The sequence below is a fragment of the Oncorhynchus masou genome, chromosome 10 (assembly GCF_036934945.1).
Source record: "Oncorhynchus masou masou isolate Uvic2021 chromosome 10, UVic_Omas_1.1, whole genome shotgun sequence".
Taxonomy (NCBI): Eukaryota; Metazoa; Chordata; class Actinopteri; order Salmoniformes; family Salmonidae; genus Oncorhynchus; species Oncorhynchus masou.
In genome coordinates this window covers 28,994,973-29,121,263 of record NC_088221.1, presented here as the reverse complement: position 1 = coordinate 29,121,263, position 126,291 = coordinate 28,994,973, and the positions used below count along the sequence as shown (strand labels likewise).

The 126,291-nt window shown below is 43.4% G+C and overlaps 4 protein-coding genes and 1 pseudogene across 7 annotated transcripts; 2 read left to right on the top strand and 3 right to left on the bottom strand.

Annotated features, from left to right (window-relative positions):
- Positions 1-26,618: 26,618 nt before the first annotated feature.
- Positions 26,619-31,869, bottom strand: LOC135547483 (uncharacterized protein C3orf38-like). Of its 2 annotated transcripts, none has more exons than XM_064976534.1 (4): positions 31,631-31,869; positions 30,315-30,463; positions 30,093-30,227; positions 26,619-29,931 (listed from the first exon to the last, which is right to left on the bottom strand). In XM_064976534.1, exons 1-4 carry the CDS (start codon positions 31,758-31,760, stop codon positions 29,275-29,277), a joined length of 1,071 nt encoding a protein of 356 aa, XP_064832606.1. In that variant the 5' UTR covers positions 31,761-31,869; the 3' UTR covers positions 26,619-29,274. The 2 variants fall into 2 exon arrangements, with proteins under 2 accessions (XP_064832606.1, XP_064832605.1); XM_064976533.1 differs by having other exon boundaries at positions 26,620-29,931; positions 30,315-30,493.
- A 10,454-nt stretch (positions 31,870-42,323) lies between these two features.
- On the top strand, positions 42,324-52,408 carry LOC135546839 (uncharacterized; annotated as a pseudogene).
- A 6,038-nt stretch (positions 52,409-58,446) lies between these two features.
- On the bottom strand, positions 58,447-77,150 carry LOC135547482 (zinc finger protein 654-like). The gene is made up of 13 exons (XM_064976532.1): positions 77,010-77,150; positions 75,985-76,130; positions 75,752-75,833; positions 75,526-75,661; positions 75,219-75,421; positions 74,963-75,099; positions 66,455-66,596; positions 66,071-66,352; positions 64,584-65,816; positions 63,707-64,476; positions 63,094-63,501; positions 59,660-60,612; positions 58,447-59,210 (listed from the first exon to the last, which is right to left on the bottom strand). Exons 1-13 carry the CDS (start codon positions 77,130-77,132, stop codon positions 59,206-59,208), a joined length of 4,620 nt encoding a protein of 1,539 aa, XP_064832604.1. The 5' UTR covers positions 77,133-77,150; the 3' UTR covers positions 58,447-59,205.
- A 160-nt stretch (positions 77,151-77,310) lies between these two features.
- Positions 77,311-84,809, bottom strand: ccdc93 (coiled-coil domain containing 93). Its single transcript, XM_064976531.1, has 22 exons — positions 84,598-84,809; positions 84,317-84,430; positions 84,065-84,159; positions 83,856-83,967; positions 83,662-83,760; positions 83,461-83,517; positions 83,224-83,324; positions 82,760-82,796; positions 82,417-82,518; positions 82,257-82,307; positions 81,979-82,065; positions 81,736-81,852; positions 81,469-81,605; positions 81,268-81,349; positions 79,587-79,661; positions 79,424-79,495; positions 79,166-79,274; positions 78,693-78,775; positions 78,549-78,586; positions 78,350-78,434; positions 78,083-78,196; positions 77,311-77,912 (listed from the first exon to the last, which is right to left on the bottom strand). The coding sequence occupies exons 1-22, from the start codon at positions 84,718-84,720 to the stop codon at positions 77,856-77,858; spliced, it is 1,947 nt and encodes a 648-aa protein (XP_064832603.1). The 5' UTR covers positions 84,721-84,809; the 3' UTR covers positions 77,311-77,855.
- A 12,440-nt stretch (positions 84,810-97,249) lies between these two features.
- On the top strand, positions 97,250-106,538 carry LOC135547480 (insulin-induced gene 2 protein-like). Of its 3 annotated transcripts, none has more exons than XM_064976529.1 (7): positions 97,250-97,404; positions 102,481-102,759; positions 102,866-102,959; positions 103,498-103,622; positions 103,981-104,147; positions 105,072-105,171; positions 105,296-106,538. In XM_064976529.1, the coding sequence occupies exons 2-7, from the start codon at positions 102,586-102,588 to the stop codon at positions 105,335-105,337; spliced, it is 702 nt and encodes a 233-aa protein (XP_064832601.1). In that variant the 5' UTR covers positions 97,250-97,404; positions 102,481-102,585; the 3' UTR covers positions 105,338-106,538. The 3 variants fall into 3 exon arrangements, with proteins under 3 accessions (XP_064832601.1, XP_064832600.1, XP_064832599.1); XM_064976528.1 differs by having other exon boundaries at positions 102,866-102,980; XM_064976527.1 differs by lacking the exon at positions 97,250-97,404 and having other exon boundaries at positions 102,627-102,759; positions 102,866-102,927.
- The last annotated feature ends 19,753 nt before the right edge of the window (positions 106,539-126,291 follow it).

Sequence of the window (126,291 nt, the reverse complement as noted above, 5' to 3'; positions counted from 1 at the left end):
ACACAGACACACCACAAACACACACACACACAGACACACCACAAACACACACACACAGACACATCACAAACACACACACACAGACACACCACAAACACACACACACACAGACACACCACAAACACACAGACACACAGAGACACACCACAAACACACACACACACAGACACACCACAAACACACACACACACACACACACAGACACACCACAAACACACACACACACACACACACACACACACACACACACACACACACACACACACACACACACACACACACACACACACACACACACACACACACACAGACACACCACAAACACACACACACACACAGACACACCACAAACACACACACACACAGACACACCACACACACACACACACAAACACACCACAAACACACAGACACACAGACACACCACAAACACACACACACACAGACACACCACAAACACACACACACACAGACACACCACAAACACACACACACAGACACACCACAAACACACACACACACAGACACAACACAAACACACACACAGACACACCACAAACACACACACACAGACACACCACAAACACACACACACACACAGACACACCACAAACACACACACACACACACACACACAGACACACCACAAACACACACACACACAGACACACCACAAACACACACACACACAGACACACCACCAACACACACACACACAGACACACCACAAACACACACACAGACACACACCACAAACACACACACACACAGACACACCACAAACACACACACACACAGAGACACACACCACAAACACACACACACACACACAGACACACCACAAACACACACACACAGACACACTACAAACACACACACACACACACAGACACACCACACACACAGACACACCACAAACACACACAGACACACAGACACACCACAAACACACGCACACACAGACACACCACAAACACACACACACACACAGACACACCTCAAACACACACACACACAGACACACCACAAACACACACACACACACACACACAGACACACCACAAACACACACACACACACAGACACACCACAAACACACACACACACAGACACACCACAAACACACACACACACACACACACACACACATACAGACACACCACAAACACACAAACACACACACACACAGACAGACCACAAACACACACACACACACACACAGACACACCACAAACACACACACACACACACAGACACACCACAAACACACACACACACACAGACACACCACAAACACACACACACACAGACACACCACAAACACACACACACACAGACACACCACAAACACACACACACAGACACACCACAAACACACACACACACACAGACACACCACAAACACACACACACACAGACACACCACAAACACACACACAAACAGACACACCACAAACACACACACACACAGACACACCACAAACACACACACACACAGACACACCACAAACACACACACACACACACACAGACACACCACAAACACACACACACACAGACACACCACAAACACACACACACACACAGACACACCACAAACACACACACACACAGACACACCACAAACACACACACACAAACACACACACACAGACACACCACAAACACACACACACAGACACACCACAAACACACACACACACACACAGACACACCACAAACACACAGACACACAGACACACCACAAACACACACACACACACAGACACACCACAAACACACAGACACACAGACACACAGACACACAGACACACAGACACACAGACACACAGACACACATACACACCACAAACACACACACACACAGACACACCACAAACACACACACACATAGACACACCACAAACAGACACACCACAAACACACACACACACAGACACACCACAAACACACACACACACACACACACACACACACACACACACACACACACACACACACACACACACACACACACAGACACACCACAAACACACACACACACACAGAGACACACCACAAACACACACACACACAGACACACCACACACACACACACACACAGACACACCACAAACACACAGACACACAGACACACCACAAACACACACACACACAGACACACCACAAACACACACACACACAGACACACCACAAACACACACACACAGACACACCACAAACACACACACACACAGACACAACACAAACACACACAGACACACCACAAACACACACACACACAGACACACCACAAACACACACACACAGACACACCACAAACACACAGACACACACACAGACACACCACAAACACACACACACACAGACACACCACAAACACACACACACACAGACACACCACCAACACACACACACACAGACACACCACAAACACACACACACAGACACACACCACAAACACACACACACACAGACACACCACAAACACACACACACACACAGACACACACCACAAACACACACACACACAGACACACCACAAACACACACACACAGACACACTACAAACACACACAAACACACACACACCACAAACACACACACACACACAGACACACCACAAACACACACACACACAGACACACCACAAACACACACACACAGACACACACCACAAACACACACACACACAGACACACCACAAACACACACACACACAGACACACACCACAAACACACACACACACATAGACACACCACAAACACACACACACAGACACACACCACAAACACACACACACACAGACACACCACAAACACACACACACACAGACACACCACCAACACACACACACACAGACACACCACAAACACACACACACAGACACACACAACACACACACACACACACAGACACACCACAAACACACACACACACAGACACACACCACAAACACACACACACATAGACACACCACAAACAGACACACCACAAACACACACACACACACACAGACACACCACAAACACACACACACACACACACACACACACACACACACACACACACACAGACACACACACACACACACACACACACACAGACACACCACAAACACACACACACACAGACACACCACAAACACACACACACACAGACACACCACACACACACACACACAGACACACCACAAACACACAGACACACAGACACACCACAAACACACACACAGACACACCACAAAGACACACACACACAGACACACCACAAACACACACACACACACACAGACACACCACAAACACACACACACACAGACACACCACAAACACACACACACACACACACACACACACACACACACACACACACACACACACAGACACACCACAAACACACACACACACACACACAGACAGACCACAAACACACAGACACACACAGACACACCACAAACACACACACACACACAGACACACCACAAACACACACACACACACAGACACACCACAAACACACACACACACAGACACACCACAAACACACACACACACAGACACACCACAAACACACACACACAGACACACCACAAACACACACACACACACACAGACACACCACAAACACACACACACACAGACACACCACAAACACACACACACACAGACACACCACAAACACACACACACACACACAGACACACCACAAACACACACACACACACACACAGACACACACACACACACACACACACACACACACACACACACACAGACACACCACAAACACACACACACACAGACACACCACAAACACACACACACACAGACACACCACAAACACACACACACACACACACAGACACACACACACACACACACAGACACACCACAAACACACACACACACAGACACACCACAAACACACACACACACAGACACACCACCAACACACACACACACAGACACACCACAAACACACACACACAGACACACACCACAAACACACACACACACAGACACACCACAAACACACACACACAGAGACACACACCACAAACACACACACACACACAGACACACCACAAACACACACACACAGACACACTACAAACACACACACACACACAGACACACACACACACACACACAGACACACCACAAACACACACAGACACACAGACACACCACAAACACACGCACACACAGACACACCACAAACACACACACACACACACAGACACACCTCAAACACACACACACACAGACACACCACAAACACACACACACACACACACACAGACACACCACAAACACACACACACACACAGACACACCACAAACACACACACACACAGACACACCACAAACACACACACACACACACACACACACACACACATACAGACACACCACAAACACACAAACACACACACACACAGACAGACCACAAACACACACACACACACACACAGACACACCACAAACACACACACACACACACAGACACACCACAAACACACACACACACACAGACACACCACAAACACACACACACACAGACACACCACAAACACACACACACACAGACACACCACAAACACACACACACAGACACACCACAAACACACACACACACACAGACACACCACAAACACACACACACACAGACACACCACAAACACACACACACACAGACACACCACAAACACACACACACACAGACACACCACAAACACACACACACACACAGACACACCACAAACACACACACACACACACACAGACACACCACAAACACACACACACACAGACACACCACAAACACACACACACACACAGACACACCACAAACACACACACACACAGACACACCACAAACACACACACACAAACACACACACACAGACACACCACAAACACACACACACAGACACACCACAAACACACACACACACACACAGACACACCACAAACACACAGACACACAGACACACCACAAACACACACACACACACAGACACACCACAAACACACAGACACACAGACACACAGACACACAGACACACAGACACACAGACACACAGACACACATACACACCACAAACACACACACACACACAGACACACCACAAACACACACACACATAGACACACCACAAACAGACACACCACAAACACACACACACACAGACACACCACAAACACACACACACACACACACACACACACACACACACACACACACACACACACACACACACACAGACACACCACAAACACACACACACACACAGAGACACACCACAAACACACACACACACAGACACACCACACACACACACACACACAGACACACCACAAACACACAGACACACAGACACACCACAAACACACACACACACAGACACACCACAAACACACACACACACAGACACACCACAAACACACACACACAGACACACCACAAACACACACACACACAGACACAACACAAACACACACAGACACACCACAAACACACACACACACAGACACACCACAAACACACACACACAGACACACCACAAACACACACACACACACAGACACACCACAAACACACACACACACACACAGACACACCACAAACACACACACACACAGACACACCACCAACACACACACACACAGACACACCACAAACACACACACACAGACACACACCACAAACACACACACACACAGACACACCACAAACACACACACACACACAGACACACACCACAAACACACACACACACAGACACACCACAAACACACACACACAGACACACTACAAACACACACAAACACACACACACCACAAACACACACACACACAGACACACCACAAACACACACACACACAGACACACCACAAACACACACACACAGACACACACCACAAACACACACACACACAGACACACCACAAACACACACACACACAGACACACACCACAAACACACACACACACATAGACACACCACAAACACACACACACAGACACACACCACAAACACACACACACACAGACACACCACAAACACACACACACACAGACACACCACCAACACACACACACACAGACACACCACAAACACACACACACAGACACACACCACAAACACACACACACACAGACACACCACAAACACACACACACACAGACACACACCACAAACACACACACACATAGACACACCACAAACAGACACACCACAAACACACACACACACACAGACACACCACAAACACACACACACACACACACACACACACACACACACACACACACACACACACACACACAGACACACCACAAACACACACACACACACAGACACACCACAAACACACACACACACAGACACACCACACACACACACACACAGACACACCACAAACACACACACACACAGACACACCACAAACACACACACACACACAGACACACCACAAACACACACACACACAGACACACCACAAACACACACACACACACAGACACACCACAAACACACACACACACAGACACACCACAAACACACACACACACACACACACACACACACACACACACACACACACACACACACACACACACACACACACACACACACACACACACAGACACACCACAAACACACACACACACACACAGACACACCACAAACACACACACACACACAGACACACCACAAACACACACACACACACAGACACACCACAAACACACACACACACACACACAGACACACCACAAACACACACACACACAGACACACCACAAACACACACACACACAGACACACCACAAACACACACACACAGACACACCACAAACACACACACACACACACAGACACACCACAAACACACACACACACACACACAGACACACCACAAACACACACACACACAGACACACCACAAACACACACACACACACAGACACACCACAAACACACACACACACACACACAGACACAGACACACCACAAACACACACACACACAGACACACCACAAACACACACACACACACAGACACACCACAAACACACACACACAGACACACCACAAACACACACACAGACACACCACAAACACACACACACACACAGACCCACCACAAACACACACACACACAGACACACCACAAACACACACACACACAGACACACCACCAACACACACACACACAGACACACCACAAACACACACACACAGACACACACCACAAACACACACACACACAGACACACCACAAACACACACACACACACACAGACACACACCACAAACACACACACACACCACAAACACACACACACAGACACACCACAAACACACACACAGACACACCACAAACACACACACACACACAGACCCACCACAAACACACACACACACAGACACACCACAAACACACACACACACAGACACACCACAAACACACACACACGCAGACACACCACAAACACACACACACACAGACACACCACAAACACACACACACACACACACACACACACACACAGAGACACACCACGAACACACGAACACACACACAGACACACCACAAACACACACACAGACAGACACACCACAAACACACACACACACACAGACACACCACAAACACACACATACACACAGACACACCACAAACACACACACACACACACACACACACACACACACACAAACACACACACAGACACACCACAAACACACACACACACACAGACACACCACAAACACACACATACACACCACAAAACACACACATACACACCACAAACACACACAGACACACCACAAACACACATACACACCACAAACACACACAGACACACCACAAACACACACATACACACAGATGACAGGACCCCTGATTGGTACCAATCTCACCCTGTGTGGTCAAGCATTTAGAGCCTTGTGCTATGCTGTGCAATGAGAAGATGTGGTGCTACACAACCCTGCCAAGCTCATATACCACACACATATGCTCATTATTAGGAATGGAAAATGGAAGGGCATTGTCATATTTCTAGCACAGCGCAGCACTTATTGCACTGTCTAATATTCATATGAGCATATTCTCAGCGTTATACAATGTGTACCCATTGCCCAGTTCATGGTGCTTTGTCCCGAAGGCAAACCAAGGAAAATGTTAATTTCTCCTCTTCTAAATCGCTCGGAGGAACCCAATTTCTGTGCCTTTGTAGCCAGCACAAAAAGACATTAATACAATCCACAGGCAGAGTGGAGAGGGCCGTACGTAACTGGCCTAGTTTTGGGGAGTGTGTAGATTAATAAAACATAGGCTGTATCTGTAACGGTACCTTATTCCCTATATAGTGCACTACTTCTGACCAGAGCCCTGTGTGCCCTTTGCCCTTACCATGGAGACGTTCGCTGTCTGCCAGCCAAGCCACAGCCTGGCTGAAACATAGCCAATGGGGACAAGCCTATACTCATTGCTTCAATGGGCTGTCTAGTCGGTCTTTTTTATAAAGACTTGTGAAAGAGTAGACATCCTGATTGGTGTTAATAAAGTGCATCCCTGCTTTTTGACCTTTCTCCATTCCTCTCTCTGCCATCTCTCTCTCCACTCTCTTAACCAGCACTCAGAAAACAACAGACACCTGACAGCGGCTTTATTAAATACCTCTAGTGCTAAATTAAATGCCATCAATACCTCTAAATTGCAGGCCATGTATAAAATGTCAATCATTTACAGCACCTCCAAGGACAGTTGACTTTATATCACCATCTGATTTAAAGACTCAACAAATAATACTGTCTGCCTGGCCCGCCAGGGTGCATTTATATAGCAGCCATTTCACAACAATCTTGGTCGGGAGAGCCTTTCACTCAATCACTACAGCCAAACTCACCTTGACTCTCTCTGCTGGTAGTCTGCCTCATAACGTGTCTCACCTCCACTGACTTCTCAGTTTCTTGGTGGTTTCTGACTCCTGTTAAATGTAACTCAATTTTCCCTCTCGATTATTTTCTGGCTAGAACAACAAAAATACATTCCATTAACTGATTAGAACCTGTGAAGGGATGGAGGGAGAGAGGTAAGGGAAAGTACATACTGTCGTGCTCCTCCACTGACTATACATTTTACATAACATTTAGCCTACACATTTCAATGTTCTAATTACTGGTAACTGTGTGTGTGTGTGTGTGTGTGTGTGTGTGTGTGTGTGTGTGTGTGTGTGTGTGTGTGTGTGTGTGTGTGTGTGTGTGTGTGTGTGTGTGTGTGTGTGTGTGTGTGTGTGTGTGTGTGTGTGTGTGTATCTCAGACTGGCCAATAAATATAAAAGGTTAAGATGGGCAAAAGAACACAGACACTGGACAGAGGAACTCTGCATAGAAGGCCAGCATCCCGTGCCTCTTCACTGTTAATGTTGAGACTGGTGTTTTGCTGTTACTATTTAACGATCTTCAGTTTCTTGACAATTTCTCGCATGGAATAGCCTTCATTTCTCAGAACAAGAATATACTGACGAGACTCAGAAGAAAGGTATTTTATTCTGGCCATTTTGAGGATGTAATCAAACCCACAAATACTGATGCTCCAGATACTCAACTAGTCTAAGGAGAGTTTATTGCTTCTTTAACTAGGACAACAGTTTTCAGCTATGATAACATAATTGCAAAGGGTTTTCTAATGATCCATTAGCCTTTTAAAATCATAAACTTGGATTAGCTATCACAACGTGCCATTGGAACACAGGAGTGATGGTTGCTGATAATGGGCCCCTGTACGCCTATGTAGATATTCCATAAAAAAATCTGCCGTTTCCAGCTACAATAGGCATTTGCAACAATAACAATGTCACTCTATTTCTGATCAATTTGATGTTATTTTAATGGACAGAAAATGTGCTTTTCTTTCAAAAACATGGATATTTCTAAGTGACCCCAAACTTCTGAATGATAGTATATATACAATTGTATTTAAATGTAATGTGTCTCACTGTTCTTCATCCAATAGAATAAAGAAAGGCCCTGGATTACAGTTGAGGTTACATTATAAGTACATAGTGCAAGTGATCAATGCCGTACGAGATTCTGCACAGATTATTACAGCAATTGTGAAGATCTCCACTCCTGTGTCCTGTGACTGCTATCTTGAACATGCATGCTTTCTATTATTACATAAGAAGACATTTATAGTTTTGTTAGTTACTGTAGGCTGACCTCAAAATGTGTCCATGAATGTGCTACTCATTTTAATGTTGAATAAATACTGTTCCATTGGTTCACTGTATTACAAAAGTGACATTGAATTGTGCTTGGTTGTTAACGGAACCAAATATCATCATTTGAAGGAGATATCTTTTTTGTGCCACTGACTTAATTCCAGTTTATCGACAAATTAATAATTGATATGTTGGATACACGTCTCCATCTCAACCAAGAATAAAAGTTCATTAAAGCTTGCGTTGACAACCAAACACAATTCAATATCTATTTGGTCTACAAATTAATAATTCATATGTTGGATTCTTGTCTCCATCTCAACCAAAAATTGAAGTTACAGTATATGAGACGTGAATCCAACATATGAATGATTAACTTGAAGATTAAATTTGATATTAATCAAAGCCCTAGGCAAATATGTATTGTCTATTTTCAGTTGAATCCTGGGTTGAATTGAAACAAAAGATGTTAATGACTTTGCAAATGTTATATAGGTCTAAATACTGTAGAATAATTGATGATATGACTTTAAAAAGTATGGTCATATATCATTTGCAGTTACTAAATATATATAATTGACATTTGTTTGGTAAAAACAGTACGATAAATACACATGTTGATAAAGTCCATTCTCGTTTTTCTCCTTTTCTTTTATATATTTAGTTATTAAGAGATCTCACACTAGTCATTCTCACGATAGCACATTAGTAGTAGTCAGCGACACATGTCAAAGATAAGTAGGTCTTGATTAAAACTCTGGATGGGATACCAAATGAACAGCTGTCGATAGATCAACTCCCCAGTAGGAGGTGCTGCCTAGCCTATTGTTTCTTTCTGATAGTGGGTATAACGTTGAAGATCTGACATTGTTTCAAAGGTCCAAATTCAACATATTTTTAGCAAGGTTTGTCTAGATGAAAATGTGTTACAATGATGACATAATCCTGTGGTTGAAATTCCAACCTCAAAACAACATTTGATAACTGTTTTCAAATTCAGTGCCTTCGTAAAGTATTCAGACCCTTTGACCTTTTCCACAATTTGTTACGTTACAGCCTTATTGTAAAATGTATTAAATTATTGTTTTCCACCATTAATCTACATACAATACCACATCATGCCAAAGAAAAACAGGTTTTTAGAAAATGTTGCTAATTTCTTAAAAATAAAGAACTGAAATATCTCATTTACATAAGTATTCAGACCCTTTACTCAATACTTTGCTGAAGCACCTTTGACAGCAAATACAGCCTCGAGTCTTCTTGGATATGACGCTACAAGCTTGGCACACCTGTATTTGGGGAGTTTCTCCCATTATTCTCTGCAGATCCTCTCAAGCTCTGTTAAGTTGGATGGGTCGCATTGCTGCACAGCTATTTTCAAGTCTCTCTAGAGATGTTTGATCGGGTTCAGGTCCGGGCTCTGGCTGGGCCACTCAAGGACATTCAGAGACTTGTCCCGAAGCCACTCCTGCGTTGTCTTGGCTGGGTGCTTAGGGTTGTTGTCCTGTTGGAAGGTGAACCTTCGCCCCAGTCTGAGGTCCTGAGCGCTCTGGGGCAGGTTTTCATCAAGGATCTGTCTGTACTGTGCTCAATTCATCTTTGACTCAATCCTGACTAGTCTCCCAGTCCCTGCCGCTGAAAAACATCCCCACAACATGATGCTGTCACCAGCATGCTTCACTGTGGGGATGGTGCCACGTTTCCTCCAGACGTGATGCTTGGTTTTCAGGCCAAAGAGTTCTTGGTTTCATCAGACCAGAGACTCTTGTTTCTTTAGGTGCCTTTTGGCAAACTCCAACCGGGCTGTCATGTGCCTTTTTACTGAGGTGTGGCTTCCGTCTGGACACTCTACCATAAAGGCCTGATTGGTGGAGTGCTGCAGAGATGGTTGTCCTTCTGGAAGGTTCTCCCATCTCCATGGAGGAACTCTAGAGGTCTGTCAGAGGGACCATCGGGTTCTTGGTCACCTTCCTGACCAAGGCCCTTCTCCAACGATTGCTCAGTTTGGCCGGGTGGCCAGCACTAGGAGGTCTTAGCCATTGTGTTCTTGGGAACCTTCAATGTTGCAGATTTTTTTGGTACCTTTCCTGAGATCTGTGCCTCGACACAATCCTGTCTCTGAGCTCTATGGACAATTCCTTTGACCTCATGTCTTTGTTTTGCTCTGATATGCACTGTCAACTGTGGGACCTTATATAGACAGGTGTGTGCCTTTCCAAATCATGTCCAATCAATTATATTTACCACAGGTGGACTCCAGTCAAGTTGTAGAAACGTCTCAAGGATGATCAATGGAAACAGGATGCACCTGAGCTCAATTTCGAGTCTCATAGCAAAGAGTCTGAATTCTTATGTAAATAAAGTATTTCTGTTTTTATTTTTAATACATTTGCCAAAAACTCTATGTACTGTACCTGTTTTCGTGTGGTCATTATGGGGTATTGTGTGTAGATTGCTGAGGATTTAAAAAATATCCATTATACAATAAGGCTGTAATGTGATAAAATATGGAAAAATTCAAGGGGTCTGAATATTTTCCGAAGGCTCTGTATTTCCATGTAGATTCCACATCAAACACATTGAAAAATTCAGTTGAAACAATGTTGATTCAACCAGTTTGTGCCAAGTGGGAATGTCGATTGGAGTCCTATGGACTCGCAATAAACTTATTTCAAATAATTGCAATACTGCCTTCTGTAGGATGATAACTACAATCCTATTGTACACTTTGTAATGCTGATCCTCCTCGAATTAAATCATATGTGACAAAGCAGATGATTGTCAAATATAAAACGTTGTAGGACGACATTTAGCGCTACATGTTCATGTCATAGAGCCTGTGATTACTAAGCAGTAGCAGTGTGTGGTGTGCAAGGCTGAAGAAAGAGGTAGCTCGTTATTAAATTCATTCATAATCTTAATTTTCAAGCTGTTGGCTGTAGGTGTCCCTTTTCAACACACTAATAAAAAAGCATGAGCTGACGCACACCAAAAGAGGTTAGTAGAGATGCTGACCAAAGGCCAGTAAACAGTAGGGTAGAAAATAAATAAAGAGAGTAGCACACTCTATATACAAGCTCCCAGTAATATATTGGGTAAACCACCAACTTTGTGTAACACAATACATGCAAATCTACCTTTCAAAAAAAAGGGGGGGACTCATGTGAGATTTGAACCCCTGACACAATCTGTGACATCTAGGTGGACTAGACACTTTGCAACAGTGGTGGCAAAAGTACCCGTAAAAGTTAGTCACCCGGTAAAATAATGCTAAAGTAAAAGTCAACGTTTTTGGTTTTAAATGTAAATGTAATAACTAAAATATACTTAAGTATCAAAAGTAAAAGTATAAATCATTTAACATTCCTTATATTAAGCAAACCAGACAGCACGATTTTCTTGCTTTTTAAATTTATGGATAGCCAGGGGCACACTCTAGCACCCAGACATCATTTACAAGCGAAGCATTTGTGTTTAATGAGTCCACCAGATCAGAGGCAGCAGGGATGACCAGGGATGTTATCTTGATAAGTGTGTGAATTAGACCATTTTCCTGTCCTAACAAGCATTCAAATTGTAACTAATAGTTCTTCTTTTTTTCAGGGAAAATGTATGGAGTAAAAAGAACATAATTTTCATTTGGAATGTAGTGGAGTAAAATTAAAAGTTGTCAGAAATGTAAATAGTCAAGTAAAGTATAGATACCTAAAAAAACAACTTAAGTAGTACTTTAAAGTATTTATAGTTAAGTGCTTTACTCAACTGCTTTGCAAAGAGAGCAATTTGTCCAGTCAGTCAAATACACATGATAGTTTCTTTGATGATCAGAACGTGCTGTTGGACTAAGGACTCTTCCATGAACAAGTGTTGGAATACGTCCAACCACGTCTACGATTTGAATTGGATGATGCAGAACTTGTGCCAGGATATAATCAGTGCCACCTGCTGAGGTTAGCATAGGGCTAACGTGTGCCTTGTTATCTGATGGGAAGAGCTATAATTTTGTGTTCTGTTTAGTGGAAGGAAATCAACCATTTTAATTGGCTGATACACATTTTGTGCCGGAGAACCTGTTTAAATTTAAATGGTTGCAAGAGTCTGATCAACTCTTGATATGTACAACTGTAAAATAAATTTGTTCACATTGTCTTACAATGGCATTAACTTGCATCTTGTCTTTATTGTTTGAGTTTCTTGCCAAGTGGAAAGCTGCGTGTACCCGGTGTGTTCCACAGAGAATGTGCTGCTCTATACTTGGAGAGGGGAGATATTTTGGTATTTTCCCAGTGATAAAACTTTTATGCTCAGCATTTCTATGTTGAATAAATAATCTAATCGTGAAGATAATTCAAAATCCATTATATTCTGTGAAACTATTGATGTTTTTTTTTAAAGCCTAATCATGTGACTTTACTTACCTGCCTCTGGTATCTTCCAGGTACGGGTATCTTTCAAGTTGACAAAAGGGCCGTGTGAAAATCAGATTGACAAAGGGCAGTGTGAAAGGTCACTGTTTGAATCCCTGGGCCAACTAAGTGGAAAATCTGTCAATGTGCCCTTGAGCAATGCACTTAACCTCATTGCTCTGGATATGACTGTCTACTGAATGACAAAACAAACATTTTTCTGGGCTTATTGTAATGCAGGGTTATTGATGTAATTTAAAATAGCAGTCTACTTAACATTGCTTTTGTGCAACTACTGTAATTCCTGCAAGATGAGGAAGAGGGGGGGGATCCTGAGAGAGAGAGAGGGGGGGGGGTCCTGAGAGAGAGAGAGAGAGAGGGGGGGGGGGGGGGTCCTGAGAGAGAGAGAGAGAGAGAGAGGGGGGGGGGGGTCCTGAGAGAGAGAGAGAGAGAGAGAGAGAGAGAGAGAGTCAGCAAGAGGGAACCTGAGAGAGAGCGAGAGAGAGAGGGGGGGATCCTGAGAGAGAGAGGGGGGGGGGTCCTGAGAGAGCGAGAGAGAGAGAGAGAGGGGGGGGGGGTCCTGAGAGAGAGAGGGGGGATCCTGAGAGAGAGGGGGGGTCCTGAGAGAGAGAGGGGGGGGGTCCTGAGAGAGAGAGAGAGAGAGAGAGGGGGGGGGGGTCCTGAGAGAGAGAGAGAGAGAGAGAGAGGGGGGGGGGTCCTGAGAGAGAGAGGGGGGGATCCTGAGAGAGAGAGGGGGGTCCTGAGAGAGAGAGGGGGGGTCCTGAGAGAGAGAGAGAGAGAGAGAGGGGGGGGGTCCTGAGAGAGAGAGAGAGAGAGAGAGGGGGGGGGGGGGTCCTGAGAGAGAGAGAGAGAGGGGGGGGGGTCCTGAGAGAGAGAGAGAGAGAGAGAGAGAGGGGGGGGGGTCCTGAGAGAGAGAGGGGGGGGATCCTGAGAGAGAGAGGGGGGTCCTGAGAGAGAGAGAGAGAGAGGGGGTGGGGGGGTCCTGAGAGAGAGAGAGAGAGAGAGGAGAGAGAGAGAGAGAGAGAGAGAGAGAGTCAGCAAGAGGGAACCTGAGAGAGAGCGAGAGAGAGAGGGGGGGGGGATCCTGAGAGAGAGAGAGAGAGAGAGAGAGAGAGAGAGAGAGAGAAAGAGGGAAACCTGAGAGAGAGAGAGAGAGAGAGAGAGAGAGAGAGAGAGAGAGAGAGAGAGAGAGAGAGAGAGAGAGAGAGAGAGAGCAAGAGGGAACCTGATACTCTAGTAATCGTATTTGATTGATGGACGTCATTCCAGACAGTTTTCTGTGATTAGGCCAGTTCAGTGAGTTATCCAAACACTGCAAGCTGTTTGACTTGCTGTTATGGTGTAAAGTAATGGACAGAGAGAAAATTAAGATGGATGACCCTCCCTTTGGAAAAAGCCACGCAATCCAAGTTTTATCACAGATAGAAAGCATTGTGAGCCAATGACATATCCATAACTTTGATATAGTATATTCCACTAATATGTTGACCATGCATTGATGTGAATGGGAGATTTGCGGGAAATGTGCATCTCAAGTTAGACTGGGCCTGGTACAGCTGTCCACCCACTACTGCAGGTAACATGGTTTCCATTACAACCACAATGTTTGGAAAAAAACACAGCAATTGGATTAAGTGAGTCAACTCAACTAAGAGGAAGCAAACAAAATATTTAAAATCCAATTGTTACTGATATTATCACAGTCATCATCTCTGTCATTACCGCTGTGTTTTCCTCCAATGAAATCTACTCTCATTTCACTCCCCATTAGATGTGCATTATCATCTAGTCTACAGAGGCTGGGCCAACATGTGTGCTGCTCTCACTCAGATCTCCTCCTGAATACACAGAATTAATTCAGGAGAACAGCAGCAAAGTTGCAATTTCCTGTAATTTAGCAGGAAGGGGGTAGCTGCTGGGCATTCAGGGGGAGGGAGAATTCTCCCTCCCTCTGTTCCCCTGTTCTCCGCTCCTCCTCCACTCCCTCTCTCTTCTCTTCTGAACTGTAGACAAATTGGCACTTCTCTTTGTCCTAACCCGGACACAATGGACTCGGATGACAAACTGTAAGATTGATTCTGATTCTGTTTGTCACTCAGACCCAAATAATGACAAAGGAATTCCTCTCAACTCCTATAGCAAGGTTATAGCTTATTACTTAAACGCTGCCCTGCTATACTGCAACGGACTCAATTGACAGTATGGTACATCATGTCTGGTTTCAATTAATGGATGATTATTGTTTACATGCACACACCATAACACAGAATGTGTCTGTTTTTAAAAAAACAGAGTACAAGCAGAGCTGAGTGCTGGCTGGGAAGTATTTTAAAAGAGCCAGAGCAGCACATTCACAGTTCAAACTCACAACTAACATTCATCAGTGTTTCAGTGTTTGGGGCTTACACTGGATGCTCCTACAGACCCTGGTGTGTATTTTCCTCTCAGCATCCAAAGGGCAGGAGTGATGTTGTGAATAAAGATAAAGGATGAGTTTAAAGAGGCTAACACAGAGCCAAACCCTGCCTCTTCCCTCATAGTGAGCCACTGCACCACAAAGACACACAGGTGAATTATTGATGTCCTACATTTGTATTGAAGAGGTATCATCTGAGGAATCCGCTATTTTTTCTCTGCTAGCTGGAACACTGTTGTCAGCACACCTAGTTTAGGCCAGAAGTGCTTACTACTGCTGCATACACCCACAAAGCTCTCTGTGTCTCACTGCTTCTACACACAAACACATACACACACAGCTCGCTGTGTCTCAGATGGCCACGTGTCTGTTCATCACAAATACCTCTCCATTACAGTAACAGAGTTACTGAACAGAGACAACCTAATCATGAGTCCAACTCCACCAGGACCCGGCTGAGTTATATGTTTCTCTCCTAGAGAACACAACAAGGGTTGTGTGTGTGTGTGTGTGTGTGTGTGTGTGTGTGTGTGTGTGTGTGTGTGTGTGTGTGTGTGTGAGAGAGAGAGAGAGAGAGAGAGAGAGAGAGAGAGAGAGAGAGAGAGAGAGAGAGAGAGGGAGAGAGAGACGCGAGCTAGAGGAATAGATCTGCTCACAAATCTCTGCTGCTTACAGCTCTGTTCCTCTCTGCTCAGCCTGGTATCATAGATGTAATATAGTAAACAGAAATCCGGGACACTCAAATTCTAGCAACCCAAAGGCTGTGTGTTCGAATCTCATTAAGGACAATTTTAGCAACTAGCAACTTTTCAACTACTTACTACTTTTTAGCTTACTGCTTAGTATGTTAGCTAACCCTTCCCATAGCATAATCCTAGCCTTAAGCCTTTAACCTAACTCCTAATCTTAACCCTAACCTTAACCCCTAACCCTTAGCCTAGCAAATGTTAGCCAGCTAACTAACATTAGAGTTAGCCACCTAGCTAACTATAGACACACCTAATTGGAATTCGTAACATATCATACATTTTGCAAATTCGGAATATATTGTACTTTTTCAAATTCATAACATATTGAACGTTCTGCAAATTTGTAACATATCCTGCAAATTGTAAATTGTAATTCATAACATATCATAAGAAATGGATGATGGACATCAACAAAATAATACGCCGAATATTATGCGCCGAATACCACAGGTGTAGACCTAACAGGCTGACTACATTGCTCACGTCATCTTGCAGGCAAAATAACAACTCAATGTTTATGTCCCAGGACAAATTAGCTAGCTACAGCACACTATCTAAATAGGACAAATTAGCTAGCTACAGCACACTATCTAAATAGTACAAATTAGCTAGCTACAGCACACTATTTAAATAGGACAAATTAGCTAGCTACAGCACACTATCTAAATAGGACAAATTAGCTAGCTACAGCACACTATCTAAATAGGACAAATTAGCTAGCTACAGCACACTATCTAAATAGGACAAATTAGCTAGCTACAGCACACTATCTAAATGGGACAAATTAGCTAGCAAGTGCAAGCTAGCTAGCTAAATTGCCTTCAATGTTTAATGCGACCTGTCCCCAAATTAATGTAATTGGTTCAGAGATTGTTTTGATATTTTAACCTCCATGTCGTGATCGCGTTTGGTGTAGGGGGACAAAATAAATGTATGCACAATGGCGCACGATGGCGCACGCACGCAGCTGGTTTGGGTTCCGTGTTAGAGTGAAATTCTTACTTACAAGCCCTTACAAGCCCTTTACCTTAAAAAGTAAAGATAAGAAAAACAATGTGTTAATGTACGGGGGCACCGGTATCGAGGTAATTGAGGTAATTATGTACATGCAGGTAGGGTTATTAAAGTGTGTGTGTGTGTGGGGGGGGGGTCAAAGTGATGACCCCAGTGATGTACGCACTACCATCTGTAGTGTCTTGTGGTTGGAGGCCGAGCAGTTGCCATACCAAGCAGTGATGCAACCCATCAGGATGCTCTTAATGATGCAGCTGTAAAACCTTTTGAGGATCTGAAGACCCATGCCAAATCTTTCTCCTGAGGGGGAATAGGTTTTGTCGTGCCATCTTCACGACTGTCTTGGTGTGCTTGGACCATGTTAGTTTGTTGATGATGTGGACGCAGAGGAACTTGAAGCTATCAACCTGCTCCACTACAGCCCAATCTATGAGAATGAGGGCGTGCTCCTTTTCCTGTAGTCCACAATCATCTCCTTAGTCTTGATCACGTTGTGGGAGATGTTGTTGCCCTTGCAGCACATGGTCAGGTCTCTGACCCCCTCCCTATAGGCTGTCTCATCGTTGTCGGTGATCAGGCCTACCATTGTTGAATCATCAGCAAACTTAATGAAAGTGTTGGAGTTGTGACTGGCCATGCAGTCATGAGTGAACAGAGAGTACAGGAGGGGACTGAGCACGCACCCCTGAGGGGCCTCCGTGATGAGGATCAGCATGGCGGGTGTTGTTACCTACCCTTACTACCTGTCAGGAAGTCCAGGATCCAGTTGCAGAGGGAGGTGTTTAGTCCCAGGGTCCTTAGCTTAGTGATGAGCTATGAGGGCACTATGGTGTTGAACGCTGAGCTGTAGTCAATGAATAGCATTCTCACATAGGTGTTCCTTTTGTCCAGGTGGGAAAGGACAGTGTGGAGTGCAATAGAGATTGCATCATCTGTGGATCTGTTGTTGTGGTATGCAAATTGGAGAGGGTCTAGGGTTTCTGGGATAATGGTGTTGATGTGAGCCATGACCAGCCTTTCAAAGCACTTCATGGCTCCAGACGTGAGTGCCATGGCTCGGTAGTCATTTACACCAGGTTACCTTAGTGTTGTTGGGCACAGGGACTATGGTGGTCTGCTTGAAACGTGTTGGTATTACAGACTCAGACAGGGAGAGGTTGAAAATGTCAGTGATGACACGACAGTTGGTCAGCGCATGCTCAGAGTACACGTCCTGGTAATACATCTGGCCCAGCGGCCTTGTGAATGTTGACCTGTTTAAAGGTCTTACTCACATCCGGAACAGCTGATGCTCTCATGCATGTTTCAGTGCTACTTGCCTCGAAGCGAGCATAGAACTTATTTAGCTTGTCTGGTAGGCTCATGCCACTGGGCAGCTCGCGGCTGGGATTCCCCTCATAGTCTGTAATAGTTTGCAAACACTGCCACATCCAACGAGCGTCGAAGCCGGTGAAGTACGATTCGATCTTAGTCCTGTATTGATTCTTTGCCTGTTTGATGGTTTGTCAGAGGGCATAGAGGGATTTCTTATAAGCTTCCAGGTTAGAGTCCCGCTCTTTGAAAGCGCCAGCTCTACCCTTTAGCTCAGTTTGAATGTTGCCTGTAATCCATGGCTTCTGGCTGGGGTATGTACGTACAGTCACTGTGGGGATGACGTCCTCGATGCACTTATTAATAAAGCCAGTGACTGATGTGGTGTACTCCTCAATGCCAACGGAAGAATCCTGGAACATATTCCAGTCTGTGCTAGCAAAACAGTCCTGTAGTTTAGCATCTGCTTCATCTGACCACTTTTTTATAGACCGAGTCACTGGTGCTTCCTGCTTAAAATTTAGCTTGTAACCAGGAATCAGGAGGATAGAGTTCTGGTCAGATTTGACAAATGGAGGGCGAGGGAGAGCTTTGTACATGTCTCTGTGTGTGGAGTAAAGGTGATCTCAATTTTTTCCCTCTGGTTGCACATTTAGCATGCTGATAGAAATTCAGCAAAACTGATTTATGTTTCCCTGCATTAAAGTCACCGGCCACTAGGAGCACTGCCTCTGGATGAGCATTTTCCTGTTTGCTTGTGGCAGAATACAGCTCATTTCGTGTGGTTTTAGTGTCAACCTTGCTTTGTGGTGGAATGTAGACAGCAACAAAAAATCAGATGAAAACTCTCTAGGTAGATAGTGTGGTCTAAAGCTTATCATGAGATACTCTACCTCAAGTGAGCAAAACCTTGAGATTTCCTTTGATATCGTGCACCAGCTGTTGTTTACATAAATGCATAGACCCCCACCCCGTGTCTTACCTGAGGCTGCTGTTCTATCTTGCCGATAGAGTGTTTAACCCGCCAGCTGTATGTTATTAATGTTGTCGTTCAGCCATGACTCGGTGAAACATAAGATATTACAGTTTTAATGTCCCATTGGTAGGATATACGTGCTTTCAGTTTATTTATTCATTTATTTTCTAGCAGAACGGAAGGCAAAGGCATATTAGCCACTCGTCGCCTGACCCTCGCAAGGCACCCTGATCTTTTGCCTTGAAATCTCTGTTTCCTTCACCAGTGAATCACAGGGATCGGGGCCTGGTCGGGTATTTGCAGTATATCCCTCACATCCGAGTCATTGAAAAAGTCCTCGTTCAATTTGAGGTGAATAATCCCAGTTCTGATGTCCAGAAGCTCTTTTCGTTCATCCAGAAGCTCTTTTCGTTCACGGTAGCAGAAACATTATGTACAAAACAAGTTACGAACAATTCGAAAGAAGAAAAAAATAGCATGATTGGTGAGAGCCGTTATGACGGCATCCCTACCCTCCGGCACCATCACTACTTTTACGTACAGAATAATATTAAATGCTCAGAGACCAGGTTGCTGTTCTCCTCTCAGCTTGCGGTGCCAACTGGCTTATACAATGACATATTGACAAATGCTCCATGGAGGCATGCAGCTCCCTCACTGCTTGCTGGGGGGGAGAGATCTGTTTTGTTAGGGCCCTCTGGGGAAATAGGGTTTCTGGTGGAGGAGATGAGGATGATGAGGATGAATGAAAACATTCCTGGATGTCAGCAGCAGCATGTAGATATCTAGACAGAGGAGAGGAGAAACGTAGGCTATTAGACTACTGAGATGCACTGCTGGGTTCTGAGTGAACAGGGCAGCTATTGATTTCCTCTCCTTTCTCTAACTGGTGTTACCAGGCCCTGTGGGCAGCAGTCTGGCCTCCAACACAATTGCACAGCAGAAGACTAGGGGGAACACAACTCATAACTCACAAACCGGCCATGGGGCCAGCTATCAATCAATATGCTCTTCTACAAGATCACATATCCTCCCTTCTAGCTGAAAACATCCCCCAGCATCCCCCAGAAGGCCCTCTGTCTTTTACTACCCACAGAACTGAGACAATCTGAGCTCATTATCTGGTCTTTTAGAAAGGTACTGGAGAGTGACAGATACAGTATGAAAACCCTTGAATAGATAATCAAGTATAATAGAGGTGGTTCAGTGGTGAGTAACCTTGCATGAGACTTGAAGACATACGTTGTACCCCAACAGTCTTGAAGTAAGCAGGAAATGTCCCAGATGTCTAAGATGTCCCAGATGTCCCACATACACTCACTGTGGTATTCATCCGGTTTGTTGAGTCACTATAGGTGAAATGCCGAAACAACCCTTGAAAAAAAATAGCACTCTTCTCTTGGGAAATCGAGAACAGAACATTTGAATTTTTCCATCCACGCTCTGTTCTCTAATTGGCTTACAGTGCGTGAGTGTTGTGTGATGAAGTCAGTCAGGCTGCAAGGGATTTGAGCAGAAAGCACTGACCCCTGAGGTGATGCCCCCTGGAGGCCTGTTAGGGTACAGCCGCAACATGAATCACTCCTGCAGACGGGTTTTCACAGAAAGCCCCAGGCTGTGAGGTGACAGAGTGAGAGCGAGAGGAGCAGCAGCTGGGTGGGAGGTGAGCCTTTCACTGCTCCTCTGGTAGGCCAAATACAGTGAATGAGTTTCCGCTGGTAGGTTCAGTAGAACAGTCCAGCAGTTGACAATACAGTTGTAGAAGTAGCAAGGCAGCTGTAGAAGAGTGGTAGCTACCCCCACATACTCTCACAGGAACTTCCATCCTACTTATACATCATAACTTTTAGCTGAGTTATTTGTTAAAACTTCCATTTTTCCATTTGTCCTAATCTCTCCTCCACTCAGCAGGAAAGAGAGAGAAGGAGAGCTGGAGGAAGAGGGAGCAAAAGAGAGAAAGCTAAATCATTTCTCATGGCTTTACATTGAAATCAAGTCAAAGTGTATTGGTCATGTACACAGTTTAGCAGATGTAGCGGGTGCAGAAGAATGCTTCTGTTATTAGCTCCTAACAATGCAATAAAGTGTTAAATAGTACAAAATCATACAACATTCAAAACATCAAGAAGAATCCAATTAACAACCAAATAGCAGAGTAAGAGTAATCCTAATGCAATCTATACATATACAGTATTCACTGAATAATTTACACGAGATATACTAAGAATGATAGTACAACAGGAGACATAAACTCAGCAAAAAAATAAACGTCCTCTCGCTGTCAACAGCGTTTATTTTCAGCAAACTTAACATGTGTAAATATTTGTATGAACATAACAAGATTCAACAACTGAGACATAAACTAAACAAGTTCCACATACATGTGACAACAGAATGGAATAATGTGTCCTTGAACAAAGGGGGGTCAAAAAGTAACAGTCAGTATCTGGTGTGGCCAGTACTGCAGTGCATCTCATGGACTGCACCAGATTTGCCAGTTCTTACTGTGAGATGTTACTCCACTCTTCCACCAAGGCACCTGCAAGTTCCCAGACATTTCTGGGGGGAATGACCCTAGCCCTCACCCTCCGATCCAACAGGTCCCAGACGTGCTCAATGGGATTGAGATCCGGGCTCTTCACTGGCCATGGCAGAACACTGACATTCCTGTCTTGCAGTAGATCACGCACAGAATAAGCAGTATGGCTGGTGGCATTGTCATGCTGGAGGGTCATGTCAGGATGAGCCTGCAGGAAGGGTAGCACATGAGGGAGGAGGATGTCTTCCCTGTAACGCACAGTGTTGAGATTGCCTGCAATGACAACAAGCTCAGTCCAATGATGCTGTGACACACCGCCCCAGACCATGACGGACCCTCCACCTCCAAATCGATCCCGCTCCAGAGTACAGTCCTTGGTGTAATGCTCATTCCTTCGACGATAAACGCAAATCCGAACATCACCCCTGGTGAGACAAAACTGTGACTCGTCAGTGAAGAGCACTTTTTGCTAGTACTGGGCATTGTTTTGGCATTTTTTTGCCCTGGCCACGTGCAGTCCTCATGCCTCCTTGCAGCATGCCTGAGGCACTTTCATGCAGATGGGCATCTTTCTTTTGGGGTTTTTCAGAGTCAGTAGAAAGGCCTCTTTAGTGTCCTAAGTTTTCATAACTGTGACCTTAATTGCCTACCATCTGAAAGCTGTTAGTGTCTTAACGACTGTTCCAAAGGTGCGTGTTCATTAATTGTTTATGGTTCATTGAACAAACATGGGAAACAGTGTTTAAACCCTTTACAATGAAGATCTGTGAAGTTGTTTGGAATTTTTACGAATTATCTTTGAAAGACAGGGTCCAGCTTTTTTTGCTGAGTTTATAAGAGTGAGCTATGTCAAAAATCCAGTATCAATAAGTGGTGTATAAACAGTGTAACTAAAATACAATGTACAGTAGCAAAAAATATTAAACAGCTGTCAAGAATACAGTATTCAAATATGCAGTACAAAGCCCATGGGAAAATTGACAGAATTGTAGGAAATGAGCTTCCGGACCAGAGTCCGGAATCTAAATATAGGTGTATGTGAATGGTGTCTAAAGACAGTACACTCTTCAAAAAGGGTTCCAAAAGGGTTCTTCAGGTGTCCCAATAGGATAACCCTTTTTGATTCCAGGTAAAATCCTTTTTGGTTACAGGTAGAATTATTTTGGGTTCCAGGTAGAATTATTTTGGGTTCCATGTTGAAGCCTCTGTGGAAAGGGTTCTACATGGAACTCAAAGGGGTTCTACCTGGAACTAAAACGGGTTCTTTAAAAAGGGTTCACATATGAGGGCAGATGAAGAACCCCTTTAGGTTCTAGATAGCACCTTATTTTCTAAGGAAGTATTGACAGTGTGTGAGTAGAAAAGTGTGTACAGCAGTAGTTATACATGATATGAATAATTCTCAACATTAAAGCATGGGTCCAGATCTGAGCCACCTCCTGCGTATCTGGAGGCTGGGCTATGGGCATAGGAACATAAGGTCATATGGTCAGTACCCATCTTCACCCTTCACACTGGCAGTCTACTTTCAGACAGAGAGAGGCGGGGAGCGAACATTGCTGCTATTAATAACAATTAATAGCATCCAAATGTCCAGGCACTGATGTCATAGTGTGTGTGTGTGTTTGTGTGTGTGTGTGTGTAAATCGGCGGCTGGGTTCCCTGGGAATTGAAATTAATGAGTGTAATCAGAAGCAAACAGCGAGCGAGGCAAGGGCAATTAATACAAACCGGCGAGCAGTGGGCTGAGGGCTGGAGGGAGAGGCTGAGAGAGATGGGGATTAAGATGCAGCGTGGGCAGGCAGATGTCCTGGAGGACGGGTGCTGGGAGGCTGGCACCAACACACATCCGCCAACCGGCCACTCTGTTCAGGATGGCCAGCAGGCCCAACGCAAGCTGACAACCTCCTGGCAACGCTCTGATAACGTGATCATCTCTATTTAGAGCCAAGCTGAGAGAACCGTCAGGGCCCTGCTCTACGTGGTGAAGGCCTGGCTATCAGAGAGGAACACTGCAGTATGGAGGAAATGGTGGGATGGGGCTGTATGTTCTATAGGGCTGTGTGTTTGAAAAATAAAGTTGTACACTAATACTCCCTGATATGTATTGTGGATTAACCAATTTTGAGCTGGCATTCAAGCAGTAGAAAATCTGAGTTACTGGTTCAACGCACCAGCCCCACCCACCCCAATTCAACCACTGTATAGGATGATGGAGAGCAGTGATTGTTTCCTGGTTTATTGTAACCTCTTCTGATTGAAACCTCCATGTTAGCTTAATGTATTTAGGTGCATTTCTCCATGTATTTTCCCCTTTTATAAATACAGTTATTTTCCTGTAGAAAGTGTTCTGGTTGTTGTTTGGGTTAATTGATGCTAAACTAAACCGTCACAGCAACGGGATCCTCTCACTATTCGCCTGTTTGTTTCCTGGGATCCTGTGCATTCCCCCGTGTTCTAAGGTTTCCAGTGTTTATGTGAGCTAATCATGTGAGTGTAAATCTACACCGGGCCGAAGCACAGAGCGCTGTTAGGAACTCTGATATCTAGTCCACATCGATTTACCCTGAAACAGGAAAAGTATGTCAGCTGTAAATAGATGCATTTATTTAGCTAACATAAAGGGAAGAAAGGAAGAGAGAAGGTGACATGATATGTCAATCTATAGAGGCCTTGCCCAGAATCTAGTTGACCATCACCCTAACCCCCATTTTTCCTATACAAGTTTGTTATATTATTTATACAAGTCTTCTCAACAATAGTTTGTCAAAGCTTGTATATGTTGGAAATGCTCTGAATGAGTAGCACTTCGGAGACGGCAATCACATTGAAAAAACTTTGATTGAATTTACCTCTTAATGTGATTTGTTACTCAACGTTGAAGAGAAATATTATTGCCTATTGATTGATTATAGTTCTACAACATAAATCCACTTCACTGGCACTTCAATAACTAGTCAAATATGTGTTTCCAAATATGTGTTTTCATACCTTTGAAAGGCAATAGTTTACAACCATATTAATTTAATGGCAGACAATTCACGGTAAACTCTCAAATTTACTGTTTTGTTCACGACCTAGGCTACAAGACACTGCCAGCGTACATAAAGTAGCCCAGGCTGTGCTTAGGAATTGATTACTTTCCCCACGTAATCGCTTTAAAAGCATTCGATTTGGCTGAGGATCAAAATATAAATTCTCCTTGATGTAGCATGCCTGCCCCCTTGTGGAATGTTGGGAATTGTCACTCTGAAAGTCAGAAAGGGGAACAAAGATCGGTATCATTCTTTCAGGATGACATTACGTAATTTCAAATATTCTGACATAATTATCCGGTATATAACGTTATACTATTTCATATATATTACACCATCATGAAACAGCAACCCAGGCTAAAAACAGACACAGGATACGTTTTACTATATGTCAAGAATAAACTTCGGTTTCACCAGTTTGGCAGAAAGTGTATGAGAAAGCATGAGGTTCCACCATACAGCCTCTCATCATTTACTTGTTTTGATTCAACCTTTATTTCGACAAGAAGTCATGCTGAGAACAAGGTCTATTTTACAGATGAGCCCTGCATACACATCAACACACACTATACACATCTATAATAGACATCAATATACACGTCAATACATGAAAAGCAAAACACAATCATTAGTAAAAAGGTCCTCAAACTCACTCTCAAATTCATAGAGAGCTATGGATGCAAAGACTGACCACGTTGAGGCTATAGAGTATTTGTTTGTGTTTATAAACATTGGAGTAAAATAAGATTATATTTTGGGTTCTGGTGGGGAAGGGCAACCTAGTCAGTTGTCCAACTGAATGTATTCAACTGAAATGTGTCTTCAGCATTTAACTCAACCCCTCTGAATCAGAGGTGCGGGGGGCTGCCTTAATCGACATCCACGGTGCCTGGGGAACAGTGGGTTCCCTTCTCGGAGGTAGAAGGACAGATTCTTACCTTGTCAGCTCGGGGATTCAACCCAGCAACCTTCCGGTTACTGGCCCAACACTCTAACCACTAGGCTACCTGCGTTATATTCTTCAACAATGGATATAATTCATTTATATGTCAAAAATGGTTACAGTTACTAAGGATTCCAGCTTCAATGACCAAGAAAAAAACTAAGCTTGACTACTGACCCTGCCTTATGTGCTCTCGAAAAATATCCATATTTTTGTTAGTGACAGTAAAGTGAGGATATGTTATGCATTGTCATTATCCCCAACAGCTGTCTGCAACCATAACGCTCCTTGTAATTCAACCCTGCCATCTTCAAAACTACAAAGAGCTCATTTAAAATCAGAAATGGGTGGTGAAACTTTCCATAGCAACTTGATGACTAGCATTCTGCTAGCAGCACAACTTATGACGTCATGTTAGTATGGTAATGAGGAAACCTTTCTAAACATTGCAATGTGGATAACTCATTCAAAAGATATGGACTTTTTATCAATGCACACTTTTTTATGCCAACAAGAAAAGGCTAAAAGTAATATATGAAAACAAATCACTTTTTTTAAGACTAATAATTGATACTGGTATGTTGAGAATATTGGGCACTAGAGAGAACTTTAATACCTGTCTCAGCTAAAGTGTGGTGGGGAATACTAAGTAGGGTCTTTACGAAACAAATATGTGTCGTTTTGGAAAGGTATCTTTTAAGCTCTGCGTCAGAGCCATTCCATGGGCCAAATCGCTAATTAAACGGAGGGAAGCCAAGTTCCATAAAGGCAGGAGGTGGGAAACTTATTCTTATTCTTTCTGTGAGATGAACAGCCAGAGAACAATGGCCGTGGTGGTTTCCTCTGCCACAACTATGGCCCAGTAAAGTGCAGAGCCCTGACCTACAGAGACAGATATTAACTAGCTCCGTTCCTTTGAAGCGAATGCCAAGAATAACCCACATGTAACATTTCCAACCAAAATCACAGTCACTGCTGCATTCTCTACTCTACTACATAGAGCCAGGCCTATGGGCTACACTCTCACACAGAACCAGGCCTATGGGCTACACTCCCACACAGAGCCAGGCCTATGGGCTACACTCTCACACAGAGCCAGGCCTATGGGCTACACTCTCACACAGAGCCAGGCCTATGGGCTACACTCACACACAGAGTGAGAGAGGACAGCGCGACAGAGAGATTGAGGGTGTAAGAACACACATTAAAAAGGTAGTGGTGGCCTTGTTTTCACAGCTTTTGGACTTTGTAGATATAAAGTAAATGGTGTATCTATGCAGGACTCCCTTGAAAAAAATAGATTTTGGTCTCAATGACTCCATTCCTAAATAAAGGCTACAAATAATTAGAATGAATAGATCAGAGGTTACTGAAGTCAATCACAGTATCATGATTGATTAGCTGGGGGGGAAATGTACCAAACTAGAGAACAGTTAAATAGTAATTTTCTGACAATGAGTAAACCTAGAAGTAGTCAACTTATGAAGCATTACATGATAATTCATTTACTGTACCATTTTATAAAGCTAAATCATATTTAAAATGTCTCCATAGTTAGGATCCAGACCTGCGGACCCTCGGTTGAAGCTGCTGATGATCACACCAGGTCCCCCATCATCTACAGAGGAGCTGCAGGTCGTTGGAATCCCATGTTAATATTGGAGACAGCAGGTTCTCTCCCACCCTGAGAGCCTCCTGGCCCCTCACCTTCAAGACCATGAACTTGATCTTCCATTTGTTCTGGTCCAGTGGGGAGCGTATGAGGCCAAACGCCTGCTCATAAATGCCGACACATTCTCTGTCTCTGTGGATGGTTCCTGCCACAGCTACCATCACCAGGCCGTGGGGGGAGGACAGGGCCTTCAGGCCACCAGGCTCCAGGTTGGGGCTCAATAGCAGCCTCTCGTCCCTCGCCAGGGCCAGGAGACGCAGGCTGGTCATTGCTGCTCCTTCGTACTCTTCTGTATACTGCTCTCCGGCACTGGAGAGAAGACGTAGCCTCACATCCTCCCAGAAGTGTTGTGGTCCCCACTCCTGAGGAGGCTGACCCAGGGAGGGGTTCAGACTGTTGAGAAGCTGGAAGAACCACTGACAAAACTGTCTGGCCAAGGCCAGGTGGTCAAAGCCAGCACTGTATGTCGCCTCAGAGGAAACAGAGACACTCTCACTTGTTCTCAGACCAATTGGTCTCAAACTAGTCTCAATTTGTCTCACAATAGTCACAGCTGGTCCTGGATTGGTCTCAGCTGCTGGGCTTTGAAGGTCCAACATCTACAGACAAGAACATTTCTCTTAAAAAATGGAATAAATGTTCTGGCCAAAGCTTCGCATTTCTAAGAACTGAGGTGAAATGTCTTTGTTCACTACAATACAAAATATGTTTTACACTGCATGCCTTCATGCCATAGAATTAAGATTGATATTATTATTACCTGGGATGTGTAGTGCGGCTTAGAGTAGACAGGTTGAGGGGGGACATGTGCTGTTGAAAACCTCATTCCTATCTGAGAATCTGCAGCTCTTGTTAAAGCACTGAAGGAGACACCTTCATACACTTGTGGACGCACCTGAAAATAACAGAGACAATGGAAAGAGGTGCATTTACCTCACCTCTTAGTTCCCTACATGTCCAAATGTATCTGCTCCAAAAATACCTTCTCTATAGTCCAGACGTCAAGGGCCTTCTTCACCAGCTGGTCTTTGCTGCTGTTTTTGGGTATCACAACCCCCACGTCCTCCGTCAGGTATTTGAATATGAAGTCACGTTGAACTTTCCTGCGTTTCAGGAATGCCTCTGTATTCTCTGTGTTTGAAAGGATGGCATCAATTGATTCTGTAACATAAGAATATGACCCAAAGGACTCTAATGAGATATCACATCTCTGAGCAGCACAATTACAGATAAAGCTTTTCACTCTACCACTGGATATTCATTGGTAAATGATGGAAATACTTTTTTACAACATGGCACATTCTGAATACACCCATGGTTTGAAAGTCATACAGCATGTTTATCTGGTGCTGTGAGTATAGGGTATGCCTCAAGGTAGGTAACTGTCTGGAAATCTTGGCAATGGCACGTATGTGAATTCTGTTGTTGTTGATGATGTCTGCAAACAGTTGCCCTGCTATGATGATATTGCTGAGTCTACCTTCAATACATGGAGCTAAGAAAGTTAATTTCATCCACATTTTCTAAAAACAATTGCAGGCTAAATTAATGAATTGTATAACAATGTATTAACATGTTTTAATACAAATGTGTTTTTAAAGCTAGAATCGTTAAACGAAACAAATACAAATCAGACACCCCGGAGAAATATTGCCACTCACAAATTGCATCTACAGTATGGATGCAAGTACTGACCATCCATGACTGTCACGTCCTGACCTGAGTTCCATTTTTATGTCTCTTGGTCAGGGTGTGAGTTGGGGTGGGCATTCAATGTTTTTGTTCTATGTGTTGTATTTCTGCTTTTGGCCTGGTATGGTTCCCAATCAGAGGCAGCTGTCAATCCTTGTCTCTGATTGAGAACCATACTTAGGTAGCCTGTGTTACCACTATGACTTGTGGGTAGTTGTTTTCTGTTTAGTGTATGTCACCTTGTAGAACTGTTTCGTTTCGTCCATTCACTTCGTTATTTTGTTTTTGTGTGTTCAGTTAATAAATTAACATGGACACTTACCACGCTTACCACTTACCAAAATTGGTCCGATATTTCATACTCGTCGTCAGACGACGTTATAATGACGTCAAATTATAGTTTTTTTTAGGCTATATAGTGTTTGTTTACGTTTACATTGTTTACAAACAGAGTAAAACAAGCTTGTACTTTGGTTTCTGATTAACTACGCCCATGAGCCATTTATAAGTTATATTCTTCATGAATGGGTATATAGAATTAATGTATAAATCCAAATAAGGATGTAGCAACTAAGGATTCTAGCTTCAATGAAGGATGAAACCTACCTGATGTGCTCTCGAAAAGATCCTTCTTTTTGTTAGTGATAGTAAATCGAAGTGAGGATAGGTCATCATTTGTCATCATCTCTAACAGCCGTCGGCAACCATAACGCTCCTTGTAATTCAATCTTGACATCTTCAGAATTAAAGAGCTAATTTAAAATCAGAAATTAGTGCTGAAACTTGTTATAGCAACTTCCTGTCAGATTATGCCAGCAATATATGCCGATCGAACCAATTCCGTTTCAGCAGATCATATCTAGGAACTTTCGGTTTCATTTCCCGAAAATAAGAAAGCTTGTTCACTTGGTAACCTCTATAAAAAACGCTAAATATTTGGTTTGTGAACCAATGTATTGGTGGTCTACTACTACACAATTATTGTACAAAACTTTGAAAAGTAATGCAACTTCGGTGGAATATAACCCTAAATAAAGCGCATGAGAAAGAAAGAGATCGTATAGAATTAGCTAATTAAATCCCAAACCCTGTCGTGACCCGTAATTCAGGGCTGTTTATTCATGTTTTTTGCAACAACAAAAAAGTTTTAATTTGGGGTGCTTGCCTGTTTTGAATCTTATTTTGGCATTAATACGTGTCACATATCAGTTTGCAAACAATGTAAAATAAAATATATATATATGTATATATATATATATATCATTGAGTTAATAAAGCCGCATACAAGCGTGGTCTCTTTTTTGTTTTCTTGGGTAAAGCAGCTCCAACATGTTTCAGCCTCGCTCGGTGCTTTCTGTGGTGGTGGGATAAACCAGCAGAAAATACTGAGCGTTGCGTCGTAATTGGCTCAGTGTTCTATCACTCATGGGGACACTATGTCCTGCCAAATCTAAGGGTGGGTTGTACCAACATGGTTTAAATTAATCTAGGATTAGAGCTAATCTAGGTTTTGTAAATGTAGGTTTATAATTCATCAGAGATGTGTTGCACCACTTAATTTTAAATCTGGATCAGTAAATCTATGATTAACGGTTTTAAACTATGATTAGTGACATGTTGAAACGAAGTAGCAAGCCAACTTGACATATGAGGCCACAAAGTTGCTGTTCCTTGATAAAATAATAACAATGTAACGTTAGAACTACTGCCCTAACCCATCTGGACAAGAGGAATAACTATGTGAGAATGCTGTTCATCGACTACAGCTCGGCATTCAACACCATAGTACCCTCCAAGCTCGTCATCAAGCTCGAGACCCTGGGTCTCGACCCCGCCCTGTGCAACTGGGTACTGGACTTCCTGACGGGCCGCCCCCAGGTGGTGAGGGTAGGCAACAACATCTCCTCCCCGCTGATCCTCAACACTGGGGCCCCACAAGGGTGCGTTCTGAGCCCTCTCCTGTACTCCCTGTTCACCCACGACTGCATGGCCACGCACGCCTCCAACTCAAACATCAAGTTTGCGGACGGCACGACAGTGGTAGGCTTGATTACCAACAACGACGAGATGGCCTACAGGGAGGAGGTGAGGGCCCTCGGAGTGTGGTGTCAGGAAAATAACCTCACACTCAACGTCAACAAAACTAAGGAGATGATTGTGGACTTCAGGAAACAGCAGAGGGAACACCCCCCTATCCACATCGATGGAACAGTAGTGGAGAGAGTAGCAAGTTTTAAGTTCCTCGGCATACACATCACAGACAAACTGAATTGGTCCACTCACACAGACAGCATCGAGAAGAAGGCGCAGCAGCGCCTCTTCAACCTCAGGAGGCTGAAGAAATTCGGCTTGTCACCAAAAGCACTCACAAACTTCTACAGATGCACAATCGAGAGCATCCTGGCGGGCTGTATCACCGCCTGGTACGGCAACTGCTCCGCCCTCAACCGTAAGGCTCTCCAGAGGGTAGTGAGGTCTGCACAACGCATCACCGGGGGCAAACTACCTGCCCTCCAGGACACCTACACCACCCGATGTTACAGGAAGGCCATAAAGATCATCAAGGACATCAACCACCCGAGCCACTGCCTGTTCACCCCGCTATCATCCAGAAGGCGAGGTCAGTACAGGTGCATCAAAGCTGGGACCGAGAGACTGAAAAACAGCTTCTATCTCAAGGCCATCAGACTGTTAAACAGCCACCACTAACATTGAGTGGCTGCTGCCAACACACTGACACTGACTCAACTCCAGCCACTTTAATAATGGGAATTGATGGGAAATGATGTAAATATATCACTAGCCACTTTAAACAATGCTACCTTATATAATGTTACTTACCGTACATTATTCATCTCATATGCATACGTATATACTGTACTCTATATCATCAACTGCATCCTTATGTAATACATGTATCACTAGCCACTTTAACTATGCCACTTTGTTTACATACTCATCTCATATGTATATACTGTACTCGATACCATCTACTGTATCTTGCCTATGCTGCTCTGTACCATCACTCATTCATATATCCTTATGTACATATTCTTTATCCCCTTACACTGTGTATAAGACAGTAGTTTAGGAATTGTTAGTTAGATTACTTGTTGGTTATTACTGCATTGTCGGAACTAGAAGCACAAGCATTTCGCTACACTCGCATTAACATCTGCTAACCATGTGTATGCGACAAATAAAATTTGACAAATAAAATTTGATTTGATTTGATTTGATACTGCAAGTTTGCCCCCGGTGATGTGTTGTGCAGACCTCACTACCCTCTGGAGAGCCTTACGTTTGTGGGTGGAGCAGCTGCCGTACCAGGCGGTGATACAGCCCGACAGGATGCTCTCGATTGTGCATCTGTAAAAGTTTGTGACTGCTTTTGATGACAATCCAAATTTCTTCAGCCTCCTGAGGTTGAAGAGGCGCAGCTGCTCCTTCTTCACCACGCTGTCTGTGTGGGTGGACCAATTCAGTTTGTCCGTGATGTGTACGCCAAGGAACTTAAAACTTTCTACCCTCTCCACTACTGTCCCGTCGATGTGGATAAGGGGGTGCTCCCTCTGCTGTTTCCTGAAGTCCACAATCATCTCCTTTGTTTTGTTGACGTTGAGTGTGAGGTTATTTTCCTGGCACCACACTCTGTGGGCCCTCACCTCCTCCCTGTAGGACGTCTCGTCGTTGTTGGTAATCAAGCCTACCACTGTAGTGTCGTCTGCAAACTTGATGATTGAGTTGGAGGCGTGCATGGCCACGCAGTCATGGGCAAACAGGGAGTACAGGAGAGGGCTCAGAAGAGGGCTCAGTGTTGAGGATCAGCGGGGTGGAGATGCTGTTACCTACCCTCACCACCTGGGGCCGACCCGTCAGGAAGTCCAGGACCCAGTTGCACAGGGCGGGATCGAGACCCAGGGTACTATCGTGTTGCATGCTGAGCTGTAATCGATGAACAGCATTCTTACATAGGTGTTCCTCTTGTCCAGATGGGTTAGGGCAGTTTTCAGTGTGATTGCGATTGCGTCGTCTGTGGACCTATTGGGGCAATAAGCAATTTGGAGTGGGTCTAGGGTGTCAGGCAGGGTGGATGTGATATGATCCTTGTTTGTATTCGGTCATTTTTCCAGTTGCTTTGCCATGATTAAATGCAGCGGTTTGTGCTTTCATTTTTGTGCGAATGCTGCCATTAATCCACGGTTTCTGGTTGGGGAAGGTTTTAATAGTCACCGTGGGTACAACATCACCGATGCACTTGCTAATAAACTCACCGAGTCAACGTATACATCAGTGTTGTTTTCAGATGCTATCCGGGAACATATCCCAAACATATCCCTGTCCACGTGATCGAAGCAATCTTGAAGCTTGGAATCAGATTGGTCGGACCAGTGTCATGACATTGCCCTCTTTGGACACAGCGAGCACCATCCCCCTCTTTCTGTCTCCTACACCCAAGCTGCTGTGGTCAGAGAAGTCGTAAATTCTTAGAGGAGAATCTTCCTCATGGCCAGACAGTATGGAGAGAGAGTGAGTTTCATAGAGAGAACAAAGGAATTTCTTCCACCTCACAGAACTTGAGGTCCGAACAATATTCATGTTCTGGAGAATAAATAAAAGATCGGTGAAGTAACGAGCTACGAACTGGTCCATTTGGTACAATTTTGTGAAACTCATGAGACAATACAGCACATTACCATAATCTTGTTTCTACAAAGGTCTCAGTTATGAGGCTTACATCTAATTGTTGTATAGAATGAATGAGTAAAGGTGGAACTATTTGTGAAATTATGTAATGTGATTTTAAACTGTTTAATGAGGGAAACTCCAATTCCCTTTGTAGTTTAACTAAGTCAGAGGACCGCCCATGAGCACAGTTATGATCTGGCATCATGGGACAGCCCTTTTCTATGTTCCGAATAAACCCCCACCTGGGTTTTCCACTTCAGACCAGCTTACCTCAATAACGAGAGGGCCAAGGTTTGAGACCCGCCAGTACCTCTATCACAGAGGGAAATAAGGTTTAAGTAGATTACTGAATCTTTTAACCATCCCACGTGGTTAAAATCTTAGACTATCGATACTGACAGAATAAGAACAAGTCTTTGATATTAATTACTAGTCTGCAGCTAGGAATTCGGTATCATTGAACGCAAAGACCGACAACCGCATTTCTGAATGGGACCGACAACATTTCTGAATGGGGCTCTGAAGTATCCATTCTAACCACGAAAGACGGGCGGATGAACTTCCAACAGAAAGAAGGACGATTCCAACAGAGATCACGTGACACACTGAGCGTAAATATATTGATTGATTGCAATTATTCCCGAATGAGTGAGCGTTCATGTGCAAAGGATTAGCATTTCAATTGTTATAATTATCAACTTTGTAGTGTCTTTTACCTTTCGGCACCACTCAGTCTTTTGTCCACCAAGCTGCCATGCTGGTTTAGCCCACTAGGGCACATTCCCCTAACATTTCCTTGTAATCATATGTACTTTGTTTGTTTGTGTGTGCATTTCTGTGATTAATTACTTAGTTAGTAAATAAATTATCTTAGCCAATTTATATATGGATGACTCATAGTGAAGACTGGGTTTGTGCAGATAATCAACAATTTACGACGTTTGGAATGAGACTAACGTGAGGTAAAGAATAATTAATTAATCAGAAGACTAAGTGATCAGATATTAAAATAACTGAAAGTTATATTAGGAAAATTATAACTTTGTAATCTGAATATTTTCCTTGGTGCCCCAACTTCCTAGGTAATTACAGTTACGTGGTTAATTAGTTTAATCACGTAATACTAATTACAGAGAATCTTTGATAAAGACTAATCTTTAGTTTAATGATGCCAAAGACACGACACCAGCGTGGAACAGACCTGAGCATGGGCATTTCCTGTTTTAGTTTCTGTCTATAGACCGGGAGCAACAAAATGGAGTCGTGGTCAGATTTGCCAAAAGGAGGGAGAGGGAGGGCTTTGTATGCGTCGCGGAAGTTAGAGTAGCAATGATCCAGAATGCTGCCAGCTCTGGTTGCGTATTCGATATGCTGATAAAATTTGGGGAGCCTTGTTTTCAGATTAGCTTCGTTAAAATCCCCAGCTACAATAAATGCAGCCTCAGGATATGTGGCCTCCAGTTTACATAGAGTCCAATGAAGTTCTTTCAGGGCTGTCAAGGTGTCTGCTTGGGGGGGTATATACAGCTGTGATTATAATGGAAGAGAATTCTCTTGGTAGATAATGCGGTCAGCATTTGATTTTAAGGAATTCTAGGTCAGGTGAACAAAAGGACTTGAGTTCCTGTATGTTGTTATGATCACATCACGACTCGTCAATCATAAGGCACACACCCCCACCCTTCTTCTTACCATAGAGATGTTTGTTTCAGTTGGCACGATGCGTGAAGAAACTGGGTGACTGTACCTACTCTGATGACGTATCCCGAGTGAGCCATGTTTCCGTGAAACAGAGAATGTTACAATCTCTGATGTCTCTCTGGAAGGCAACCCTTGCATGAATTGTCAAGAGACTGGACATTGGCACGTAGTATACTCGGGAGCGGTGAGCGATGTGCCTGTCTACGGAGCCTGACTAGAAGGCCGCTCCATCTATCCTTTCTACGGCGCCGTTGTTTTGGGTCGCCTACTGCGATCCGATTCATTGTCCTGGGTGGTGGTCCAAAAAAAGGATCCGCTTCGGGAAAGTCGTATTCCTGGTCGTAATGTTGGTAAGTTGACGTTACTCGTACATCCAATAGTTTTTCCCGGCTGTATGTAATAAGACTTAAGATTTTCTGGGGTAACCGTGTAAGAAATAATACATAAAACAACAAAATACTGCATAGTTTTCTAAGATTGCGAAGCGAGGCGACCATCTCTGTCGACGATATCTCTCTGTTATATTTACAGTAGCTTTGATTGGACTGATCAAAAATATTAGCAAGCAGTCATCATCATGAATCAAGTTGACAATCTACTGGCAAATTCTTTTTAATTCTTGTCATATGAAGATAAATAATGAAGAGATAAAACGTGCCAGTGCTCATGGGCCATTGGACATAAACATTACACAACAAGTTGGAAATGGCAAATTCTACAATGAGTGGTTTGGAAGGAATCAGTGGCTAACTGAAAGCATTGCAAGGCAATCATTAGTCCTTTATTCAGTGGAGTGGCTGTGTGGTACAAAGTCTAAGATTAAGGGTCTCTTTTCCTAGTTTAATTTATAAATGTTCAACATTGGCCATTCTGTCAATCAAATCAAATCAAATGGTATTGGTCACATACGCATGGTTAGCAGATGTTATTGTGAATGTAGCAAAATGCTTCTGCTTCTAGACCAGCAGTAGTATCTAACAGGTAATACAGTTGAAGGCGGAAGTTTACATGCACTTAGGTTGGAGTCATTAAAACTTGTTTTTCAACCACTCCACAAATTTCTTGATAACAAACTATAGTTTTGACAAGTCGGTTAGGACATTTTTTTCTACAATTGCTTACAGACAGATTATTTCACTGTATCACAATTCCAGTGGGTCAGAAGTTTACATACACTAAGTTGACTGTGCCTTTAAACAGCTTGGAAAATTCCAGAAAATTCTGTCATAGCTTTAGAAGCTTCTGATAGGCTAATTGACATCATTTGAGTCAATTGGAGGTGTACCTGTGCATGTATTTCAAGGCCTACTGTCACGGCTGTCAAAAGAACTGGACCAAAGTGCAGCGTGGTGAGTGTACATTTTATTTTATATTAAAATGTTGCCAACAAAACAACAAATGAAAGAAACAACCGTGAAGCTTACAGGGCTAAGTGCCACAAACAAAGTTAACTACCCACACTGAAAGGAGCGAAAAAGGGCTACCTAAGTATGATTCCCAATCAGAGACAATGATAGACAGCTGTCCCTGATTGAGAACCATACCCGGCTAACACATAGAAAAACAGGGCATAACAGTACCCCCTCTCCAAAGGTGTGAATTCTGGCCCTAAAACCTGAACCTATAGGGGAGGGTCTGGGTGGGCATCTATCCGTGGTGGTGTCAAAAAGTGTTAAAAAAAGTAGAAAAAGCATGATGGGATGGGGGATTGAGAGATGGATAGAGAGAACAGTAGAGGGCTCTGAAAACTATTATTTCTGAAATAACCTATTCCTTTTGTGACTAGAGTCTAATACTTCATTTGGCACACATCAGAGGGCATGATAGGTCACCAAAAAATATTCTGAAGTGTGCCAGGTCTTGCAAATAATCTGCAGGGTCTGTAGAATTTATTTCGTGATTTTCCATGGGGGACTGAAAATCTAAATAACCTGCAACACTTTCTACCTATAAATTACATATTGGCTCATGGAGTGAAATCTGTTCTAAGTGCCGCAGTAAAAGTATTGTAGGGAATACTCAGTAGGGTCTGTAGAATCCATATATGATGTCATTTCATGGGGCTCTGAATAATACGGAGTGTTGCTGGACTTTTACTGTGGTCAAACAGCTTAAAGTGGGTTACCTGGACAATATACGGTACAAAAATAAAAAGGTACAGGAAAAATGATTGATTGTGTGTCCATAAAACCATGGTCCAGTCTACTCACAAGAGTCCCTAGAAAACAAAACAGGTGAGTTTGAAAGAAAAGCTAGGTCACAGGAAGGTTTATGTTGACAAATGAACGGTGAGACCCAGTTCAGCACCATGGACAGCTACACTTTAGAATGTTATGTTGTCACAAAATGTGGCAAATACACTATATATACTAAAGTATGTGGACACACCTTCAAATTAGTGGATTTGGTTATTTCAGCCACCCCAGTTGCTGACAGGTGTATAAAATCGAGCACACGGCCATGCAATCTCCATAGACAAACATTGGCAGTAGAAAGGCCTTACTGAAGAGCTCATAGACTTTCAATGTGGCACCGTCATAGGATGCCACCTTTCCAACAAGTCAGTTCGTCAAATTTCTGCCCTGCTGGAAGCGCATAGCACGTAAAATGGTCTGTCCTCGGCTGCAACACTCACTACCGAGTTCCAAACTGCCTCTGGCTTCACCATCTGGCAGTCCAATAGACAAATATGGGTTTGGCAGATTTCAGGAGAACACTAACTGCCCGAATGCATAGTGACAACTGTAAAGTTTGGTGGATGAGGAATAATGGTCTGGGGCTGTTTTCGTGGTTCAGGCTAGGCCCCTTAGTCCATTGAAAGGAAATCTTAATGCTTCAGCATACAATTACATTTGGACAATTCTGTGCTTCCAACTTTGTGGCAACAGTTTGGGGAAGGTTCTTTACTATTTCAGCATGACAATGCTCCAGTGCACAGAGCAAGGTCCATACAACAATGGTTTGTCAAGATCGGTGAGGAAGAACTTGACTGGCCTGCACAGAGCCCTGACCTTAGTGTACGTGGCCCAAAAGCATAGTAATGTGATTTCATATTTTAGTCACTGTAAGACCACACACTGGTAAAGAGAAAATGTTACTACAGTACCCGTCTCAAATAAACTGGGGTGGAAAATACTCAGTTGAGGTTCTACGAACCAAATGTTTTCAGTTTTTCCGGGGGGCTGTGTCGAACAGCCTGCTGGTTATTACTACATTTAATCCTGCATGTCATATTAATTCCAAAACAATACATTAATTGACTGTTTTTGTGTTGAACATGATTTGGAAAAACAAAAAAGGGTGTATAAAGTGACATTCCATACACGACTTCCATGCACTCTCGCCTTGCGCTAATGGAAGTGCCAAATACAGATTATTAGCAGGGGATTAATTAAGAAGCCCACTGCTTCAAAGACTGCAACAATGATGGACTGTCATACCTATATTACTGTGACATATTTATTCCATTGCTAGTGATTCCATTGCTAGTGACAACAAGATTAAATTAAACAGAATGGTACAAACAGAGAATGTAAATGATGCTGAGGTTCAAAATCTAATACCTGTGGATAGTTTAAATGAGGGAACGTCAACTGCTCAGAGACGACCCCCAAAATGTACACACTTTTGAGGATAAAAAACCTGCTTCTTATTTTCATCCTGATGTAGCCACGTTCATATGAGGAAGTGTCAGTGGTGCAGCTCAATCAAATCTCAGACACCCAAGATATCAGCCTGGTCTCATAGACTAGACGTAACATTAAAATCTGCACACTGAAACGTGTATATGTTACCTTTGACATGGTTACATAAGACAGATGGTTACTTAAGGCAAAAACGAAATTGTGTGCCTGGTCGGGATGAATGGGTTGGCGTATAACGCAAATGTCCAGCAGCCCAACGGTTGCGAGGTCGAAGCTCATCACGGACAACTTTTATTTGATCTAATTAGCAACTTTTCAAGTACTTACTAATTTGTAGCTACTTTGAAACGACTTAGCATGTTAGCTAACCCTAACCCTTATAGCTAACAATCAATCAATCAATCAATGAAATTAATTTATAAATGTATAAATTTATAAATGTCACTAAGTGCTGTACAGAAACTCAGCCTAATACCCCACAAACAGCAAGCAATGCAGATGTAGAAGCACGGTGGCTAGCAAAAACTCCCTAGAAAGACCAGAACCTAGGAAGAAACCAAGAGAGGAACCAGGCTCTGAGGGATGGCCAGTCCTCTTCTGGCTATGCCAGGTGGAGATTGAACATCTTGACCATAATCTCTTATAAACGTTCATAGATGACCAGCAGGGTCAGATAATAATAATAATCACAGTGGTTGTAGAGGATGCAACAGGTCAGCACCTCAGGAGTAAATGTCAGTTGGATTTTCATAGCCAATCATTCAGAGTTAGAGACAGTAGGTGCGGTAGAGAGAGAGTCCAAACCAGCAGGTCCAGGACAAGGTAGCACGTCCAGTGAACAGGTCAGGGTTCCATTGCCGCAGGCAGAACAGTTGAAACTGGAGCAGCAGCATGACCAGGTGGACTGGGGACAGCAAGGAGTCATCAGACCAGGTAGTCCTGAGGCATGGTCCTAGTGCTCAGGTCCTCTGAGAGAAGAGAGAAAGAGAGAGAAAAGGACAGAGAGAGATAATTAGAGGGAGCATACTTAAATTCACACAGGACTCCGGATGAGACCCCCTAAACATAAACTATTGCAGCATAAATACTGGAGGCTGAGACAGGAGGGGTCGGGAGACACTGTGGCCATGTCCAATGATACCCCCGGACAGGGCCAAACAGGCAGGTTATAACCCCACCACTTTGCCAAAGCACAGCCCACACACCACTAGAGGGATATCTTCAACCACCAACCTACTACCCTGAGACAAGGCCGAGTATAGCCCATGAAGATCTCCCCCACGGCACGAACCCGAGAGGGGCGCCAACCAGGACAGGAAGATCATGTCAGTGACTCAACCCATCACTCAAGTGATGCCCCCTCCTAGGGACGGCATGGAAGAGCACCAGTAAGCCATTGACTCAAGCCCCGTAATAGGGCTAGAGGCAGAGAATCCCAGTGGAGAGAGGGGAACTGGCCAGGCAGAGACAGCAAGGGTGGTTTGTCACTCCAGTGCCTTTCCGTTCACCTTCACACCCCTGGGCTAGACTACACTCAATCATAGGACCTAATGAAGAGATGAGTCTTCAATAAAGACTTAAAGGTCGAGACCGAGTTTGCGTCTCTCACATGGATAGGCAGACCATTCCATAAAAATGGAGCTTTTAATGATGATAAATACAATCCACCTGTGTGTAATCAAGTCTCCGTATAAATGCACCTGCACTGTGATAGTCTCAGATGTCCGTTAAAAGCGCAGAGAGCATCATGAAGAACAAGGAACACACCAGGCAGGTCCGAGATACTGTTGTGAAGAAGTTTAAAGCTGGATTTGGATACAAAAAGATTTCCAAAGCTTTAAACATCCCAAGGAGCACTGTGCAAGCGATAATATTGAAATGGAAGGAGTATCAGACCACTGCAAATCTACCAAGACCTGGCCTTCCCCCTAAACTTTCAGCTCATACAAGGAGAAGACTGATCAGAGATGCAGCCAAGAGGCCCATGATCACTCTGGATGAACTGCAGAGATCTACAGCTGAGTTGGGAGACTCTGTCCATAGGACAGCCTCCAGTATTTATGCTGTAGTAGTTTATGTGTCGGGGGGCTGGGGTCAGTTTGTTATATCTGGAGTACTTCTCCTGTCCAATTCGGTGTCCTGTGTGAATCTAAGTGTGCGTTCTCTAATTCTCTCCTTCTCTCTCTCGGAGGACCTGAGCCCTAGGACCATGCCCCAGGACTACCTGACATGATGACTCCTTGCTGTCCCCAGTCCACCTGGCCGTGCTGCTGCTCCAGTTTCAACTGACCTGAGCCCTAGGACCATGCCCCAGGACTACTTGACATGATGACTCCTTGCTGTCCCCAGTCCACCTGGCCGTGCTGCTGCTCCAGTTTCAACTGTTCTGCCTTATTATTATTCGACCATGCTGGTCATTTATGAACATTTGAACATCTTGGCCATGTTCTGTTATAATCTCTACCCGGCACAGCCAGAAGAGGACTGGCCACCCCACATAGCCTGGTTCCTCTCTAGGTTTCTTCCTAGGTTTTGGCTTTTCTAGGGAGTTTTTCCTAGCCACCGTGCTTCTACACCTGCATTGCTTGCTGTTTGGGGTTTTAGGCTGGGTTTCTGTACAGCACTTTGAGATATCAGCTGATGTACGAAGGGCTATATAAATAAATTTGATTTGATTTGATTTAGGACAACAATCAGTCGTATATTGCACAAATCTGGCCTTTATGGAAGAGTGGCAAGAAGAAAGCCATTTCTTAAAGATATCCATAAAAAGTGTTGTTTAAAGTTTGCCACAAGCCACCTGGGAGACACACCAAACATGTGGAAGAAGGTGCTCTGGTCAGATGAAACCAAAATTGAACTTTTTGGCAACAATGCAAAACGTTATGTTTGGCTTAAAAGCAACACAGCTCATCACCCTGAACACACCATACCCACTGTCAAACATGGTGGTGGCAGCATCATGGTTTGGGCCTGCTTTTCTTCAGCAGGGACAGGGAAGATGGTTAAAATTGATGGGAAGATGGATGGAGCCAAATACAGGACCATTCTGGAAGAAAACCTGATGGAGTCTGCAAAAGACCTGAGACTGGGACGGAGATTTGTCTTCCAACAAGACAATGATCCAAAACATAAAGCAAAATCTACAATGGAATGGTTCAAAAATAAACATATCCAGGTGTTAGAATGGCCAAGTCAAAGTCCAGACCTGAATCCAATCGATAATCTGTGGAAAGAACTGAAAACTGCTGTTCACAAATGCTCTCCATCCAACCTCACTGAGCTCGAGCTGTTTTGCAAGGAGGAATGGGAAAAAATTTCAGTCTCTCGATGTGCAAAACTGATAGAGACATACCCCAAGCAACTTACAGCTGTAATCGCAGCAAAAGGTGGCACTACAAAGTATTAACTTAAGGGGGCTGAATAATTTTGCACGCCCAATTTTTCAGTTTTTGATTTGTTAAAAAAGTTTGAAATATCCAATAAATGTCGTTCCACTTCATGATTGTGTCCCACTTGTTGTTGATTCTTCACAAAAAAATACAGTTTTATATATTTATGTTTGAAGCCTGAAATGTGGCAAAAGGTCGCAAAGTTCAAGGGGGCCGAATACTTTTGTAAGGCACTGTATGTTCGGCAGGACCAAATCAGAAAGAAAAGTAGGAGCAAGCCCATGTAATGCTTTGTAGGTTAGCAGTAAAACCTTGAAATCAGCCCTAGCCTTAACAGGAAGCCAGTGTTAAGAGGCTAGCACTGGAGTAATACGATTACATTTTTGGGTTCTAACCCTTCCCCTAACCCTAACCTTAATATAACTCCTTAACTTAACCCTAACCTTAACCCTAACCCCTAGCCTAGCTAACATTAGCCAGCTAGCTTACGTTAGCCACCTACCTAGAATTCGTAACATATTGCACATTTTGCAAATTCATAACATATAATACAAATTGTAATTCTTAACATATCATACGAAATGGGTGATGGACATCCATTACATTTACATTTACATTTAAGTCATTTGGCAGACGCTCTTATCCAGAGCGACTTACAAATTGGTGAATTCACCTTATGACATCCAGTGGAACAGCCACTTTACAATAGTGCATCTAAATCATTTAAGGGGGGTGAGAAGGATTACTTTATCCTATCCTAGGTATTCCTTGAAGAGGTGGGGTTTCAGGTGTCTCCGGAAGGTGGTGATTGACTCCGCTGTCCTGGCGTCGTGAGGGAGTTTGTTCCACCATTGGGGGGCCAGAGCAGCGAACAGTTTTGACTGGGCTGAGCGGGAACTGTACTTCCTCAGTGGTAGGGAGGCGAGCAGGCCAGAGGTGGATGAACGCAGTGCCCTTGTTTGGGTGTAGGGCCTGATCAGAGCCTGGAGGTACTGCGGTGCCGTTCCCCTCACAGCTCCGTAGGCAAGCACCATGGTCTTGTAGCGGATGCGAGCTTCAACTGGAAGCCAGTGGAGAGAGCGGAGGAGCGGGGTGACGTGAGAGAACTTGGGAAGGTTGAACACCAGACGGGCTGCGGCGTTCTGGATGAGTTGTAGGGGTTTAATGGCACAGGCAGGGAGCCCAGCCAACAGCGAGTTGCAGTAATCCAGACGGGAGATGACAAGTGCCTGGATTAGGACCTGCACCGCTTCCTGTGTGAGGCAGGGTCGTACTCTGCGGATGTTGTAGAGCATGAACCTACAGGAATGGGCCACCGCCTTGATGTTAGTTGAGAACGACAGGGTGTTGTCCAGGATCACGCCAAGGTTCTTAGCGCTCTGGGAGGAGGACACAATGGAGTTGTCAACCGTGATGGCGAGATCATGGAACGGGCATCCTTCCCCGGGAGGAAGAGCAGCTCCGTCTTGCCGAGGTTCAGCTTGAGGTGGTGATCCGTCATCCACACTGATATGTCTGCCAGACATGCAGAGATGCGATTCGCCACCTGGTCATCAGAAGGGGGAAAGGAGAAGATTAATTGTGTGTCGTCTGCATAGCAATGATAGGAGAGACCATGTGAGGTTATGACAGAGCCAACTTGACTTGGTGTATAGCGAGAATAGGAGAGGGCCTAGAACAGAGCCCTGGGGGACACCAGTGGTGAGAGCGCGTGGTGAGGAGACAGATTCTCGCCACGCCACCTGGTAGGAGCGACCTGTCAGGTAGGACGCAATCCAAGCGTGGGCCGCGCCGGAGATGCCCAACTCGGAGAGGGTGGAGAGGAGGATCTGATGGTTCACAGTATCGAAGGCAGCCGATAGGTCTAGAAGGATGAGAGCAGAGGAGAGAGAGTTAGCTTTAGCAGTGCGGAGCGCCTCCGTGATACAGAGAAGAGCAGTCTCAGTTGAATGACTAGTCTTGAAACCTGACTGATTTGGATCAAGAAGGTCATTCTGAGAGAGATAGCGGGAGAGCTGGCCAAGGACGGCACGTTCAAGAGTTTTGGAGAGAAAAGAAAGAAGGGATACTGGTCTGTAGTTGTTGACATCGGAGGGATCGAGTGTAGGTTTTTTCAGAAGGGGTGCAACTCTCGCTCTCTTGAAGACGGAAGGGACGTAGCCAGCGGTCAGGGATGAGTTGATGAGCGAGGTGAGGTAAGGGAGAAGGTCTCCGGAAATGGTCTGGAGAAGAGAGGAGGGGATAGGGTCAAGCGGGCAGGTTGTTGGGCGGCCGGCCGTCACAAGAAGCGAGATTTCATCTGGAGAGAGAGGGGAGAAAGAGGTCAGAGCACAGGGTAGGGCAGTGTGAGCAGAACCAGCGGTGTCGTTTGACTTAGCAAACGAGGATCGGATGTCGTCGACCTTCATTTCAAAATGGTTGACGAAGTCATCTGCAGAGAGGGAGGGGGGGGGGGGATTCAGGAGGGAGGAGAAGGTGGCAAAGAGCTTCCTAGGGTTAGAGGCAGATGCTTGGAATTTAGAGTGGTAGAAAGTGGCTTTAGCAGCAGAGACAGAGGAGGAAAATGTAGAGAGGAGGGGGTGAAAGGATGCCAGGTCCGCAGGGAGGCGAGTTTTCCTCCATTTCCGCTCGGCTGCCCGGAGCCCTGTTCAGTGAGCTCGCAATGAGTCGTCGAGCCACGGAGCGGGGGGGGAGGACCGAGCCGGCCTGGAGGATAGGGGACATAGAGAGTCAAAGGATGCAGAAAGGGAAGAGAGGAGGGTTGAGGAGGCAGAATCAGGAGATAGGTTGGAGAAGGTTTGATCAGAGGGAAGAGATGATAGGATGGAAGAGGAGAGAGTAGCGGGGGAGAGAGAGCGAAGGTTGGGACGGCGCGATACCATCCGAGTAGGGGCAGTGTGGGAAGTGTTGGATGAGAGCGAGAGGGAAAAGGATACAAGGTAGTGGTCGGAGACTTGGAGGGGAGTTGCAATGAGGTTAGTGGAAGAACAGCATCTAGTAAAGATGAGGTCGAGCGTATTGCCTGCCTTGTGAGTAGGGGGGGAAGGTGAGAGGGTGAGGTCAAAAGAGGAGAGGAGTGGAAAGAAGGAGGCAGAGAGGAATGAGTCAAAGGTATGAATACATACTATATGAAATGTAACATATACTAAATGGAGTGTCTTGGGTTGACATACAGAATAATACGAAATGCTCTGAGACCAGGTCGATTGACACCATACAGATTCTACAGACCCTACTGAGTAATCCCCATCCCACTTTTACATCGGGACAAAGAACAGTTTTTTCTCTATAAGCCAATATGTAATGCATATACTGTGATTTGTGTGAGAATATGAATATGATATATTACTATTAGAACAAAAGGCTTGTAGGAAAACTAACAACGCTGCTCTAACAAATAGAATAACTCCTCTGTGCTTGGAATGGAATCCCTTATGCTAGCTAGCCCTTTATCGTGTTCCATTACATTACACATACGAGTCATTGGTTGAAGGCGTCTTCTGTATGGGGAGTTTAAGAGCCTCAACGCTCGGTCTGAACAGTCTGAGCATATGGACCTTATCTTTCATATCAGTGAGAAATCTTTTTTTTTAAACAAAAGGATAAAGTGATACACACTTTTATAGGGTTCGGGTTCCCACTCTCACATATTTCCATGTTACAACACTTGTTTACAGAAAACAGATGGAAGACAGAGTGGACTACCTGTGCTAATTAGCTATCTGCGTCTCCTAACACCTGTGTAAACGGAAAACGGACGTCACAAAGGTGTTGTCATTGAAAACCGAGGACCGAGTTTTGGAAACCCTGCTCTAAAAGATACCTCTTCTTCTCTGGTCGTCATTCAGATCATACCCTTGTAGACTAATCTAGTCTCCCTCTAGTTTTAATCATGGAACAGACCTATCTGGACTTGCTACTGTTGGAATACCAGCTGTAATATCAGTGTCATAAGACCTGGGGAAGAAGTGGCTGGCTGGCTGGCTGGAATGTTGGAGTTTGCTACATGAGAGACAGGCTGGTTTTGTTTCAGCATCCCCAGCAGCTGTGTGTGTGGGTGTGTGTCCCCATCTCTTGTCACCACAGCCCATGCAGACCGTGGACCAGTGTTACCTGATAGCCCCAGACCAGCCAGCACCTGGCCTCTCTGCCCGGCTCCAATATGTGTATCTGAGTTATAGGCTCCCGTGTAACCACTCATGTCCATAAAAAGCATTCATATCGACTAGAGAGTAAGAAATACATATTATATTTCATAGCTGCACTGTAGAGAAATATGAATGAAACATTTGTCCATTTCTCCAACCATTTGCCCTTACACATTCCTGTAGTATCGGTGTCTGGTGAGTAGCATCCATTCAAACAGGAGATGATTGACTCTTTTTAACTGTATCCCCCAGTGGAAGCCTTTTGTGCATTCTCCTCAGAGTTTAAGTGTGAGAGGGATGCGTTAGCGTACGTGATAGAAGAGCTCAAGCTGAGCGATGTGTTTGGATGTCAGTGGAGGGGACTGAGCATTTGCAGAAACAGCTTCACAGCTGGTTGGCTGGTTGGCTGGCTGCAGGAAGTTAGGGGCATGGGTAAGTCCTCCTGCAGTCATGGAAAGAAAATGAGTAAACAGAAATTCCTAGATTCTACACACAGATTCTAATTCTATTCTATGATTCTTACTCTATGGTTCAAATTCTCAGACTCTGGCAGAGAGAACTAAGGTGTGTGAGACTGGGCAGGTGTTACTGGACAAGAAGTACATGGTGGGCATGGCCAAGGCAGGGGTTTGGAAGGAGTAACAGGCTGTACAGGCTGATGGAACATGACCCTCACTCAGCCATGAATGCAGGACAGACTGCTGCATGCTCCCCTTTACAGAGTAGGTAAGTACTCCCTCTTGAGAGTCTGGTTGTCCTCAAGGTTTCTTCCTACTAGGGAGATTTTCCTTGGCACTGCCACTTGTGCTTGCTCTTAAGTTGTTTAGGCCCTTTCAGATAAATCCCACTTGGAGCTTCTCTTTTTCTAGTTATACACACAAGTGTGTGTGTCTCTGGCATTGAATGAGTCTGGCATTTCTGCATGCCTCTTCTTGTCTTGCATTAGAAAATAACTTCTGGAACAAACTGTCTTTCCCATTTAGGACATGTGCTCATTATCTTTTTTTTAATGATTAATGATAGAAATACAATTCCATACACACAAAAAGCTTATTTCTGTCAAATGTTGTGCGCAAATCGTTTACATCCCTGTTAGTGAACATTTATTCTTTGCAAAGATAATTCATCCACCTGACAGGTGTGGCATATCAAGAAGCTGATAAAACAGCATGATCATTACACATTTGCACCTTGGGCTGGGGACAATAAAAGGCTATTCTAAAATATGCGGTTTTGTCACACAAAACAATGCCACAGATGTCTCAAGTGTTGACAGAGTGTGCAATTGGCATGCCGAATGGAGGAATATTCACCAGAACTGTTGCCAGAGAATTGAACGTTCATTTCTCTACCACAAGCCGCTTCCAACGTCATTTCAGAGAATTTGGAAGTACGTCCAACCGCCTCACAACCACAGACCACGTGCAGGCATCGTGTGGGAGAGCGGTTTGCTGATGTCAACTTTGTGAACAGAGTGCCCCATAGTGGGGGTGGGGTTACGGTATGGGCAGACATAAACTATACACAACAAACACAATAAAATTTTATCGATGGCAATTTGAATGCACAGAGATACCTTGACGAGCTCCTGAAGGCTCATTGTCGTGCCATTCATCTGCCGCCGGTGTCAATGGTGTATTATAGGCGAAGTCAGGTGCAGGAGAGCAGAGTATAATGAACAGGCACACTTTTATTATAGTTCCAAAAACGAGAGCACTACATAAATCAAACACGCTCAAAAAACGGAACATAAAAGTAAAGAGTGTAAACTAACACCACATAACATGAAACAATTACACACAAAACATGATAGAAAACAGAGGGTTAAATACAAGTAGAATGATTGGGGAAATGAAAACCAGGTGTGTATGGAACAAGACAAAACAAATGGATATATGAAAAATGGAGCGAAAAGCCGGTGACGTCGATCACCGAACGCCACCCGAACAAGGAGAGGAGCCGACTTCGGCGGAAGTCGTGACAGCCGGCACCTCATATTTCAGCATGATAATGCACGGCCCCATGTCGCAAGGCTCTGTACACAATTCCTGGAAGCTGAAAATGTCCCAGTTCTTCCATGTCCTGCATACTCACCAGGCATGTCACCCATTGAGGTGGTTTGGGATATTCTGGATTGACGTGTACGACAGCGTGTTCCAGTTCCCGCCAACATCCAGCAACTTTGCACAGTCATTGAAATTGAGTGGGACAATATTCCACAGGCCACAATCAACAGCCTGATCAACTCTATGAGGCAAATGGTGGTCACACCAGATACTGACTGGCCTTCTGATCCACGCCCATATCTGTGACCAACATGTGTATATCTGTATTCCCAGTCATGTGAAATCCATAGATTAGGGCCGAATGAATTTATTTAAATTGACTGATTTCCATATGTGAACTGTAACTCAGCAAAATCTTTGAAGTTGTTGCATGTTGCATTTCTATTTTTATTCAATATAGATATTTCTCTTCTTTCTCTCTCTCAACTGCTGAGTTGTCTGCCATTCTGAGGGATAAGTTCCTGAAGTTTTCAAAGTGTCTCTCTGCTGACGGAAAGTTAACAGGCACACTGAACAAACTGAACCCTCCAGTACAACACATGTATTATGAGATGACAGTTTTGCCCTAATAGGTGTATATCCATTCAGTGTGTGGACTACAAGACCATGTCCCGGAGCCCAGTGTTTGAGTGCTACTGTGATCTGGCTGTTCAGCTACAGAGAGTAGATCTGCTATCTCTGACCAGAGAGGAGAAACTAGCCTTCGTCATCAACACCTACAATGCTCTGGTCATCCTCCGGCTGGGAGCCCCAACCAACACGTGGCAGAGGTCCAGGGTAAGAGAACCATCTAGGATTGTGTGAAAGACAACACATAATACTCTATTCAGCAATGACATTTATTTGTTCCTGTGTGTTGTTTGCAGTTCTTTATCTACGAGAGCTGCCTGATCGGGGGAGAGGTGTTCACGATGCAGGACACAGAGAACGGAGTTGAGGGGGAACAGAAATGGCGTCGCACGGCTTCTCAGGCCCTTCTCTAAGACTGACCCTCGCTTACAGGTACACTACTCATCTGGACAGAATAAACTGCTCAACTCATTATCATTCCTCTGGCTACATTTATTTATCTGATTTACTGGTGAAATGTGTTTTTCTAGGAACAATCTATGACAGTGGTTGCATTGTTGATTGTGGTTGTTCTCTGCTTGTCCACTAGGTGGCTCTCCCAGACAATGAGCCTCTAATCCATCTGGCTCTGAATTGTGAAGCTAAAGACTGTCCACCCATCAAAACATAGACTCCACAGGTAACACACTGGGGTTTTACACTGCAAATACTGTAAATGTAGTGGCACAGATTCATTTGTTTTGAAGACCAGGGTCAGTATTTTCTGAGAATGGAGTTGTGTGAGTAAAGCCACATGGTGTCCTCTATGATAAAACAGGACATCGATAGTCAGCTGCGCATGGCGGCCGAGGCCTTCCAGAAGATCGATGAAGTCTATGTGGTAGATTCTGGGAAGTGAGAGGTTAGTCTCAGACAGTCTCAAGTGTTACAAGGCAGACTTCGGAGACACGGATGAGAAGGCACCCCAACACTGACCTTTTACCTTTAACTGGACAGTCTCTTATCTCCTGTCCTAACCCAGCCTTGCCCTGTCTCTCCTTCAGCTGTTGAAATGGATCCTGGAGCACATGGGGAGTCTTCCAAGTGGTCCAGCCTTCAGAGTGTCCTCTCCTGGGAAGATCAAAGTCACCTACTGTACCTGTCCTAAAACTGGAGCACCAACAGCTTTCACTAAGGCAGAGCAACAAGCCATAGAAACACACAGCAACACAGAAAAACAAAGTTAAGCCTGCAGACACTTCTATCCTCAGTAAAGAGGTCTGTGTGTCTAGCCCTAATCCTTTCTTCCTGTATCTCCCCCTCTGCACTTCTACACTATGTGAACCTACAGTGCATTCTGAACGTATTCAGACCCCTTGACTTTTTCCACATTTTGTTACGTTACAGCCTTATTCTAAAATTAATTTATATGGTCTGTTAGTTTTAAACCATTTCAGCATATACAGCTCGCGCTGCAAGTATACCAGTATTGTAGTTTTAAACAATTTTAACATGTAGCCACCGCTCTACACTTTCTGGTCTGGTATGGTAATTCCTCGGCGAGTCCTTTTAAGCACTCGCCTTGGAGGGCGGTTCCCATCACGTTGCCAAAATGTCTATACCCGCGTTGTCACTGACTCAGCAAAAGCATACATGAAAAACAAATACCTTATTTAGAAGGCTAAAATCACATTTCATCTTCTCACAAATAGTTTCATATTTATTCATATAAGTTTTACAACATCTACATGTAAATCTGATAACTGGGGCGTATATTTTCAGAGATACAGTTATTTACCATCCTTAATGATATCAGAAAACAAACTTTTGACAGGATTTATTGTTTGGATCTCAACCAACCATTCCAGACGTTTGTATTTGAAAACTAATGTTCCAATGCCAAATCCTTCTACACACATCAGATTCCGTTGTTCAGTACTGCAGGTCCAGAGAGAGTTTACGACTGGTTGTTAAAGTCATAAGACTGGCCCACTTCCCCTCTTCCTCTCTGGTGGGTGAGAGGGGGGGACTCTATGATCCTCAACCAGGAAGGAAAGTCATGACACCAGAGATGTTCGATCGGTTCAAGTCCAAGCTTTGGCTGGGCCACTCAAGGACATTCAGAGACTTTTTCAAAGCCACTCCTGTGTTGTCTTGGCTGTGTGCTTGTGGGTTGTTGTCCTGTTGGATGGTAAACCTTCGCCCCAGTCTGAGGTCCTGAGCACTCTGGCGCAGGTTTTTATCAAGAATCTCTCTGTGCGTTGCCTTGATCCTGACTAGTCCCCCAGTCCCTGCCACTGAAAAACATCCCCACAGCATGATGCTGCCACCACCATGCTTCACCGTAAAGAGGATGCCAGGTTTCCCCCAGACGTGACGCTTGGCATTCGGGCCAAAGAGTTCAATCTTGGTTTCATCAGACCAGAGAATCTTGTTTCTCGTGGTCTGAGAGTCCTTTAGGTGCCTTTTGGTAAACTCCAAGCGGGTTGTCATGTGCCTTTAACTGAGGAGTGGCTTCCGCCTGGCTCCTCTTCCTAAAAGGCTTGATTGGTGGAGTACTGCAGATATGGTTGTCCTTCTGGAAGTTTCTCCCATCTCCACAGAGGAACTCTGGAGCTCTGTCAGCGCCACCGGAGGAGAAGGTGCCGGAGAGGTCTTCTAGTGAGGCTTCGGATGCATGCACACCACCCACAGCTATCGAGTATATTACTCGCTAATGTCCAGTCCCTAGTTAACAAAGTCGACAAAATTAGGGCAAGAGTTGCATTCCAAAGATATATCCGGGATTGTAACATACTCTGTTTTATGGAAACATGGCTTGCTTGGGACATGCTGTCGGAGTCAGTGCAGCCAACAGGATTTTCAGTGCATCGCGCCGACAGGAATAAACATCTCTCCGGTAAGAAGAAGGGAGGGGGTGTATGTTTCATGATTACCGACTCATGGTATAATTGTAAAAACACACAGGAATTCAAGCCCTTTTGTTCACCTGACCTAGAATTCCTCACAATCAAATGCCGACCGTATTATCTCCCAAGAGAACTCTCCTCCGTTATTGTCACAGTCGTGTATATCAAGACGGCCATCAAGGAACTTCACTGGACTTTAGCAAACTGGAAACCACATATCCTGAGGCTGCATTTATTGTAGCTGGGGATTTTAATAAAGCTAGTTTGAGAACAAGGCTACCTAAATTCTATCAGCATATTGACTGCAGTACATGAGCGAGTAACACGCTTGACCATTGCTACTCTAATTTCCGCAATGAATACAAGGCCCTCCCCCGCCTTCCTTTTGGCAAATCTGACCATGACCATGAAACTTAAATAGGAAGAACCTGTGCTAAGGTCTATCCAACGCTGGTCTGACCAATTGGATTCCATGCTTCATGATTTCCTCAATCACATGGACTGGGATATGTTCCAGGTAGCCCCAGATAAAAACATTGACGTATACGCTGACTCGGTGAGTGAGTTTATAAGGAAGTGTATAGGAGATGTTGTACCCACTGTGACCATTAAAACCTTCCCTAACCAGAAACTGTGGATTGATGGCAGCATTTACGCAAACTGAAAGCACGTACCACCGCATTTAATCATGGCAAGTCAACTGGAAATATGGTTGAATACAATCAGTGTAGTTATTCCCTCCGTAAGGCAATCAAACAAGCAAAGTGTCAGTATAGAGACAAAGTGGAGTCGCAATTCCATGACTCAAACATGAGACGTATGTGGCAGGGTCTACAATCACGGATTACAAAAAGAAAAACAGCCCCGTCACAGACATCGACATCTTGCTTTCAGACAAATTAAACAACTTTTTTGCCCGCTTTGAGGTCAATACAGTGCCACCGACGCAAACTTCTACCAAAGACTGTGGGCACTCCTTCTTCGTGGCCGACGTGAGTATAACATTTAAACGTATTAACCCTCGCAAGGCAGACGGCCCAGACAGCATCCCTAACCGCGTCCTCAGAGCATGGGCAGACCAGGTGGTGAAGGTAGGAAACAACATCTCCACTCCGCTGATCCTCAACACTGGAGCCCCACAAGGGTGTGTTCTCAGCCCCCTCCTGTAATCCTTGTTCACCCACGACTGCAGGGCCATGCACGCCTCCAACTCAATCATCAAGATTGCAGATGACACAACAGTGGTAGGATTGATTACCAACAACGACGAGACAGCCTACAGGGAGGAGGTGAGTGACCTCCGAGTGTGGTGTCAGGAAAATAACCTCTCACTCAATGTCAGCAAAACAAAATAAATGATTGTGGACTTCAGGCAACAGCAAAGGTAGCAACCCCCTATCCACATGGACGGGACAACAGTGGAGAAGGTGGAAAGTTTTAAGTTCCTCGGTGTACATATCACTGACAAACTAAAATGGTCCACACACACACAAACAGTGTGGTGAAGACGGCGCAACAGAGCCTCTTCAACCTCAGGAGGCTAAAAAAATTTGGCTTGTCACTGAAAACCCTCACAAACTTTTCCAGATGCGCAATCGAGAGGATCCTGTTGGGCTGTATCACCGACTGGTACGGCAACTGCACCACCCACAACCGCAGGGCTCTCCAGAGGTTGGTCTTGGTAGATTTGCAGTGGTCTGATACTCCTTCCATTTCAATATTATCGCTTGCACAGTGCTCCTTGGGATGTTTAAAGCTTGGGAAATATTTTTGTATCCAAATCCGGCTTTAAACTTCTTCACAACAGTATCTCGGACCTGCTTGGTGTGTTTCTTGTTCTTCATGATGCTCTCTGCGCTTTTAATGGACCTCTGAGACTATCACAGTGCAGGTGCATTTATACGGAGACTTGATTACACACAGGTGGATTGTATTTATCATCATTAGTCATTTAGGTCAACATTGGATCCTTCAGAGATCCTCACTGAACTTCTGGAGAGAGTTTGCTGCACTGAAAGTAAAGGGGCTGAATAATTTTGCACGCCCAATTTTTCAGTTTTTGATTTGTTAAAAAAGTTTGAAATATCCAATAAATGTCGTTCCACTTCATGATTGTGTCCCACTTGTTAATGATTCTTCACAAAAAAATAGTTTTATATCTTTATGTTTGAAACCTGAAATGTGGCAAAAGGTCGCAAAGTTCAAGGGGGCCGAATACTTTCGCAAGGCACTGTATCTCACATTCCATCTCATATGTATATACTGTACTGTCTATTGCGTCTTAGACGCTCTGTCACTGTTCATTCATATCATTTTATATTTATATATTCTTATCCCATTCCTTTACTAGATTGTGTGTATTAGGTTTTGTTGTAGAATTCTTAGATATTAGGTTTTGTTGTGGAATTGTTAGATATTACCTGTTAGATACTGCTGCACTGTCGGATCTAGAAGCATAAGCATTTCACTAGATGTGTATGCGACCAATAAAATTTGATTTGATTTTAATTCTTTGACCTCGTGGCTTGGTTTTTACTCTGACATGCCATGTCAAATCATGTCCAATCAAATTAATTTACCACTGGTAGGCTTCAATCAAGCTGTAGAAACATCATAAGGATGATCAATGGAAACAGGATGCGCCTGTGCTCAATTTCGAGTCTCATAGCAAAGGGTCTAAATACTTATGTAAAGAAGGTATTCCTGTTTTTATTTTTAATACATTTGGAAAAATTTCTAAGAACCTGTTTTCGCTTTGTCATTATGTGGTATTATGTGTAGATTGATGAGGGGGTAAAATTATTGAATAGATTTTAAAATAAGGCTGAAACATAACAAAATAGGGAAAAAGTGAGTCTGAATCCTAATGCACTGCATACCTTTATCCTGGTTTTACTTCATCTTAATGGGTCACCCATTTGAAAATGCTAATGTTGCATTTTAGCATGCACCTATTTATTATAAATAAATGTTAGTATTGATGATAAATATATTTCTTGATACTGTGTCTGATAGGAAGGGTTGAATAATTCAATGTGTGTCTATGATCCAATTGAACACTTCCTGGACACAATTGTACTTTTTCTAAAAAGAGAAAAAAATTGACTATCTAGAAAAAAATCTGTTTAGTAAAACTTTTGTCCCAAATTGTTTTATGCACACCATATGTAGTTGCTTTCTGTATAGCCAGGTACCAGATCACTGTCAGTACATTGCTCTCTAGAAAGATCTCAGTACTGTGTAACAGCACTGTCTCTTCAAGCCCATCTGTTTCGAGAACTCTCCCACGGTACAACAACAGAGTGGTATGTCTCCCTTGCTTCACACAATGCACTTGCTTTTATCTCTGGTCAGCTGCACAATGATGCAATGGGAGGAGGGCTTCCTGTGTGAGGAAAATCTGGAGAACATGATATCACTTTAACATGTACTGTCTGTACCATTCATAGACCTGTAGAGAGTAGTGTACTATTTTTATGTCAAATGCTGATGTAGCGTAAACATTTGCTCCATCTCCCATATTTGGCTTTGTTTGTTGGGTTTCTGTCTGTGAGAGACTTGCTGTACCTCTCGTGAAACAGTCTTTAGTGAGAGGAATAACTCAACTGGTCAAAGCCAACCCTAGATACTGTTTAAGTTTTACTAGGCGTTACTACTTTTAGTGTCTCATTCACTCACTGAAATACATGTTACAATGACTGGAATGTGTTAGTTTGTTTGATGCATGTATTACTGTATGCTCTGATCATGAAGCCTGTAGTTAGGGTATGATAGGACCCTGTTCTCTAGCCAATTTGTTTCTAACCCTGAGAGAGAATTTCAGACCCTGGCCACATCTATAGCTAGCTCTCCTATTTCAACTACTCCTAACCACAGGGCCTGTTGTGGCACAGCTACTAGTACTCCATACTACTAGCTTTTTTTCTAGCCCTGCCATATCTGTTGGAGCTTCTTAACAAGACCTTGATTACAGTAGCTCCAGAAGCAGTAATGGACAATGCTTTAGTGGTGTTTCATGCATCTGCAATGAGCTTGACCTCAGGAGCAGTCCCTAAAAGGAGAGCTCCGTCTACTCTCACTACTCCACTTTCCTAAACTCAACTCATGTCTTTGCACTTGTCAGAAAATAATTTATGATGCAAACCTGTAGAGATCAACAGTGTCATGGCTTTTGCCTGGATCGAACTATGAACAAAAACTAAAGCAATCATTTAAAAGATAAATAAGTAATTTCTTATAGTTCACTGGTTGTTATTCTCTCCCTTATTGACCCAGATAGTATTAACTTGTTAGTAAATAACCAGCAGTTAACCACTTCTTTGGTTCATACTGTAAATTGTTTATTGAAAACAAGTCATACATTTTTCTTTAAGAAAAATAGAGTTGAATTGAGAAGGATATTTACATTAAGTACAAACCTAATAAATATATCAACATTCGTACATATAAATAAACGACGAATGCAGGTAAGTGCACATCGTTTATCACATTATGGGTTCTTCAGTGATTTTTATTCTCAAATTCATTTTGATGCTCTTTTACAAAATATTTGTCATCAAATGCATAGATTACCAATTTCTAATACATTGTGAAACCATGTCTTTTGTCATTAGAAAAAGTCTGTTAAAATACTGAACAAAAATGTATGCCAAACAGAACATAATTAGAAGTACTTTTGAAACACTATTAGTAACCTAGTGTGAATCTTCATACTATGATTTTAAAGCAAATAAGACTTGTTGAAACAAAGTTGTGTCAATGACAAATGCAATACTGCTCGGTCTAGACCTATGTACAGTGTATTGTGGTAATAACACTTACTCCAGAGTTGTGTTGTATTTTTAGTGACCGGCTGCCAGTATTATAGTGTGCCATGACACTGGCCCTACAGCTCTCAGAGCCGACTGGGTGCTAACAGTGCCTGTGTTAGGCCCAGTTCAGAGAGTACAGATAGACAAGTGTCTCCACCTGTTTTCTGAGAGGAGCATCCTGGAGTGTCGTGTGGTCTCTGTAGTGCTCGAACACCAACAAAACATTTTTCTGAACATCATGAAGATCATTTCACTCCCATTCCTCTTTACCACTAACCTGGAAAGGAAAATATTTAAATAAACATTTGCATAAACAAATAGTTGCTTTACAAACAAAATGTGTCACATCACTATGCAAATGCTATTTATATAAGCAGCTGCTACAAATAGGTGGAAATGTTTGTTGACCAAGTTGATGCCGTTTCAAAACTCTCCCTTTCAATATTCTGTTGTAAGAATTTAGATTTCATGTGCAAAACCGTGATGCAGTGGTAACACTCCCTGGCACATGCAACACATGTGCAAGCTCACACCGGAGACCAGGGTTCAATCCCTGCACCCCCCTTTCACACTTTCTCCACTTGCCTGTCTCCCCACCTAATTTCTTTAATTTCCCTCCACCTAATTCCCTTCATTTCTGAGTAAAGCTTTAACATACCTACAAAAAATACATTTTTTTATTTTAATTTCTCCACAAATTCTGTGAATAAGATGTGTGCTACTTACTGTCATCATCAGAGTCAAAGTTGAAGAGGGAGGAGCAGGTGTTTTGGGAGAGGTGTCTCTTCAGTTCCTCTGGACTAGGGAAAGAGGAGAAACACTTGGAGCAGCGCTGTCTTTGAGGGGGGCTATCATCCTCTACCTCCTTCTCAGCCGCCACCTCCTTCTGCAACGCATTCTTCTTCCCCACCACACGCCTCTTTACTGTAGCCTTATTCTTCTTGCCAGCCACACAGGAAGTGACCTCGTTGGGTTTCCTGCGCTTGCGCATGCTGAGGGCTGCCTCGGTCAGGTATGTAGAGGGGGGCGGGCGGATGAGGGGGGCTTTGGCCAGGGGTAAGTAGGAAGGATCCTCTGGTTTGAAGGTCTTATGCTCCGCAATAACTGGTTCCTCTCCGCAAAGCATCACCTGAGTCAAAGTCACAATATTGTCCACATCCCTCATGGTCGTTGGCTCAGTGAGGTTTTGGACAAGACTGGGATGGGGTTGTGTGGGGAAGGTGGTAGTGGTGGCAGGAACATATGTCTCAGGGGCTTGGTCTTTCTTGTCCTCTCCATCATGGCCGTTGATTAGTTTGTGTGTGCAGTCACTGGGAGGTCTGGTGACAGCACCAGTGCCTGGAGTCGCCACAGGGCCGTCATTGTTTTTACTGTTGGGGTTTGATTCCAGAGTCTGCCCCTCTTTGGTAGCGCTCTGCTCCTCTGTCGGCTCATCTTTAGGCTGGCCCTGAGTGTAGTGCCTCCACTCGTGGTCATGGAGAGAGGGGAGGCGTGAGAAGATCAGCCTACAGCCGGAGTACCCACAGAGGGCCTGGAGAGGCCGGTGGGTCTCCATGTGCTCCCAGAGCAGGTGGGTTCTGGAAAAGCGCCGGCCACAGTTCTGATGGAGACACACTTGTTTTAGAGGATCATCATGGATCTTCATGTGGTCTAGGAAGTGCTGGTAGTTCCACAGGTACCTGGAAGAAAAAAAAGATATGGACATAAGCAACAACCAGGCCTTAACCGATAAGACTCTAAGCTCTGTCTAAACTGAGCAGGGGGTGGGGTGTGTACTACTTAGCTATATGGAATTGTTTAAACAAGGTCGAACCAAGGATAATTTTGCTATCTGATTTAGAATTGTAAAACTCCTTGAAGTATCCCCACAACAATGTTTTTTCATTATTTTATGCAAATGTTTATTTGGTTATACTGCTATTATCCCATACAAACGCATTGAATAACAGATGCACTACATGAAACAACAGTCGTCGTCCCCCACCCCAAACAAAAAAATAAAAATAATTTGACTGGTACCGGGGGACCTTCAGACGAGTCTTGTGAGGCCTGTGGGTGTCCGAGATCAAAACAACCCACATGTACAGTACCAGTCAAAAGTTTGGACACCTACTCATTCAAGGTTCTCTTTATTTTTTACTGTTTTCTACATTGTAGATTAATACTGAAGACATTAAAACTATGAAATAATACATATGGAATCAAATATTTTTTATCCTTCAAAGTAGCCACCCTTTGCACACTCTAGGCATGCTCTCAACCAGGTTCACGAGGAATGCTTAGCCAACATTCTTGAAGGAGTTCCCACAAATGCTGATCACTTGTTGGCTGCTTTTCCTTCACTCTGTGGTCCAACTCATCTCAATTGGATTGAGGTCAGGTGATTGAGGAGCCCAGGTCATCTGATGCAGCACTCCATCACTTTCCTTGAAGCTCCCGAGTGGCGCAGCGGTCTAAGGCACTGCATCTCAGTACTAGAGGTGTCACTACAGACCCTGGTTCAATCCCGGGCTCTATCACATCCGGCTGTCATTGGGAGTCCCATACGGCGCTGCACAATTGGCCCAGCATCGTCCTGTTTAGGGTTTGGCAGTCATTGTAAATAAGAATTTGTTCTTAACGGACTTGCCTGGTTAAATATCCCCCCACCACCTCCACCATTCTTCACGGTGGGAATCCGTTCACCTACACTGTGTCTCAAAGACACGGAGGTTGGAACCAAAAATCTCTAATTTGGACTCCAGACCAAAGGACAGATTTCCACTGGTCTAATGTCTACTGCTCGTGTTTCTTGGCGCAAGCAATTCTCTTCTTATTGTTGCGGTTTCTTTGCAGCAATTCAACCATGAATGCCTAATTTGCACAGTCGCCTCTGAACAGTTGATGTTGAGATCTGTTACTTGAACTCTGCGAAGCATTTATTTGGACTGCAATCCAAATAAAGTCAAGTGCAGTTAACTCCAATGTACTTATCTTCTGCAGCAGAGGTAACTCTGGGTCTTCCTTTCCTGCGGTGGTCCTCACGAGAGCCAGTTTCATTATAGCGCTTGATGGTTTTTCGACTGCACTTGAAACTTTCAAAGTTCTGGACATTTTCTGGATTGACTGACATTCATATCCTAAAGTAATGATGAACTGTCGTTTCACTTTGATTATTTTAGCTGTTCTTGCCATAATATGGACTTGATCTTTTACGAAATAGGGCTATCTTCTGTATACCACCCCTTCCTTGTCACAAGATAACTGATTGGCTCAAACGCATTGAGGAAAGAAATTCCACAAATTAATTTTTAATAAAGTTTAATAAAGCATTCCAGGTGACTACCTCATGAAGTTAAGAGAAGCTGATTAAGAGAATGCCAAGCGTGTGCAAAGCTGTCATCAAGGCAAAGGGTGGCTACTTTTTTTGGTTACTACATGATTCCATTTTTTATTTCATAGTTTCGATGTCTTTGCTATTATTCTACAATGTAGAAAATAGTAAACAATTAAGAAAAACTGGTGTGTCCAAACGTTTGACTGGTACTGTATGTGTTTGTGAAAGTCTCACCTTTACACAGAGGGGTCGTATTAGTGTGTAGCCCAAACTGTTCGGACGCTACAGACAGAAGTTGGCAGAATGGATGTACCGACTTCAGACGAGTCCCAAGACGCTTGTGGGTGTCGTAAAGCAAAACGGAGAACACCTTAGTGAGTCTCATCATAGCGGGGTCATTATAGTTTGTAGGCCAAACCGTTCAGACACGACAGACAATTTTGTGAAAAGACCTATTTTCGGGTTGTCTCATGGTCTGACAAACACAGCACTAGCCCTATCACCTTCCTCCACAGATGCAGAAGTGTTATATAGGAGGTTGCGGTGGCTTGAGATGCAGAAATCTCTATCTTAAACTGACAGATTTTTCTGGGGATTTTGTTATTATGTTAATTAGATTTCCGACCATCGACCATAGGGGGGTATTTAATTTACCGGCTAAACCATCTATGGGCTAGTTCCCCAGACACAGATGAAGCCTAATACTGGAGAGCAGTAAAAATTGGGTGTTCTCACTTGCTTCTGCAAGTCATGTCTCAGGCCGAGCATGATGAAGACCTCATTGTTGAAATGTTGCTGTGATAAAAATCATTTGACAGTGGTGTAGAGAGTCTCACTCTTTTACCTGTTACAGTAAATGCACTTCATGTGAGGATCAGAGCGCCTGGATTTGGGAATAGGCGTTTCCCTCCACCCGTGCACTGTCACATTATGGCTCTTCACCCTCTGTTTCCAGGAGGCCTCGCCCTCAGGGCTCAGATCTTTGGTAGCGCCCTGCTCCAGCTCATCTTTAGACTGGGGCTGGGTGTAGTGTCTCCACTCGTGGCCGTGCAGAGAGGGGAGGGTAAAGAAGATTTCCCTACAGCCGGAGTACCCACAGGGGGCGCGGAGTGGCTGGTGGGTGTCCATGTGGTCTTTGAGCTCCTGGGAGGTCTTGAAGCACTGGCCACAGCTCATGTGGAGGCACGCCTGTTTCAGAGGAGCATCGTGGAGCTTCATGTGGTCTCTGTAGTGCTCGAACACCAGCAGGTGCCTGGGGCACAACAAAAAATATGGAGACATAAAATGACACCATTGTATGATAAGAACCCCCGCCCCCACCGAGATCAGTTGCAGCCCACCTTAAGAGTTATTATTGGTTCCAATTGACAATTTTGGTCTAGGTGGGGCCGACATGTTGTTCAGAGTGCCTTCGCACCTGACTTGGAAAATAATATGTGGGGAAAGACCCTTCTTACCTCTGGCAGATCTGGCACTTCCCCTTCCCCCACTGGAAGGTCTTCTCCAGGACAGCTGCATCCTCCATGTGGTAGTTGACTGCGTGTCTCAGCAGCGATGGGCCTATCTTCATAAAGATGCTGTCACAGCCCTCCGCAGGACACAGGTGGTACTGCTTCTGCTTCCCCTCCTGCTCTCGTCCTTCACACTCATTCTTCTCTCCTCCCTCAGTCTCCTCCCCAGGCACCACCTCTTTCACAATCACCACCTTATCCTTCACAGTCACCTGTTCATCCTTCACTTCCACTGACACCTGGTTGTCCGTGTTCGTTTTCCACTTCTGAGTCTTTCTGATCAGGTTTCTCAGGTTCTGAATGATTCTACTCTGCTTGCTGACCACTGGCTTGGCTTTAACACGTTTGGGTTTGGAAGGCTGATCCGTCGGAGCAGGGGGCTCAGTCACATTCTCAGTGGGTTTAGTCTCGTTCTCCGAAGCTTGATTAACGTTCTCCGACAGTTCTGCATCTCCATTGACAGCAGGTTTGATCTTATTATTGAGCGTGGTGGTTCTCAGTTCCTCTACGTGCTCTAGAACGTGTTCCTTGGCACGGTTGTATCGTTGGAAGTGTTTGCCACAGAAGACACAGCTGAGCCTAGTCTTCCTCAGCTTCAGGTGGGCCAGGGTGTGTCTCACCACGTTGCCTCCCTTGAAGAGCTTCTGGCAGTGGTTGCAGTGGAAGCGCAGGTGTTTGGAGCGGACAGGAGCCTTGCCTGGCTTTATGTCTTCACCCTGGAGTTGGAGAAACAAGCTGTTAACAGGTGATATTCATAGGACAGTTGCAGTAGATTATCATCAATTATTAATTTCTCAAAACAACGTTGCCTCATAACACTAACCTGAGTGTTTGAGTCCGGTCCCGCCTCCAACGCTGTGACATCACTACCTTCCGTCAAAGGTTGTAATTCCTTAGCATCTGTCCCTTTAGAGGATTTGGCATAGATGTGGAACAGTGTTAGTGGACACTCCTCCATGTCCAAGGCTGGGCCGTCCAGCTCTGGGTCGGTCTGCTCACTGGGACCTTCGAAAACCTTCACTTCTGAAGGCTCAGCAACAGAAGGCTCTACAACAGAAAGCTCTACTACTGAAGGTTTTAAGTCTAAAGGATTTGTGTCTGAAGGCTCTACTTCTGAAAGCTCTATTTCTGTCTCTGGTTCATACTCAAACGGTCTCTCACCATGTAGGCCATTAGGCAGTCCCATGTTGACATAGTTCTCTGCGTCAATGTGCTGCAGTGCAACACTAATACTGGGTTCTATACAATTCTGTACCACCTCCTGGTCCACAGGCACTTCATTTTCAGGGAAGGACAGCTCCATACCACGTATAGTTCTGCGGTAAGGTCTCTTACCTTCCCTTCCCTGCCTCCTCACTTTTTTACCCTCGTCTCCTTCGCCTCGCTTTCTTCTCCCCTTTCCCCTCTCCCATCTCTCACTCTTACATTCACCTCTTTCCCATTTCTCTCTTTTACCCTCACCTCTCTCTCTCATTCCCTCCCTTCCCTTCCCTCTCGCCCTTTTTCTCCCCGGGGACACATTCTCTGTCTGTCTGGTCATCTCCAGGAGCAGCCATCTTGGTTTCCTGCCACGTCTCTTCAGGATCTTGTTCTTCACGTGTCTGGCCAGGTATTCCCTCTCCCGATTGGCCGGTAGCTTGGTGGAGCTTCCAGAACTGGGACTGTGTCTGAGGGAGTACTTAATGTCTGGGTCATCAGCATAGTCAACATCAGACCTACACCTTCTCTTCCTCCTCACTAGGAAGTCTTCGGTCTGTGACCCAGGAGCATCTCCATACTCTCCCTCCTCATGCTCCTGCCCTGCAGTCTCAGAGTTCTCCAGTGCTGTGTTAGTGTGTGGTTGGAGGTGGGAGGTGTCTGTGTGTATCCTGCATGTCTCCTCCTCCATCCAGTAACTTGGTATCCACTCCTCTTCTACCTGCTCCAAATCCTCTTCCTCCTTCACCTCATTAAGAGCCTCCCTCATGGCTTTGTCAGTCATAAGCTCCAGACAGTGGGTTCTCAGGGTCAGGAGGTTCCAGAACTCTGGGTCGAAGAACAGCCCTTCCTTCAGCACCTGGACCAGGGGTAGGCACAGTTTCAGTTACAGACATAACATTATTAATAGATGCATCCTCAATGAGGAAATTCAAAGCCAGGTCAAAACACAGGACAACAGTCTATCGTTATGTCATTTCGACAAGAGAGAAAAGTATTTTTTATGACAGAGTATAGGTTTCAATAATCTACTGTATTTTCTAGATGCCGTATTTAGCAATTGAGCAAAATTCTTTGGCATCATATTTCCAAGCTACCCGGTGCCTCTCTGACCTGTAAGATATAGAAGCGTATGTTGGTTTTGACAGGAGTGTGGAGGGGGTGTGGCTCCTCGTCTGGGTGTGTGTAGAGCAGATACACGGTCTTGTAAGCCTCCACACTGCGCTCCAGACAGAACACCAGCAGGGCACAGAGGCGACACACCTCCAGGTCGCGGGGGAGCAGGAAGGCGATGGTCTTACACAACAGGCTGCGCGTCACAGGGTCAGACTGGAGGTCTGTCTGCAATGCTGCAGTACACAGCTCCACACATAGCGGCACTCCCTCACTACCCATCTGGCAAAGAAATGAGAACAATGTGTTACATTGAATTGTGTAAATGACAGAACAAAGTTTCTAAATCAAGGTAAACTTGATGGTGGTTGGCTATACACCCACCTCTGCTGTGATGACTTTGATGAAGGGGAAGATGGCTCTGGCGTTGATGGCGGAGAGCATCAGCTGGTGACACTCAGACAGGAAGCCCTGCTTAGCGGGATGGGCCCTGAGGTGCAGTCTGCTCCACAGGAACACCAGATCCCTGTATCAGCGCAACATTATATTATGTTACCATACTGTTTCATCATGGATCCCTGTTTAAAGTGGTGAGCTTTGACCAGATGTAGTACATGTAGTATATATATATATATATATCAGTGTTAATGACAAGATTTAGCACATGTAGTATATATATATCAGTGTTAATGACAAGATTTAGCACATGTAGTATATATATATCACAGTGTTAATGACCAGATGTAGTACATGTAGTATATATATCACAGTGTTAATGACCAGATGTAGCACATGCAGTATATATATCACAGTGTTAATGACCAGATGTAGTACATGTAGTATATATATCACAGTGTTAATGACCAGATGTAGCACATGTAGTATATATATGTATATATATCAGTGTTAATGACCAGATTTAGCACATGTAGTATATATATATATATATATATATATATATATATATATATATATCAGTGTTAATGACCAGATTTAGCACATGTAGTATATATATATATCAGTGTTAATGACCAGATGTAGTACATGTAGTATATATATATCACAGTGTTAATGACCAGATGTAGTACATGTAGTATATATATCACAGTGTTAATGACCAGATGTAGCACATGTAGTATATATATCAGTGTTAATGACCAGATTTAGCACATGCAGTATATATATCACAGTGTTAATGACCAGATGTAGCACGTGCAGTATAATTTTCACAGTGTTAATGACCAGATGTAGTACATGTAGTATATATATCACAGTGTTAATGACCAGATGTAGTACATGTAGTATATATATATATCAGCGTTAATGACCAGATGTAGTACATGTAGTATATATATATATCAGCATTAATGACCAGATGTAGTACATGCAGTATATATATCACAGTGTTAATGACCAGATGTAGTACATGTAGTATATATATCACAGTGTTAATGACCAGATGTAGTATATATATCACAGTGTTAATGACCAGATGTAGCACATGTAGTATATATATGTATATATATCAGTGTTAATGACCAGATTTAGCACATGTAGTATATATATATATATATATATATATATATATATCAGTGTTAATGACCAGATTTAGCACATGTAGTATATATATATATATATATATATATCAGCGTTAATGACCAGATGTAGTACATGCAGTATATATATCACAGTGTTAATGACCAGATGTAGTACATGTAGTATATATATCACAGTGTTAATGACCAGATGTAGTACATGTAGTATATATATATCACAGTGTTAATGACCAGATGTAGCACATGTAGTATATATATATATATATCACAGTGTTAATGACCAGATGTAGTACATGTAGTATATATATCTCAGTGTTAATGACCAGATGTGGTACATGTAGTATATATATATATCTCAGTGTTAATGACCAGATGTAGTACATGTAGTATATATATCTCAGTGTTAATGACCAGATGTGGTACATGTAGTATATATATATATATCTCAGTGTTAATGACCAGATGTAGTACATGTAGTATATATATATATCACCGTGTTAATGACCAGATGTAGTACATGTACCCTTTACCCTTTTGGACCCTTTCTTTCTAAAATTATCTGCAGAAATTGTTGCCACCCCTATTACAAGCCTGTTCAACCTCTCTTTCGTGTCGTCTGAGATCCCCAAAGATTGGAAAGCAGCTGCGGTCATCCCCATCTTCAAAAGGGGGGGACACTCTTGACCCAAACTGCTACAGACCTACCATGCCTTTCTAAGGTCTTCGAAAGCCAAGTCAACAAACAGATTACCAACGATTTTGAATCTCACCATACCTTCTCTGCTATGCAATCTGGTTTCAGAGCTGGTCATGGGTGCACCTCAGCCACACTCAAGGTCCTAAACGATATCTTAACCGCCATCGATAAGAAACATTACTGTGCAGCCGTGTTCATTGATCTGGCCAAGGCTTTCGACTCTGTCAATCACCACATCCTCATCGGCAGACTCGACAGCCTTGGTTTCTCAAATGATTGCCTCGCCTGGTTCACCAACTACTTCTCTGATAGAGTTCAGTGTGTCAAATCGGAGGGTCTGCTGTCCGGACCTCTGGCAGTCTCTATGGGGGTGCCACAGGGTTCAATTCTTGGACCGACTCTCTTCTCTGTATACATCAATGAGGTTGCTCTTACTGCTGGTGAGTCTCTGATCCACCTCTACGCAGACGACACCATTCTGTATACTTCTGGCCCTTCTTTGGACACTGTGTTAACAACCCTCCGGGCAAGCTTCAATGCCATACAACTCTCCTTCCGTGGCTTCCAATTGCTCTTAAATACAAGTAAAACTAAATGCATGCTCTTCAACTGATCGCTACCCGCACCTACCCGCCTGTCCAACATCACTACTGTGGACGGCTCTGATTTAGAATACGTGGACAACTACAAATACTTAGGTGTCTGGTTAGACTGTAAACTCTCCTTCCAGACCCATATCAAATATCTCCAATCCAAAGTTAAATCTAGAATTGGCTTCCTATTTCGCAACAAAGCATCCTTCACTCATGCTGCCAAACATACCCTTGTAAAACTGACCATCCTACCAATCCTCGACTTTGGCGATGTCATTTACAAAATAGCCTCCAATACCCTACTCAACAAATTGGATGCAGTCTATCACAGTGCAATCCGTTTTGTCACCAAAGCCCCATATACTACCCACCATTGCGACCTGTACACTCTCGTTGGCTGGCCCTCGCTTCATACTCCTCGCCAAACCCAATGGCTCCATGTCATCTACAAGACCCTGCTAGGTAAAGTCCCCCCTTATCTCAGCTCGCTGGTCACCATAGCATCACCCACCTGTAGCATGCGCTCCAGCAGGTATACCTCACTGGTCACCCCCAAAACCAATTCTTTCTTTGGCCGCCTCTCCTTCCAGTTCTCTGCTGCCAATGACTGGAACGAACTACAGAAATCTCTGAAACTGGAAACACTTATCTCCCTCACTAGCTTTAAGCACCAACTGTCAGAGCAGCTCACAGATTACTGCACCTGTACATAGCTCACCTATATTTTAGCCCAAACAACTACCTCTTTCGATACTGTATTTAATTTAGTTATTTTGTTCCTTTGCACCCCATTATTTCTATCTCTACTTTGCACATTCTTCCACTGCAAATCTACCATTCCAGTGTTTTACTTGCTATATTGTATTTACTTTGCCACCATGGCCTTTTTTTTGCCTTGACCTCCCTTATCTCACCTCATTTGCTCACATCGTATATAGACTTGTTTATACTGCATTATTGACTGTATGTTTGTTTTGCTCCATGTGTAACTCTGTGTCGTTGTATGTGTCGAACTACTTTGCTTTATCTTGGCCAGGTCGCAATTGTAAATGAGAACTTGTTCTCAACTTGCCTACCTGGATAAATAAAATAAAAATTTAAAAAATGTATTATATATCACAGTGTTAATGACCAGATATAACATACAGTGGGGCAAAAAAAAGTAGTTAGTCAGCCACCAATTGTGCAAGTTCTCCCACTTAAAAAGATGAGAGGCCTGTAATTTTCATCATAGGTACACTTCAACTATGACAGACGAAATGAGAAGGAAAAAAAAAATCCAGAAAATCACATTGTAGGATTTTTAATGAATTTATTTGCAAATTATGGTGGGAAATAAGTATTTGGTCACCTACAAACAAGCAAGATTTCCGGCTCTCACAGACCTGTAATAACTTCTTTAAGAGGCTCCTCTGTCCTCCACTCGTTAACTGTATTAATGGCACCTGTTTGAACTTGTTATCAGTATAAAAGACACCTTTCCACAACCTCAAACAGTCACACTCCAAACTCCACTATGGCTAAGACCAAAGCAGCTTGGTTTGAAGAAATCAACTGTGGGAGCAATTATTAGGAAATGGAAGACATACAAAACCACTGATAATCTCCCTCGATCTGGGGCTCCACGCAAGATCTCACCCCGTGGGGTCAAAATGATCACGAGAACGGTGAGCAAAAATCCCAGAACCACACGGGGGGACCTAGTGAATGACCTGCAGAGAGCTGGGACCAAAGTAACAAAGCCTATCATCAGTAACACACTACGCCGCCAGGGACTCAAATCCTGCAGTGCCAGACATGTCCCCCTGCTTAATCCAGTTCATGTCCAGGCCCGTCTGAAGTTTGCTAGAGAGCATTTGGGTGATCCAGAAGAAGATTGGGAGAATGTCATATGGTCAGATGAAACCAAAATATAACTTTTTGGTAAAAACTCAACTTGTCGTGTTTGGAGGACAAAGAATGCTGAGTTGCATCCAAAGAACACCATAACTACTGTGAAGCATGGGGGTGGAAACATCATGCTTTGGGGCTGTTTTTCTGCAAAGGGACCAGGACAACTGATCCGTTTAAAGGAAAGAATGAATGGGGCCATGTATCGTGAGATTGAGTGAAAACCTCCTTCCATCAGCAAGGGCATTGAAGATGAAATGTGGCTGAGTCTTTCAGCATGACAATGATCCCAAACACACCACCCGGGCAACAATGGAGAGGCTTCGTAAAAAGCATTTCAAGGTCCTGGAGTGGCCTAGCCAGTCTCCAGATCTCAACCCCATAGAAAATCTTTGGAGGGAGTTGAAAGTCCGTGTTGCCCAGCAATAGCCCCAAAACATCACTGCTCTAGAGGAGATCCGCATGGAGGAATGGGCAAAAATACCAGCAACAGTGTGTGAAAACCTTGTGAAGACTTACAGAAAACGTTTGACCTCTGTCATTGCCAACAAAGGGTATATAAGAAAGTATTGAGATAAACTTTTGTTATTGACCAAATACTTATTTTCCACCAAAATTTGCAAATAAATTCATTAAAAATCCTACAATGTGATTTTCTGGATTATTTCTCTCATTTTGTCTGTCATAGTTGAAGTGTACCTATGATGAAAATTACAGGCCTCTCATCTTTTTAAGTGGGAGAACTTGCACAATTGGTGGCTGACTAAATACTTTTTTGCCCCACTGTATATATCAGTGTTACTGACCAGATGTAGTTGCAGGTTTTCCTACTTACAAAGCATGTAGAGGTCTGTAATTTTTATCATAGGTACACTTCAACTGTGAGAGACAGAATCTAAAACAAAAATCCAGAAAATCACATTATGATTTTTAAGTAATTAATTTGCATTCTATTGCATGACATAGGTATTTGATCACCTACCAACCAGTAAGAATTCCGGCTCTCACAGACCTGTTCGTTTTTATTTAAGAAACCCTCCTGTTCTCCACTCATTACTTGTATTAACTGCACCTGTTTGAATTCGTTACCTGTATAAAAGACACCTGTCCACACACTCAAACAGACTCCAACCTCTCCACAATGGTCAAGACCAGAGAGCTGTGTAAGGACATCAGGGATACAATTGTAGACCTGCACAAGGCTGGGATGGGCTACAGGACATTCGGCAAGCAGCTTGGTGAGAAGGCAACAACTGTTGGCGCAATTATTAGAAAATGGAAGAAGTTCAAGATGACGGTCAATCACCCTCGGTCTGGGGCTCCATGCAAGATCTCTCCTCGTGGGGCATCAATGATCATGAGGAAGGATGAGGAAGGTGAGGGATCAGCCCAGAACTATACGGCAGGACCTGGTCAATGACCTGAAGTGCGCTGGGACCACAGTCTCAAAGAAAACCATTAGTAACACACTACGCCGTCATGGATTAAAATCCTGCAGCACACGCAAGGTCCCCCTGCTCAATCCAGCGCATGTCCAGGCCTGTCTGAAGTTCGCCAATGACCATCTGGATGATCCAGAGGAGGAATGGGAGAAGGTCATGTGGTCTGATGAGACAAAAATAGAGCTTTTTGGTCTAAACTCCACTCGCCGTGTTTGGAGGAAGAAGACGGATGAGTACAACCACAAGAACACCATCCCAACCGTGAAGCACGGAGGTGGAAACATCATTCTTTGGGGATGCTTTTCTGCAAAGGGGACCGGACGACTGCACCGTATTGAGGGGAGGATGGATCGGGCCATGTATCGCGAGATCTTGGCCAACAACCTCCTTCCCTCAGTAAGAGCATTGAAGATGGGTCTTGGCTGGGTCTTCCAGCATGACAACGACCCAAAACACACAGCCAGGTCAACTAAGGAGTGGCTCCGTAAGAAGCATCTCAAGGTCCTGGAGTGGCCTAGCCAGTCACCAGACCTGAACCCAATAGAATATCTATGGAGGGGGCTGAAAGTCCGCATTGCCCAGCGACAGCCCCGAAACCTGAAGGATCTGGAGAAGGTCTGTATGGAGGAGTGGGCCAAAATCACTTCTGCAGTGTGTGTAAACTTGGTCAAGAACTACAGGAAATGTATGATCTCAGTAATTGCAAAAAGGTTTCTGTACCAAATATTAAGTTCTGCTTTTTTGATGTATTAAATAGTTATGTCATGCAATAAAATGCAAAATAACTACTTAAAAATCATACAATGTGATTTTCTGGATTTTTGTTTTAGATTCCGTCTCTCACAGTTGAAGTGCACCTATGATAAAAAAAATACAGACCTCTACATGCTTTGTATGTAGGAAAACCTGCAAAATCGGCAGTGTATCAAACACTTGTTCTCCCCACTGTGTATCAGTGTTAATGACCAGATGTCTTTCATGTAGTATTTATATCACAGTGTTAATGACCAGATGTAGTACATAAAGGGAACACAAAATAACACATCCTAGATCTGAATGAATGAAATATTCTTTTTAAATACTTTTTTCTTTACATAGTTGAATGTGCTGACAACAAAATCACACGAAAATTATCAATGGAAATCAAATTTATCAACCCATGGAGGTCTGGATTTGGAGTCACACTCAAAATTAAAGTGAAAAACCACACTACAGACTGATCCAACTTTGATGTAATGTCCTTAAAACAAGTCAAAATGAGTCTCAATAGTGTGTGTGGCCTCCACGTGCCTGTATGACCTCCCTACAAAGCCTGGGCGTGCTCCTGATGAGGTGGCGGATAGTCTCCTGAGGGCTCTCCTCCCAGACCTGGACTAAAGCATCCGCCAACTCCTGGACAGTCTGTGGTGCAACGTGGCGTTGGTGGATGGAGCGAGACATGATGTCCCAGATGTGCTCAATTGGATTCAGGTCTGGGGAAGCATGTAGAGGCCAGTCCATAGCATCGATGCCTTCCTCTTGCAGGAACTGCTGACACACTCCAGCAACATGAGGTTTAGCATTGTCTTGCATTAGGAGGTACCCAGGGCCAACCACACCAGCATATGGTCTCACAAGGGGTCTTAGGATCTCATCCCGGTACCTAATGGCAGTCAGGCTACCTCTGGCAAGCACATGGAGGGCTGTGCGGCCCCCCAAAGAAATGCCACCCCACACCATGACTGACCCACCGCCAAACCAGTCATGCTGGAGGATGTTGCAGGCAGCAGAACGTTCTCCACATCGTCTCCAAACTGTCACATGTGATCAGTGTGAACCTGCTTTCATCTGTGAAGAGCACAGGGCGCCAGTGGCGAATTTGCCAATCTTGGTGTTCTCTGGCAAATGCCACACGTCCTGCACGGTATTGGGCTGTAAGCACAACCCCCACCTGTGGATGTCGGGCCCTCATACCACCCTCACGGAGTCTGTTTCTGACCGTTTGAGCAGACACATGCACATTTGTGGCCTGCTGGAGGTCATTTTGCAGGGCTCTGGCAGTGCTCCTCCTGCTCCTCCTTGCACAAAGGCAGAGGTAGCGGTCCTGCTGCTGGGTTGTTGCCCTCCTACGGCCTCCTCCACGTCTCCTGATGTACTGGCCTGTCTCCTGGTAGCGCCTCCATGCTCTGGGCACTACGCTGACAGACACAGCAGACCTTCTTGCCACAGCTCGCATTGATGTGCCATCCTGGATGATCTGCACTACCTGAGTCACTTGTGTGGGTTGTAGTCTCCGTCTCATGCTACCACTAGAGTGAAAGCACCGCCAGCATTCAAAAGTGACCAAGAAAATCAGCCAGGAAGCATAGGAACTGAGAAGTGGTTTGTGGTTATCACCTGCAGAACCACTCCTTTATTGCTAATTGCCTATAATTTCCACCTGTTGTCTATTCCATTTGCACAACAGCATGTGAAATGTATTGTCAATCAGTGTTGCTTCCTAAGTGGACAGTTTGATTTCACAGAAGTGTGATTGACTTGGAGTTACATTGTGTTGTTTAAGTGTTCCCTTTATTTTTTTGAGCAGTTATATATATATATATATAACACAGTGTTAATGCCCAGATGTAGTACATAGTGTTAATGACCAGATGTAGTACATAGTGTTAATGACCAGATGTAGTACATAGTGTTAATGACCAGATGTAGTACATATATATCACAGTGTTACTGACCAGATGTAGTACATGTCTCCGTTGTTGAGCTGTTGACTGAGGAAGGCTTTGCAAAGAGACAGCAGCAGCTCTTCTTTCTCCTGGCTCTCTGCGTTACAGATTATCTCTACTGCGTCTCTGCCATCTATCTCAGCCACCTGAGGGAGGAAACACAACCATGAATCCCCTCCGATTATATTTATTGTCTTTCAGTCCACTCTGATTAGAGTCTGTCTGAAGATACCGAGTGAAAGGTAGTTCTAGGTAGTGACTGTACCTCCTTGAGCAGGTGTTCATGCAGCGAGGCCTTGTACAGGCAGGTGAGGTAGGCCTGGTGGAAGAACAGGTGCCTCCCCACCTCTGGGTGCTCCAGACAACTCTTAGCCAGGGCCATGGCCTCCTGCACGCGCTCACAGGCCTGCAGGTATCGCACACGCAGCTCAAAGAACACTGGCTTCTCCGAGCTCAGATACTTCTCCACTGTACCGGGGAGAGCGAGGGAAAGTGAGAGCAGAGTAGAGGAGATGAGAGAGAATAAGAAATGCATAGAGAACTCACAAGCTAAAAAAAAGTAGTGAAGGTACCTTCTGTCTGTGTGAGGACTGTGTCTTTCAGGATGGCCTGCAGAGTGGGTCTCTCCCAGGGGCCGCCATCTTTGATCACCTGCCTCACCTGTAGCAGGTAGACGTTCCTGTGTCTCAGCAGGCGGCGGTGGCAGGCCTACAGAGGAGATGAGTCTCATGTTACACCACATGATCAGCATGGTTTCACTCTGTATGAACAAATATGCTACATCACGGTTGGCCTCACCTGAAAAGAGGCTAGTATGTCCTTCAAGGGGGCCTCCTGGCACTCCTCTTTACCAAAGAACAGCATCAGCTCAAAGAAGCTCCTGAAAACGTGACATATGCATTGGGCCAGTTCAGCTCGATTTTAGAGACAAGTCATGAAGGATTGTACAATGTAGAAAATAAATATCCAAGTCAACACAGCACAGTTTGAGTCTACATGAAAGTGTAAGAACCATATAAATAAGTGCTTACAAGGCCAGACTGCTGAGAGCATAACTGACATGCTGACAGTCATCGGGGTAGGCAGCAGTGGCTCTGGTGAAGCAGGTAAGAGCTGTCCGCAGCACCTTCAGCTGGGGCAGCGGCACCTGCCATCTCTCTGTATGCTCCTCCACTAGCTAGACAGGGAGACAGATACAGGGGGTGTGATTCAGGTACAAATTCCTGTCCAGATTATTTTTGATGTGGTTCCTGAATAGTGATATGATCAACCTTTTTCCAGGTGCGGCATTGTAGAGATCGGTGCAGACCTGTGTGGCTGCTGGCTAGCTATCTGAATTTGAAGCCAAATGTCACAGGAACGCTTCGGTGAAGTGTCGTTGAACGTTATATGGTAGCTAGCTGGAATTGGGGTTCATTGTTTGTCGCTAGTTAGATAGTTGCAGATTTTAACCGGCCCTCTTGAGTGCCAAACACAACTTGCTAACTCGTTAGCGCTCTTTGCAAACAAGTATACGTTATTATATTCAATGCGACAGCTTCACTAGCTAGCCTATCATTAGCCAACTGGCTAAATGTAAACACTGGTTTAGCATGCTAGAGAGGAAAAACGTTTAGAGCCTTAGTTATAATTTATTCCAGTTTGTTATCTAGTAGACACAATCGGTGGACTAAGGTTACTTCACACTAATAGGCAAACAGTTTTGCATTTGCATGCTAGCTAGTAATTCTAGTTAACTATAGTAGCTTGCAACTTCACATTGAAATAGGAACGTTAGCAAGCTAAAGTTAGCTAGTTAAGTTAGCTAAATAAAATAGTAACTATAGGCCGGCGTGGGTTGACTGAATTTGTTATTAATGCTAGCTATTATATGTATCTTTTAGCTATTAAGTTAGATAATTACTTTAGCTACTGAAGTTAGTTAGCTGGGCTACTGTGCCTTGCTTTGTACTGATGAGCAACTGGCTAACTAGCTAGCTAACGTTAGCTTGGCGGAAGCACACTATTCCTTGCCTCTCTCCCAGATAAAACCAGAAATTGCCTTGGTTTAGCTTACCTTACAAAACTCAGAGCAATATTCTTTGCTTTGTACTGAACAGTTGTCGTTAGAGTATATGTACAAAGTCTCCAGTTTCAATTCTAGTCTGTCTGTTTCCAAATCACTTTCCTCCTCCGCCATACTGGCTTGTTCACCTTGCGCCTATCAAAGAGCCAACTAGCGGGTACATTGGTTTACTACAACAACTCATATCCTGGATTTTGATTGGATTAAAGCTACATCACGTTGTATTAAGATCATAAGGCATTTTAAATGTAGCTTCTGAAATCATCAAGAATTGAAAAGCAGGAAATCTTACTGACTGTGCATAGTTTATTTTATTAAGTGCCAACTTGATAGTAAACTGTTGGAAAGGATAGACAGAGAATAAGACACGGGTAAAACATTTGATTTTGATTGAAAAAAATTGTCAGCATAAACGTGAACCATATTTCTGCATAAGCATTTATTAATTTGAAATGCTGTAGTTTAGTAACAGTGTCAACCATGCCTCATTCTGCACTGTTACACTCTAATCAACATCTGAGAAAGCTAATGAATACAACTGTACAGATAGCCCTGCACGTTAGTGCCAAATTGCACATAAGTAGAGCGAACATTCCTCACGTCACAGTGCAGTTAATGTCCTTCTCTCAAGAATCCCTCTGCCCTGCCACGAGTGACATCCCTAACCACATGCTGCAAATAAACATGGAATCACAAAGCACAATACAATAGGCAGAATAAGACAAAACAATGATGACCTCCAATAGGAGAATACATAGTCGGACAGCAAGACAAAGTCATTGACTGATGAGATTTGTTTTGAGATGAGTTTTTATAAACAATAAGAGATTATTTGAGTTACGAAGCACCCTTAGTTCTCAGCTTGGATAGCAGCATTTCATTCTTCCGGCACTCCTGTAAGAAAGAGTATTGTATCAGTAAACAACCTCAGTGATTCTCTTCTTTAACAGTTTAGAAAACAATATTCAGCTCTGGGAGACTACAATAAAATACATTCATAAAACAGTTAACTAGTTCCTATGTTTTACTGTACAGACCCAGAACACTTTTCTCTCAGGCCTCACCTCTTTGAAGTCCTTGACAGTTTTGAAGTAGAGCCTCTGTTTATCCAGCAGCTCGAGGTACTCATCGTTCAGCTGGTCTCTCCTCATCTTGTTCTCCTGCTTCTTCTTCTCCATCTGTACACACATCACATTACCAATATGCTCTGCTTAAATTTTTCCACTTCCACATCGCTGTCTAATTTATGTGTCACTAGGGCCAGGGGGTGAGCACCTGGCATGCTAAGTGAAAGCTGTCATTACGCAGTAAAGATAATAATAGATGGTTACCTTGATGCGGCTTTGTTTGATTCCCTCGACTATCTGCTCCATCTGTCTCAAGAACTGTTCCTTGGCCCCCGAAGATGCCATTGCCCTGAGCAAGACAGAAAACCACAGCTTGGACAGGAAGTAAATCTGCTGGATTGGTATTACCCATAATACCAAATACATGATAGGTTTAGAGAGGTTTAATTGTGACAATACTTACTGTTGGAAGTTGTCATGGATGGAATTCAGCAAGTTCACCTAAAGAAACAGATCAAGACAGAGGATGACTATGATGAGTAAACCGCTGATTTCAACTGCAATGGCTCTATGAAATTGATTGAGACATTTTGCCCTCTTCTCTTACCTCCTTCTCCAGGTAAACCTTCTTGTCATCTAATGTGTTATACAAGGTGAAGAACTGCTTGGTCTCTTTATGTGTTGCTGAAACTAAAGGACAAAAAAGCAAACGTTATTAACACAGCATCATTCAGGAATCCACACACCCCAGCTACAGACTGTTCACTCCCTTACCGCAAGGCAGACGGGTCTCGAACCAACAGGCACAGAGACAGTTTCTATTCACAAGCCATCAGACTGCTGAACCCTTGAACTGGACTGACCACCTGCACTGATTCTCTGCCCCTTAGCACACATGCAACCACACATATACATTCATGGTACATACACATCATGACTGCTGCTACTAGACTTATTTATTATTGCTAAATACTGCACCATTTAAACACTTTCACCGTGAATCCAGGTGAAAGCTATGGTCTCTTATAGATGAAGGGGAGTAGGCAGGGAGTAGGCAGAGGATGAGACTAAGACACCCACCTTGGCCATAGAGCTCAATAAACCTTTTCTGATACTGGGTCAGTTCTGCCCTGCTCGGCACCTCATCTATCTTCCTCTGCAGGACGGCGATCTCACGGTTCCTACGAGCCTATCAGAGAGTAGACCTCAGGTCATGAGCAAATAATGGAAGTGGTAAGAGGACCACTATTTGCATGATCCAAACAAAATTCCTAACTCAATTCAAGCGGAATAAGCATGAATTAATCCTGCTCCAGCAGTGTGTGTTGGAGATTTTACCATCAATAGTCTGATTTTCTGTAGCTTCTCTTTGTCTGTGTTGTACTGCTTTTCTATTAGCTGACTCCTCTCCTGAGACACACAGAGAGAGAGAGAGAGAGTTACATAGACAAAGAAGAGTTAGCTGGTCTTGGGAGGGCTCCTCTCAGGGCCAGTGTGCTACCTTCTCATCCTCCGTATCATCTCCTGACTCAATCTTCAGGTTCTCAATGTTCTGCTGCAGGCGAACCATCTCCTCCTGGAATCAAATAGCACTCCATATTAGTTGTGGTGCTCTTACCAGGAAATTAGTGAAATATATCAAATACAGTTGAAGTCGGAAGTTTACATACACCTTAGCCAAATACATTTAAACTCAGTTTTCACAATTCCTGACATTTAATCCTAGTAAAATTCCCCGTCTTAGGTCAGTTAGGATCACCACTTTATTTTAAGAATTTAAAACGTCAGAATAATAGTAGACAGAATGATTTACTTCAGCTTTGATTTCTTTCATCACATTCTCAGTGGGTCAGAAGTTTACATAAACTCGGTATTTGGTAGCACTGCCTTAAAATTGTTTAACTTGGGTCAAATGTTTATGGTAGCCTTCCACAATAAGTTGGGTGAATTTTGGGCCATTCCTCCTGACAGAGCTGGTGTAACTGAGTCAGGTTTGTAGGCCTCCTTACTCACACACGTCTTTTCAGTTTTGCCCACACATATTTTTATGGGATTGAGGTCAGGGCTTTGTGATGGCCACTCCAATACCGTGGCTTTGTTTCCTTAAACCATTTTGCCACAACTTTGGAAGAATGCTATCCATTTGGAAGACCCATTTGCAACCAAGCTTTGACTTCCTGACTGATGTCTTGATGTTGCTTCAATATATCAACATAATTTTCCTTCCTCATGGTGCCATCTATTTTGTGAAGTGCACCAGTCCCTCCTGCAGCAAAGCACCCCCACAACATGATGCTGCCAACCCTGTGCTTCACAGTTGGGATGGTGTTCTTCGACTTGCAAGCTTCCCCCTTTTTCCTCCAAACATAATGATGGCCATTATGGCCAAACAGTTCTATTTTTGTACGATGGGGACAAAATAGATCTTTGTCCTCATGTGCAGTTGCAAACCATAGTCTGGATTTTTTTATGGCAGTTTTGGAGCAGTGGTTTCTTCCTTGCTGAGTGGCCTTTCAGGTTGTGTCAATATAGGATTCGTTTTACTGTGGATATCAATACTTTTGTACCTGTTTCCTCCAGCATCTTCACAAGGTCCTTTGCGGTTGTTCTGGGATTGAGTTGCACTTTTTGCATCAAAGTACGTTCATCTCTAGGAGACAGATCGCGTCTCCTTCCTGAGCGGTATGACGGCTGCGTGGTCCCATGTTGTTTATACTTGAATACTATTGTTTGTACAGATGAACGTTTTATCTTCAGGCGTTTGGAAATTGCTCCCAAGGATGAACCAAACTTGTGGAGGTCTACAATTTGTTTTCTGAGGTCTTGGCTGATTTCTTTTGATTTTCCCTTGACGTCAAGCAAAGAGGCACTGAGTTTGAAGGTAGGCCTTGAAATACATCCACAGGTACACCTCCAATTGATTCAAATGATGTCAATTAGCCTATCAGAAGCTTCTAAAGCCATGACATCATTTTCTGGAATTTTCCAAGCTGTTTAAAAAGGCACAGACTTGCCAAAACTATAGTTTGTTAACAAGAAATTTGTGGAGTATTGGAAAAACGAGTTTTCATGACTCCAACCTAAGTGTATGTAAACTTCCGACTTCAACTGTCCATCTATGAACTATGTCTAACAAGTCATATGGACTATTATGACGTATTAGGGAAAGTGTGCAGACTCACTCTACAGTGTGTTCGGAATTCCTGCTCCTGGTGCTTTAGGTTCTCATTCATGCCTACCAGAGCCCTCAGCTTCTCCAACAAACTGTGGTACACACAGGGAGGAGGAGAAATGTCCAAAGCACATTTATCATTTCAGGGTTTTTCTATACTAACAACCGCTGAATGAACGCCCTATGGTTGGTCTGCATGTGCAGTACTCACCCAGTATCAGCCTGGCCCTCAGCCTCTTCCAGGGCACTCAGCTCTTTCTCCAGTCTCTCTGTCTGCTCTGTGGCCTCCATCAGTTTGCTCTTAGCCTGCTCACACCCTGATTTTACCTCCAAGCGCTTGGCTTGTAGCTGAAAATACACAAAATACATACTTTTATTTACTTCTGTCACTAAAAGAAAGAGCATTGTATCCTTCCATTAGAGAAATAAATGGCTATTTCACAATAAAGTACAGTAAAGTTCAGAGTCCAGTCCTCACCTCCTCCAACTGCTTGGTTTTCTGTTGGATCTGTTTGTTTAGAGAGGTCACCATCCTTCGGTGTTGCTGGACTGGCCCGTACCGCTCTGGACGATCCTCTGTAGACAACTCTGACTGCTGGAAATGCGTGTGTGGGAACAAATTAACTACACAATGTGGCATTGACTTATCCTTTAAAATATGTCAGAAACTTGTTGATTGCAGTTAACCATTTAAGTGAGCCCTGATGTGAGAGTCGTTTACCTTCTCAGCGTACTCAGATGCTATCTGTTTAATCTCCTCAGACTGTAGCCCAACTATCTGGCCCACGGTGCTAGCTGTTAGCCTCCCCTGCAGGCAAACACAATGCAATAATACATGGCATAAAGCAGACGTTTTATCCAAAGAGACTTATTAGTCATACGTGATTATGGGTGGCCTGAATGGGAATTTAAACCACAACCCTTGGCGCTGCAATGGTTGACACAAATCAACCACACAGTAAAGGCGCAGGCAAAGAGAAGAACTAAAGTCGTGCCTACCTCCTCAGTCGCCATGGCAGCCATGCTGGTCATCAGTGTTTTGATGCGCATCTGAGAGGAAATATGACAGGACATCATCATACAGAGAGATGCATTCATGAAGTATTGGACATGTGGCTTTGGTTAGGTTTAGAGCGATACACGCGGGAAGTGACCTCACCTCCTCTGCTGCCTGCAGGTCCTCCTCCTCCTGCGACACCTCTGTCATCCCTTGAGGCGTGGCCTGAGAGCCCGGGGTCAACGAGGCTTTCCGGTCCTCTGTCTGTAAGGAACAGGGGGTAACCATCTTTCATTATGAAGGTTTCACTTTCTACAACAGCTACAGTTGACAGAACACCTATAATCCACCAGTCTCCATCCTTGTAATAATGGACAAAATGATCAACCTACTGTCCCTGTATCTATCTTTCTGTAGAAGGCTGTAGTGTTAGGCTTTCAATTCATATAATTCTATAATTCTGAAAGACATTTTTGTAACTTGATGTGATTTCAATGAGGCTCACCTTGTCCTGTTTTGTCTGCTTGCTGAATCCATATCGTCTAAAATCAAGGAGAAATTAGGTGCTTATATTAAATCACTGTTAAGATACTGGTACATTATAAGGAACACATTAACACATGCATGCATGCGCACACACACACACAGACTACATGCTTATTTTAAGAGTTTTGTACTCTTCTGTATTCAAACACACATAACAAGCATTCATGTGAAAAGCACTCCCTGCAGTGAACGAATCCTTTTACATACTTACAGAAGGTAATCTGACATTCTAATACAAGGATGGATGATAAGGAGGAAAAGGATAGGAAAATGGAAGGAACACAATTGTCAAATGGGATGAGATCACATTGCTTCTGATAATCAATGTGAAAATGACATGAACTGTGGAGAAAGTTGGATATGAAGAACTGAATACGGAGAAAGAGAGCAAGAAAGAAAGAGTGAGGCAGAGAGGCAGCCTACCTTCCATACTCCAGCAAGGTGGAGTGAACCCTGGACTCTTCATCCAGCAGCTCTCCTGCTTCAACCTGTCTCTTGTACTTCCTCTGAGGTTTATACACTTCCTGTCAATACCAATTGGAGAAAAACAAATGCTGTATATGTGATTTTAATGTTTTTATACTATAACAAGGGGGGCCTGTATTGTGAAGGGACATGGGATAATGTGACCCAGAAATTAAGTGTCAGCGAGTCACTAACCAATACATCTAGGACTGCTTTCACAGCCTTCTCCTTTCTCTGCAGGAAGTCTTCATCCTAGGATGGAGGGCCAATACAGACAGGGTGCATAAGACAGGTTCATTCAGCGAAACGTTCAGAACGTTGCACTTAGAAATGTTATGAGTAGCACTGGAGTTTAATAGCCCTGCTATGGAGCCACCCTACAATAACAGTGCTCACCTCAGGAAAGCTGTGTGTCTTCTGGAACTGAGAGACAGAGTAGGCCCTCACATAGTCTCCCATCTCCTCCCTCGTCTCTATGGCTCTCTTCACCAGCCACTGAAGAACATACAACACAGGCAATGAATCAGACATGAGATCACAAACTAAGTGCAGTACTCTACTACAAAACTCTATTGTCTAGGAATGCACACCTGTATCACTGGAAATATATGGATGAAATCCAGCCCTTGGATCTGATGGGGCTCCAGGCGGTGAGGGCACTTCATTTTGGGCAGAACAGACACTATTTTCTCTGTGAGAGCTCTGCAATGAGAAACACAAGGTCAATATACATCAGTTCACAACGGTCCAGCAACATCACTAACAGTAAACACAATAATGTTGGCTGTGAACTACTTACATTTTCTGTCCAATAGTTGAATTTTCCTGGAACAGTAGATCCACGTCAATGTCGAAGTTACATGTTGTGATGCACCATGTCATCCCTCCAACCACCTATTACAATATATGGTTCAGGGAAGTGGATGAAGAAATATGGATGTGTCATCTACAGGGTAGCAAGGAGATGATATACCGGGAATCGAAAGGAGTCTGCAGCTAACAAGGAGGAGGGTTGGCCTTGGCCACCCCTACGTAAGTTGTTAGTACTCACCTTATCAAAAGGTCCCAGTCCTTTGATTCGGGCTCTAAAGTATCCAGCAGCAAGCAGAAGTTCCAGGATTTCTGCAAGCTTGACACTCTGCTCCTCGTCCTCCCGTGTTTCAACCTATAAGCCAAAGTTGCTAACATCAGTTGGTGTATATAGCAAACGGTGAGCTAGCTAACTGGCAAACCCAGCCATGTTAACCTTGCAATGTTGTATTGTTATAAAGGCACAAACCGCACCATATTTGGAAAAACGAAAGACTACAGCGTAATATTAAATTATGTTACCTGAATAAGATTTCCTTCTTGATCATATTGAGCTCCTATTTTCGACCCTGTTCTCACTCTCTGGAAAACAGACGTAGCCGCCATGTTGGACTGGTGTGATGTGTAGTCACATGACGAAAGCATATGACTTTGGTCATTCCGTGAGAAATTGTGTTTACGATTTCAATACAAGTAGGGTAAACTCAGCTAAATATCGACTGTACCACGGCCACAGTAGAGTGATGAGAGAGTTGATAAAGTGAGTATTGAGGTAACACGAATGGTGCATTTGAAGCGATTCAACTGTTCTAAAAGTTGCAATAACACTTTTGTCCAGTAGAGAGAGCTAATGCCTCTAAAAATTAAATGGAAAAGTCTTCTCGTGCACAAGATGAAGCTCGAGGTCAAGTCTTTCAACATCAGTAACTTTCACTTGAACAGGGTTGTCAATCTTCTTGGAGACAACAAAATCATACAACTTGAGATTAACCTCTCTTCCTCTGTGTGTGTGTGTGTGTGTGTGTGTGTGTGTGTGTGTGTGTGTGTGTGTGTGTGTGTGTGTGTGTGTGTGTGTGTGTGTGTGTGTGTGTGTGTGTGTGTGTGTGTGAGAGAGTGAGAGACAGAGAGAACACTTCAACACTCCAATTTAATTCCCATTTGCCTCTGTCTCAAGTATGATGTTTGATACAAATAATATATTCACCATATTTGTAAGTAATACTGCAGCATTGTCTAAAAGTGCACCATTACAGAGCGGGTTACACCTTCAAGTAGGTGTGAGTCCTTTGGCCCCCGACATCTCTGTATTTCACATGATGGACACTCTATTAAAGTGGAGGATCCCATAATGGACTATGCATCAGTTCAGGTAACAGTTGTCAGGTTAAGCGCCCAGGTGGAGGATTCCATTAGAGACCCACAGTTCCTAAATCAGTCATTCTCTCTCTCTCTCTCTCTCTCTCTCTCTCTCTCTCTCTCTCTCTCTCTGTGTGTATTGAACTGCTTCTGTCAGGTAATTACTACAGCTTCATACACTCTACTCCCCTGCCTCCTCAATAATGAAAAGAAACCAAGTCCTTGGACGTACCCATGCCCACCCGGCTGAGACCATTACAGGCAGTGTCTCTCTCTCAAACATAAGACGCTTACAACAGTACATCACCTGACAAGAGGTGTATGGACTGCAGCCATCTCAAAACAGGGTTTTGGGCCAAAGGTTTTTCTTATATGTTGGAGCCATGTTGCAAGTTACTTATAACAGAATAACAAAATAGGCCACATGTTTTCCTTCGGGCGACTAGAATATTATGGCTTACTGTGAAACACTACTGAAAACAGACGACATTCACAATGGTAGTATACATATGAAACAAGCCAGTTGATAGAAGAGAATCTTCGTTCACCTGTCATCCAAGGCCCTCTTTTTGCCCACACTGACAGGTGTAAGATGAACTTAGTTAGGCGCTAACCCGCTCATGTGCACCAAATTAAATTAATGGAACAAATTTCCCACCTAATTAAGATGAAAATCTGTGTCAGTTGTAACCTTGCTGAGCACTAATTATGTACAAATGATTTATCATCTGTTCGGTCCTGAATAGCAATGGACTCACCTCACTGATAGTCATGGCCGCTGTTTAAGAGATGCCTGCTGATTAATACAGACAGTTTGTGCTACAGAGGAGCTGCACACAGCCAGCCAATGAGAACCGATGCACTGAATCTCCCTCCTTTCAATTAACCTATATTAGATGTGCAGCTGAGCATCACTGGGCTGAGCATCACTGGGCTCGGCTCCGACATGTTTCTCCTGAATGAAAATAAAGTGTCTGCTGTCTGATATTTATGGAGTGTCTCACAGTTTGTAATTGATGATGAATCCCATGTAGGGCATTTCAAATTGAGAGTGAACTGATGATACCTGTATGACTACTGGTAAATATACTATAGGAGTGAATAAACATCATCATATAGCACTCCTCATATATTCTCTTACCTTTCCTCCTGTCAGAATCTGAGCATATACATTCAACTTGAAAGGTCTGACCAGTGACTGGTTCATCACAAAAACAGACTAGTTCTATTATGGGGCCAGTAGATGGTGCAATTGGTTAAAATTGGCAGTGAGCAAGTGGGATACAAAATGCAGAAGGGATAAAAATGACAAAACACACAGAGCTCTGTACAATAGTGTAACTGGTGTATTCCGTTTTATTTCCTTGCTTTATAGCTACATGGAAAACATTATATTTCAATGGGAGCCAACAGTGATTAGCATTAGAATCCTGGTCCTCATAGGGGTGAGGACACACTGGCCAATCTGTAATCAGCGTCCCACAGACATGCTCACAAGGGATACGGAATGCTTTGTCATTATCATTCAAGATGCCACACACATGCTGTTGTTGGTGCTTCTGTGTTGCCAGCTAAATGACATTAGCATTTTGCCTATAGTCGCAATTATTTTCCTCGACAATGATGAATTAGTAGACTTGGAACCACAAATAACTACCCTCTGTTTCTAAAGTTTCAGTACATATTCTTTCCCATCCTGTGTTTCTTTCTCATGTATTTAGAATGATAGAAAGCACTGTGTGCCCCTGTGTGCCTGTATACCTTGCTCCTTACAAACCTCACAGAATGTCTAATCATGCAACTATGGAGAAATTTCCATTCCATTATTACTCTGGTTCATTAGGCAATACCACAAATGTGATGGTTGGTATTTCATTGTTGCTGTAAATGTCAATAAACCTTCTGAGGGAGGTACTTGCACGATTCTCTATTCATTCCTGGCTTGTCTTCTGAACACAACACAGTACAGATGTTCATGGAGACTCACAGAATGTCAGTCAGGCACAGAGAGAGACAATATGTCAAGCCCTTATGGGTTATTCTTGATCCACTCTGAGAGCCCTGGGGACCCGAGGACATGCTGGAACATGCAAACGTTCTCAAAAACACAGACTTTTCTTGGCACAGATGTGCATAGGTGGAATTTCAAATAAGGCATTTCATTAATTTAGTTTATGTTTGATAATATTCTAAATTCTCTATGGCATTTAGACAACAACAATAATATTTAGTAATATTATGTTTCAAATGATTGACGACAACCACCATCGTCCCCCACACGCAACGGCATAAAATATGTTATATGTATTTATTGGTCAGGCAGCCCCAGTGAAACACATACACTCAGCCATTTTACTGTGTTGCCCACAGTGGTTTTCAGTATTAAATAACACCTCTGAGAGGCTGAGAGTTACGGTGGCACTGCAAAACGCATCTATTATCTCTGTCTGGGGATTGGTGGGCGAGTCAGGGAGGGGAGGGGGTTAGGGGTTAATTAGAGACAACAGAAAGGTCAGGGGGCCTATTATGTCTGAGCTGAGATCTGTAACGGGCCAATAGGGGGTGACTTTAAAGAGAGGCGACAGCCGACCCCACCCTGCACCTTCCCCATCAGTCACATTTATACCATGGTTGTGTCTAACTGGGACACACAGGACTGGTAATGAAAATGTCCTTAACATTAAGCCAGTCAGGATGATGAATTGGGTCCCCAGCCATTTTCTCTCAGCATCACGGGGCCTCCAAATAGCCGTTGACAACTAATTGAAACCCCCTCTGCATCCTGCCTGTACCTAGCAGGCTCCCTCTATCTTCTGATTATTAGGGTTAAGGACATCTCCCTGGGGACTGTTGGTACTGCTGAAGTGGATGGGACTTGTAGAGTCACCCAAGATGATAACAGTTCTAAATGAATTAACCACGTGCTCTTCTTCTTTTCTTCTCTATGTGATTTTACTTCCTAGCCATCCAGTGGAAAAAGATACTGTTGATGTTGAAAGTGTTTACACTGGTGTGCTGGAAAGTAGTTTAGTGACAGCTTTTCCTACTGTATGTGAGAAAAAATGGAAATATCCTTTCAACTATCTCTGTGCCAAATAAGTCAAAAGGCTGTTGTGTCCCCCAAAAGTATAGCAGACAAATATCCCTGTCCTTGTAACGGCTCTCGTTTGTAGAAGGAGACCAAGGCGCAGCGTGGTAGGTGTACGTCGTATATTTATTGATGACACCAAACAAAATAACAAAGACAAAAAAACGAAAGCGCACAGTTCTGTCAGGCTCAGATACTGAACAGAAAAAAAGATCCCACAAAACCCAAAAGGAAAATGACAACTTATATATGATCCACAATCAGAGACAACGATAGACCGCTGCCTCTGATTGGGAACCACACTCGACCAAAAACAAAGAAATAGAAAACATAGACTTTCCCACCCGAGTCACACCCTGACCTAACCAAACATAGAGAATAATAAGGATCAGGGCGTGAAAGTACCCAAAGGTGCGGACTCCGGCCGCAAACCTGAACCTATAGGGGAGGGTCCGGTTGGGCATCTACTCTCGGTGGGGGCTCCAGTGTGGGACGCAGACCCCACTCCGCCTGAGGCTCCCCCCACTTTGGTGGCGCCTCTGGTGCAGGGATCCTCGCCAGGAACTCCGGACCATAGATCATCGCTGCAGGCTCCGGACCGTCGCTGCAGGCTCCAGACCTTCGCTGCAGGTTCCGGACTGTCGCTGGAGGCTCCAGACCTTTGTTGCAGGTTCCGGACTGTCGCTGGAGGTTCCGGACTGGGGACCGTCGCTGGAGGCTCCTTTCCCTGGATTTTCACTACAGGCTCCGTGCCATGAATCATCACTGGAGGCTCCGGGCCATGGATCATCACTGCAGGCTCCGGGCCATGAATCATCACTGGAGGCTCCGGGCCATGGATCATCACTGGAGGCTCCGGGCCATGGATCATCACTGGAGGCTCCGGGCCATGGATCATCACTGGAGGCTCCGGGCCATGGATCATCACTGGAGGCTTCGGCCCATGGATCATCACTAGAGGCTTCGGGCCATGGATCATCACTGGAGGCTTCGTACGTGGAGCCGGAACAGGTCTCACCAGACTGAGGAGACGTACTGGAAGCCTGGTGCATGGAGCTGCCACAACACTTTCTGGCTGGATACCCACTTTAGCTCGTGAGTGTGGAGAGCTGGTACAGGATGCACTGGGCTATGAAGGCGCACTGGAGGCACAGTGCGTAGAGCCAGCGCAGGATATACTGGGCCGTGGAGGCACACTGGAGGTCTGGAGCGGCGCAGGATATCCTGAGCCGGCACAATCCGTCCTGGCTGTATGCCCACTCTAGGACAGCAATCTCCCCGTGTGCCCCCCCCAAAAAAATATTTGGAAGCTGCCTCTCAGGCTTCCATTGTTGTTCTAACTCCTCGTATGTCACCGTTCTGCTCTCGCTGCCTCCATCTGCTCCCTTGGACGTCGATACTCTCTGGCCCTTGTCCAGGGTCCTTCTCCATCCAGGATTTCCTCCCATGTCCACTCCTCCTGGCCATGCTGCTTGGTCCGTTTTTGGTGGGATCTTCTTTAAGGCTCTTGATTGTAGAAGGAGACCAAGGCGCAGCGTGGTAGGCGTACATTGTATATTTATTGATGACACCAAACAAAATAACAAAGACAAAAAAACGAAAGCGCACAGTTCTGTCAGGCTCAGATACTGAACAGAAAACAAGATCCCACAAAACCCAAAAGGAAAATGACAACTTATATATGATCCCCAATCAGAGAAAACAATAGACAGCTGCCTCTGATTGGGATCCACACGTGGTCAAAAACAAAGAAATAGAAAATATAGACTTTTCCACCCGAGTCACACCCTGACCTACCCAGAATAATAAGGATCTCTAAGGTCAGGGCGTGACAGTCCTGCTCCTCACAGCATACTCAATCAGTAACATGATCCCCTTCTTTCCCCTGTCATCTTTCATTCACGATGGCTGCATGACTTCTCCTCTCAAGTTTCTTATCACTGTTCACTCAACACATTCGATTTGCTCCAGCATGTGATCTAATAGGTTTATGCTATGGAGGTGACGCAGTCACAGTGTGGAGTGGATCATAGTTAATCCCCATTCACATTTACACTTGAATTTGGTATTCAGTATTCATGGCCTAGTGCTCATGCTGGGGTTTAAAGGATTATACACCTCTCCTGATGCCTTCTCAAAGTCTCACAGACCATCCACGCTCACTCAGTTTATTATGATTTATTGTTATGTTTAATACTACAACTCTGGATTTCATGCAATGGATTTTATGCAATGGATAGACCAACCATGTAAATAGTCCCTAATGACAAGTCAGATGTGATCTATATTAAATACATTATTTAATCAACACTGCTATGATATATAAATTGAATGACAGTACCAGAAAAAAGTTTGGACCCACCTACTTTTTCTTTCTTTTGAATATTTTCTACGTTGTAGAATAATAGTGAAGACATCAAAACTATTCAATAATACATAGGAATCATGTAGTAACCACAAAAGTGTTAAACAAATCAAAATATATTTTAGATTTTAGATTCTTCAATGTCGCCATCCTCTGCCTTGATGACAGTTTTGCACACTCTTTGCATTCTCTCAACCAGCTTCATGAGGAATGCTTTTCCAACAGTCTTGAAGAAGTTCCCACATATACTGAGCACTTGTTGGCTGCTTTTCCTTCATTCTGCGATCCAACTCATCCCAAACCATCTCAATTGGGTTGAGGTCGGATGTGGAGGCCAGGTCAACTGATGCAGCACTCCACCACATGGTGGTTGGAACTTTTGTTGTGTTCGGAAACACCTACTCATTCCAGGGGTTTTCTTTATTTTTTATATTTTCTAAATTTGTTTAACACCAAAAAAGTTTTCAAAAAAAAAAAATATATTTTACATTTGAGATTCTTCAAAGTAGCCTTGATGACAGCTTTTATTTGTCACATACACATACACATACATGGTTAGCAGATGTTAATGTGAGTGTAGCGAAATGCTTGTGCTTCTCGTTCCGACAATGCAGTAATAACCAACAAGCAATCTAACTAACAATTCCAAAACTACTGTCTTATACACACAAGTGTAAGGGGATAAAGAATATGTACATAAAGATATATGAATGAGTGATGGTACAGAGCAGCATAGGCAAGATACAGTAGATGGTATCGAGTACAGTATATACATATAAGATGAGTATGTAAACAAAGTGGCATAGTTAAAGTGGCTAGTGATACATGTATTGCATAAAGATGCAGTAGATGATATGGAGTACAGTATATACGTATACATATGAGATGAATAATGTAGGGTAGTTAAACATTATATTAGGTAGAATTGTTTAAAGTGGCTAGTGATATATTTTACATCATTTCCCATCAATTCCCATTATTAAAGTGGCTGGAGTTGAGTCAGTGTGTTGGCAGCAGCCACTCAATGTTAGTGGTGGCTGTTTAACAGTCTGATGGCCTTGAGATAGAAGCTGTTTTTCAGTCTCTCGGTCCCAGCTTTGATGCACCTGTACTGACCTCACCTTCTGGATGATAACGGGGTGAACAGGCAGTGGCTCGGGTGGTTGTTGTCCTTGATGATCTTTATGGCCTTCCTGTAACATCGGGTGGTGTAGGTGTCCTGGAGGGCAGGTAGTTTGCCCCCGGTGATGCGTTGTGCAGACCTCACTACCCTCTGGAGAGCCTTACGGTTGTGGGCAGAGCAGTTACCGTACCAGGCGGTGATACAGCCCGGCAGGATGCTCTCGATTGTGCATCTGTAGAAGTTTGTGAGTGCTTTTGGTGACAAGCTGAATTTCTTCAGCCTCCTGAGGTTGAAGAGGCGCTGCTGCGCCTTCTTCACGATGCTGTCGATGTGGGTGGACCAATTCAGTTTGTCTGTGATGTGTATGCCGAGGAACTTAAAACTTACTACCCTCTCCACTACTGTTCCATCGATGTGGATAGGGGGGTGTTCCCTCTGCTGTTTCCTGAAGTCCACAATCATCTCCTTAGTTTTGTTGACGTTGAATGTGAGGTTATTTTCCTGACTCCACACTCCGAGGGCCCTCACCTCCTCCCTGTAGGCCGTCTTGTCGTTGTTGGTAATCAAGCCTACCACTGTTGTGTCGTCCGCAAACTTGATGATTGAGTTGGAGGCGTGTGTGGCCACGCAGTCGTGAGTGAACAGGGAGTACAGGAGAGGGCTCAGAACGCACCCTTGTGGGGCCCCAGTGTTGAGGATCAGCGGGGTGGAGATGTTGTTGCCTACCCTCACCACCTGGGGGCGGCCCGTCAGGAAGTCCAGTACCCAGTTGCACAGGGCGGGGTCGAGACCCAGGGTCTCGAGGTTGGTGACGAGCTTGGAGGGTACTATGGTGTTAAATGCCGAGCTGTAGTCGATGAACAGCATTCTCACATAGGTATTCCTCTTGTCCAGATGGGTTAGGGCAGTGTGCAGTGTGGTTGAGATTGCATCGTCTGTGGACCTATTTGGGCGGTAAGCAAATTGGAGTGGGTCTAGGGTGTCAGGTAGGGTGGAGGTGATATGGTCCTTGACTAGTCTCTCAAAGCACTTCATGATGACGGAAGTGAGTGCTACGGGGCGGTAGTCGTTTAGCTCAGTTACCTTAGCTTTCTTGGGAACAGGAACAATGGTGGCCCTCTTGAAGCATGTGGGAACAGCAGACTGGGATAGGGATTGATTGAATATGTCCGTAAACACACCAGCCAGCTGGTCTGCGCATGCTCTGAGGGCGCGGCTGGGGATGCCGTCTGGGCCTGCAGCCTTGCGAGGGTTAACACGTTTAAATGTTTTACTCACCTCGGCTGCAGTGAAGGAGAGTCCGCATGTTTTCGTTGCAGGCCGTGTCAGTGGCACGGTCTTGTCCTCAAAGCGGGCAAAAGTTATTTAGTCTGCCTGGGAGCAAGACATCCTGGTCTGTGACGGGGCTGGTTTTCTTTTTGTAATCCGTGATTGACTGTAGACCCTGCCACATACCTCTTGTGTCTGAGCCGTTGAATTGAGATTCTACTTTGTCTCTATACTGACGCTTAGCTTGTTTGATTGCCTTGCGGAGGGAATAGCTACACTGTTTGTGTTCGGTCATGTTTCCGGTCACCTTGCCCTGATTAAAAGCAGTGGTTCCCGCTTTCAGTTTCACGCGAATGCTGCCATCAATCCACGGTTTCTGGTTTGGGAATGTTTTAATCATTGCTATGGGAACGACATCTTCAACGCACGTTCTAATGAACTCGCACACCGAATCAGCGTATTCGTCAATGTTGTTGTCTGACGCAATACGAAACATATCCCAGTCCACGTGTTGGAAGCAGTCTTGGAATGTGGAAACAGATTGGTCGGACCAGCGTTGGACAGACCTCAGCGTGGGAGCTTCTTGTTTTAGTTTCTGTCTGTAGGCAGGGATCAACAAAATGGAGTCGTGGTCTGCTTTTCTGAAAGGAGGGCGGGGCAGGGCCTTATATGCGTTGCGGAAGTTAGAATAGCAATGATCCAAGGTTTTGCCAGCCCTGGTTGCGCAATCGATATGCTGATACAATTGAAGACTGTTGGTAAAGCATTCCTCGTGAAGCTGATTGAGAGAATGCCAAGAGTCATCAAGGCAATGGGTGGCTACTTTGGAAAATCAGATTTTTTTCTTCTTCTCTAAAATCTAAAAAATCTCAAATCTAAAACACCTTTTTGGCTACTACATGATTCCATATGTGTTATTTCATAGTTTTCATAGCTTAACTATTATAGTAAAATATAAAGAAATATCCTTGAATGGGTCAGTGTGTCCACACTTTTGACTGGTATTGTATGTATTTTAATTTAAACCACTTTTGTGTATTTTATAATTTGATATATAAAAAGACAGGCTTTGCTTTTATCCTACCTGGGCAGAGCTTGGACTTTCCCTGTATTCAAAACCAAGTGGGAATGTGGTATTTACCAGATAAGACTGGGAAAAATCCACTTGAACGCCACTCCAACTGGTAATTAGCTACTGGTGGGAAACTCGTTTATCATCCCTGAGCTCCAATTTCTCTAATGCCGAATTCACACGCTAGTCAGAACTAGGAAAATGGAAAATGTTTGACTTGCTAACTGGTTGTAGTTTATCACAAGTTGGACATTTATGAGTTTACTCGTTCCCACTAGCATCACATGCTGACCTCTGATGACACCTACTCAGGAAATTACCTCGATAACAGCATTTTCGGCGGTTAAATGTTTTTTAAAGCATCATATTAATATGGTTTTTGAACACTGTAATTTAATAACAAACATGATAGCTGTACTTTTAGTTTATGGTTGACGACGGAGCTTGTTGGCCATTAGCCAATCGGCGTTTCTCAACAAGTTCAAAGCATGTAACTGGTATTTACGACTTCACAACAGGTGATTTCCACCTTATGAGCTGTGGGTAAGAGGGTGGACAGGAAAAAAAGGAGAAAAGTGGAACATATTATAAGTAAATATGGAATGTGGGAATGCGCAAACCTTCTGGAATATCTGATAATGGAGAATATGGCAGACAGGAAAAAAGTGAGAAAAGTGGAACATGCTTTCAGTGAATATGGAGAGGTGGATCACACAGAACTTTGGAACAGCTACAGAAGGAAATTTAATGTGACGAGAGTGAGGATGAATTAACTACGGTGGCAGGTGTGGTAAAGACCACAAAGTTTGAGCCTCGTCCTGGTGATGACAAAGATGATTCTGACCCGGTGGGAGTGAGATTTTTGGAGAGAATGGATCTTTGCCTTCTGGCAGATCCATATGTGGTGTTATTTTGGGTGGAGAAGAGGTTGGGAAATGTTGGGTCGGTGAAAGTGAAACTAAGTGGAATCTTGATGATCTTTTGCGTTTCTGCTTACCAGAGGGAGCGTGCGCACCGCACCATGAACCTGGGATCAAGAACTGTGACTTGCTTTCCTCTCTAGAGCAGGGTTCCATTGAAAGGAGTGATAACTGGAGTTGCATTAAGTGTTGAGGAGGATCAACTGAAGTTGAGGATTACCAAGGTCTGTGGCGTCTGTTGTTTCGTGTGACACAAATGTGGTGGAGAGCATGGCAAAACAGAGAAGACACCGTCTGTACTACTGAGTTTTGATGCAGTCTTTACCAGATCAAGTCAAGTTAGGATGTGTCAGTTATCCCATGAGAGCTTTTGTCCTGAATCCATAGCATACAAAGACAATGCATACACATATAATATTTGTTTGCCATAATACCAAAGAAGAAGAAGATGAATTTAAGCCTTCCCGCTTGATTATGAACATTTTCAGTGGTGAAAAAAGTACCCAATCGTCATACTTGAGTAAAAGTAAAGATAACTTAATAGAAAATGACTCGGGTAAAAGTTAGTCACCCAGTAAAACACTACTTGAGTAAAATTATAAAAGTATTTGGTTTTAAATATACTTAAGTATCAAATGTAAATGTAATTGCTAAAATATATCAAAGTAAAAGTATAAATAATTTCAAATGCATTATGGTAAGCAAACCAAGTGGCACAATTGTCTAGTTTTTATTTATCTATAGCCAGGGGCCTACACTCAGACATTATTTCCAAACAAGCATTTGAGTCCACCAGATCAGAGGCAGTAGCGATGACCAGGGTTGTCCTCTTGATAAGCGTGTGAATTTGACCATTTTTCTGTCCTGCTAAGCATTCAAAATGTAATGAGTACTTTTGGGTGCCAGGGAAAATGTATTTTTTTAATTTTTTTATTTCACCTTTATTTAACCAGGTAGGCTAGTTGAGAACAAGTTCTCATTTGCAACTGCGACCTGGCCAAGATAAAGCTTAGCAGTGTGAACAGACAACACAGAGTTACACACGGAGTAAACAATTAACAAGTCAATAACACAGTACAAAAAAGGGGAGTCTATATACATTGTGTGCAAAAGGCATGAGGAGGTAGGCGAATAATTACAATTTTGCAGATTAGCACTGGAGTGATAAATGGAGTAAAAAGTGCATTATTTTCTTTGGGAATGTAGTGAAGTAAAAGTAAATGTTGTCAAAAATATAAATAGTAAAGTACAGATACCCCCAACAACTACTTAAGTAGTACTTTAAAGTATTTTTTACTTAAGTACTTAAACCACTGAAGGCTGCTGAGGGGAGGACAGCTCATAATAATGGCTGAAATGGAGCAAATGGAACGATTCCACCTATTCCGCTCCAATCATGATCACGAGTCCGTTCTCCCCAATTAAGGTGCCACCAACCTCCTGTGCGCTGAACATTGTTTAAGTACAACGTGTCGGTTGGTCAGTGTGTACATGGGAGGTTACGTCATGGTACACATGCAGAGATATTAGAGAAAGGAGATGGATACCTCATTGAGAAATGACTGGTGACACATTAAACGCCCCACCCAGCAAACTGTCGACCAATCGCGTTGACATTGTCATTTTACGTCACCAGGTTGCTAAGCATGTCGTCACGCAGTGCCTTCTCAAAGTCAGGGTATGAGTCGAGGAATCTGACTATTTTCCTCGGAAGTGCGTAATAAAACGATTCTAAAGCTATCGAATATTACAGATAACAAGTTAATTGTCTCATATCTTGGAAAATATTTGTAATGTTGTACTTTTTGTTGGGGTTTTGAGCTTGCACCCAATTGACTCCCATTCAACCCTTGAAGGACAGCTCTCCTTGTGCCAGAATAGCCCAGAATGCATTGTGAGGCCCATTGATGACGCATAGGCAACGCACACAGTTGATTAAGTTTCTCATCTCCTTGAAAGTATCTCTGGTTTTAGGAGCTGATTGGTTTGGCACCTAGCCAGTGCCAAGCCGGTTCATCGGAAGTTAGCGAGAAGGTTAATTTCGAAGCTTGGTCTCAAACTCCTGCTAACTACATAAAACATAACGTGGAATGTGAACTTTATAATTTTAGAAAACATACTTTTGAAACGTTGAAGGTAAGAGTTCTTATTTCATTAAAGGCATATAGCTTGTGGATATCGGTCACATCCGCTGACTGACGAAGCTTGCTGGCTAGCTAACTAGTCAGCCAGCTATGCTTATCAACAAAATGTGATTATCGTCAGTCAACTATGTACAAATGACTAAGTAACAAAATCGATTATGTAATCTTACACGATATAGTAAGCTAGTAGTTGTCTGTATCCAACATTGTGTTTTGGAAAGTATAATGCCAGCTAGTTACAGTAGTTGGCTGGCTATCTTCTAGCGTTACAGTAGCTAGATAGCTACGGTCATCACAACGAGTTAACTTGGTAGCTTACAAATACAGACGCACGTTACGGTTATATCAGCTCTCAGTTCGTAGATGAACCGTTTATGCATGCATGCATGCATGCATGTAGGTAGCTAGGTCTTAAAGTAGCGAGCCATATGGCAAACGTGTTCAATCATTTTCTGAGGCTAAGCATACACTACATGGCCAAAAGTATGTGGACACCTGCTCGTCGAACGTCTCAATACACAATCATGAACGTTGATATGGAGTTGGTCCCCCTTTGCTACTATATCAGCCCCCACTCTTCTGGGAAGGCTTTCCAGTAGATGTTGGTACATTGCTGCTGGGACTTGCTTTCATTCAGCCACGAGTATTAGTGAGGTCGGGCACTGATATGTTGAGCAATTAGGCCTGGCTCGCAGTCGTCATTCAATTTCATGGGGTTGATGTCAACCCCGATTCATCTGTCGGACTGCCAGATGGTGAAGCATGATTAATCACTCCAGAGAACGCGTTTCCACTGCTCCAGAGCCCAATGGCAGCAAGCTTTACACCACTCCAGCTGATGTTTGTGTGCGGCTGCTCAACCATGGAAATTTCATGAGGCTCCAGTCCAGACGAATAGTTCTTGTGCTGGAACTCAGTAGTGAGTGTTGCACCCGAAGACAGATACTTTTTACACGCTTCAGCTCTCGGCGGTCCCTTTCTGTGAGCTTGTGTGGCATACCACTTTGCGGCTGAGTCGTTGTTGCTCCTAGACGTTTCCACTTCACAATAACAGCACTTACAGTTGACCAGGGCTGAAATTGTATGAACTGACTTGTTGGAAAGGTGGCATCCTATGACGGTGCCACGTTAATAAGTCACTGAGCTCTTCAGTACAGGCCATTCTGCTGCCAATGTTTGTCTATGGATAGTGCATGGCTGTGTGCTCAATTTTATGCAACTGGTGTGGCTGAAATGGAAGAATTCACTCATTTGAAGGGGTGTCCACATACCAGTGGCCATGTACTGTGTGTGTGGTTTGGTGTATGTAAAGCCAAATTACTGTAAAGTCTATACCTGTTGTATTCGGTGCATGTGACCAATGTAATTAGATTTTCCTCTTGAGTCTATAAATAAATTAACTGTAGAATATGAATATTCTAGTTAAGGCATTAACATAGATTGCCACATTGAGTCATAATACCCATAAAACCTAGCAGTCAAACAGGGAAATGGTTCCAGTCATTTGTTCCCCCCCCCCCAAAAAAAACTGTAAATCTCTAGGACAAGGTGACTTTTATCAATATATTCACCTGTATTTACCCCCCAAAAATGAAACCCTAATTAGCTGCCAATGTGGCCATCATAACTACAAATGCCATAATGATCTGGATGAGACTGACAAATTGAGGCAATGGTAAATTAATCCAGAGATTCTATCTGTTAGCCAAATGTGGTAAGTTTCTTTTAAAATTACATTTCTGTGAACTGTCTTGTGCAAGTTTTAAATTGACACAATACCTGTTAGCAAAGCTGTCTGCGAAAGATGACATGCTGGAGCTTACAGGGATTTGTAGTCTTGCATGACGACTCCACTGTGGGGCTCAATTTACTAGCTAGTCAGTGGAAATTCCACAGTAAGAGGGATGCTGAGACTCAGATTCTTCACCTTAAAATGTTTGTCAAACAAAAACCAATCACTTACGAATTTTTAACAAGGCAACATTAAACATTTTGTCCCCCAGGAATAATGCAGCTTGTGACTGCATGGGAAGTAAGTTTTGTGTCTTATGACAGCTGGTTGAATGATATTTAAAACATAATTTGAAAAAGCAAACGGTCAGCATAATTTTTTTAAGTGAGATATCTCTATGGCAAGATGCATAATTCACCCAGGTTTCGTCAAAATCTGGCTAGTGGTGTCTGAGATCACGTGTGTATTCATACTACTTGTCTTATTCCACATTTTGTGGTACAGCCTGAACATTTTTTCTTTCGTCAATCTACACACTACTCCATAATGACGAAGTGAAAACACGTTTTAGATGTATTGAAAAACAAAATATCTAATTTACATAAGTATTCACGCCTTTGAGCCAATGCATTTTAGAATCACCTTAGGCGGTGATTACAGTTAAGTCTTTTGGGGTAAGCCTCTAAGAGTTTTGCATTGTACAATATTTGCACATTATTATTTAAAAATAATCTTCATGCTCTGCGAAGTTGGTTGTTGATCATTGATAATCAGCCATTTTCAAGTCTTGACAGAGATTTTCAAGCCGGTTTAAGTCCAAACTGTAACTAGGCCTCTCAGGAACATTCAATGTCGTCTTGATAAGCAACTCCAGTGTATATTTGGCCTTGTGTTTTAGGTTATTGACCTGCTGAAAGGTGAGTTTGCCTCCCAGTGTCTGATGGAAAGCAGACTGAACTAGGTTTTTCTTCTAGGATTTTGCCTGTGCTTAGCTCTATTCTGTTTATTTTTATCCTAAAAACAAACTCCCTAGTCCTTGCCAATGACAAGCATATCCATAACATGATGCAGCCACCACTATGCTTGAAGTTATGACGAGTAGTACTCTGATGTGTTTCTGGATTTGCCCCAAACACAACTTTTTGTATTCAGGACATAAAGTTAATTTCTTTCCCACATTTTTTGTTTACACATAATGTGATTTATTATGGATAGTCAGATTTTTGCACAAAGAATGATTTCCCTAATAATTTTTTTTAAATGGACACATCTGAAATCCAGCTGCCTGATGGCGCTTTCATAAATTCAGTATATCACTCTACAAAATAAACGTTCTACCACAGCGACCATATTATTTTTGGAAAGTATATTTGATTCTGAGTTCGAACATATAACGTTTGTATGTGAGAACTATTTCTAAGATGCATACATTCAGTGGTTCCGAACTCCCTTCAGTCGCGCTACAGAGGCAGGTTTGTGCTACCGGTGCTAGCACATTTGCAGATCAAATAAACAGCTGGAACGCTGTTCTAATAATTTGAAAGATTGCTCAGAATCAAGGTGTTTAAATCGGCATATGCTTACTTTGATTTTGACCTTACATGTAAAGATAAGCAAGATAAGGAGTTTACATGACTATGTATTTAATTATTCCTGCACATGTAAATGTACTCCGTGTTGTTGATCCATCGTCTGTTTTCTCCTATCACTGCCATTAAACTCTGTAACTGTTTTAAAGTCACCATTGGCCTTGTGGTGAAATCCCTGAGCAGTTGCCTTCCTCTCCGGCAACCGAGTTAGGAAGGACACCTGTATCTTTAGTGACTGGGTATATTGATGCACCATCCAGTGTAATAAATAACTTCACCATGCACAAAGGGAAATTAAATGTCAGCTTTTCTTTTGTTTTTGCCATCTACCAGTAGGTGCCCTTCTTTCCGAGGCATTGGAAAATCCCCCTGGTCTTTGTGGTTGAATAAGTGTTTGAAATTCACTGCTCCACTGCGGAGCCTTACAATTTTCTGTATGTGTGGGGTACAGAGAAATCATGCGGAACACTTATTTCCCACAGTGAGTCCATGCAACTTATGTGACTTGTTATGCACATTTTTACTCCTGAATTTATTTAGGCTTGTCATAATAAAGGGGTTGCTATTTATGGACTCGACATGTACGTTTTTAATGAATTTGTAAACATTTCTAAAAACATAATTCCACTTTGACATAATCAATTTTATATTCAGGCTGTAACACAACAAAATGTGGAAAAGTAAAGAGTTGTGAATACTTCTGAAGGCACCCTTGGGACAATCAATGTCATTTTGTAAATACCAGCTCTTTATAACAAGACTTTTACCCAAATTTAGTCAAAATCGGGGCAGTGGTGTCTGATCGAGTGGATTAAATACACTCATATCCCTTAGCGTGTGTGCCATGTTTCAGCGCTCTGAGTCACAGATCAAGATATAAACATGCCCGTTAGAGCATCACCGGGTGGACGAAAAGAATGTTTTTGCATATGTTGAGTCTAACAAAAGGTGTTACAAAATGAATATCCTTCACTGCTTTATATGCATTTGTGCCAGACCACACCCCCTTGTGAATGTTTAGACCACACCCCCTTGTCTGTAGAAGCTGTTTTAGGTATTAGTCTAGAAAAAATTGCATTGAGACCTTCGTACCTAGATACAACATATCAAGGTTTGTGCAGATTGGTCATTCGGTGCTAGAAGACTAGTGTTTTAAGTGTTTGGTTTTTTTTCTCAATTCAAAATGGTGAAAAGTCTGTCTTGGAGGGGTCCCGGTGGCAAATTTGTTCATTGTGAGAGGGACCTATGTACTGAATTTCATGACTTAGGTCAATCAGGGTCATGGGCATGACCTTTCAAAAGTAGCATTTTAAAACTTATTATAGTGCCACCATCTGGCCAATCAGTGTAATTTTGTAATTGCTGGATCTCTGTGGCAAGATGCGTCATTCACCCAAGTTTCGTCATCGTGCCAGTGCTATGATATTGCCTGTGACTAACGTACTGCTGGATGGAGACAGATGCGTTGTGCCCTCCCCAATTTCTTCTTGGGGGATGAATAACCATACAACTCTATGCACAAGGACGACTTCATTTTTATTTTTTACAAAGACCCATTTTGAACAGTGCAGATGCAACGTTTGGTGACAGAATGATGGTATAAACAGCACAAACCGTCATTCTGTTACCAAACTTTGCATCTGCACTTCTTGCTCACAGATTTCACAGTCCACACCTCTGGGCTGTCTGTGGTTGGTTGTTGGATGTTAGCCACACTTGAATACATAAATATGTTCTTGTGTTTCAGGGTGTTGGTGATGTCAGTGGACAGTACGATCACTTGAGGAAAAAGTTAGCGTTTCCCTTTTCTCCTCCTGTCCTGGCGTCCACGGTTGCTCCAGCCCTGGCAGCCATGGCCGACTCTACAGTGGTCAGCGAGCAGCAGCCGCCCGGGTCCGGTCAGACTACTCCTTCCAGAGGACCGTATATCGCGGTGATCACAAACAGAAACACCAATCTGGGGATCCGCGGGTTCATGCTGTTCTCTATAGGAGTGTTCTTGGCTTTGGTGCTCAATCTGCTGCAGGTGGACCATGTTTGTTTTTGTCTTTTAATGATACATCTCTTGATCAAGAAAACATTGAAGGTAACGGAGTACTAAAGTAGTTCCTGATTGTTTTCTCTTGCTGCAGGTACAGAGGAATGTCACTCTGTTCCCCCCTGATGTCATCAGCAGCATCTTCTCATCAGCCTGGTGGGTGCCGCCCTGCTGTGGAACCGCCTCGGGTAGGGCGAACACACACACAGGTTTTTGCCCGCCAGACTTGACTTCTATAATGATTAAATTGTTGTCCCCTGGGTTTGCAGCACAGAGAGTAGATGTAGCTGCTGTTCCCTAGTGTACCAGTAGATGGGCACAGCCCCAGGCCTGTTTCCCCCTGAGACTGAGACTCCCGTGCTCAACTGCTCAGCCTGGGGGAGTTGGAGGTTTCCGCTGTTACTGCACACTGGGCTGTTTGCATCATGCTGTAGCTATTGGGTTTTATTGACTAGTCAAGACCAGAGCAGCACTTCACGTTTACTGTACATAGTTACTTGTCTGTACTGTTCTTGTGTAGTTCTTGTGTAGTTCTTTTGTCAGAATAGCATTGATGTGATGGGCTGGCATGGCAGCCTTTCTCTCCACAACAATACTAACAGGAATGTATGGCACGGATTGCTGCTGCAGCAATAAAGCTGATTGTTGATCTCTGATCCTCTCCCTATTTCTGTGCCATCTCACCCTGCAATCCCCTTCCTCTCTCCATCTACCGCTCTCTCCCAGCAATGATCGGTCTGTTGTATCCATGCATTGACAGTAGGCTCGGCGAGCCCCACAAGTTCAAGCGGGAGTGGTCCAGTGTGATGCGCTGTGTGGCCGTGTTCGTTGGCATCAACCATGCCAGCGCTGTATCCTCTAGGCCTACCTGCCTGTCTGACACTCACTGAATTGATGTGCATACCATAATACAAGATGTGCGTAAAAACCATGGGGCAAAAGCATCCCATGACACTTCCCCATTCAAATCAAACTTTAAGTGTATTTATAATAGCAACACACTTTACAATCAAATTAATGAAGCAATAAAGGGGATGAATAAAGTGCATTAAACAAAGGATGTGTAAAACAATAAGATTACCAAGCTAAAAAAGGTGTGTTTTTAAATGTGATATTCTGTTTACAAGAAAGCACCTTACTCTGAGTAGAAACAATAGTTCCTGTGTGGACTATCCTACTACAAGCTCAGCTGTCCTTAACCCCTCTCAGAAAGTGGACTTTGCGAACAACGTGCAGCTGTCCCTGACGCTGGCGGCCCTGTCCATCGGCCTGTGGTGGACATTTGACCGGTCTCGCTCCGGCTTTGGCCTGGGGGTGGTCATCGCCCTGCTGGCCACTCTGTCCACTCAGCTCCTGGTCTACAACGGAGTCTTTCAGTGAGTACTACTACAATACCTTACAGTACAATTTACAGGACATACATGTATTATAATAAGGGCTGTTTAATTAACGCCTTACAATTATTATGCTGTAAAAAAGTTTGCCGCCGTTAATCTCCATTTCTCTTTTTATAATCGCACGTATTTTCGCACGGACCCTATTCCGCATGGACACTGCACTCTGTGGCAGCTGATGTTATGTAGCGCTGTCTCAAACATCCACCGTGCGCCAGCTCAGAGAAACCATATTCAAGGAAAACAGAGAATTCATCCATAAACACATTCCCAGATGTTTCTTTAGATAACAGCAAAAACACCATTTGTACAGAAGTAGCAAGCTAGCTATCCAAATGAATGTTTACAATGCAATGGCTGAATGCCTTTTGATTTAACTCTAGCTAACTTCCCACAATGATTTTAATCAGACTGGGACTTCCATTCAATTTAGCTGTTTTATTTCACAGGTCTAAAGAGTTAAGAAAATGATCCCAAGTCTAGTAGTAGCAGCTTGTAACTAGTTAATGTTGAAGTAAGATAAATCTAATAGCTGTATTACATGAACTTTGACTTGGCTGAGCTATTGTCTTCTGTTAAATTCATAACATTGTTGGACAGGTTTAAATGCTCTTTGTATACATAGAGCCAATTCTTTTTGAATTTAGAATGCCTGAAGCTTTGTGTGTGTTAAACTTCAAGAACATTGATCAGAGGGAGTAGGCCTACTTAAACATTGGGAGCATTTTGTTTCCTCCATTACAATCAAAGCATGGTATACACTGCATTTTAAATGGAATAATCTTTCTTTAGGGACAATTTCAATTCATGTTTTTGTTTTTCAAGAGACAGGAGATATTTCTGTTGATTTTTCATGCTCATTTTGGGATTGTACTATGTTTTAATAGTTATATTGTTTTGTTCCAGGTATACCTCTCCAGATTTCCTGTACATTCGTTCCTGGTTGCCTTGCATCTTCTTCGCTGGTGTGATAACCATGGGGAACATAGGACGGCAGCTTGCCCTGGTGAGGATCTTTTTTTATGCTGAATTAAGATGTTTGTCATAGGTTGTATATATTCATTCAAACCAGAGCTTTTTACTCTGACTATTCAACTGGCACATCACATTATCCCTGTTCTTTTTTCCAGTATGAATGCAAATGTATGTCAGGAAAGACTCATCAAGACTAAAAGAACTTCTGGCTATATCAAACTGTTGCACAGAATATTTTAAATTGCAACAAAAAGCCAAAAGGTGGATGTAAAAGGACATCTGTATGCAGCGTTGATGGGGATTGGTCAATCATGGCGGAGGCGGAGCAGTCATGCACAATTATGTGCTTCTGTTTTGCTGAGTGCTGTTGGACAAGACGTTTTCGATTGGTTGATTCCTTTGTGCCTCTTTAGGGCCGAGGTGGACGGACAACAGATAGCTTTATTATAAGCATTCAATGGCTGGCCTAATGAGAGGAATAACAAGAATTGCTGATGTCGTGTGTGGTAGGTAGGCTCAATCTACAACGCAATCTGTGATTGCAACTCAACAGGCACCAATATTAGTGTCACTCTGCTGCTGTTCAGGGCACCTCAGCACCAGTGGTGTGAAATCTTTGGCTCCATCGTGCCAAACAGACTTACACACAGGATTATCTGAATTATTTTCTTTATTCATCCATTCCTTATATGCTTTATACATTAGTAGAATCTATATACATTTATTTCATGCTTTTAAAATGTACAATTATATACATAGTCGTTTTTATTTTTTACATGTGGATAATGTCTTTGCTGGCAGTCAAGAGAAGGGGTGAAGTGTTTATTGCTGCACTTATTTGTGACATCCTAGCGGGATATCAAGGCAACTGGCATACAGGTTCCAGTTGGTATTTCAAACAACCTTACCTACACCTGCTTTTCTACATCTGCCCATTTTGGGTCCATTCAATGTTCAATTGAAATTAAAAGTACTGTTTTGTAAAAAATAAAAATAAAATGCTCATAGAAGTTTATGGGCAAATTTTACTTCCTGAATTGAAAACTGAATTGACCTAAATCCCGATCAGTTCAAGTCAGAGACCAGGCTAACTATTTCATTGTTCATCCAGCAGGTGCACACAAGAATCCACATCAGCTGTGGTTCTTGGGTCAGAGGTACTGCTGATAAGCTATTAGTGCTTATTGAGTTCGGTTTGATTATAAAAATATAAACCATCCAAGTTTTCTGTTTTGATTATTTTTCAACGTTAAATGCGTTGTGGGCTGAATGCTGTAAAATAGTAAATGTCCCTTGATGGCTGTCCATTACTGCATATCACGTATAAACATTTTTTCACATTACTTTACAAAAATGTTTCAGTTGTGTATATTACATTTGTTTTATTTGACTTTTTAATTCTAAGCATCATCTCATCTGTATAGAGCTGATGTCTAACAAAATCACTATTTTAGTAGTTCATCAAAGTAAATAAGGCATACTTTTATGACTGTTGAATACCAACTATCAGTCACTGAGATCATGTATTTTAAGGTAAAGATACCTCCCGAATCAACTGCTATCAATCGCCATTCTCCCTCCGTGTCTGCCCCACACTAGCATAGCGGGGGTAAAATAAACACACAAACCTGACAAGTAGGTGTGGAATGGGTCATTGTTGTTAATTACCAAGTTTCTGCATTAATCTATGTAGAATATTTGCCTGTTGGAAACGACAACTCCCTGCTACATGGCACAGTTTGGTCTTGATCTGATTTATCTCTAGAAAAACTGCACATTGAGCACACAGACAATAATTGGACTGACTTCTGCATTGAAAAAAATAGAACATTTGATTCGCTAAACAGATATAATTAAGTGTTACATTCCTGTATGCAGTTGTATTTGAATCAGAGTTGAGGAACCTCACTTCTCGTTTCCAACTCATATTTGAAATAATGAGCAATTAATAAGGGATGGCTTCCTATATCTTGAAATTGTGGGATTTTTTTAATAATACTTTTGGAAAACTTTAACATTCAATATGTAACATGAAGGGTTGAATTAGATGTTTTTAGAAATGTGTCTGCAGTGTTTTTGTAAAATATTAATTTTACTGGATATGGTAATGCGAACAACCTGCCAATGACTGCATAGGGAAGACCGAGATCAATATTACAATAACTAACTTGAATGTCCTAGCATGTCAGCGTTAAAGCTATGGTGAATTTTTCTAGAAATATGATTGAACGGGTTTTATTTAATGCATCTCTTCAGGAAGTGGAGGGTTTATCTGGTTGAGCTGGGATGTTTTCATCTCTAACAAACACTTGATCATGATGCTTCGGCTATTCTACATGGTTAGATTGATGTGAAAATACTGTACCAGTGCTGCAGTCCAAATATACAGTGCCTGCTATGGCAAGGCTGGCCAATCTAACTGGTGTATTCTGCTAATGTGGGTGGATGTCTCCCATCTTCACCAGCCTCCCACAATAACAGGCTTATATAGACATACAAAAGGAATAATCTGGAGTTGAGTCCTTCGTTTGCATGGTTGCTAAATTCCAGCATGTATGGATGTCTTTTTCTTGGGTTTTACTGTATGAAGTAAAACCTGTATGAGGCAATTTACTGTGTGAATGTTATTGTTCAAGGCTTACTAGCTAAAACAATAGATGTGATGTGTCATAGCAGAAAGTGGTGCTGTGAAAGCTAAACTCCCTCCTGCTAATGAATTCATTAATATCTATTTATTCCTGACAAGTAATTATCTCCTCTCAGAGACTGAGGGTCAGGAGGCAAGTTTGAGAGCAATCCGATACACTGCAAGGAAAAAGTAAGATGGCTCTTTTCCCAACCATTCTACAGGCTCCTTAGCATGGTAGTGGATAGTGAGTAGTAGAGAGCTGTTGTCATAACACGTTCCTTTGAAACCTTCACCTTACATTGCCCACATATTAGCTATTCCCACTTCTAACACCAGTGTAGCTGGTATTGAACCCAGTAGTACCATATTACACTGATCCAGTGTGGTACAGTTGTGTCCAACACCCCTCAAAGCAAGACTGCTGTTAACTGGTTGTTGCATTTGCTCATCACTTGAAAACTGTAGGACAAGATTTAACCTTGCACACTGAGGTGTTTTCACACATGGCAGGGCACAAAATCCATAATGTCTCAGTGAAATTGAAAGTGTGTGGGCTCCACTGCCACGTCGCCTGCATGTCTCTGAGGAATGGCCGTCTAAATCGGAGCAGAGTCCTGTTAAACGGTGTCACATGAATCACGGGCTCCACAGACATCCATCACGGCTGCGAAAGTGACCACAAATGATCTGTGAACTACTGTATATTGATTACTCATGTACGGCCAGTGTAAGATTTTAATGTTGTGGCCATGTGATAGTGGAACCTCTGACAGCTGCTGCCCTAACTCTGATAGATTTTAATGGTGAGATATTGATTCCTCTGTGGTCAAGGTCTGCCATCGAGGGCGAGATCATTTGTTGAGGAAATGCAGGACACAGTCTATCACTTTGACCGGGAGCACCAGGAAGAACATTTTTTGTAAATGGACAATTGCTAGGCTACACCAGATATTATCCACGACTGAGATGATTGAACAGAGAGCTACAGTACATTGCTGAGAGCTCCTGCAGGGAACTGAAACTCCAGCTAGATAATATGAATACTAGATGTGTTTCTTGAGTGGGAATGTTGTGCAAATCAAGGTTGACGTGAAATCAGCTAGTCAGAGTGCCTGGAGCAGGGAATGAGGATCTCATGATAGGGTCTATATTTTATTTAAACATCTGAGGCTGCTGGAGACTGTAGCAGGTAATGTGTTGTGTTATAACCCAGTGGCTGGATGGTTCTCTCCACCTGCAGCGATAACACACTATCTAATGGGAAGCCATCAATCACAATCACACTATTTCACCAGTGTCTCGATCCACACTTCTCTACCTACCAGCTCTGTAGCAGGAACAGCACAGATAATAATGGAGTTTTGTGGCATATCATATTTACAGATATGGAATTTAATGGCTTTGCTTAGTCAGCTTCTCTTTAAAGACTCCGAGGAGGCCTTGAATCAAGGGAGTGAAATTATGAAAACTGGCTTTGTCAAGTGGGACATTATAGGTTGATGTTTAGTTCTGAAATCAACTAATTGTTTTGATTTCATTATGCTATGGATACAAGGGCTTTTAAGTCAACTACAAAAATATCTGAGCACAAAATGAACACATTGTTTGGATGATACAAGTGTGGTTGTCTTACAATATGCCACATCTGTTGATACATGTTATGTTCTTCCATTAATATTATAGTGATTCATTTTGCTATCACCATGTTTTGTGAATGGGACCTGAATGACCAGAAGGGGGCACAAAACTACAGGATTATTACACCAACCTTGATCTGTATCATACTCAATTGCTTTGTGGTCAAGTTTGTGTGTGTGTTATTGTTTCCCTGTAGATCTAGTTTTTATTATAGATTTATATAGGCCTATGTATAGAAAGGTCATTTAATTTATTTAAAATGTCACATTTGTTCAGGGCTACACATAAAAATGAGTTTAGATAAATCATACTACCCTGTTCCACTTTTTTATATATTTTTCTGTAAATATATAAAATATTATAACGTATATTGAAAGCATACATTTTCCAATGGTGTGGATTGAAATATATTAAGTCATCCTCCCCCTCCTCCCTCTCTTTCCTCTCACTGTCATCATCATTATCAATAAATTACACATCCACTCTGGTGAATGGGCTGCTGTCATATAATATAGCTTACCAAAATGTGTTGCTCTTGACACACACACACACAGGCATAGCTAGATCTAAACATTGCATCCCTGGAGAGATCAAGGAGAGGTTAAAGACTTGTAACCAGACTAATGGCTGACTTCCTCCCTGTATTGTTTTGTGGCCGCTAACTGCTGTTGGCAGGGAGCATGTCTGTCAATCAAAGGCTTTCCTGTATGTGGCACCATGTTGTCATGGCAACTGGGTAGCATCTGGAACGATGTAGGGAAAAGGGGGCCCTAGCTACTCCACCCATATAGCTGAAACCAATCAGAGGTCTTTGAATGAATTGAATGTGTTTGCCCAACACAAATCAACATAGATGATGATCAAAGTTGGATAGCTCTTTGGTGTGTTTTTTTAAATCCACCCTAACATTTCACAGAGAATCAGCCCTTAATATCAAATGAATTATCTTTATTAAGGTAAGGTCCCATTCACAAAACATGGTGATAGCTGGGTCTCAGCGTAGCATGGAGAGCCCAGTTTGTTTTGAGACTGACACTGAGCAAAGAGGACCGCACATCAAAGTGAGCACTTTGTGTGAGAGGAACAATATCGGCGTCACACATGAGGGTCTGTGTATTGTGCTGGATGTGAATCCCTGAGTCTCCATGGAAACACAGTTGCTAGAGGCTAACAGGCAGGGATACTTTGACTAAGATCAAGACCAAGGTTAACAGTTTGGGGGAAAGTGGCTGTCCAGCCACACTTGGTTCACACATGCATATATGTACACACTTACACACACACACATTTACACATATAATATAAATAATTATGCAAATCTATGTTTTTATTGAATGTATTTAAGATGGGAAACCAATCATACACAAAACATTCACAATCAAAACATTCACACTAATACTAAAGATTATTATTTATAATTATATAAATATAATTATATAAATACTTTACTAAAATCCCCTTTTCAAGGGAGGCATACCACCATTATAACAGTCAATAATGTTACTGTCTGAGGACAAAGGCTGTATTCTGTAGCTCAGAGACAGTGAGTTTATGTCTAATCACATATGGCATTGTCATCATACAGTGATTTCCTGCACTTACACAGACTCTACAGTGATTCTGTCACGGGGTCAAACAGAATTTTCTCAAGATTCAAAGCACTGTCATGGTCCCCTTGGTGATACGACATCTCCCTCAGGAAAGATCCAAACTACATTTTCAAAGGAAAATAAAGCTCTCCATTGTAGGAAAGGCATGGGTAGCATGCAGGGTAGTGGTTACAAAGCTAGTCTTCAAGCCCAATAGGTCCACATGAGAAGGGATATTGCAACCACACATGACAAACTAGAATTACAACACCATTTCAAATGATTTTTTTTCCCACCCCAGACACTTTGTTTACCCTGTAGATAGTTTTCCATTTCTAACTTCATCTTGACACTTTCATTCCATCTTTTATTCCATCTTTGAATTTTCTTTGGTTAGTAATTAGCACAGCCTTTTCATCATGGATTGACATCGCTAACTGTCTTAGGTGTAGCCAACTATCAGTAGCCTAAACCCTTTAAAAAGGGTTCCAAAAGGGTTCTGTGGCTGTCACCATAGGAGAACACTTTTTAGTTCCAAGTTGAACACTTTTGGGTTCCGTGTAGAACCCTCAGTGGAAAGGGTTCTACATGGAACCCAAAAGTGTTCTACCTGGAACCAAAAACGGTTCTTCAAAGGGGACAGCCGAATAAACTTTTTTCCATTACTAGATAGCATTTTTTTTCTAAGAGTGTACATGTAAACTCAGCAAAAAAAGAAACGTCCCTTTTTCAGGACCCTGTCTTTCAAAGATAATCCGTAAAAATCCAAATAACTTCACAGATCTTCATTGTAAAGGGTTTGTACACTGTTTCCCATGCTTGTTCAATGAACCATAAACAATTAATAAACATGCACCTGTGGAACGGTCGTTAGACACTAACAGCTTACAGACGGTAGGCAATTAAGGTCACAGTTATGAAAACTTAGGACACTAAAGAGGCCTTTCTACTAACTCTGAAAAACACTAAAAGAAAGATGCCCAGGGTCCCTGCTCATATGCGTGAATGTGCCTTAGGCATGCTGCAAGGAGGCATGAGGACTGCACATGTGGCCAGGGGAATAAATTGCAATGTCCATACTGTGAGACACCTAAGACAGCGCTACAGGGAGACAGGACAGACAGATGATCGTCCTCTCAGTGGCAGACCACGTGTAACAACACCTGCACAGGATCGGTACATCCGAATATTACACCTGTGGGACAGGTACAGGATGGCAGTAACAACTGCCCGAGTTACATCAGAAACGCACAATCCCTCCATCTGTTCTCAGACTGTCTGCAATAGGCTGAGAGAGGCTGGACTGAGGGCTTGTAGGCATGTTGTAAGGCAGGTCCTCACCAGACATCACCGGCAACAACATCGCCTATGGGCACAAACCCACAGTCGCTTGACCAGACAGGACTGGCAAAAAGTGCTCTTCACTGACGAGTCGCGGTTTTGTTTCACCAGGGGGGATGGTCGTATTTGCGTTTATCATCGAAGGAATGAGCGTTACACCGAGGCATGTACTCTGGAGCGGGATCGATTTGGAGGTGGAGGGTCCGTCATTGTCTGGGGGTGGTGTGTCACAGCATCATCGGACTGAGCTTGTTGTCATTGCAGGCAATCTCAATGCTGTGTGTTACAGTGAAGACATCCTCCTCCCTCATGTGGTACCCTTCCTGCAGGCTCATCCTGACATGACCCTCAAGCATGACAATGCCACCAGCCATAGTGCTCGTTCTGTGCGTGATTTCCTGCAAGACAGGAATGTCAGTGTTCTGCCATGGCCAGCGAAGAGCCTGATCTCAATCCCATTAGGCACGTCTGGGACCTGTTGGATTGGAAGGTGAGGGCTACGGCCATTCTCCCCCAGAAATGTCCGGGAACTTGCAAGTGCCTTGGTGGAAGAGTGGGGTAACATCTCACAGCAAGAACTGGCTAATCTTATGCAGTCCATGAGGAGGAGATGCACTTCAGTACTTAATGCAGCTGGTGGCCACACCAGATACTGACTGTTACTTTTGATTTTGACCCCCCCCCCCCCTTTGTTCAGGGACACATTATTCCATTTCTGTTAGTTACATGTCTGCGGAACTTGTTCAGTTTATGTCTCAGTTATTGAATCTTGTAATGTTCATACAAATATTTACAAGTTTGCTGAAAATAAATACAGTTGACAGTGAGAGGACGTTTCTAGTTTATATGAGTTTTTAATACTGACTCTGTCTTTGCGGCACGTCATTACATCTGGTGTCAATTTGAGCTGAAGACCAGAGCACTTCAATTCAAGCTCCCTCAGACTGAGTTCATATTTCTCTCTCTCATACATTACAGACAGTACACAGTCTCTATCTATCCCATTCTGTTAGTTTACATGCTGACAGACACATATGACATGCTAAATCACCCCCACCATTAGCCATGGTTGCTGACCAAATGGATGACATGCTAGAATCCTAATCCTGGGTTTGAATTGCTGTGCGCTCCATGACTAAATGCTTTTGGTCAAACACAAATCATCAGTGTGTAATCCACTTAGCTGTGTGTGAGACTGTGTGTGTGGTCCGACATATCACAGCCTAGCAGAGGTACTAAAGCAGCCATACATGAGCGTTGGGGGTGTGTGGGCCGTAGGTCATGGGATGAGCTAACCCACAGCAGAGAGGAGCAGCCAGGGTCCACTCTAGCAGAGGCCTGCTGCAATTTACAGTGCAACATGTGTTAACAAATTCACTCTCACACAGTCACACACAGTATCTGCTCATGTGAACAGGTTCGCTTCATACTGTTGCAGCGTGGTAGCTACAGGACCAAAACAGTAGAGAAGTTGAACCTCGCGCTTCAACACTCTTAGCTGTTGCGAAAATTGACCCATTATGCTGTTTACTTTTTACGTCATATCGCTGAGTCTACCTTTAACACTGCTTAATCTCCCATAATCCCCCAGAAAAAAACTATAACTATAACTAGCTTCCATAAAAGAGCTGCATTTACTTAGCCTTCCTGTGTCCACATACACACACACACACACACACACACACACACACACACACACACACCCTCTGATAATGGAGATTAGGGTTATTAAGAGTTTTATTTGTCTGTGGTGTCATGGATACCAAGTGATTACATACCACATGGCTGCTCCTCCTCCATTCAGGTTCAAACCTCTGGGGTATCTCTCGCTGCCAAAGTCAAATCAATTGCTTTCCACATTCATCCCTTATATTGTGTGCAACTATGGTGCGCTGTGCTATCGACTACAGATATGGTGTTGTACACAAAATATTGAAGGTAAAGAAACGTGCTGAAAGGCTTAAAGTGGACTTTGATACTCATATACTATTATAAACAAATATTACAGCCATGGAGTCATGACCATATGTGCATTGGTAGATTATAGGCTTCATGTTGGGAATGGAGGAGGGGAGTTTCCCCAGAAAATGTAAAGCACTTTGAACATCTGGTGGAAATGTGCTATATATATATATATATATATATATATATATATATATATATATATATATCCATTAACATTGTTATGTTTATATTATCTATTGATATTGTCTAAAGAGGATTGTAGGAACTCTGTGACAGACAGGGCTATAGAGTAGGTTGTGATTTGTGTTCTCCTGGAAGCCCCATGGAGTCCCAGCAGTGTTTCTAAACCCCGGACATTAAGCCCCGTGGGTGCCTCTGTACCCTCAGGAGATCCACTGGTCTTGGCCTGGGGGCCCGAGGGGTTTTAGATGTTCCCTTTGCAGCTATTGCAATTGACCCTGGCTGCCCTGAGAGCACCGGTTCAACAGTGATGTCATGTTACACCGCTGTCAGTGTTGTGAGTTTTTCAATGAGGCTGAGGGCAATAAAACATTGAGCCAGTGAGTGCAAAAGGCCTTGAAACTAAACATATGGGCAAGCAGTTAGGCCTCAACTCTCACTTGGCACTCAAACACCTTTTGCAGGTCACACAAATCATCAGGCTGAGAGGGAAATTAACACAGGGTGAAAATAGGTAACGTTTTCCAGGAACTAGTTGTTGTGTGGGTGTGTTTGTTATGGTAACGTATGTTCTGTATGTGTGGGACGGCCCACATTTACAGGGTCTGAGTCAGAGTTCCTGCTCTAGTTCCCCTTACACCAACCAGGTGCCACCGCAGCCACAACTTGTCCACATAAATGTAAGGTATCTGAAGGGAACAGATTGACTGATGTTGAGCTGTGAACTGTGAACTGTGAGCTGTGAACTGTGAGCTGTGAGCTGTGAACTGTGAACTGTGAGCTGTGAACCGTGAGCCATGAGCTCCCCCGCAATGCCTCAAGTAGCACACACTTGTGTAATAAAACTTGTAATGAAAACAACAGCTTCTAATAGCGAGCTTGAGAGTCCTGAGAATCTTTACTGATGTTCTTGTGATTTTTTGGCTGCACCTTGACCACACCTCATTGGTTGAAACGCTGTCTACACCCCTCTGAGAAATGAACAATTAAGAATTTTTGGCGAGAGTGAGAGAATCTGTATAATTGAGGTTGTGACAGAGACAGGTGATCATCTCCAGTCAATAGATCTTCCATAACAAAGGTGCTGCTCTGTATGTGTAAAAACAGCAGTGCCAGGAGACTGGGGGTGAGAACAGACAGAGAGGTCAGAGACCAGGCCACTGATAGGCCCTCAGCAAGCCTCTTCAGCCGGTTAGCTTTGACATAATTAAAAAGATAAACCTTATGAACAGGGCACAGAGATGAGATAAGGCTGCAGTGAGAGGGAGACGTAGAGAGCATAGAGAAGGTTGGGGGGATTGGAGGGGTACCACCAGGGAAATAAAGCCCCAACCTGTCAATCATTTTCTCCAGATATGGATGGATGGATAGATGGGGAGATCTGTCTGCTAACTAGGCTTGATCTGTACCTTGACTCACAGAATGTACGGATTATTACAATGAGGTAGCCTAAATTTTAAACAAATCGGATAATCTTTGTGCCTGATCATACCTAAGACATACACCCTTCAACAGATGTTGCCCAATAACAAGGCATTTGATCAGATAACTTGTACAAAATGCCCGACCACTCAAGAGCTTTGATTTGCATTCTGTTTTGAACAACAACATAATACAGTTATACTGGTGCTGTCTTTTTGGGTGATGACTGATGACTGAAACACACTTATAAGATCATGGGTAATGGGAAAATCATGATTGTGTGTGTAGAGCTTGGAGATTGACCACATAACAACTATTGATTTAAATGTAGGCCTATCTATTATTGTCTTGTTAATTTCAGTCTTGATGAGAACTGTGTGTTGCTCTGCTGTCTCTGGGGACATGTGGTGAAGCTCTCCATCCAAATTGAACTCTTCTCTCTTGTTATGTATCTACTTTATTTAGAAGTCTTGTAACATTGAACCAGGAAGGACCTCCGCATTAGACCAACCCTTTGTGTGAACCACGGATACCATGGCCTAGCTAGCTGATTCAGAACAGGGACGGAACTAGACCAACCCCTGGCTGCTACTGCTGCATAGGTAACAGATATTCCTACTGCAAATAATTCCTACCCTTCAGAACACACATATAACAATCTGTTCCAGCTGCAGACGTACCAGTCTCTCTCACTGGAGTGTGTAAACGATCTCAGAGCACATGGTCTTTTCCTCCTCCGGTACAGCCAGCCTTACACAGGCGGGTGCCTTCAGATTGACAGGTAGCTCTTCTCTGCGACACTCGGCTGCTCATATACAGAGTTAAAGCCGTGAGCCTGAGGTGCGGTGTGCAGTCTGTGTCTCCTGTGAGATGCTCTCACTTTTTCTGACACCCCCGATTAGAAGGCAAACCTGCGTGGAGAGAATGCCTCTCTAACTGGCACAGTGTGTGTGTGTGTGTGTGTGTGTGTGTGTGTGTGTGTGTGTGTGTGTGTGTGTGTGTGTGTGTGTGTGTGTGTGTGTGTGTGTGTGTGTGTGTGTGTGTGTGTGTGTGTGTGTGTGTGTGTGTGTGTGTGTGTGTGTGTGTGTGTGCGCGCGTGGGTGTGTGTGTGTGTGTGCGTGCGTGGGTGTGTGTGGTGCTGTGAGGTGGAAACACAGCTCTTTTGTTATGGGGTCCGTGGTGCAGGTTGGTTACATGACTACCTGAGGAGGAACCATGTACAGGCTGACAGGCAAACAGTGTTACTTCATTTTCAGAGCTTCTTTTCAAAATAGGAGTAAATAACTGGGTGCCACACGATGAAGCATATCTGAAGATTTGTCCTAAATAAACTGACACATAATACATAGAAGTATGACTGTCACTCTACTATTGCATCAATGTAATTACTCTAATCACATTTGTCCCTATAATAATATAAAGAAAAGACACCGCCACGTCATAGATGCTTAGTGCTAAATTCCACACCGACCCCCAGCCCTTACACCCATAGGCACTACTTTAGACCTGAAAGGAGTGGATAGAAATCAACATTGTAGTAATAGCATCATTTTACCTTCTGATTGGCTTGGTAGAAATGCCACCATGCTGCTTCCACCTATTTAATCCTCCCAGATCTATGTTTGTTGGTGAAACAACGAAATGTTGTCACTATCCAACCATATGAATTGAGTTTCATTATAATTTCACAATGCATGGTTACAAATCTTTCATAAATATGACAACACTAGGGATGGGGGTATGAGCAGGTGGGTCTGGGCAGATGAGATATAGGAATTGTTTGTGTGTCTGTAAATTGTCGTTCGTATATTTTTCATTTTGTTTTTGGAATGTAAAAAAATATATATATTATATAAAAATGAAATGTAACACAGACAATGTACCCACTGTATATTAATGTTGCAGCTCCAAATGTTTACATCATTCTAGTCTAATATCTAAATGTATTCTCTGCACACATATAGGACACATGACACAATAAGCACATGATCATAACCTAGAATACATTTGATAATTTTTTCAACAACAACAAAAATGTTTTCTTTGTCCAAAAAATAGTTGTATTCCTTCATTGATTTGTTGTTTCTTGTAAGCACTTCCAAGCTATATTAATCTGAGAGCTGGTGAACAGAAGCAGTCTGTGTAATTAGCAGATGTGTACTGTTTTATAGGCTTGGCACAGCGTCGCTGACAGCAGCTGAAAATCTCTCTCTCTTTTTCTCTTTCTCTGAGTTGGGAGGTCTTCTTCCCCTTGAGTACAACTGTACCAAAGGAAAATGCCTGGCACAGTGGCACAAGTCTTGATTTGCATGGACAAATATAATCGGAGCCATTCTACATTTCTGAGTTAGGACTGGAATTACATTCTCGACACTTCTTGTACATGAATAATCCTAATGTTACTTTTTAAATGTTATTTCGTTACAATATTGTCTAGAACAAGGTCTCTGTTTAGAAATGAGAGAGGTATGTTTTTGAACGGTTCATTTCGAGTTCAATGTGTTCTCTGTCTTGTTAGTACTGCTTCTGGATGCGTGTTCAGCCAATCAGTGGACATCAGGACATTGGTTACACCAACACTGCTTCGGCCATAGCTGCCATATTAGCGCCCCAAACTTCAGATTTCACACCAAAGGGTCTGAGGTTGACATAGCCAACGCACTATGCAGCCTCTCACCATGACAATACACAATAGCATGGAGCGCTTTATAATTTATCTTCTCTTAGCAATCGCCACTTCCAGAGAGCAGAGCTCCATTCACTGGCTCCGTTGTGAGCCGAAGACTAATGCATTATGAATCTGGATTTATGTTGTTGCTGTCCCTGGTTTGGCAGAGGACACCATATCCAATAACTTATTTTTACCGAGTGGACCAGCGTAGACAGCACAGGAAGGGGAACATATACTGTAAGTTCTCAGGACTTCTAAGGACTTCCCCTGAATAAAATAAGCAATGTCCTTGGATGGATTGCAGTTAGGCTGATAGGGCTATACAGTGGTGAATGACCCTGTTGGGGTGATGATGTATCTGAAAAGATAAGCCATGTGAGAAGACAAAAATATTGGAGTGGAGGTTCTTTGGAGATCTATTGCGCTTGGTCGGCTCCAACATGTTAGTCCTCTGCCACTCTCTTTCACTCACACTCTCTCTCTCTCTCTCTCCCTCTCTCTCTCTCTCTCTCTCTCTCTCTCTCTCTCTCTCTCTCTCTCTCTCTCTCTCTCTCTCTCTCTCTCTCTCACACACACACACACACACTCTCTGGCTCTCTCTCTCTCTCTCTCTCTCTCTCTCTCTCTCTCTCTCTCTCTCTCTCTCTCTCTCTCTGCAGACCTTCAAGACAAAGCTCTGCTTCTAATTTGTTAAGGAGGGGGGAAAGACTGTGATTTAGAGCTGTGAAGAGCAGCGTACCATCAACACACTCAAACTCTCAGGTGTATCCTGGGGGTCTTAGGGCTGGTCTGGGGAAAACACACAGGATGAATAAATCACAGAGACATACAGTGTCACAGACCACCAGTACGATACATCAATGCTCATAGTCCATACCCATTGATTGTGTGTGTGTTCACTAACCGTTTAAAAACAACCCTGAACAAACATCTGACATCATCAATAACCTCCCTCCTGATTGGACTATCCGTGTCCATATGTATCAGGACCTTCATGCATGGGGTGTATTTGTAAGAATGTTAAATATGTGTGTGTGTGCATGTCGACCCCGTATCTCGACAGTGTAATAAATGTTAATGACACATCAAGAAGACATTAGGGAGTCATGGTAGACTGAGTCACCATTAGGAGTCATCTATGAGAGAAACTAAGGGACCAACTGTTTTAGGTGTCATGTCTGCTGACCTATAATGGCCAATCCATCCTACTTAATGAGACTATTTAACAAGCTCTGAACTCTTTAGTGAACATTGAATTTTAGTTATAGGTGTGGTCCTCAGGGAGAGAGGGGGTGTTAGGGTATTCCCTCCATTTGGGTCCTGGTTGATTAGTCCAGGGGCCTCTGCAGGGCCCCTAGAGAGCACTGGGTCTCCCCATGGAGTCACGGTAACAGACTGGGGTTGAATCTCTACAAAAGAGACCTGTTCTTAGTCTCAAAAGCCAGATTGCAGTTCATTGAAAAATCAAATGTTTAAAAAACAAAAGAGAGGCAGAACTTCTTGCAATGCTTGTATTTGGCATAGGACTTTCACTTTTGTCATTTTCCAATTTTGAAGGGACACGAAAAAGCAAAGAATGTCAGGCAGACAACACAAATTGATTGATTATTCACTACAAGCTTAGATCAATAGGTTCATTTTCATTATTCAGATAGGGTAGATGAGAGCATTTACGGGTATTTCAGAATTATAAATGTACTGAATCCTTTTCACTAACGAATCATAATGCCTGGTTGTGGTAGAGGCACCAAGCAGCATATTGCCTGGTTGGGGTAGAGGCACCAAGCAGCATATCGCCTGGTTGGGGTAGAGGCACCAAGCAGCATATTGTCTGGCTGTGGTAGAGGCACCAAGCAGCATATTGTCTGGTTGTGGTAGAGACTCCAAGCAGCATATTGTCTGGTTGTGGTAGAGACTCCAAGCAGCATATTGTCTGGTTGTGGTAGAGACCCCAAGCAGCATATTGTCTGGTTATGGTAGAGGCACCAAGCAGCATATTGTCTCGTTGTGGTAGAGACTCCAAGCAGCATATTGTCTGGTTGTGGTAGAGACTCCAAGCAGCATATTGTCTGGTTGTGGTAGAGTCTCCAAGCAGCATATTGCCTGGTTGGGGTAGAGGCACCAAGCAGCATATTGTCTGGCTGTGGTAGAGGCACCAAGCAGCATATTGTCTGGTTGTGGTAGAGACTCCAAGCAGCATATTGTCTGGTTGTGGTAGAGACTCCAAGCAGCATATTGTCTGGTTGTGGTAGAGACCCCAAGCAGCATATTGTCTCGTTGTGGTAGAGGCACCAAGCAGCATATTGTCTGGTTGTGGTAGAGACTCCAAGCAGCATATTGTCTGGTTGTGGTAGAGACTCAAAGCAGCATATTGTCTGGTTGTGGTAGAGACCCCAAGCAGCATATTGTCTGGTTATGGTAGAGGCACCAAGCAGCATATTGTCTCGTTGTGGTAGAGACTCCAAGCAGCATATTGTCTGGTTGTGGTAAAGGCTCCAAGCAGCATATTGTCTGGTTGTGGTAGAGACTCCAAGCAGCATATTGTCTGGTTGTGGTAGAGGCACCAAGCAGCATATTGTCTGGTTGTGGTAGAGGCACCAAGCAGCATATTGTCTGGTTGTGGTAGAGACTCCAAGCAGTATATTGTCTGGTTGTGGTAGAGGCTCCAAGCAGCATATTGTCTGGTTGTGGTAGAGACCCCAAGCAGCATATTGTCTGGTTGTGGTAGAGACTCCAAGTAGTAAATGTGCTGATGGATTCAATTACCTCTCCTTTGTCCACTCAACAAAGAGCATAATTTGTGCTAATGGTGATAGCACACTCACACAGAGACACACACACACACTTACCCTATGAATCTTGAATCAATGACAGTTCAAACGGAAGATGGATAAAGAAATACTTGGAAAGTCTTTCAATAAATATATTGGCAAAATCACTTCAGTTTTACACATCATTCTGGGAATTACAAAATAGAGCCAATGATTAAAATCAGTGACCTAACTGATCTCCTTTCATTCTCATTCTGACTCATCCCTTTTCAGGCAGGGATGCCTAGGTCTTTCACTGAGTGGCATAATAGCCCTTCTCACAACTCGTTAATTACTCTGATGAGAAGATATGAGTATGAGACTATATGGATGGTAATTGAGTAGATGTGTGTAACCACCCTCGCCGTTATTAAAACTCATAAGTTCCTCTTTTATTTGGAATTGATTGGAATACATTAGCCTCATAATAGAATAATCTATATAAAAATATATATCATTCTAAGATCGTCTCTTCAGGTTCAAATGAATTAAATTCCTTTTTAGCCATATTTGATTCAATTGCTCTCGTTTTCCCAGTATCGGACCTACACCATTCATTTTAGAAATGCGTAAATGAAGAAAATTTAAAAAGGTGAATTATTTGAGAGAAGCCAACTGTCAGTGAATTCGGACCAAGTTCATTATTTCAGCCTGATAACCCTTCTCATCTCGTTGACTCACTTTATAAAGAGAGCCAATTAATTATGTCAAACATGTTCTCTTTCTTTCTTGACAGTGGCCAGGCCCAGGCAGGCTGGTGGGGGTGTTACTGTACGAGGGATGGGGGGAAGGGGGTACAGGAGGAGTGAGGGAACAGCCCTCTCTAATCTCGACACACCTGTCAGACATACAGATCGTTATCTTGCCACTGAGAGGCCAAGCTGGTTTTGTCAAGAGAAGCAGCTCTAACAACCACAGCATCCAAGGGAGCTCAGAGCTGAGCTGATCAGCCCACTGTTCACTGGTAGACAATTTACTCAATTAACCAACAGCAGTCAGCAATGGCTGTAATGAGCTGGTAACAAGCAATGAGTTGGGGTCAATGACTGGAGATCCTCAAATCTCATCTATCTTATTAATAAGGGACATCGACTTCATCTCCTTCAAGGACATTTTACCATTCCCTTCTTGTGGCTGCATGAAGCAGTGTTTGGGAATAGCAGGGAAAAGCAGTAACGTCTTCCAATGAGAGGGTGCCTGATCATTCTGGTGTTGAGTGAGGGACATCAGCGTGACACCAAAATGAAAGCATGACCACATGGCAGTGTCCTCAGAGTTAGCTTGTGTCCTGTCTGAGCATGTGGGCCTACTGTGATACCTCGAGATGGGGTGGGGCGGTGGGTTTAAGAATTTGTCACTATAGGAGGGAAGTGGATACCTACGGCATAGCTACCAGCGCCGTTTCATCAACAGGAACACACTGAGGAGCCAAAGGTCTCTAGAAAATGCATGGTGTGTAATCCATCTCAGGAAAAAGGGTGGAAAATCACGCCCTCTCTGAAGGGGCCTGCTGCATAGTCGCTACGGCTGGTGACAGTCTGTCTGTCATTGGTCTGAGATGAGAGGGTGACATCGGGTAACAGTTTTGATGGCTTTAGGAAACGTGAAGTTGTGGCACAAGGTTCTGGAATGGACCTGATAATAAGTCATTTTGAAGAGTTTGGTCTTCAAGCGTTTGATCTTTGCGTGTTTGCTAAGTTTCTTTATTTGACTTTATACAAGTTGCCTCTTCCTCATGAGAGATTTGAGTGACTATGCATGAGCACAGCTGCCCCTCTGGCTGTAGCCACAGATATGAGTACAGATAATTTACCATGTTAGCAGTGTATGGGCTTCAACCCTGACATCAAAGAGATGGAGGACTAGTTGGAAGTTTAGTTTAGATACAGCAACTACTCTTCCTGGGGTCCACATTAAACATACAAATACATGACTCAGTACAGAACATTAATAGACAAGAACAACATAAAATATTACATTCAATTCAAAATAAAGAATAATATAAGAGTTACAGTGTATATATATAGGAAAAACAATATTTACACACTTTACATATTCATATTTCACTGTAAGGTCCGCACCTGTTGTATTCGGCGCATGTGACTAATAACATTTGATTTTATATTTGTATATACAGTGCAGTTAAATTAGATCTTTAGAAAGAGGAGAAGCTATGTGATGCAAGTTTTATCTTTTTTTTATAGCCAAACTTGCTTTTTTCCTGAGTAACCTCTTGAAAAGAGACAAGAGGAAAGAAGGAGAAGAGAAGTCATTGAGAAACTGGAGCTCTGTGCAGCTCAGCATGAGTGTCTGACCTCCCACCTCTGGCAACAGGCCTGCCAGGTAAATATACTGTCTATCAGCAGGGGATCAGACTGCTGCTGGAGAAACACGTAAGCTCCACTTACAGCCTAGACATTAGCTAGTGGTGTACCACGTATACGTGTGTGTGGGCGTACTTGTGTGTGTTAGCATGAGCATGCATGTGTGAGCGTGCACGTGTGTGTGCTTGCATCTGTGTGTGAGATGCCTCTCAGTTGAGTAAAAAGTAATTCTCTTTGATTCGTTCCCAGTCACACATCCAAATGAGTCGGGATGAGAAAGACAGCAGGGAGTCTCTTGGCAATGGAATTGGCCTCTCTGTTTGGATTTATTCATTCATATGTGGAACCTGATATTCAAATGAATGGCTTTAGACTGGTGTTAAAACAAATAGAAATACTGGTTTTAACCATTTTTATATTGACTCTTCAGGGAGTATTCAGTTCTATGTCTTATCAAATCCAAATAGTTGCTTAAGCCCCAAATTCTACTTCAATTCCAATTTGACTGGTACTGCTGCGACATGTCGTCCATGTGAAACACTGCTCCAGTACTGCAGGTGTACTGTCTGTGTACACATACAGAGCATGCCAATGTGTTGAGGGTGTCATGGACAGCTCAGTCACCTGGTCTCTGGAGGTCATCCCAGACAGCTCCGGTGTCCAGAGCGGCCTGAGTGGTGACCTACCAGTCAGCGGACAGCAGTCAAAGGCAACATGTTGACCACATTTCACGGCCAGCTTGTGCAGGTGCCTCTAAGGTCAAGGGCCAGGGGTCTGTAGCTTGGGGTCAGAGGTGTCACATAGTCTGTTTTATAATGGTAGTATCCTCCTCTTCTCCCCCCTCCTCTCTGGCCACCTGTCCCGAGTCTGGGAGGTTTGATGTGCCAGGAAGAGTGTCTGTCTGTATGCTGAGCCATAAAAAGACTGATAGTGAAAGAAAAGCCTCCTCGCTATGGAACAGTACATTCAAAAATCAAATTGTCACATGCTTCGTAAACAACAGGTGTAGACTAACAGTGAAATTCTTACTGACTGGTCCTTCAGACTGGTGTTAGTGCTTACTTACATCACTTACTGGTCCTTTAGACTGGTGTTAGTGCTTACTTACATCACTTACTGGTCCTTTAGACTGGTGTTAGTGCTTTAGACTGGTGTTAGTGCTTACTTACATCACTTACTTACTGGTCCTTTAGACTGGTGTTAGTGCTTACTTACATCACTTACTTACTGGTCCTTTAGACTGGTGTTAGTGCTTACTTACATCACTTACTTACTGGTCCTTTAGACTGGTGTTAGTGCTTACTTACATCACTTACTTACTGGTCCTTTAGACTGGTGTTAGTGCTTACTTACATCACTTACTTACTGGTCCTTTAGACTGGTGTTAGTGCTTACTTACATCACTTACTTACTGGTCCTTTAGACTGGTGTTAGTGCTTACATCACTTACTTACTGGTCCTTTAGACTTAGACTGGTGTTAGTGCTTACTCACTTACTGGTCCTTTAGACTGGTGTTAGTGCTTACTTACATCACTTACTTACTGGTCCTTTAGACTGGTGTTAGTGCTTACTTACATCACTTACTTACTGGTCCTTTAGACTGGTGTTAATGCCTTTCACTTACTTACTGGTCCTTTAGACTGGTGTTAGTGCTTACTTTACATCACTTACTTACTGGTCCTTTAGACTGGTGTTAGTTAGGTCCTTTAGACTTGTTACTTACATCACTTACTTACTGGTCCTTTAGACTGGTGTTAGTGCTTACTTACATCACTTACTTACTGGTTCTTTTCCAACAATGCACAGTTAACATAAAGATGCAAAATACATTTAAAAAAATTGGAAAAGTGATGCAAGGAATAAATACACAGAGAGTAATGAATAGCAATAACTAATAAAAGTTACATGGCTATATACAGGGAGTACCAGTACCGAGTTGATGTGCAGGGGTAATTGAGGTAGTAGCTATGTACATATAGCTATGGGGTAAAGTGACTAGGCAACAGGATAGATAATATACAGTAGCAGCAACGTGTGTGCGTGTGCGTGTGCGCGTGTGTGCGTGTTGGGATGTCACCATTATTTTGTTTCGTTCCACAGTTTCAACCAGCAAAATGAAGTCCTGAAGCGGTTTGAACCCAAAACAAATATTGGTTCATATCGTTCCTTTCTGTTACTTTTTTAACCTGTGAAATAAACTGTTTTTTACGTTTAGCTCATTAAATTACTTCACCAATCAGTGCGGATAGAGCAGGCAAGCTAGTTCTTTACATACATGATGGACAGACAAGTGTAGTCTATGGCCCAAGATGTGACAGAAATTTGCAGGTGGCGAGAGAGGGTTGAGGAGGAGGCTTGAAGCTCTGGGCATCTTGTTATGACATGCATTATATAAATTGGGTCCACAGAATTGTACCTAGTATGAACCGCTTCTATTGAGGAACTTTGAATGTCCTTTGAGCTAGCTAGCCAACAAGCTTGAGCTAACTACAGAACAAACTTGTGTGTGCAGAGCAGCACCAGAATAAAAACACATCTTACCTTTTTGTAGTTAATAAATCCAACATGAAACGAGATAATT

Coding starts and splice junctions, on each gene's coding strand:
- ccdc93 (XM_064976531.1), bottom strand. CDS start 84,720: ATGCTTTCGTCATGTGACTACACATCACACCAGTCCAACATGGCGGCT. Junction 82,797..83,223: donor ACCTTGCTGGAGTATGGAAG/GTAGGCTGCCTC, acceptor CCTTGATTTTAG/ACGATATGGATTCAGCAAGC. Junction 82,308..82,416: donor ACCTGCAGGCAGCAGAGGAG/GTGAGGTCACTT, acceptor ATTTCCTCTCAG/ATGCGCATCAAAACACTGAT.
- LOC135547483 (XM_064976533.1), bottom strand. CDS start 31,760: ATGTCAAGATTGAATTACAAGGAGCGTTATGGTTGCCGACGGCTGTTA. Junction 30,228..30,314: donor ACGTCTGGACTATAGAGAAG/GTATTTTTGGAG, acceptor TGTTATTTTCAG/GTGCGTCCACAAGTGTATGA. Junction 29,932..30,092: donor AGCCGCACTACACATCCCAG/GTAATAATAATA, acceptor TCTTGTCTGTAG/ATGTTGGACCTTCAAAGCCC.
- LOC135547480 (XM_064976528.1), top strand. CDS start 102,586: ATGGCCGACTCTACAGTGGTCAGCGAGCAGCAGCCGCCCGGGTCCGGT. Junction 102,760..102,865: donor TGGTGCTCAATCTGCTGCAG/GTGGACCATGTT, acceptor CTCTTGCTGCAG/GTACAGAGGAATGTCACTCT. Junction 102,981..103,497: donor TAGGGCGAACACACACACAG/GTTTTTGCCCGC, acceptor GCTCTCTCCCAG/CAATGATCGGTCTGTTGTAT.
- LOC135547482 (XM_064976532.1), bottom strand. CDS start 77,132: ATGGCGGAGGAGGAAAGTGATTTGGAAACAGACAGACTAGAATTGAAA. Junction 75,100..75,218: donor ATGAACACCTGCTCAAGGAG/GTACAGTCACTA, acceptor TTCCTCCCTCAG/GTGGCTGAGATAGATGGCAG. Junction 65,817..66,070: donor TACGCTTCTATATCTTACAG/GTCAGAGAGGCA, acceptor CCCCTGGTCCAG/GTGCTGAAGGAAGGGCTGTT.